Genomic DNA, 144,179 nt, shown 5'->3' on the forward strand with positions numbered 1-144,179 from the left:
ATCCAAGAGAAACCATTTCTAGAGTAAATCCCTACCAATCTGTGCCCATTTCCTATGTTGTGTCAACTGCTCAGCATTCAGGTTCAAAAGAAAAGGTTGCCTAGCCACATTTTGATCATGAAGGAGAAGCTTGGGTAAATCACTCACCCAAGGGATCCCCATCCCTACTTCTGCAAATACAACAACAATAATTTCATCCCCAAGGAATTCTTCTTTGAACACTCTCCTTAACAACATCAACATATCCACCTTTTCTCCTCCGAGGTCCATAAGAGATGCCAAGAACTGGGACGTAATGTTCATGTTAACACGGTATCTATTATCATTTCATAAAAACTCTCAATCCAACACCATCCTCACAGCCTTGTTAGTGAACATCTCGACCTCCTTACAAACTAATTGGAGGGTTGGGTCTTTGACGTAGCCCAAAAAGGCCCTCTGGTCCTCCTCAGATGTGCTTCTCAATCAGATAGGAGTGTCCATCTTCAGAAATCTGAATACCAAATTATACAGCCTAAAGACCTAAACCAAAGGCAAAATTTCAACTATTGTCAGCTCCAACAATTTATCTACCAAAGACAAATTGAAGAAGAAAGAAGCAGAGATCGTCTATAAATAGCTCTTGATACTAGCAATTCCTTCACCAACCATATTAATTCCTTTGTCCTTTAAATTTTTATAAATCTTTTGTATCTCTCAGTAAATCTTTCTCATAAATGCACGAGTGTACGAAATTGGAAACAACTGTAAACCACTACCAATTACCAGATTGGAAGTCATGTGTGCTAAGTGGATCGCAGTTAGAGAATGTCAGTGACAAGACATTAATAAATGTCGATACTCGATTAGATTTGATACGTGTCTACCGTCTCTAATTCCATTTTGGGGACTTTATCGAGAACTACATTCTCTTTAAAAATTTGGGCCGAAATAAAACTTCATCCATTGATCTATGATCATAGAACGGTTTTAAATCATTGATAGATTTTAGGTACGTGTGACGTGTCGATGAGGTCGCGCTTATCAATACATCATGTAGAGTCTAGACTCAACTTGATGTTGCATTAATTAGATGATGAAATGGCTACTAATAGATAAGGAAAATAGCAAGAATTTATGAAATCACCAATAAAATATTTATTTTTGATAAATAACGAAATATTAGCCAATAAAATTAAATAATTTTTAAATGCTAGATAAAATTCGCCAATACACTTAAAAAAATTCCTTCTGAGTATAAATTTTCACCCATACACTTATATATTTTTTCCTTTAAACGAAAAACATTCGCCTTCGACATTATATATTTTTCCCACACAATAATGAATTATTCGCCAAGATTTTATGGAATTTTCATACCAAAACAAAAAATTGCCAACAAAAATTAATTTTTTTCCAAATTTGAAAAACATTTTGCCATCAATATGAAATTTCCCTCCCAAAAATATTGTCTAAATCATCAGGATTTTACACTTTTGCTCGGGGGTGGTTTCTTAAATTTATCCCTGATTTAGAGACCTTATCCAGAATACCCTGGTTGGGCAAACAATGAGCAACATCTACCCTTTTGTAAATAGCAGAGGTATCTAATAGGGAGGACTGTGGAGACACAGCGAATTATTGACATTCATCTACCTAGTTGAGTTTTGTGACAGTTTGACGAGGTTCAAGGTGTGTTGAATGCCACAACTTATTTTGCATGAATTTCTTAAGAGGTATCAGATTGGGGGGCTTGTATATAGGCTCATGTTTCTTTTTCTAAGTTTGACAATGTTAGGGTTTAGGCAGATCAAGAGAAAATACAAAATAACAATTATATGCAGATTCAAACACAAAAGATGAAGAAAAATACATAACATAGATAACACATAGATTTAACGTGGTTCACCCAAGATGGGCTACATCCACAAAACACAGTCATCCAATATTTTCTTATTATCAAGTAAATACGTACAACACCATTACAATGCCTTTTTTAGATTCCAGTGGCTTATAACAAGCAATTTTTAGGGCAACACTCAAAGTCAGTTATTTTTTAGTTTTTTTTTTTCAATTTTAATTTTTCGACTAAAAATGACAAAACAATTTGCGAGGATACATAACGAGTGTACAATAGTTGCATGATTAGTCACCACACATCAACAATATTCTACTTGGAGACTGATCAAGATCCACACCAAAAATAGTTTATGACTAGTTTAATGGGGTTGGGGTGCTGAAGTAGCGGATACAAGGACCACTCCATAGTACAATGAATGGTGGGCTAGGCATCATCCCATTCCTTTAACATATCCAACTATTCCTGTCATGCCACAGATGGGAAAATGAAAAAGGCAACTGAGAGGAGGTAGGGATGGTGGAGGTGGTGTGGGTATAGTGGTAGTGATCAATGTAGTAGGTGAGGGTGAGGATGAGGATGAGGGAGATGTAGATGAGGTCGATGGCAAGGAGAGAGAGGATACAGAGGTGGACATCGATGGAGAAACTGAGTTGGTGAGTACAAGCAATGATTCTTCCTCGGGATCATAGAGAATAAAGGGTTTTGATAGCTCTGGTAACACAGATATGCTCGAGCTCAAGGATGTACCTATTATATAGGTAGTTGACTAGGGTTAGAATGTGCAGATGATGAGGGCTCAAATATAGAACCTTCGAGATGCCCTAGCCATAGAGAAGTAGCGACAGAGGCATGGCTGAACTATTTATCATCATGAGTAGGCAGCTTGGGTCTAGGAGAGGGATTCTTTGATTTCTGAGAGAGATTAGGTCTGGAGAAAGAAAGATGATGCCATGTGTCAGACACAGTTGGTTCATGATGTCTATGATCAGCAATTTGCTCCAAGCATCAATATATGCACATAGTTTGACAGGTTTTTTCACATTGCATAGGAGGCCATGTATTATCGACAACATTATGAGGTAGTTGTTCTTGTAGGACAACGAGTATAGGTTAGTTATCAGGCTTAGAGGCCTAGGAGTAGGTTGAGTAGATTTACAACTCGAGATATGAATAGCAAAGGAGTCATGAGTCCACCCCGTCCACCACCAAATCATCTTGGGGTAGGATCGAGCGAACATGCACCTAGATAGGCTCCTGATAGGGGCAACGTCGGTTGACACATTAGTTAAACATTTTATTGAGCCTTGGGGCCTTTGATGATGTATTCTGACACATTTTTTTTTGAGATATATATATGATATGTGGTTTTGGCGGTGTTTGTATATGCATGTTTTATGTGCTTTATGTGGTGTGTGATTCTATTATGCAGTTCATGCTATGATACTCTATATGTTTTTTATGATGCATTTGTAATGATCTTATGTTTCCTTACTTATGAACTACTATTATGATGATGATGTTAATGATGTAATGATATGAGTTATATGAATGAAACTTGAATAAATGTGCATATAATGGTTATGTATAAAGTGAGTTAATGATTAATGAACCTATATGATAATCAATTCCACTATATGACAATGAAACTAAATGATATATGTAACTTAATGTAATTATAATGAACACAACCTAATGATGGTTGTAACCTAATAATGAGAATGAATGTATCTGTAATGAATGGAACTTAATGCAACTGAATGATAAATGTCACTAAATGATAAATATAAATAAATGATAAATGCAACTATATGATAATGAATCTTTTTGAAATGTGCCAAAATATTTTTTTTATCACTTGACTCAATTAACTGAGAATAATTGATAATAAATGATGGATAAAGGGTGAGGAACAATTAGATGTAAAGATATGAGAAATGAAAATTAGGATTGAGAGGAGATGACAACAACAACTTCTTGTGCCTTTATTTTATTTAGCGCAACATAAATCATCATTGAGCCTTATTATGCATCAATGGAGCTTTTTACACTAAGGTATAAGGAACCAAGGTGTAAACCATATCATATTGCAGAAACAAACACTTAGTAGACAAGGAGTGAACCCCTCCATTCTTGGTGTAGCACCAAGGGTCAAGGTATGTGTGATAGCCACAAGCTTAGCTATCCTTGACTTTTAATTTGCATAGGATACTTGTTGAATGAACATACCAACATAGACACCCAAAGCACCATTGCCCTTGAACTTCATCGGTTCACACCAGTGCCACACATAGAAAATAAAGAAAGAGTGTTTATCAGTAAAATTCACCATAGCTCACTAGAATCAAATAGGAAATCATGAATCGTATCTAACTAATGAATTCTATATAAATATCATTAAAAGTATGCAAACATGACAAAAAGGATATAAAATAAATCAATTAAAAACCCCTTTTGCATATAGATGCAAATCACTTCCACTGTTCTTCTCTTCTTTGAGTAATGTTGGCTCTTAGATATTGCACTGCTAACCTGCAAAATAGCACAAATATTCGAAGTTCGTGATTATTAAAAATGGAGAATTGATGTTGGATTTATAGGCTTTTGGAGGAGATTGATTGAGAGGGGGAATTCAAGTGAACTCACATGTTGATTGATAGTTGAACTGGACTTATTGGGGGGTGGAACTCAATCGATTGAATTGTTAAGTGAATAGATTGAATAAATAATTGAGTTAACTGGGGAGATGACAGATTGAATGCGTTTTGGAAAAAAACGATTGAGAGATAAAAAAAAGGTGATTGGGGAGGTAATTGAGGAGATTGGAGAGATAATTGAGTTAACTGATTTGATTGATCAGTTATAAATTTAGAATGTGTTGTAGGATTTTTTAATTGAAATTCAATTTCCTTTTGCATGTAAGTTGAACTTGATTTAGAAATTCAATTTGATTTTGCATGATATTGAATATAAATTTAGAAATTCAATTTGATTTTGCATGATATTGAACTTGATTTTCGAATCACAAAATTGAAATGTACATGTATCTGAAATTAGATGAAATTAGAATTTAGGGGAATTGAAATTTGAATTAGAATTAGAAGAATATTGAATTTAGATGAAATTGGAATTTGGAGATTTGGATTGTGAATTAGAAGAATTAATTAGCTAATTGTAGCGTCCTAAAATTGTGACACTTGCAATTTCGACTACATTTCGGTCTTCACGATGGCGACGCAACATGCAACCTGAATGGAGACCCTGAAACTTGCTCACGACACTGAAAACTACATTTTTCAAGCACCCTGGCCTGAACCTCCTTGCACCCTGCTATCCCGAGAGGTGGGACCAGAGCGCCCAGCGCCCTGGTCCCTCAGGACCAGGGCGCCCAGCGCCCTGGTCCCTGGGTCCTATTTTGGGCCCGGTCTCCTAAGGGGCTCGGGTATTTTTGTTTGCAATTTGGAAATTAACTTTCCCTGGTCGGCCTAAGGTCTGGAAAATCAGTCTATCAGCCCTAAATGACAAGTATATAAACTACATTTTTCTCTCTCATTAGGGATATGAGGAGGATATGTGTACAAAGCGTGGAAATTATATTCAAGCATTCAAGCATTCAAGCATTCAAGCATTCCTTCAAGCAATTGATCATTTCAAGTCTCCATTCAAGGCTAAGTGTTGCATTCAAGACAAGGATTCAACCATTGAAGAGGAGATCACATACTACATGCTACAACATACAACATACAACATACAACATCTAAACCTTCGCACATAAGGATACAAACATCCTTAGAACAAGGTATTAGTACTTGTTTTACAGTCATTTACATTTACAGCTCTTGCTCATTTCTTGGTTAATTCCAAAACCGGGGTTTGACCTAAAGGCAAACCCCCAATCCCTAACCCCCCAATTGTCTTCGCTTTTCTGTGTGTAGGTTGCAGGTACGCGGCTGAAATTGGAGATCTGGAATCCTTGTGCAGAGACGAACAAATCCCCCTTCGTTTCGCGGATTTTTCGGAGGACCGTGGCACCGGGCGCCATCATCGCGACAACTTTTGCTCAAATTTGCAGGACAGTGCCGTATCAACATTTTACTGCTAATTCCAGGTCCGCAGCTTCATCCTATAACCCGAACTCAGTTTATAAGCGAATCTTTATGATTTTCTATGCATTCCTAGCTTAATTTCCTTAACAACATTCTTTACAAAAGAGGGTAGCCTTGCTTTCCTAACCCTTGAAATTCATTTAGCATCCAATCTTGCATTGCGTGGGATTGGATCTTATGAGTTTCAACCCCTCTTTTGAATGTAAAGTCTCTCCCCTAAGTGAAAAACCATCGAATCCTAGCGAACCTCCCTTCTCTCTCCTCGGAGTCGGAAGAGGGGAGAACAACTAGGGTTCGATCGCGATTTTTCCGCTTTACATTTTGGTGAACCCGACGTGAACATCCTTTCTGATTTTTCATGCTTAGATCTGAAAAAAAAAAAATTGATTACATTTCCATGTTTGATCTTTTGCAAAATTTTAGAGGTGATTGCATAAAAACCCTAAATTTTCTTTTTGGTAATTGAACTTGCGAAATGTCTAAATGTTAATGCCTGTTTCAGATCTTCCTTTCTATTACAAATTTTTAATTCATATTTGTGCTTTAATTCTGAAAATTAAGTGGTTAAATGTCAAAACCCTAATTTTTGAAACCCTCTTAATTCAACCTTTGTCTGACAATTTGACCAATCAAAACATCTCCAAATCAGCTCTAACTTTGGATTCCGCAATAAAATCACAATATCTTTCATCCCTGAAAATTTGGAAAAAAGTTGCGAGGACCATGTTGCACTCCGAGCGCCATCGTCCCCGACATTTTTTCCAAAATTTCGAGAGCGAGATCTTGCTGTATTTTCCTGCTAAAATCCAGAATTTTGGCTGATTTTGTCAATTATAACACTTTCAAAATTACAGTCAAAGTTGGTCTTGTGATTGCTTGGTCTAAGGCTTCTAATCATTCAAAAGTCATTGAAATTAAAATTTTGTGTCAAAATTGCATTTTTATTATCATAAATCTGAAAATTGTGTTTGCAGTCATTCGAAATTTCAGTGCTTTATTCAAATTCTTGCATTTTGTGACTTTTGAAATTAAGTGCTTAATTACAACAACTTCGATTTCCGCTTTCAAAATTGAATTTTGCGTGAAATTGAGTCAATTTTTGAATTTCAAAATTTGCATTGCTTTTGACATTCCCTCTAAAATCATAAAATTCAAAATTTCAGTTTCCCTCTCTTTTTCAAAATTCAAATTTTGCATTTTTTGACAATCTTGATAGGGTTCAATTTTGAATTTGCAACTTTAATTTGGCCTATCTACAGATCGTAAAATCACTCAATTTTTTCGGATTAGCTCTAAAATCATCATACCTTTCATCCCTACAAATTTCAAAAAAAGTTGTAGGGACCGTGTTGCACTCCGGGCGCCACGGTCCCGGACATTTTTTCCGAAATTTTGGGAGACTGTTGTGATTGCATTTAACAGCTTAAATCCAGAAAATTGGTTGATCTTACTAAAAATTGCTACCTCTAAATTCAAAATTTTCTCTCCTTCTCTAGTGCATGAGTTTTACAACAATAAGCCCTACTTACACTATTCCCATTAGACGAAGCCTTAGAATTAAGTCCTTCCAAGGTTTAATTACTGAGGAGATGGAACCTAATTTGAATAGCCTTTTTAACGAGGACATGGGTAATTCCTCTAATCCTCCTAATGATGAAGAAGCTCTCCATGAGGTTTCTGTAGAACAACTTTCAAAATTGGATAACCAATTTGACGATTTTCGACAATGGATGTCTCAAGAATACCCTGATAGTCAAGCTCTTCCTTTAATTGAGGGTCTAAAACGTATGCTTCAAAGTGATAAGAATGGAATTGATATTTTGCGTGGTATTGCACACATTGTGGATTCAAATGTGATGTCTATGAAGAGTTGTGCCGAAACCTTAGGTTATACACAACCTCCTACTCAAGACAATCATTCTATTCCTTTGACGACTTCTATTGCTAGCATACCTACTTTTACATCAAACATAATGGCTACTTCTACACAAGACATTCCTCTTGTGATCACCAGTCATGGGGGCAATCCCTCTTCTTCAATTAACCCTATTCCTTCATTCAATCCGATTTCTTCATTCGTCCCTTCAATGAGTGTGCCTATTATATCATCACAAATGAACATGACACAAGGGGGCAATTCATTTAATCATTCTATTCCTCCTTGTAGTGTTCCTCCTGTCCAATCATCTCCTATGACTAATTATCATAGGGTCCCACCACCTTACTCTCTACCTTCTTTCAATAACATAACACCTCCATCTCAATCTAACACATCCAATATGAATTCTTCGACTGAAGCGACCATTAACAATCTAGCACAAACTGTCTCTTCTTTACAGCAACAAATTGCCTCTATGAATCAATCTAAGTTTAGTGTGCCCACATTTGATGTTGCGAGCCCACTTTCTCTTGACATTGTCCGAGCTATTCCTCCTAAACATGTTGAAATCTCGCATTTGGAACTTTATAATGGTAAAGGAGATCCTCTAACACATGTTAAGACTTTTCAAACAATTTGTACTGATTTTGCTTATGACCAAAGGTTGCTTGCAAAACTATTTACTAGAACATTAAGAGACAAAGCCCTACAATGGTATTGCTCGTTGCCTTCCTATTCTATTTCTTCTTTCGAACAACTTGCAAATGCTTTCATTCAACAATTTCAAAACAATATAAGTCCTAAAGTTACTTTGATTGATTTAATGCATTGTAAACAAGGTGTTAAAGAAAAAGTGACTGATTTCATTGGTAGATATAAGCATTTGTATGCTCAAATTTCTTTTCCAGTGCCTGACAATGATATTCAAAGAATCTTTATTTCTAATTTACAAAAAGATATTCGAGACAAACTTCTATTTTCTGAGTTTACTTCTTTCCAACAGTTGTGCGCCACTCTTCACAATTATCAACTGACTGTGAGTCAAATGGAATAATCACATCCTATGGCTCCGAGTGATAAGGGTGATAGCAGTCAACAACCATTTGGGAAGTTTAAACCGAACAGAGATTCCATCAAATTCAATGAAAACATCATCAACAACAATGTGAATGCAGCATCAGGTGTGCCTCCTATTTCTAAATTTTTCAAGAAAGAAAGAAAGTATACTCCTTTGAATGAATCATTGCATAGTATTATGAATAAGTTATTGGAACAAAATGTGCTTACTCTTCCTCCTATAAGACAAATTGATCCTGCAAAGATTACTTCACCTTATTTTGATAACAAAGCCTTTTGTCAATTTCATCGTCAGCCTGGGCATGATACTGAAAAATATTTTTCTTTAAAGGGTAAAATTCAAGATTTGATTGATAATAATACTATCTCTATTTCTGGAGTGAATGATAAAGGCAACACATCTATAGCTCCTCCTAATCAAAATCTTCAGATTTTCACTGATCCATTGCCTTCTCATACCTCTAATGCGATTGAGACTAATGATTCCTCTCTCTCATCTGATGGTCTTGTGTCTATGACTCCGAATGTGATTAACTTTGTAGAGCAGCAAGAAATCCCTGAAGAACCTTCCATCACATTTGATTCTAGCGAAACCATTAGGGCACCTGATGGTCCTTTATACATAGTTGCAAAAGTTAAGAATACACCTTGCCGTGGAGTTCTTATTGATCCTTCGTGCATGGTTAATGTTATTACTGAAGAATTTCTTTTTACTTTGCAATTGAATCAAGTGATATATGACAAAACAGATGTGATTGTGAAATTATTTGATGCATTTTCTTCTCCTGCAATTGGTTCCATTACATTGCCTATTGAGGTCCATAACAAATCTCTTGATGTGAACTTTGCTATTATTCCATCTTCCGAACAATTTCGTGTGAAGCTTGGCTATCCTTGGCTATCTTCCATGAAAGCTATTGCTTCTCCTATTCATAAGTGTTTGAAATTTCCCCACAATGGTGAAGTTCTTACTGTCAATCATAGTCTCTTTAAACCAGCTGAAAGAACCTCTAGTGTTCCTATTGATTACTTTTGGCCTAAACAATTCCAATCTCTTCCTCCGCGAAGTGATCATCTTTTCAAATCTTATCAAAAGTGGAAAACAGATATGATCCTATCTCTAAGTGAACCTAGAGCACCTAAACTTGACATTCCTATCATTCTTAAGAAGGAAGTTCTTCCTTTGAAAGATAAAACTAATGTCTTTCCTCAAGAAGATTCCCAACCCATCCCTATGGATGTGACTATGTCTATACCTAATAAACTTCCTAAGAGTAGACCTATACCTCCTCGTCATGATGGACTTGGTCTTCTCCCTAAACCGAAAATTCCTCCTTTGTATGGAGCAGTTCCTCCTCCTTCTTTTTATAGAGAGAAGAGACCTTCTTCTTCTCCTATTATCCAGCCTAAGAGACCACAACCTAAACACCCAAGTGCTAAGGATGAGAACATTCCTCCTCCTCAGTCTTCTCCACTTCCTACTAAGACTAGACGAAATCATTCTGCACGTGAACGCCGATGAAAGCGTCGTCTTAGAGCTCAGGCAGCTGCTTCTCAAACTTTGCAATCTCCAAAAACACCTTCAACAAGCATTATTCCATTTTCTCCTCAGCCGGACATTGAGCCTAAATCTCCTAAACATAAGATGCATGATGGTCTTGATCCGGTGCGAGTTAAAGATCCTATTTTTATAAATCTTGATGATGATATAGATGAAAATGTTATTCATGATGAAAATGTTACTCCTCTTGCTTCTGATAGTGAATATGAACTTGTTGATGTTGATAACCATTTATCTAACGAATTTTCTAAAGCACTTATCCTAGCTCCTAGACAAGAACAATGTGGCTCAGAACATGAACATAGCCCTTGTTTGGATCTTGTGATAGCTCCATCTGCTGTGTTGGATGTTCCTCCTCTAGCGTGTTCCCTGCCTTCCCGAAACATTGATCAGCAAGATCGGGGGGTAGATGACGTGCTAGACTAGTTACATTAGCATAGTTGACTCTCTCCCCCTCTCTTTTGTTACTTCTTCTATATGTTATTCTCATTCTTCTATTTGTTGTCCTTGGTGTTGTCTACTTGAGGACGATGCAAAGCATTGAGATCTCTCGATCTCTCTCATGTTGACTCAAAAGACACATGTGTTCCCTTCTTCTAGGTGACCTTCCTTGATTGGGGAATGAAGAACAATTATGCATACATACATATGATATATATACATGACTTATCATACAGCATACTAACCCCGAGGAAAGTGAAGTCACCTTGTGCTTTGTGTTTTGTGTCTATTATCCTTGGGCTTATCTCACACTTGGGGGCTAAATCCTTGCGATAACGTGCTCCTTTCCTTTCTCATTTCTTATGTGTATCACTACGTTAAAACAATCACCCCCGGTGAGGCGTGTGCGATCACTTTAACGTAGGGGGGCATACATCCCGTTCATATCTTTTCAAGATACTTGAAAATTTCTTGGTAAATTTAACCTTGCCTTGAAAATTTTTGATATCTTTCTTGCATGACTCATAGTAAGGGAACCTTACTACTGACAGTCATGGTTCTCCCTCGTGATCTTCCCTTTTACTTTGTCAATCGAAGTCATAAGATCCTTAGTCCACTAGGGGCTTGGTGTATCTTTCCTCCTTGACGTGGTGAAAGTCTTTCAATGTTGTTTCCTTGTACTTTACCGGAAGTATGAGCATACATACTCCCGCTAAAGTGGGGGCTAAATGTAGCGTCCTAAAATTGCGACACTTGCAATTTCGACTGCATTTCGGTCTTCACGATGGTGACGCAACATGCAACCTGAATGGAGACCCTGAAACTTGCTCACAACACTGAAAACTGCATTTTTCAAGCACCCTGGCCTGAACCTCCTTGCACCCTGCTGTCCCGGGAGGTGGGACCAGAGCGCCCAGCGCCCTGGTCCCTGGGTCCTATTTTGGGCCCGGTCTCCTAAGGGGCTCAAGTTTTTTTGTTTGCAATTTGGAAATTAACTTTCCCTGGTCGGCCTAAGGTCGGGAAAATCAGTCTATCAGCCCTAAATGACAAGTATATAAACTACATTTTTCTCTCTCATTAGGGATATGAGGAGGATATGTGTACAAAGCGTGGAAATTATATTCAAGCATTCAAGCATTCAAGCATTCAAGCATTCCTTCAAGCAATTGATCATTTCAAGTCTCCATTCAAGGCTAAGTGTTGCATTCAAGACAAGGATTCAACCATTGAAGAGGAGATCACATACTACATGCTACAACATACAACATACAACATACAACATCTAAACCTTTGCACATAAGGATACAAACATCCTTAGAACAAGGTATTAGTACTTGTTTTACAGTCATTTACATTTACAGCTCTTGCTCATTTCTTGGTTAATTCCAAAACCGGGGTTTGACCTAAAGGCAAACCCCCAATCCCTAACCCCCCAATCGTCTTCGCTTTTCTGTGTGTAGGTTGCAGGTACACGGCTGAAATTGGAGATCTGGAATCCTTGTGCAGAGACGAACAGATCCCCCTTCGTTTCGCGGATTTTTCGGAGGACCGTGGCGCCAGGCGCCATCGTCCCGACAACTTTTGCTCAAATTTGCAGGACAGCGCCGTATCGACATTTTACTGCTAATTCCAGGTCCGCAGCTTCATCCTATAACCCGAACTCAGTTTATAAGCGAATCTTTATGATTTTCTATGCATTCCTAGCTTAATTTCCTTAACAACATTCTTTACAAAAGAGGGTAGCCTTGCTTTCCTAACCCTTGAAATTCATTTAGCATCCAATCTTGCATTGCGTGGGATTGGATCTTATGAGTTTCAACCCCTCTTTTGAATGTAAAGTCTCTCCCCTAAGTGAAAAACCATCGAATCCTAGTGAACCTCCCTTCTCTCTCCTCGGAGTCGGAAGAGGGGAGAACAACTAGGGTTCGATCGCGATTTTTCCGCTTTACACTAATTAAATAATTTTTAAAAATTATTTAACTATTTAGCAATTGAATTTAATTAAATAATAAATATTATTTAATTAAAGGTATTAAATCACAATTAATTAAATGTTAGATATTTAATTAATATAAGAAAAGGGTTAAATTATTAATTGATGAAGATAGATTTGGAAATTGAATAATTAGTAATGTTGAAAGGTGATAATTAAATTAATTCAGAAGAATAAGAATTAGCTTAACTAAATAATTAAAGAATTATTTAACTAATAGGATGAATAATTAGTGTGTTATCGATGAGACATTTTTAGGTGTCTACATTTGCCCCTCTTTGAGACAATGTTGGAACAACGTTGTTTCAAAGAAAATGAAAGATTTTCTTGCTCCAGTGTGCCCTGGTGACGATTAAGGTGTAATTATGCCCCCTCGAAAAAGTGGTTGAAAAATTATGGAATTGTGACCAATTTAACAATACTATGATATTGAGTAATAGTTTCCAATTTTACGCGATTTCAAGTCCGTTTGATTGACCTACAAGTGTGTTGAAATTTAGGGAGACCATGACCGTCAAAGAGAGAAAACCCATAATTTTGAACTACAAATAAAAATTTCACCCATTCATTTGCTCATTTGCTTTCATTTGATTTCGTAGGTTTTTTTTTATGTTTTTTGATATTTATGCGAGTATTTGAGTGTGATGGCTGGCTACAAAGAGCGACTTCGCCTATCTGAGCAGATTCAATCATACCAAAGACTAGCTGGCACTAGAGGAATGGTATGTTTCCAAAAACATTTGCTCATTTTTTGCCTAATATTTCAATTTTTCCAGTTTTTATACAGCAGACAAAAATCACAAATATTTATACATCAGACCAAAAGAAAGTACTGCTTGGGTCATTCCCTTCTAAAACCAATGAGGTTCCAAAAGGAAAACCCTAATTTCTAAAAAAATAAAATTGAGCGTCGTTAACACTTTTCTCTTGCACCCAGGTCCACAAAAGCTAGGGTAAAGGATAGTGTGTGTTAACAGTAGGACCACTCTAGACAAAGACCAACTACTCAAAAATTATTTCCCTTAAGATATTGCAATGTGTGAGATAATCTACTCATAAGCCAGGTGCATGTCCTTTTTAAACCCAAAATTGAATTGTGAAATTCGCATGTTCATGTCAATTTTAAGCACCAAATCCAAAAGAGAATCCATGCATGTCCATTTTAAGGACCAAACGAGATATGAATTGCATGCATGTTCATTTTAAGCACCAAAATCCAAGTGTGAACTAAAATCTAAGAGATCTCGCAATCACACATGTTAGTAGTTTCACAAAAATCTTCAACCGATCGAGCCTTCTTTGTTTTTCCCACCACACTTTATAGACAAAATATCAATACCACCAGAAAAATAGAGAAAGAAACAAAAAACCTCCTATTTTACTAGATGAATGTGAAATACTAGCTAAACGAATGTGACATGCTATCTATACTAATGCAAATTTCTTACTATACTCATGTGAATTACTGACAATATGAATGCAAATTACTGACAATATGAATATGAAATGTTGTTAATATTGATGCAAAATAGAAAGCAGAATGGGAAACAAAACTTAAGAAAACCTGCAAAAATCAAAAATTAGAATAGAATTATCAAAAAATAGAAAGAGATAGAATCTCAAAGTTGTCCCCTGTATTGCCTTGTATCTTCAAATATATCCAAGGACAATTTTGCAATAGCAATAGAAGGCAATCTAATAATGTTGCTCTTTTTCAGTTAACTCTGCCTTTAAAGCTCGCTAGAAATTATTTTGTTGTCTCCTTTGTTCATCCTTCCTCCTAGACCCTAAAATCCTAAGTATCACTTTGGAATCCATAAGATTAGATGCATGTTAGTGTTAGGATAACCAGTGGACAATAGAGAGGGGGGGTGAATCAGTTGTCAACAAACTATACAACTTTAAGCATACAAAACCTTTTATCAGAATGCATAAACCAAATACTAAAATAGCAGATATAACAATTAAGCATAAACATAAATCACAAAACACCGTGATTTGTACGTGGAAAACCGAGTAAAGGGAAAAACCATGTTGGGAAGCCTATCCACGGTCGGTTAATACTTATGCAACAAGTATGTGAATACAATAAGAGGGGCCTGCACATGTAGGAAGGCCAACAGCCTAGAGCGCACTACTCATCACAAAAGGAGCCTCACTGACTACAAAATAAATCCAGACTAGAATCCAGAAATATGAATGAACTGCAAGAATAGAATCTCCTATGCATAAGTACAATTCTGGTTAACCTCAATACCAGAGGTCTTAAACCTCTTTTACAAACCCAATTTGATCACCTATGATCGACCAAAACCTCTGCATATGATTACAACTTTATTTGCACACAGATAATCCCATAACCTTTCCCTACCACATATATGATCTACAAAGAGATTTTACATTATATTTATACCAACCCGGGACCTAAACAATTAGGTCGACCACCTAAAAGATAATACACTAGATCTGTTACATAATCCCACAAACCAATGATAAACCAAGTCGGCCTAAGACCAAAATAACATAAACCAAACAATAAATCCAATCGATGATGCATCGAGAGCATCAACCAACACGTTACATAAACCGGTCCATAACCTAACGGAATAACCATCAGACCCAAAATAGATCCCATAAGACAAATGAAACACCACAAACAACTGGAACATGAACATGATAACCATCAACATCCTGGTAATCTTCTAGAAGTTGCACCAACACCACTTATCAGATTCATCAAAAGGTCTTCAATAAAGCGTTGTTGGTAAAACCTTCATCGGTAACCAAAAGGCTTACTAGAACATATGATAGCATCCAGATCATCAAATCCCAAACCAAATAAATGTGATACACATCAAGAACACATGAATAACCAATCCAAACCAATTCCAATAGCCGGACCAAAACTGGAGACAAATCTCCAGATCAACATCAAAGACCAACCACTCTACTAGAAGCCGGTAGACAGAAACACAACTAGTGTTGACATAAATGATAAACATCAATGCAACACATAATCAATTCCTCCAAATTTCCAACAATATCCCCCTTTGGCATTGATGGCAACACTAGATGTGAAAAACATCCAAGTGCCAAGAAGTGCCAAACAAGTCTCCACCAAAGGAAGACATCCAACAATCTCCCCAAAATGATATGACAATGAAGTTCTGAACCAATAGACCAAACTCCCCCTATGAATGATATCTCGGTTAAGCTCTATTTTTCACATAAATATCTCTCCCCTTTTGACATCAATGTCAGAAATCTAACATAAACATCAAAGAAAAGTCATAAAACCTTTGAACCATACAGGTGACTACTCCCCTTGAGTAGTAGCACCAACACATCAATCTGGAATGAATGATAGTTCTGATAATGCATGTCGGACTGATGCCAGTCAGCATCACTCAAGTCTCTATCGGAGGGGTAGAAACTCCCAATCTTTCTCTGAAGTAATCAAATAATTCCTTAGGAAAATGTTTAGCGAAGATATTTGCAATTTGTTGTTTAGTGTTCACATAAACCAGTCTAACTTCACTTGCTTCCACCTTCTCCTTCAGAAAATTATACTTGATCGAAATGTGCTTAGTCTTAGAATGAAATACCTAAATCTTTGATATGTCAATAGCAGCAGAGTTATTATAGTGAATAACTAACGGTTCATTACAATCCACCCTTATATCCTTCAATATTTTCTTCATCCATACAACTTGTGTACAGTTAGTAGCAGCATCAACATACTCAACTTTAGCAGTAGATAAAGAAGTACATGATTGTTTCTTGTTGATCCATGAAACAAGTTTCTTTCCAAGAAAGAAAGCTCCACCAGATGTTCTCTTTCAGTCATCAACATCTCCAGCCCAATCGGCATCTGTATATGAACATAGTGTAAAGTCATCATTTTTAGGATACCACAAACCATACTCAGTTGTTCCTTGCAAATACCTAAAAATCCTTTTCACCGCACCCTCATGATTCTCTCTAGGATCACTCTGATATCTTGATACAATACAAATTGCATTCATTATATCTGGTCTAGTCTGAGTCAGATATAACAAACCTCCAATCATAGATTTATACCTTCTAGGATTTATGGGAGTTGATGCATCATTCTTTGTCAATTTCTCACTTGTAACCATAGGGGTACCAACCGGTTTGGAATTTCCTATACCAAATTTCTTCAACAACTCTCTAGCATAATTAGTTTGATAGATGAAAATACCTTTATCATTCTGAGTAATATGCAAACCTAAGAAATTTCATCTCCCCAATCATAGACATCTCAAATTCATTCTTCATATTTTTAGAGAATTCCATACATAACTTATCCTCACCTCCAAATATGATATCATCAACAAATACTTCAACAATCAATATGTCATCATCAGTAATCTTATAATATAAGTTATTGTCAACATTACCTTTAGTGAAACCAAGCTTCAAAATATATTTTTCTAATCTATCATACCAAGCTCTAGGGGCTTGTTTCAATCCATATAAAAAATTTCTTAACCTGCAAACCATGGTTTTGTCATTTGAAAGTAAAAATCCATCAGGTTGCTTAGTGTAAACTTCCTCTTCAAGAACTCCATTCAAAAATGCACACTTAACGTCCATCTAATAAACCTTGTATTTCTTATGGGCAGCATAAGCAAGAAATAATCTCATAGCTTCTATCCTAGCTACTAGAGAAAAGTCTCAACATAATCAATTCCTTCCTTCTAAGAATATCCTGTACATACCAATCTAGCTTTATTCCTCACAACTTGTCCATCCTCATTCAATTTATTCCTAAAAACCCATTTAGTTCTAACAACATTCTTATTTTTAGGCTGGGGAACTAAAGTCCATGTGTTGTTCTTCTCAATCTGATATAATTCCTCTTCCATAGCTCTCATCCAGCATTCATCTTTACAAGCTTCAATAATTGATGTCAGATCAACTTGAAAAATTAAATATACCTCATCAGTTGTCAACCTTCTTCTTGTCATTACTCCTTTGTTTGTGTCTCCAATGATATGATCTTCTGAATGATTTAACCTTACATACCTAGGAGTCTTCTAGCTTTCTGTTCCTCTGCTCTGATACCAATTGTTAGGATAACCTGTGGACAACTGAGAGGGGGGGGGGGGAGGGGGGGTGAATCAGTTGTCAACAAATTATACAAATTTAAGGATGCAAAACCTTTTATCAGAATGCATAAACCAAATACCAAAATAGAAAATATAATAATTAAGCATAAACATAAATCACAGAATAATTACCAACCATCCATAACATAGAACACCATGATTTATACATGGAAAACCCGGTAAAGGGAAAAACCACAGTGGGAAGCCTACTCACAGTTAGATAATACTTCTTTAGCAAGTATGTGATTATAATAAGAGGGGCATGCACATGTAGGAATACCAACACCCTAGAGTGCACTTCTCATCACAAAAGGAGCCTCACTGACTACAAAATAAATCCAAACTACAATCCGGAAAGATGAAAGAACTGCAAGAATAGAATCTCCTATGCCCGAGTATAGTTCTGGTTAAGCTCAATACTAGAGGTCTTAAACCTCTTTTACAAAGCCAATTCAATCACCTATGATTGACCAAAACCTCTGCATATGATTACAACTTTACTCGCACACAGATAATCCCATAACCTTTTCCTACCACATATATGAGCTACAAAGAGATCTTACATTATATTTATACCAACCCAAGACCTAAACAATTAGGTCGGCCACATAAAAGATAATACAATAAATCTATTACATAATCCTGCAAACCAGTGATAAACCAAGTTGGTGTAAGACCAAAACAACATAAACCAAACAATAAATCCAACTAGTGACGCATCGGGAGCATCAACCAACACGTTACATAAACCAGTTCATAACCTAACAGAATAACCATCAGACCAAAAATAGGTCGCCATAAGCCAAATGAAACACCACGAATAACTGGAACATGAACATGATAACCATCAACATCCTGATAACCTTCGAGAAGTCGCACCAATACCACTTATCAGATTCATCAAAAGATCTTCAACAAAGTGCTACCAGTAAAACCCTGACTAGTAACCAAAAGGCTTACTAGAACATATGATAGCATCCATATCTTCAAATCCCAAACCAACTAAATGTGATACACATCAGGAACACATGAATAACCAATCCAAACCAATTCCAATAGCTGGACCAAAATCGGAGACAAATCTCCAGATAAACATCAAAGACCAACCACTCTACCAGAAGCTGGTAGATAGAAAAATAGCTAGTGTTGGCATCAATGACAAACCTCAATGCAACACATAATCAATTCCTTCAACTATTTTTCACATTTAGTGTTGTCATCAATGACAAACATCAATGCAACACATAATCAATTCCTCCAAATTGCCAACAGTTAGGCAACCTATGAAAGTAATATTAAATTTCCCAAAATTAAAAATTAAATGTAGAATTAAATTAGAAAATAGAATTACAAACACATATAATAAAACTAAATGACTGAAAATCTATTCTAGACGAATGTGAAGTGTATTAAGAATGTATGCGACATAGGTAATGAACGAATGCAAATTTCTCCAAGGACAGATGCAAGACATAATATGGACAAATGCAGAAAGATTTATGGTCGAATGCAACACAAGGTGTGGAAGAATGTGAAATTAGTTGCACGCCTACGAAAATCTGTACAAAAACTTCCAAAAATTTGTATGAAAACCCACAAACCTGCAAAAACATAGAAAACGAAAGAAAAATCAGTAGTTGTAGGTTCACGTTGGGTTCACCAAATGTTTATCAATAAACTTCACCATAGCTAACTAGAATCAAATAGGAAATCATGAGTCCTATCTAGCTAATGAATTCTAAATAAATATCAATGAAAGTATGCATGCATGACAAAAAGGATATAAAATAAATCAATCAAAACACCCTTTTTATATAGATTCAAATCGCTTCCATTGTTCTTCTCTTCTTTGAGTAATGTTGTCTCTCAGATAATGTGTTGTTAACCTACAAAATGGCACAAATATTCAAATTTCGTGATTGTTAAAAATAGAGGATTGATGCTGAATTTATAGATTTTGGGAGGAGATTGATTGAGGGGTGGAACTCAAGTGATCTCACATGCTAATTGATAGTTGTACCAGGTTGATTGGGAGGTGGAACTCAATTGATTGAATTGTTAATTAAATAGATTGAATAGATAATTGAGTTAACTGGGGAGATGATTGACTGAATGATTTTTGGAAAAAAAAATTGATTGAGATAGAAAAAGGTGATTGGAGAGATAATTGAGTTAACTGATTTGATTGATCAGTTATAAATTTAGCATGTGTTGTAGAATTTTTTAATTTAAATTCAATTTTCATTTGCATGTAAGTTGAACTTGATTTAGAAATTCAATTTTATTTTGCATGATATTGAATTTAGATTTAGAAATTCAATTTGATTTTGCATATTGAATTTGATTTTCGAATCATGAAATTAAAATGCACATGTATCTGAAATTAGAATTTGGGGGAATTGGAATGTGAATTTGATTTAGAAGAATATTGGAACTAGATGAAATTAGAATTTGGGGATTTGGATTTTGAATTAGAAGAATTAATTAGCTAATTAAACAATTTAAAGAAATTATTTAACTATTTAGAAATTGAATTTAATTAAATAATAAAGATTATTTAATTAAAGGTAGTAAATCACAGTTAATTAAATATTAGATATTTAATTCATATAAGAAAAGGGTTAAATGATTAATTGATCAAGATAGATTTGGAAATTGAATAATTAGTAATGTTGAAAGGTGATGATTAAAGAATTATTTAACTAATGGGACGAATAATTAGTTTGTTATTGACGAGACATGTTTAGGTGTCTACAGAGAGATCATGACCATCTCGACTCCTCTAGTCACTTGTGGACATCCCTGAGTAGCATAGGAACATGATCCATCATTAATTAATAAAAGATAAAGACTAACTAGGACAAAATCCATTAGCCATATTGATTTGTGCCTTCATTTTGACTACTTGATGTGATAGTTGATGTCCGATCTTAGACATCAAATACCCTGTGTAAGACCGATCTATCTAGTTTTGAGTTTACCCTTCCCTACTTAAGACAAGATGATTGATTGATTCATTGATTGATAGGGTTGGTTGATCTTATTGATAAGACAATTTGATCGGTTTGATTACAGATGGTGGTAAGATAGTTTATCCTTTGCTAACTTCGTATGAAGTGTTTGTTGGATATCTACTAGGGTGTTCGATTTCTATGAGACATTTTATTGCAAGTTTTGTTGATTTTTTTATTTTTTAGTACTTTTTACAAGACATTTTATGTTTTTTATGAGTTTTTTCAAGATCATATTTGATGTTTTAGATTTCTTCGGGACGTTTTATGATTTTTTCAAGACATTTTATGATTTTTAGGGTTTTTTGGACATTTTTTTATGTTTTTGGATTTCTTCAGGACTTTTAATGATTTTTTTTTTTAAATTAGGACATTTTATGATTTTTTTTTTTTTCAAGACATTTTATATGATTTTTTTTTAAAAATTCAAGACTTTTTATGATTTTTTTGATTTTTTAGGACATTTAATGATTTTTTGGATTTGTTTTTGCTATGCCCCCAATATGTAGACTCATTATGAGACGATGATCAAAAAAATGTACTAGGAGAGAAGGTTTACAACATGAGATTTTACTATGCAAAAAGTAAGATGAAATGCATGCTTCTAATTGGACAAGGGTGATTGTGTGTGTTTATCACATTGTAATACATTGATTGAATTAAGGGTGCAAAAAATTTCAAAGATAAGGATTCATTCCATTCTCAAGAACCTTTGGACTACCCAAATTAACCCACCAAGTGACTAGGATTTGTAGATTGAGACGCGGAAAACTTCTCCATTAATTCTTGAAACTTTAGTATTCCATTGCCTATGTGTGTGCAATTGGGTTTATTCCAACTCTTATAACCATTGGAGACCCTTGGAATCCTACATGACTACCTACATGAGATATCCTAACTTTAAAAGTATGCTGGATAGAGCCTCACTACCTGCAAACATCTATAGCCCCGACGAGGTTATCACTATAATATCTCAAATATTGCTCCATTTCTAATAGGTGTCCATAGCCCTGATGGAGTCACTCGCATGTTCCCATAACCAAGATATTAATGCACTTTTTTGCATGATTTTTCTTGTATTTTTTTCTTTATACTTTTCTTTTACCTTGATCTTTTGATATATAATTAGGCATCATTCTTTTTATGCTTGCATTGTCTTGTAAGTAATGAAACCTACATTGGTATGATAATTATAGTCGCATTGAAGTAGAATTTTAGATTTTTAATGAGCCATATGATCAACTAAGTATCTCCAATGATTTAGAGCAAATGATTAATGTGTGAGATATAGCAATCGATAGAATTAGGTGACAAGGCACACAAGTGAAACTTATACCCAACCACAAACACAGACCAACCACAGGGTGTTGTTGAAGATGAGTGACCTTAGGTTTTCAAAACTACATAAATGAATATCTAAGAAACAAGATGACCCTAGATCCACTCAAGTGCAAATAGGTGATCCTCTCAAACAGTTGCCTTTCTTTATTTGTGCAAATATATGTGAATGCAATGCAATATACTAGATACTATATGCAATGCAATATGATGTAATTTGAAATTAATTAAAACCAATGCAATGTAAAGAAACCTTAACCACCCAGCCACTAGACATAGTACTTTTTGAGATGTATGTTGTTTATGGGTTCAAGGAGTGAATCTCCCTCCATTGTTTCCAAATGATATACCCCATTACCAATGACCTTGGTTATCACATATGGGCCAAGCTAATTAGGTTCAAACTTGCCTGGTCTTTCTCACTCTACCAAATTTCTTTGATTCTCTTTTTGGACTAGGTCTCCAACCTCAAAGAACCTTACCCTTACTTTTTTATTGTAGCTCCTTCTTAGTCTATTTTGATATCCTTGCAAGTAGTTGAGTGCACTTTGTAATTTTTCATCCAGCAATTCTAACTCTTGGAGCTCAGCTACTCTATAATCCTCATTGAATATGATATGTTTCAAAGAGACTCTCAAGGATGACAATTCTACCTCAATAGGAAAAATGGCTTCTGATTCATAAACCAAAGATAGGGAATAGCTCCTATAGTTGTGAAAACACCCATTAAATAAGCCCAAAGTGTAGGATTCAACTGAAGGTGCCAATCCCATTTAGATTCATTGACGACTTTCTTGACAATTTTGAGGATTGTTTTGTTTGTTGCCTCTACCTAACCACTGCTTTGAGGATACTATGGAGTTATGAATTGATGTTGAATATGGAATTGTTCACAAAATTATCACACTTCCCAGTTCTTAAAAGAATGCCCATTGTCTGTCACTATGCACATTGGGACTCCATATTTGCAGATGATGTAGTTAAGTATGAACTTTTCTATCTACTTTCCAGTGGAGTAAGTAAGAGGGATTTCCTCAACTCACTTGGTGAAATACCCTGTTGTTGTCAAAATGAATTTATGCCCATTGGAAGAAGTAGGGATGATTTTCCCTATTAGGTCAAGTCCCCATTGTGAGAAGGCCATGGTGATGTGATTGGTTGGAGATCTTGTGCAAGTGCATGAATTAGATATCCATGTAATTGACACTATCTACATTTTTTGCACATATTTATATGCATCCTTCTCCATGATAGGCTAGTAATATTCGGTCTACAATAGTTTCTTTGCCATCGCGGGGCCACTAGAATGGCCACCGCAGATTCCATAATGAACCTCTTTTAAGGCTAATTATGGTTCTTCAAAATTTAGACATCGAAGAATTATTCCATTTAAGCTCTTTCTATACAAAGTGTCTGTAATGAGTGTCTATCTTGATGCCTTACGTATGAGAGTTTTATGCTGATTTCAGAAGAGATTAGGAGACATGTAGTGATCATGTAGGTATGCATATACATCATTGTACCAATGTGACTCAGGGCCTACTATCATGCATACATATTATGAAGGGGATATCTCATATGTTGGTACCATCAATTTCTCAACCATGAATTCAAACTGCATTACGTTTCTTGGCATATCCATGATAGATCCTACAGTGGCCATTGCATCTACTACTTTGTTTTGTAGTCTAGGAATTTGATCAAAGATGATATGATTGAACTGTTGTTTGAGATCATCCACCATCTAATTGTAAGGAATCAACTTGTCATCCTTGGTGGTATAGTCATTATTAATGAGTTACGAGTCTCCATAGACATGTAAATCTATTGTGTTCCATTGTATAGCAATGTGAAGTCCTATGATAAGGGCTTCATATTTAGCTATGTTATTGGTGCACGGGAAAATTATTCTATAAGAATTTAGAATTGAATCACCTTGAGGAGTGACAAAGAGAATTTTGGCTCCTGCTTCGTGGTTGATATAGGAACCATCAAAATATAACTTTCATCTTGTGGAAGTTGCCAATGTAAATATCGCCTCATTAGGAAAGTCGGCGAGCAAGGGATGACTATCTTGTACAGGTGCTTTTGCCAACTAATCTGTTATTATCTAGCCTTTGATAGATTTTTTATCAACATATTTGATGTCAAACTCACTTAAGATCATGACCCATTTGGTGAGCCTACCTGTCAGCACAACTTTGCTTAAAAGATATTTCATAAGATCAAAGTGTGTGATAAGTTGAACCTTATGGCTAAGCATGGAGTGTCTAATCTTTTGAGATGCAAAGGTCATTTTCAATCATGCTCTCTCTATGGGAATAATTTAATTAATATCCCACAAGTGTTCTACTGATATAGTAGATAGCCCTTTCCTTGCCTTGATCATCATGTTGTGCTAAGAGTGCTCCCAAAGAAGAGTTAGTTGTTGATATGTACAATAGAAATGGCTTGCCTGGTGTTGGAGGCACTAGCACTGGTGTTGAAAAGAGATAATTTTTTAGTGCCTGAAATTCTTCTTAGCACTAGTTTTTCCATTTAAAGGTTACACCTTTCTTGAGAAGGTGTTGAAACAATTGGCATTTATTCGGCAATTGTGCTATAAAGCACCCGATGGATTGTAATCTCCCTTGTAAACTCCTCAACTATTTGAGTATGGATGGTGGTGGTATTTATATAATGGCTTTGACTTTTGCGAGATCTACCTCAATACCTCTATTAGAGATAATGAAGCCTAAGAGTTTGCTAGTTGTTACCCTGAAGACACACTTTTTTGGATTTAGTCATACATTATATTGTTCCAGCCTATGAAATATCTTAACAATAAAATCAAGGTGGTCTTCTCTAGTTCTATATTTGGCTAAAAAATCATCAACATAATCTTCCATGATATCATGTATCATGTCATGGAACAAAGTTGTCATGGCCCTTTGGTAAGTGGCACCAGTATTCTTTAGGCCAAATGGCATCACGTTCTAACAATATGTCCCACATGTACAAGTGAATGCTATTTTATGTTGGTCCTCTGGTGAAATTATAATTTGATTATATCTAGAGAAGTCATCCATGAGTTATCACATTTTGCTTTCAGCAATTAAGTCCATGATCATGTTGATGTTTGGGAGTGGGAAGTCATCTTTTGGACAGGCCTTATTCAAGTCTGAAATCAATGTAGATTTTGATGCCCCCATTAGGTTTAATCATTGGTATTAAATTGGAGATCCATTTTGCATAGTTTATAGGCTTGATGAATCCCACAAAGATCTTGTAATTCCACTTTTACTAACAAGGCAATTTGTGGATGCATTTTTCAAAGTTTTTGTTTGTAAAGATTTGTGTCTCGTAGCAATGGTAAATGATGTAGAAAAAACTTCAAATCCAACCCTGGCATATCAGTATATGACCAAGCAAAATTTATTGGCCTTTGTTTGAAGAATTGGATAAATTTCTCCTTTTCCTTAAGTCTTAAGGATTGGGCCAATTGTATCTTGCATACCATTTTGTCATCCCCAATGCAGACGTCTTCTATCTTCTCTACCAGCAATGCTAATATTTATTGATCAATTGGGAGATTGTCCAATCTGCATTTGTGTGTGTCTTTATCTTCTTTAGGCTTTTCATGAGTGGAGGATGGACTTGCCTCTCCAAAATATGTAGTTTTTTCTAGGTCAATTGAAAATCCAGCCTTGTGGTCTTCGCATGGTAATCCTTCTTGTGCACCCAGGAATTTTTCTATGGCCTCATCATTTTTGAACTGATCCAGATGTCATTGTTCTTATTGCACCCAATCTATCAGATGTGGATAAATGAGATAAAGGTTGTTGTCTTCATCATATTGAAGCATTGTTGATATCATGCATGATCTAATATCAAAATGGTTCCATCAAGAATTAAAATCTCTTGCCTTGTCTTCATAAATGATACCATTGTCAATAGGAAATTGATAGTCATAAGATATATCCCTTGCATAGGTGTTTCTACTATGGAGAGACATCCATTCATATTCATGGTAATCAGTTTTTATCTCAACATATGTGTATATGTTTGATCCTTCTTCATATGGTTCTTCAGTGTCGATAATTAACAAAAATGTTTCTCGGACTTGTTCATCCATCTTTTGTTATTGATATGACACTCATTTCTTGGATGAGTGGTTCAAGTCTTGTGATACCTAAGTCACTTGTTGGTGTTATACCAGTTTTCATTGCCACATTAGTGTGAGATGGTGTGATCTCTACACTTGAATCTTCAACAGGTGCTATGCCAGTTTTTATTACCACATTTGTATGTGATGATGGTGTAAACACAACTATTGACAAGTTGTTCTGACTAGAAGATTCCAAATTAGTAGTTATTCTGGTATTATTAGGTTCTATTAGAGTATGCATATTTAGTATAATCGGGGTGTCTTGCCTAGATGTTGATCTTTGTGTCATATTTCCATATCCCAGGCCTTGATTTCTTGGATTCTCTAAAGGTAATAATGGTTCTATTATTCCTTGACCCTGTGCTCCTAGAAATTTTATCCCATCGTAACGTTACCTTTGTAACATTTTGAAATCATTTCCATACTACACAAGGGGAAGTCTGATTGCGGGGTAGCCTTCCTCTTCTCTATATAGATAGTTATTCACATCTTCTTCCAACAATTCCTCATTTATCTCTCCCCATCTGACAAATGAACAATAGTTTGAATGTCTAATTATTTATTTTCCTTTGTCTTGACTTGCAAGATTTGGTATTTCTCTCCCAAAGGACCTGGGGGATAGAGACAACTTCCCAATAGATAGTGTTTTAGAACAATAATACTCTCCACACCCTTCATCATTTATCTATAGGGGTGGTGTTGTAGTTGTGCAAGATGATGAAGCCTGTGTATCTAAAATTTTCTAGGATTCCATTTGTGAGGTAAGAGGAGATACTTGATTGATAAGGACTTGGTTATTAGTGCTTTCTCTCAAGTAATTACAATGATGGGAAGGGTTTGGGTCACCTTGTATTGTGATCTCAATGCCATTGTACGGAAACTTAACACATTGATGAAAAGTTAACGGTATGGCCTACATGATATGTTTCCATGGGCAAACTAGTATCATGTTATATCCTAGTTCTCTATCCAAGAATTGGAATGTGACATTAGTAATAACAAGTCCCACTTGCACAGATAAAGTAACCATTCCTTTTGATGTGAATTCTTCATCATCATATGCTTCAATATTTATTCTTTTTGTTGGATCAATGTGATGATACAAATACCCCAATGTATTAACCAGATTCAGAGTACATATATTTAGACTAACTCAACCATCTATCAACACCCTTCTAAATTTTCTCTTATGGACAAGCACTTCTATATGGAGCAGTTATGGACAAGCACTTCTATATGGAACAAGTCATTATGCAAGGGTTTGTTTGTTGGGACATCTTACTCTATGAAGGCCACACAAGAAGTAGCAGCTAGATTTCCAACTATTGATTGGAAAGTATTCTCGTCTATGTCACTAAGGACAATAGACTCGTAAAGAGATTTGTCTAGGATTTCTTTATGACTTGGGGAAATGTGAAGCAACTCAAAGAGTGATATCTGTGCTAAGGTCTTTTTCAATTTATCAACAACCTTGTTATTCCCCATTGGTAGTGTTGGTTCACCAAAACACACTTGGTGGGGATTTTGCACTGCCCCTAGGGACAAAAACCAAGTTCAACCCTCAAATCATGCATGGAGGGGCTAGAGTCTTGACCATTTAGGATACTCAGGGACTTGGACCAACAATATAACAAGGATTTTCTGATTATCCTTCTACACTTCAGGCTCTACAAAATCCGAGAGGGTGTTCCCTTAATACTTCTGCAATCTCCACACCACACTTGCAGGAAACATTAAAACAAAGTAGATGGTCTCACTCCTAAAAGGGGGCTCAAACAAAGAGGGAGAATGCTACAGAGTGGCTATCTCTCAATGATCCTTGACCTTCTTTGGAGTGTGAGACAACTTTTTGACAAACAACATCATGCATAGAAAATGAAAAGATATTTTGATATTATCATAGCTATAGCAAGTTGTCGATGAGATGGGTAAAGAAATTTCATAGAAAAATGGTTGGAAGCAACGATCAAGGTCTTATCCATTGGGCAGTTGAAATTGTAGAATGCAAAGATAAATATCCAAAAGAAACCTTAATCTAATAGCCAAAGATCTCAAGACAACACTACCTTACAATGTGTCTCATCTGTTAATCCCAACCCACAATACTTATAAGAATCTTTGTATAAGCCCTATTAGTTTACAAATCCTATCTAAGAAATTTTACAGACCCCTTAGGTTACAGAATAAGATAGAAGAAACATGCATCACAACAATGCAAGAAATGAGAAAACCCTTGATCTTACTCATTTAGAAACATAACAAAGTCATACATTGGAGAAAATAAATTTGAACAATATTTTTATTCATTTCATAAGCTATGTTTTGTTACAAATTACATTACATATAACTCCTTCAGTAACCTACAACAAACTAAGACACAAAACCCATTTAATTTGCTTAGCAAATTCCTGTTACGACCTACTCATATCACCTAAACCTACTATACATGACCAAGGATTTGAATCCAAGATTTCTGGACCAAATTTCTTGACCTTTGTCTCATGGCCCTGATTTCCCTTTTGTAGAAACAAGGGAGAAACAAGCTTCAGGCCAGAGGAGACACCTTTCATAAGCTTATAAGATCACTTGTTATTTGTTACAAAACATTCCTCATAGTCTCCCAAAAGGTTGTCCTTGTTGGCGGTCATGATGAAGTAGAACCAAAATTTCCCAACTACACTTTGGTAGAAACAAAATCTTTGAGCCATGCCACTATCACCCCTAATGGACTGTGAGATCCTCCTTGATGTTTCATAGAGTAAATCCCCTTTCTCGAAGAGGGTTTAGATCTTGGCAAGAAGTAAAATTGCCCTTCCACAAAAAGAGGAGTTCGGGCCTTTATGCCTAGGATCAGAGAAAGTGGAAAGAGAAGCTTGTGAAGGAATCTAGAAGGAGGAGAAGGGGTTGCAGCTTGCATGTCATTGCAAAAATCACTAGCTGCCAACTCCTTCCCAACCATATTCTGCTCCCATTCCTTCATGAAGCTTCTTCTTCTTTAGATCTCTGCCAACGAGTGATAGAGAGGAGGCAGAGGATGTGCCATGCAAGGCTGGTTTTGGAAAGAAATGAAGTTAAAACCTCCATCAACAATCCTCCCCACTTCCAAGACTTCGTCGACTATAAACATACTCATTCCCATAGGAAATCCATCTAGTATCACAAAGCTCAGTGTAACTCATGGCAGAATATGGCTCAAAAATTATCTTCATCATTTTAAAATCTTGAGAGAAAATAATGAACTCTTTGTTCTTCCTACCAATTGAAGACACCAAAAGGCCGCATTTATAATGAAAATACTTCTCTTAGTAGTGCTTATGTATGAAAAAATCATCTTTTCAATGCTTTTCTATTCATCCTTCTAGCAAATGGACTCAAGAAACTATATCCATCAAATCAAGAAATCATCAACTTAAACTACCAATTCAATGCTTTTTTGACCAATTTCAACTTACGTGAATGATCTTGTTTCTGATTTCTTTATTTCTTGACTGTAGATTCTCTGCTCCAGAATCCTCTTCTTGGATACTGAGTTTTTATCTTTTGAAAGTTTCTCAGCAATAGTTTCTTAATTTTTTGTCAAACTTTGAGAATCCCTGACAATACGCATCCTATGATTTTGTTGACAGGTCCTTGATCATCTCGCTTCCATCTCAAAAACTAATCCTTATCCCTTACATCTCTCTAAAAAAAAAACTTGATTTTCTCTCTGTGGCGGCAATGAAAGCATGCATAAATTACCACCTCAAGTGTTGCCAACTTTGTCCTATAAATACAACTCGACTTAACAAAACACCCTTTAAAATGACATTTTGAAGATCAGTCAACATCCACTTGTCTCGATTTGTCTTTGATTTCCATGTCAGCATACCTACTTCCTTCTATCTTTTATTTCCTGTGTGAACAACACTGAGACAGTCTGAATCACTCCTTTTGAAAACCTCTTCTATTTTCATCATTGATTTGTCTAGCATGACAAATCACATGATCACCATCAGTCAATACTAATATTGACCTTCCTCTGTAACAAGTGGGCCCTTTAAAACTTGACGAAGCATCACCAAATCATCTTGGAAACTCCACTCCATGAGCTACCCTACTATCGGACTTGTTCGGCCTACCAAGGATATGTGGCATCATCTTACGATTTCACGGTCCTTAACTTCCCTACATCTTTCATCACGGTTTTGCGAGAACCGTCCGATCTTCTCGCTCATTATGCGTCTCTTACACAGTCTGCTCAATATTTACCATTATCTCACGAGCATCTTTTATGCTTAAATCAAAACATCTTCATCCTTTTGAAGCTCATGCAAATTTGTGGGATTGTTAGTTGCTCAACATTTAATTGAGGAAATGAAACCCATAATATCAAAGTCGGACTTAGGGAATTGAGAACCCACAGAAATATAAAAAGGGGGGGCTCGACCATAATGAAAAAGACATATTTTTCTTAAAAGGTCGGTAGGAAATAACACCTAGGGAAAGAAAGCGGTCCCCATTTGACGATGGTAAAGTCCCTCAAGCTTTAAATTGGAAAAGGTAATGTGAAAATATAGCAGGCTTGTGGTTTATAAAAAATATTCATCTGGGAACATATAAACTTGAAAACCCTAAGCCATGAGGGTGAAAACAGGGAACAACAAAGAATCAAAGTAGCTAAAATCATTGTCAGAGACACCAAATTTTTGAATAGTCATTTTCAAGACTATTAGAGGCTCTATTTGGGGATGACCATCACTCTGAGATGGTACGAGGATGCATAATATTAGGTGGAGTAGAAAACAAAAAAGAAACCTATTCTAATTTGTACCTACTAATCATGGAAGACAAATACTTTAAGAGAAGTAAAATTCCAAGAATTGTCCATGAACAAGCAATTCAAGGACTACATCTGTCATTTCTTAGAGAAGATATGAAATGAAAACCCTCTCCCCTCTTGCTTTGAATCAGATATGGGCCTAAGAAGGTGGCATCAATTTACCATGCCTTCCTTTGTCTTCCTTCCTGTCACTCCATATCTTGATCAAAACCTTTATTCGAAAACTGAATATAGTTTCTCCTTGTACAATTTTCATGACTTGCATCTATAATTCATCATTTTGGTATTAGCTTCTTTTCTAGTTCCATTCTAACTCACCAAAGCTTCAACCCTCAACTGTATTTAGTTTTCATGTTACCAACACAAGTATGAAAACACTTGTACATGTCCATTGGGTTGCAAAGTTAACCTCCCTCCCCTGCATCCTATACTGTATTTTGAGAAAATCAAACTCTGTCAAAAATGAAGCACCGGTGTTTTCCTTTATCAAAAATTTCATTTTCATCCACATATGTAATCAATGAGTTGAAATATTACCATATACATGTTGACCACCTTCAAAAACATTTTCAAATTGCAAACCCATCCTGCGCTTGATATCATCCAAGTCCCTTCTGATTGAGGAAACACTCAACTGGCAAGTAATCAGGAATTCTGACTTGTATTCTTGCACATTTCTATTGTTAGGGACAAATAAAACTCCTTGATCAACTTGGATGGCCCTTTCCTTATTATAAGTATCATCCCCATAGGCATCAGAGATGCCTTCAACATTATCATCATAACTAGTCACGGAAAGAAATTGACCTTCATCGTAGGAAATTAATTCAACATTCACATTGGAGTCAATCTTCACCATTTATGGGTTTTCAACCTCCTCCTCATACAAAGGATTTGAAATCATATGAAAACCTTTCTCATAAATATTTAGGTAGAGAAGAGGTTGATCTATATCTATATCCTCATCAAATAGTGCTTTATAAACTTTACTGCAAGTACTGCCCATCTCAAATTCACACTCATCCTTATTAGGCATGAGTTAATCATGATCTAATCTATAAAAACTTTCAGCATCGTAATATTCATTATTGTAACTCTCATAGGCTTCAAAAAAATCATCATGATTGCCCTGGCCCTTTTCTTTATCCTTTTCAACCACACATGCTGGTCCATATGTGTTTTCATGATTTGAGAATTTGGGAATAATTTGGTTTGCTGCATAAGGATTCTCTTGAAATAAGTGTTGGCAATTTGGAGGAATTGATTATGTGTTCCATTGATGTTTGTCATTGATGTCAACACTAGTTGTTGTGTTGTCTACCGGCCTCGGGTAGAGTGGTTGGTCTTTGATGTTGATATGGAGATTTGTCTTCGGTTTTGGTTTGGTTGTTGGAATTGGTTTGGATTTGTTATTCATGTGTTCCTGATGTGCATCACATTCAGTTAGTTCAGGATTTGATGATCCAGATGCTATCATTTGTTCTAGTAATCCTTTTGGTTACTGCTAAGGGTTTTACTGATAGCGCTTTGTTGAAGATCTTTTGATGAATCTAATAAGTGGTGTTAGTGCGGGTTCTAGGAGGTTATTAAGAGTCTACTAATGGTTATCATGTTCATGTTCTAGTTGTTCATGGTGTTTCATTTGGCTTATGGCGACCTATTTTAGGTCTAGTGGTTATTCTGTTAGGTTATGTACCGGTTTATGGAACGTGTTGGTTGATGCTCTTGATGCATCACCAGTTGGATTTATTGTTTGGTTTATGTTGTTTAGGTCTTAGGCCGACTTGGTTTATCATTGGTTTGCGGGATTATGTAATGGATCTATTGTATTATCTTTTAGGTGACCGACCTAATTATTTAGGTCCCAGGTTGGTATAAATATAATGTAAGATCTCTTTGTAGATCATATGAGGTCAAGGTTATGAGATTATCTGTGTGCGAATAAAGTTGTAATCATATGCAGAGGTTTTGGTTGATCATAGGTGATTGATTTAGGTTTGTAAAAGATGTTTAAGACCTCCGATATTGAGCTTAACCGAAACTGTACTCAAGGATAGGAAATGTTATTCTTGCAGTTCATTCATCTTTCCAGATTGTAGTCTAGATTTATTTTGTAGTCAGTGAGGCTCCTTTTGTGATGAGTAGTGCGCTATGGGTTGTTGGCCTTCCTGCATGTGCAGGCCCCTCTTATTGTAATCACATACTTATTGCAGAAGTATTATTTGACTGTGGGTAGGCTTCCTATCGTGGTTTTTCCTTTTACCAGATTTTCCACATACAAATCATGGTGTTATGTGTTATGGATGGTTGGTAATTGTTCTTTGGTTTATGTTTATGCTTAATTGTTATATCTGCTATTCTGGTATTTGGTTTTTGCATTTTGGTAAAAGGTTTTGTGTGCTTAAAGTTTTAAAATCTATTGACAACTGATTCACCCCCCCCCCCTCTCATTTGTCCACCGATTATCCTAACAATAAGATCGGTAGTATGTCATTAGTCATAATACTTGATTCAAGCATATCTACCCAGACCATCTCTTCATGCTCATTAACATGAATACATTGACATGGCATAGGCTTAAGCATATCTTCTTTATTGGATCACACCATGGAATTATTTGGCTTATCAGTAAAGAATGGTGCAAAAATATTTAAGGTTTCTCCATTACACACCGTCAATTCCTGAGAAGATTATTCCACCTCAACAAAACCTTGCACCCTATCATTATCACTATTAGGTGTACACCCTTCTAATTCTTCTTGATACAGGCTATCAGATCCACCCAAACCATAAGATTTAAGACAAACCCTTTGTGTGGCATCTTTACTAAAAGGAGCAATAATTCTATCAGCTGATATAGACACTGAAGATACTTCCATCTCTGTACCATTTGTATCATACAATCTTTTATCAACCTTTTTTCACTAATATGAGGAATAACCACTGTCTAAGACAAGTTCTCTTCACTCATATTTTGATCTGAATCATAGGTTTTAACATGTCTTCTGTTATCAACAAAAGTGTAAATGCTTTGGCTTTGATCTTCAACTCTTGACTCACACCTTTCTTCAATATCTGGTTTTTTTGGATAACAAGCTCTTGTAGTGAAATAACCCTTAGGGATTCCATATTTCAAATTATTATCAATATCCATTGCTATACTATAAGCCTGGTACATGGTTTGAGGATCTTTATCCCTTATTAAAAAGCTCATTTCTTCATCAAATGTTGCTAAGTAAACAACCAAACATACTGCATCATTTGGCTTGTAACTTTTAGGAATATTATCCAATATTCTTGCAAATCTGAGATTAAAAACAAAGAAGAATTCATCCTCTGTTCTTTTAATAGACACAACTCCTTTTATAGACAAACTTGGATTGAACCTCTCACCAAATTGTTTTGTAAACAATGCATTCAACTCCTCCAATGAAGAAATAGAACTTGCTGGTAAATATGAAAACCAATCCATAGCATTTTCTTTTAAAGATTGGACAAATAGCTTCATGCAGACATCTTCTTGACTACATGCAGACATTTTTTTTAAAGATTGGACAAACACACTTTGCGAGGTTTTTGTACTACCCCTAGGGAAAAAAACCAAGTGGATTCCTCAAATCATGCATGGAGGGGCTAGCCTCCAGACCGTTTAGGATACTCAAGGACTTGGACCAACAATATAACAAGGATTTTCTGATTATCCTTCTACACTTTGGGCTCTACAAAACCCAGGAGGGTATTCCTTTAATGCTTTTTCAATCTCTGCACCACTCTTGCAAACAACATTAAAACAAAGTAGATGGTCTCACTCCTAAAAGGGGGCTCAAATAAAGAGGGAGAATGCTATAGAGTGGCTAGCTCTCAGTGATCCTCGACCTACTTTGGAGTGTGAGACAACTTTTCGACAAACAACATCATGCATAGAAAATGAAAAGATATTTTGATATTATCATAGCTATAGCTAGTTGTCGATGAGTGATGACTAAAGAAATGGCATAAAAAAATGGTTGGAAGCAATGATTAGTGTCTTATCCATTGGGCAGCTGAAATTACAGAATGCAAAGATAAATATACAACAAAAACCTTAATCTAATAGCCAAAGATCTCAAGACAACATTGCCTTACAATGTGTCTCATCTATTTATCCCAACCCACAATACTTATCAGAATCCCTGTATAGGCCCTGTTAGTTTGCACATACTATCTAAGCGGTTTAACCGAACCCTTAGGTTAGAGTGTAAGATAGAAGAAATGTGCATCACAACAATGCAAGAAATGAGAAAACCCTTGATGTTACTCATTTAGAAACATAATAGATTCATACATTGGAGAAAATGAATTCAGACAATATTTTCATTCATTTCATAAGCTATTTTCTGTTACAAATTACATTACATATAACTCCTTCAAGAACCTGCAACAAACTAAGACACAAAGCCCATTTTATTTGCTCTGCAAAGTCCTGTTACGATCTACTCATTTCACCTAAACCTACTATACATGACCAAGGATTTGAATCCAAGATTTCTGGACCAAATTTCTCGACCTTTGTCTCATGGCCCCGATTTCCCTTTTATAGAAACAAGGGAGCAACAAGCTTCAGGCCAGAGGAGACACCTGTCACAAGCTTATAAGATCACTTGTTATTTGTTACAAAACATTCCTCGCAGTCTCCCAAAAGACTGTCCTTGATGGCGGTCATGATGAAGTAGAACCAAAATTTCCCAACTGCATTTTGGTAGAAACAAAATCTTTGAGGTGTGCCACTATCACCCCTGATGGACCGTGAGATTCTCCTTGATGTTTCATAGAGTACTTCCTCTTTCTCGAATAAGGTTTAGATCCTAACAAGCTGACAAGAAGTAAAATCGCCCCTCCACAAAAAGAGGAGTCAAGGCCTTTATGCCCAGGATCGGAGAAAGTGGAATGAGAATCTTGTGGGGGAACATAGAAGGAGGAGAAGGGGTTGCATCTTGCATGTCATTGTAGAAATAAATGGCTGCCAACTCCTTCCCAACCATATTTTGCTCCCATTCCTTCATGAAGCTTCTTCTTCTTTAGATCTTTGCCAATGAGTGATGGAGAGGAGGCAGAGGATGTGCCATGCAGGGCTAGTTCTGAAAAGAAACAAATTCCAAACCTCCATCACCTATCCTCTCAACTTCCAAGAATCCATTGACTATAAACATACTCATTCCCATAGGAAATCTATCTAGTATCACAAAGCTCGGCGTAACTCCTGGCACAATATGGATACAAAATTCTTCATCATTTTAAAATCTTGAGAGAAAATAACGAACTCTCTGTTCTTTCTACCAATTTAAGACACCACAAGGCCATATTTATAATGAAAATACTTCTCTTAGTGGTGTTTATGCATGGAAAAATCATCTTTTAAATAATTTTCTACTCATCCTGCATCAAATGGACTCAAGAAACTATATCCATCAAATCAAGAAATCGTAAGACTTAAACTGCCAATTTACTACTTTTCTGACCACGTTCACCTTACATGAACGATCTTGTTTTTTGATTTCTTGATTTCTTGACTGCAAATTCTCTGCTCCAGAATCCTCTTCTCAGATACTGAGTTTTTATCTTTTGAAAGTTTCTTAGCAATAGTTTCTTGATTTTCTGTCAAACTTTGAGAATCCCTGACAGTATGCACCCTATGATTTTGTTGACAGGTCCTTGAGCATCTTGCTTCGAGCTCAAAAAATCATCCTTATCCCTTTCATCTCTCTGAAAAAAAATACTTGATTTTCTCTCTGTGGCGGCAATGAAAACATGCAGAAATTGCCACCTCAAGTGTTGTTAGCTTTGTCCTGCAAATACAAATCAACTTAACAAAACACCCTTTAAAATGACATTTTGAAGATCAGTCGGTATCCACTTGTCTCAATTTGTCTCTGATTTCCATGTTGGTATACCTACTTCCTTCTGTCTTTTCTTTCCCGTGTGAACAACACTGAGATAGTCTGAATCACTCCTTTTGAAAACCTCTTCTATTTCCTCCATTTATTTGTCCTACACGGCAAATCGCATGATCACCATCGGTCAATACTGATATTGAACTTCCTACGTTAGAAGTGGGCCCTTTAAAACTTGACAAAGCATCGCCAAATCATCTTGGAAACTCCGCTCCGTCAGCTACCCTACTATCGAACTTGTTCGACTTGCTTGGGATACGTGGCATCATCTCGCGATGTCGCAGTCCTTAACTTTCCTACATCTTTCATCGCAGTTTTGCGAGAGCCATCTGATTTGCTTTCTCATTATGTGTCGCTTACACAGTCCACTCAATATTCACTATTATCTCGTGAGCATCTTTTCTGCTTAAGTCAAAACATCTATGTCCTTTTGAAACTTATGCAATTCATGGGATCATTAGTTTCTCAGCATTTAATCGAGGAAATGAAACCCAAAATATCAAAGTTGGACTTAAGGAATTGAGAACCCACAGAAATATAAAAAGGGGGTGCCCGACCATAATGCAAAAGACATAGTTTTCTTAAAAGGTCGGTAGGAAATAACACCTAGGGAAAGAAAGAGGTCCCCTTTTGACGATGGTAAAGACCCTCAAGCTTTAAAATGAAAAAGGTAATGCTAAAACATATCAGGCCTGTGGTTTATAACAAAATTTCATCCGGGAACATATAAATCTGAAAAACCCTAAGCCCTGAGGGGGAAAACAAAGAACAACAGAGAGTCAAAATAGCTAAAATAAGTGTCAAAGACACCAAAATTTTGCATAGTCATTTTCAGGACTATCAGGTAGAGGAGGATTAGAAGGGATTCCTTGCAATGTGACCTTTGACCTGCAAGTAACAACTACACAATCCTAATTCTTTGGGTTGATAGTAATTATAGCCACTATTTCATCACCTGCACTAATAGTGTTAATTGTATAAGCATATGCTACCTTGGTATAATGTGTCGTGTTATCTTGTGAACCTGATCTTGAAGCCTTCCCTTTGTCATGTTTAACAAACGGGTCCTTGAAGATAGTATGATCTGTGTTGGAAGGGATTTTATTATTGTCCATAGTGATATCTCCTTGATCTATGAGGTATTGAATTAAGTTTTTGAGATTATAGTAACTTAATGTTTTGTGGCCCTTGGTGCAATGATATTCACAAAAATCATTATCATTCCACCAGGTCAGTTTGAAACAACCTAGTTCATATGGCCTGACCTTAGGTAGAGTTATGACATTTGTTTGTATTGTCTTTTTGAGGGCTAACTCAATTGGTGCTCCAAGTGGCATACAATTTCTTCTTGGTGTATTAGCCCTTGAAGGTTTGGAATTACTTAACTGTACTACATTTGCACTTGTGGACGTTGCATTGTTGTCATGAGGTTGATGCCTATTTGGCACAAAAGAATTGACCAGTCCCTGTACTGAGACAACAAGTTGAGCCCTGTTCACCACATGGACATCTACAACATCATCACTTGTCACATTTTTATTTATTTTTCAACTAGAATTTTGACTTAGATCATTATTGGTACTACTGGTCAAGCCACTTTATTTATTATTATTCAAGATACCTCATTCAACAAGACCTTTTTCACACTTTAGAATTTTCTCTATAATTTGTTTGAAAGTGGTGAGACATTGCATTTGTAGCAGATATTTGATTCGGGGAATAAGATTTTCTATGAAAATATCCTCTTGCTCTTCCTCCATAATGTGACTAGGCCATCTATGGTAAAGAGATATCCATCGCTCCAAGAACAAAGAAAATGTTTCACCTTCCCTTTGTTTGACAGTGCATAAATCCATTAGATTATCTATATCGTGAGAGAAGTTTGTTATGAACTTCTCAGCTAATTCTCCCCATGAGGTGATCTTTGGTGATAAGTGTGAGAACCATTCTAAGGCTGATCCACCAAGACTTTTTGAGAATAGCCACATCAAATATGTGTCTTTATTAGCTACCTCAATGCAAGCAGTGAAGAATTCCCTGATGTGATCTCTAGGGTCACCTTTTCCTCTATAGTTATTGAATTTAGGAGTTTCAAAATGTGTGGGGGAAAAGGCAACATGTATAATGTCCTATCAAAGGGATAAAGATGAAGATCCTCCATGGTATAACTTTTCTTCTCATTCCCAAATTTCATGTTGTCATCTGTTTCTAGAGGTTTTGGAATTATTGGGACAAGATATCTATTTGAGTCAAAGGCACACTTGTTGAATATGTGTTTCCTACAAAAGGATTAGTGTTTATGTACACTAGAGATTGTTGGAACATTGACTGGTTATGAAGTTGTGCACTAGGAGAACCACTGGGTAATGTAAATTAGGCGAACTATGTGTTAACATTGGGCTGACTTGATCCATGTAGATTGGTAGAACCTTGATTCAAGCTTTGACCACTATAAGTACATCCCAGAGAGACTGATATTGTGGGTTGGGAAGTACTTGTGGGAATTGCATACTGAGTAGCGCTTGTTTGATTTTGTGTTGAGGTATTTGTGTCATTCAATGTGGATTGCAAAGTGATTTTAGCTTTTATTTGAGATGTGTCATTTTTTAGTTGAGGATACAGCACCCGATTGTGAGATCTAAGTTGAAGCCATAGTGGCTTGATTTCCTACCGCTTGTGTATTTTGAGTTGTACCATGGGTAGAGCTTGAATATGTAGCATGTGTTTGTAAAGAGTTTGGTGTTTGATTTGTTCCTTGATTTAAAGTAACCCATGGTCACAAGATTGTTGTAATGTCAAAGTACAAGGGTAACTTAGCTCCATTTTGTATTAAAAGGAAATATATCTATCCCTATCATGATTAAGCAGAGTGTTTAGGATTGTGAGAACCTGTGGGTTCTGTTGGGCAACATCTAGTTCTTCAATTGTTAAGTTGTGTTGGATTTTGTCTACTGATGGCATGTTGTTCATGTTTGTTGGCAATGTCACACCTCTACAGGGTTGTGAGTTTGAATAAGCAAACAAATTCATGTTCCAGGTAGGGTTGAACAATGGATCATTGTTCAGGTCTATCTTACTCTTAGCCTTTTGTGATCACATTATGGGTATTAAGGACTTCTAAGATGACTTGGAAATGTGAGACCTATTACAGGTTATGATGCATGTGGGACCTAAATGCAAGACTTGAATTCAAATGTGGATGCAAGTGGAGACTAGACCAAGTATGGAGTCTAATTTGACACTCTATTGCAGATTAGGATGAGGTTCTTGTTGTTGTAGCTTGAGTCTCTCAAGTCTCTACTAAATGATTTCTCTTTCATCTTTGGCCTCGATACAACGATCTTTTCATATTTTGTCATCTTTGACATGAATGTGACTCCTATGTACTGAGGGGCATTCCTTCTTAACCTCCTGAAAGGTTATTAAGACCGTCAATAAAATCCTCTTGATCATCATTTGTTCCTAAATTAGGTTGTACAAATGGAAAGACACAGTTACCTGGTAAGCCCATATTGACACATGCTCTAAGACTCTTTCTAAATGGGAAAAACTACTAAAATGAATATGCCACTAATGGGATGCAAAGTCAAAGGACCAAATGGTTGACACTACTATAAAAGTATTGAGGTTTGTTGTTGACTCGGGTTGATATGTTGACAGTCGATACCCTATACTAGACTCATGAGTATGGGCACCTAGTTTGATTGATGGTTGATATGAGGGTGTTATGAGATCAATGTCTTTTTAAGTCAATGTTTGGACTTGATCTTAAGATAATCAAACTGCAAAATGATGACTATGCAAAGACTTTTGAGACTTGATACTAATATGAGGACTTTGTAAGGATTTTCGAGACTTGATCCTAAAATGATGCAAGTGCAATATGAGGACTATACAACCTATGAGACTTATCAATTATGGACACTTACAATTGCAAAGACATGAATACAATATTTTTATTTTGGTTACAAGGACTTTGTTTGCAGTTTGTTGTTGATTGAGCTCATTGTGATCTTGTTTTGGCATCAAAATTTTTTGTTATAAGAGTTTTGGAAAACACGGAAGACAGATTGCAAAGACAATATGGCCAAATGAATTTTTTTAACCAACTTTGACAAGAAGATTTACATGTGAAAGGGCCTAGATTAGCCCAATATTTTGACTGACTCTTACTAGTTTAGAACATGAAATAATTTAAAGATACGTTGAAGACAATTACAAGCCTAAGCTAGAAAATAGAAACCATCTGATGGGGCCACTACAATATAATACCTCAAGCAAGATGGACAGATAGAAATTTTGGTAGAACTGGCTCCCTGACCATGACACACACTTCTCAGACATACCAAATTCTCTTACCTCAAAGATCCAAATATCTTATAACCTGGGGATTCCTGTCTCATCTTGAAGGGTACATGAGAGGAATCTATGAGGTACGATCCGCACTCCCTGAACCATCAAATGTAAGGATTTTGGGATACTAAAAATAGTTGGCTCATAGTAATGTTTCGAGGGATCCCAGTCCAATGAAGGATTCTCGAAGAATGCCACTTAAGGCTTTAATTGAGCTTATCAGTGCAGAGAGAGCCTCCACATACATCAAATTCACCCACCACTTCAACCACTTGACCGGTATATATATATATAGCGGCTCGAAAAACCTACTTGAGATCACGTTGGGAGAGATGATATCCTCAACGTGTCCCAATTTGAGATACCCTTGTGGGGTGATGAAATCCCAAGTCAAAGATACTCCTCAACTACAAAGAAAAAACATGAGTGTCATTTGCACTTTTCCCTCTCTACCAAGACCCCAAAGGTGGGTGGAAAGGTACTTTATGTAACTATGGGTCCACCCTACAAATCGAGAAAGTGCTCAAAACATAGAAAACAAAAGTGCATTCCCTTAAACATTGCAATGTGTGAGCTATCCTAAACAGAAGGGAGATCTATGTCAATTTATTAAGCCCAAATTGAAATGTGAGTTTGCATACATTCAAAAGAAAACTAAAAACACTCTGTAAGGACACAAGTTAGTAGTTTATCATAAGTCTTTGATAGATCAAAATGTCCCTATCATCCTTGTCATATATTGCAGAGAAATCATTAGCATCAAATAAAATTAGAGAAGAAATGAAAAACCATAGAAACAAAAAGCATCCACCTTTCCAGCCGAATGCGACACCCTAATTACATGCATGCAAAACACCCACTTAATGCATGTGAAATAATGAGATAACACATGCGAAATACTGCTAAAACTAATGCGAAAAAGTCACTGAATGAGTGTGAAATTAGAACATAGGTTAGAAAAAGAAATCTACAAAACAATGGGTTAACTTTTAGATTGATTTTAAAATCTTAAGGTTGTCCTCGATATTGTTTTGTATTTTAGGATGTAACCCAGGACTCGGTTATGATATTGAAAAGAGTCAATTTGGTATTCTTGTTCTCTTAGTGATAGATCTGCTCTCAAAGTTTTCTGGAAATGTTTATGTTTCCTTCTGCATTCTACATGTTGCCTGGAACTTGCAAGTTTGAGTCTCACACTATGAGCCATCAAATTAAAAGCATTTTTAGATACAACTTGCAATTAATGAGGAAATTTTGCAGAATGAGATATTTAATTAAAATTTGAGAAGGCGACAAAGGAATGAACAAAAAATGATTTAGCGATCTTACCATACCATTACCTTCAATGGATGAAACACTCCCGATCCACAAATGTGACACTATAAAAGAATGAATGCAAAACAAAATACCTACAAATGCGAAATTATATGCGTACAAATGCGAAATACTGGGTAGGCTTGTGAGAATCCATACCAAGGACCTACAAAAACATAGAAAATAATCAAAAGGTTAGTAGCTGAATTTTCACATCGGGTTCACCATTATTTTTATAGTTTTTTCATGCATAATTAATTAGATTATATGAATTAACCACTAGAATTCAATTCTAATTAAGAAAATCCAATAAATAACAATGAAATAGAATCAAAATCAATAGAATGAATAATAATCTAAAAAAGACTGTACAACTTGAGTTGGCCTAGTGGTGGACGAATTGTGCTCTTGAAAGAGAGGTCACAAGTTCAAATCCCACAAGGGGGTAGGGTATGTACACTTTATTGGCTTCAACCCATTATCAATCAAAAAAACTAAAAAAAATAATCTAAATAAGACTCCTCTATTGATTTGAATCATAGCTTCCATTTCTCTTCTTCATCATTGTGGCTACGTGGATCCCAATATCGCGCTTGGATTCTTGCATAAAATGTCACAATAATTCTAAAGATAGTGGTTACCACCAAAATTGGGAAATGGATGCTCAATTTATAGATTCTGGATGAGAGGAATGGATAGTTGAGATTTATTTGAGAACAAAATTGATCAACGGTTGAGATTGGTTGAGACAAAACTGATTGGGAGTTGAACTCATTTGATTGATGAGTCAACTGGATTGATTGACCAGTGAAATGAGTTGATTGATCAATTCCAAAAAGATGATTTGGAGTTAGAAAAGGTGATTGAGATTGATTTGAGAACAAAATTGATCAACGGTTGAGATTGGTTGAGACAAAACTGATTGGGTGTTGAACTCATTTGATTGATGAGTCAACTGGATTGATTGATCAGTGAAATGAGTTGATTGATCAATTCCAAAAAGCTGATTTGGAGTTAGAAAAGGTGATTGGGGAGTTAATTGAGTTAACTAGGAAGATGACTAATTTGATTGAGAAGTTGACTAAATTGATTGCTCAGTCAGACTGGAAGTCAATGCCAATTATAAGTTCAACATGTGCTATAGGAAATTGGGTTGAAATTCAAATTTCATTTGCATTTGACTTGAATTTGGGTTTTCAAATCATGAAATTGAAAGGCAAATTTGATGAAATTAAACAAAATTAAAGAATTCGAGGAATTTCAAATTTTAAAAGAATGAATTAGTTAATTAAATAATTTAAAGAAATTATTTAATTATTAAAAATTGAATTTAATTAAACAATTGAGATTATTTAATTAAAGGTATTAATTTAAAATTAATTAAATAAAATATTTAATTAATTATAAGAAATGAGGTTAAATGATTAGGTGAAGAAGAAGAAATAGAATAATTAGTAATGTTGATTTGACGATTAAATTAATTCAAAGGAATATAAATTATCTTAATTAAATAATTAAAGAATTATTTAATTAATTAAGACAAATAATTAGTGTCTTAGCGATGAGACATTTTTAGATGTATATAATTTAAATAAATAAAAATATTTATTTAAATGAAGAGAGGCTATTTATGAATTAATTAAATAAATAAAAATCTATTTAATTAATATACGACTTAAGATTAAATAATTAAATAAATAAAATATTTATTTAATTAAACTAGAACAATTTTAGATGTCTACACTATTGTGTTAGCCTTCAACAATTATCTTTAAATTGATATCTTGAAACATACTTTATATATATTTTAAAATATATATATATCTCCATAATTTTTTTACCATTTGTTTTTAATCCTATAATATAAAAAATCGCCTCTAATATTAAAATTTAAAGAACAAAAAAAAAAAAACTAAAATAAAACAGGGATTATAAGAGCGGGACGTGGCATAACTCACGTTTCAGATTAAAGAAGAAAACTCTCTACTCAAGAAGACCAATTTTTTTTGAAAAGCACAGTTGAAAATTTTGAAGTAAATCGTTGGAGAATATCCAAACCAAATTTAATGAATGTGATGAAGACTTTTACAGGTTTTACAATAGAAGCGCCACTTGGCAGAAAGTAACTGGGGTGCCCACCTCCTTATCTGAACGGATGGCAATAAACATTTAATTTTCAGATGAGAGAATTCACTTGAATTTGTAGAGAAGCCGAAGATGGAGGATGATCTGACTTGTATTTCCGTGGCTCTTGACTGGACTCCAAACAACAACCACGTAGGATTCTACGTTGCAAAGGCACTCAACTACTATGAACAAGAGGGCTTCAAAGTCGATCTGATCAGCCCGCATTTAGATAATTATTCAACTACACCGGCCTTCAAAGTTTCTTCCAAATCCGCCAGTAAGTACAAATTCAACTGCAAAGTTCTTTAGCATATTTCCCTTTTTAAATTCTTTGGCTGGCACAGCGAATTTTTTCACAAAACTTTTTAAAATTTATGGTTCTGCTCATAAGTTGGAAAATTCGGGAAGAATTTATGATAAAACCCTTGTCGGCAGAAAAAATGAATTCTGCATGATTTCATTCTACCTATGTTCTTATAACTATCCTTGTAGTTTATATAAATTGGTGTTTATGGCATCCCTTTCAATCAAGTGAATTGTTCAGTTCCAGAAATTTGGATAAGAGGAAAAACCCAGTGGCTAGAAATAACTGAGAGGATAATATTGTCGTTTACAAAATGGCTCATTAGGTAATAAGAATATTTTATTTTTCCTTCCAAAATGCTCTCGGCATTTGAGGATGATTACTATTTTTGTCGTTCAGTTTTCCAAATTATAATATAGCTATTAATTTGAAGGTAATTGCAAGAAAATTCATTGTATATTTTATGAGGAGAAGAGGTTTTTTTTTTTCAGATATAATATAATTGTGTATTAATTTTTTATATCAATATTTGGAATCATATTTTGCTGAAACAATGATGTAAAAAATTAACACACAATTATATGTAGAAGCTCCTCTTTTCATCTATAATGAACTCTGAAAGAATTATGTCTATCAAAATTATTAGATGGTTTTTATTTTTGAAATCATTTGAAATTGAAACATTTTTTACTATAATTATAAAATTTCGGAATTGCTTTTAGATTTTAATGAAATTTTACTTTGGATCATAATTTGGTCAATTCAAGAAAATTAAATTAAAAAAATTAAAATTGTCTTTTTGAAAAAAGAATTAATTAATGGTTAGAGACAGTTCATAAAATTTAATATTTTATTTTGAAAGTTTTTAAATGTTTGAAAACTTAATAAATGCTAAGTGGACTATTCATTCTCATGTGAGTGAGATGGGTTCTTGTAAAGCACTACTCATGAAACATGGATCAATGAGTTTGTCTCAAATATTGCAGAGTTAAATCCTAATAGAAATATTATAATTTGACTTCCCTAGAAAATATCTCCTACTTATCAACTACCATCATATTGTTAGCCTTAAAAAATTAAACCAATTGTCTAGTATTTTCTATAGGCCATCTATTATTTGAATCTAGATCCATTGCTTTCCCACTAACCTATTTAAAAAAATGTTTCACATTTAAAAAAAAATGATTTTTCATTTTTTATTTAATATATCTTATCTTATTTTACATTAATATAGAAAAAATAATACAATATTCACATTAAAAAAAAAAGGAGGATGATAAAAGCCTCAAAAAACTTCAAGAGAAATTAAAAAGTCCTAAGGCCAGAAACATCATAGAGAGTCAAATCATCAATTGACTCCCAACCAGTAAGACAATTTCTGCATTCTCCTCCAGAGGCTGAGTGAAAACTTGCTAGTGGTTGGCCAGCCAAAGGTCCCAGGCCATCCTCCATGATTAGCAGAGTCCCTTGGGTTCTGAAGTAGCGAGAGTGAGATCCATGGTCTTCAGACTGTCCCATTGGGAAGAGTGGCTACGTCCACGCTGATGTCCATGAGGAGAAGTGGAGTCGGGAGGGACCTAGGCAACAAATTTCTGGTTCCGTCCCAAGGCTCAAGTTCTGGTTCCGTCCCAAGGCTCAAGAAACCTGGAAATGGATTCATGATTTTTTTAAATATTTTAGGCCTACCCCTTTTTCTTGAAATATTGTATTTCTTGGAGATTAGCCTTGCCTTACAGGTTTTCCCAAATATGACACAATTTCAGAGTGAAAATTCTTTTCAACATTTATTTTTATTTTTGTTTTATATATATATATATATATATATATATATATATATATATATATATATATATATATATATATATATATATATATATATATATATATATTTATTTATTTATTTATTTATTTTTTAATAAAAAGAGATTTTTGAAAATGTCCAAATTTTATAAGGAGTAAATTAACACTGCAGAAGATAAAAATTCACCACCATGAAGACTGAGAATCACAGCAAAGACACTAGACTAACAGCTAAAATACAGCATTATAGCATATCACTGAGACAAAAGACAGAGAGAGCTGAACTAACAGCCCTAATAGAAAAATCCAAATGAAATCTTCAAATATAGAGCTAGACAGGCAGCTTGAAGCCGTAAAACTCCAGAGTACCCAGGCTGCCCTCAGCAGCATCATTTATATTTCCTTTAGCCTGATTACCTTTCTTTTCGGTCTCGCTTCAAAAATGCTATTGCTGCTTGAAGACAAGTGTAATTTTTAAATGGAGAAATAACTCTTATGGTTTTCAAATAAGTTCAATTATCTCTTTTTGGCAAAATTGTCTTGATTAGTTGATAAAATTACATATCCTACGATTTCATAAATCTTTCTGCATCAGAATGAATTCATGTCTCAAAGTAACATTTTTTTAATAAGGAAAACGGTTTTTTTGGTTATAAATACAGTCTTTACCCAGAAATCCTATTCTCGTATATATGGACTATAGAACCATAAATTATCTCATGTTCATAATATTTGTAAGTGTGACGAACTTCTTGTTATGCTTTGTCAGCATTTGCACTTGGTCCATCAGAGACTGTGATTGGGCACCATTTGCCTCCTTCAAGCCAAACCAGAGCAAAACTTGTTGCCATTGCAACTATTCTTCAGGAGGATGCTAGTGCAATTGGTAAGTAATGTTTGTTTTGGCATTTTTAATTTCACACATACTCTGTCGGAGCGGAAGGTCATTCATGTTTATGAAACATAATGAAATACAGTTAAATTTAGACGCCTTATTTCATTTTTGAAATTTAGTAGATTTTCATAGCCATTATCAATCAAATCAGGCAAACCCTTCAGATGCTATGCGGAGGTGAGGCCATTTGGTTTTTCACTTTCGATGCTCTGTGGCTACTCTTGTAATTATGTGCAATAATCCAGGTAAAATGGGTTACCTGGCCTCCTCCCTGGTGGATAATTTCTCTATAGGCGTGCCTTGAACCTAGGAATTCTAATAACCACTGGGTACCATTTAAGCCCTGATTCTCACTGGTACACATTAAACATCTTATGATAGATTCAGTCTATTTTAGTTAGCAATGACATGAATAGTAATAAATAGTTAGTAGATAATAATTGCAGTTTATTGAATATTATGGACTCTATTTTCTAAAAATCAAATCTAGATACAGCTAACTTGACATATCCTTTCAATTTAGAAACTTTAAAAGACAGAGACTAAAAGAATGTGGCAATATTTTAATACTGATTTTGCTAATCTGCAATTTTTCCTACAATGCAACGTTTAATAACTTCTTTCTCTCAGCATTTGAAATGCCTTATCGTATTGTTTCTTTTCTATTGAGTGGAAGATTTTGGAACACCAGAAAAACAAGTGGCGATATCATGCACATCTCTGTGTTTGGCTTTCAGCTACTTTGAAAGGATCTAATATTTCACGGCCTCGAGATCTGGACGGTAAAACATATGCATCATATGCAGCACGCTTTGAAGGACGCATTGTGCAGCATCTAATTCAAGCTGATGGAGGCGAAGGTCTGTTTACAGAGGTCACTCCTGATAAATTGGGAATATGGAATGTTCTAGTAACGGGAAAGGCTGACGCAACATGGATATTTTCATCCTGGGAAGGGGTTGAAGCTAAACGCAAGCACATTGAACTTAATGAATTCAGACTAACAGATTATGGGTAGACATCTCTCCTTTGCTTTTGTATGAAAGAAGATAAGGTGAACCACAATTCTATTGTCAAGTTAGATAATTACTCATTCTTTTGCTGTCTTCCAAAGGGGGAATCGTGAAAAGTTTAATTTAAATGATGAGATAAATGCTGTTCTAGCTTCTTCTAATCTGAAAATTTAATTGGAGTTTGCTTTAACTCCTGTATTGGAATGCAAATGGTGTCTATTTGTTGCAGGATTCCTTATGGCTTTTCCCCAGTTGTGTTTGCCCACCCCGATACTCTCAAGTAAGTTAAATCTTCAGAAAAAAGTACTTGAATACTCATATTTATTTTTTGAAAGTATAACTGGTCAAACCTGGTTTAAATTTCAGAGCTTATCCAGACATGGTTAGGCGTTTCTTGAGGGCAACTGCCAAAGGTTACACTTATTCCGCGACAAATATTGACAAGGCATCGCTTATCTTATGCGTAAGCTTTAGTTTTCCTCTCCTCACTGCTTTTTTTTCCTCCTTGAAAGCCACAAATCCTAAAGTATATATATTGTCGGATCCATGGCTTTTGTTACCAGTTCTGAGTCTGGTTGGAATTGGTTCCGTGGTCCAATTCGGTTTTCCTGTGGACTCTGGTAGGGAGCAGGTGCAAGGGTGTGGGTTCGTCCTGGATTAATCTGGGGAGTATCCAACAGAACCAAAACAGAAGTGCCAACTAAAGCATTTGAAATACTGAAACAAACTCATTTAATTCAACTAGATAAAGCAGCAGCCCATAGAGAAAATTATCCTTAACAAAGATATCTCAAGAAATGAAGCATCTCATTACCTTCATCTAATCCTAGTGTTGTGTTAGAGAGCTACCCAGTTTTGACCACCTTTGAAGAATTTCCCCTTACAAAGAAGAGACCAAAGGAACTTCTGAAAATGACATTTCAAAATGAATCTTAAGATATTGCTGATCAAGATGTAGCAATATGTATTTATGCAAATGGTTGGCTTTCAATGTTGTTTGTTTACCATATTGACAAGAAATAGTGAGAAAAATTAATGAGCCTCCAAAAGAGTAAAAGAGCATAGGTTATGAGAAGGTGTGTCGAGACGGGAATGTCCATTATTAGAACATTAGTTTAATATTAGAGTATAAGTGTCTGCATACACTTGTAAATTACTTTAGTTAGTTGTTAGTTTGTTATAGCTATGCATATATTAATATTTTTACAGTTTGATCATTAAGATAATGCAATCCTCTTTACATGAAAACACACAAATTCCTTGCACATCATCTTTCAATTTTTACAAACATGTATTATTTTTTATGGATGAAAGAATGCTAAAAATCGGCCATTGATCAATGTCATTGTAGTGTTTCGAGGGGCAATGTTTTTAAAAGCTATCGATTGTGAGGGGAGGGGAAGGATGGCCAATTTATCACTAACATCCTCGTCACAATCATTGAGGAAGTGGGATCTTGTAATGTTGTTCAAGTCATAACAAACATTGAAGTATAAAACTGTTAGTTTGTTAGTTGAAGAATGTTATTCAAACATCTTTTGGATGCCTTGTGCTATCTACTCCCTTAATCTTATTACTCCCTTAATCTTATATACAAAAAATTGGGAACAAAATCAATTGGAAACAAAAATTTGTAAGTAGAGGCCATAGAGATCTGAATGTTCATTACCAACCACCTTATATGCAAGGTAGATTTAGATTATTTTCAAATTTGGAGTTATTGAAAGTAAGTGAAGTAATATAAAATTTTGTTTTTAGTTTCGCTTTAGTTAGTATTTTATGTTCTTAAACTTAAGCCTTAATTTGATCATGTATTCTTTTTAAATTTTTTATTTATTTTTCGATAGGTTTCTAAGACCCATTTGTCCTCTAAAACAATTATCTTGAGATAACTTTTACAAGTTCAAAAGGCACACTCCATCATAATCATTAACCAAACTTAGTCCATATGAAACAAAGCAACATTGAGAGAGTAACAAATATTAAGTAGACATCCTAGAGGACTCTTAGTGGGCTTGTGTGGAAAAATCTTTGTAGTTTCATTAAGTCCATTTTGAGCATGATTCATTATATGGACACAAACAAGTCTCTCTTAGAATAGATATATGATGGCATCAACTCAATCATTAAGAAGATGAAAATTATCAAAAATGAGAAAGAATAAGATTCTGAAGAAACTTTCTCCAAACAAATGTTCAAAGTTCTTAAAGAAAGATGGAACACAATGACCACCCACCACATCTTGTCTTTTCATTGATTCCAAAATACTTTAGTGTCGAGGTTCCTTTTATGCCAATGAGGATTGCACCACATAGAGATTATGGAATCACCGAAGGGTACAAGTCAAATTTTTGTATTCTTTCTTGATCTTGATTTGTAGGATGCAGTCACAAGTGAACTCATTGATTTTCTACACTCCAATGGTCAAAGTACTAAGGCTCTTCGTGATAAGTTAGAGAAGGATGCTCATGATTGGTGATACTTCCACGGCCAACAATTCCAACACCTTCAACTTCTTGTGATCAAATTTTTATTGCATTTGTGGTACCATGAGTAATCCTAGCTTGTTTGAATTCCACTTAATTCTTGACTTAGTGTTTCTCATGTGGGATTTTGTAATGGACACACTAGAATGCCCAAAAACTAAACCAACTACTGATAGGAATTTAGTCAAACAGTTTGCATCCAACTCCTTATTTTTCTATTTAATGTTTAAACCTCTTATGGCTTCGGAAATGAAATGTTTGTTTGTTTTTAAGTCTTTGCATAGGTTTAAAATCACATAACATGAACTAGAAGGAAATTACAATAATATGCAACATGAAGTTTGAACTACTATTGATATGATATTATTTCCAGAATTAATAAAGTCAAATACATAGCAGATTTTTCAACTCACTAAATACTCCAACATTTTTGACATAATGTTCCAACAATGACTTCCCATCTTGCTGCTACAGTAACATGAATAGTGTTGTGCTACAGTAATGTGAATAGTGTCACGCTACAGTAGTGTGAATAGTGTCATGCTACAGTAACGTGAATAGTGCTGTGCTAAGTGCTGCTACAGTATTAATTAGTCTTCAATCAGTCCAATATCTTCATAAAATCATCCCTTCAGAATGGCATAAGCATTGGTCAAGAAGTGAAGAAGGTATAAGCAAAACACCAAATCTGCCTATTAATGATGCTGATAGCAATGGATTCCAAAGGCAAAACCCCAAGGGAAAGACGTCTAGAATGTCACAAGAGAGGATAAACGTCCTCTAATGCCAAGAACGGATCTGCAACTCACACATCAATTTCTTTTCATATTCAACATGTTGAATGAAGCCACAAAAACTTCCTTTTATTCTTTCTCCAAGGGTGGACCCAACTCACTTGAGCAATGTGGGATAAAAGATGTTCAATATAAAACATATTAAAATATTCACTTATGTCTCCCTTGGGTGCCCCTTTGATTTGCACACATCCCCATAAAATAAATATTAAAGTAACACTTTAATATTTTGCAATTAAATTAAATGTTACTTTAATAACACTTCAGGCATTAAAATATATTAGCAATCGGGCTCCGAATAGCGCGAGTGATAGCTCGTCGGAAAGCTCTCTTCGAGGAGTATCGAATCCAATTACCAAAGCTAGCCTCCGTTGTGTCCTGCTGACTTACTAAAAAATAGTAAGTATGCCTGAAACTAAGTAAATCAACTTCGTTTTAGCCCAAATTGGAAATGACTAGGCCAAAACACTCCAGGATCCCCTTAAACCCTTTGTTAGCCCTTGGGACCATGTAGAGCTAGGCTAACGCACATACACTTGCTCAACTGCTAAAGTGGGGACATTACAGATTTTAGGGAGACAAACATTTTTCTTAGGCTTTAGCATCACATAGTGGATGTGTGTACTTACTTAAGTGGTTTTACTTACATCTTTGACTTAAAAAGTATGACTCTTCTAAGTACCAAAGCGGTCACCCTTAACTAGGGGTGTAACTTGATTATTAATGACTCCTAGTATGGAAGTCTGTATATAGAGGGGCTGTACTTTCTATTTTTTACACAAGATAACCAATATTTTTTTTGTTTACGATCAGTTCACTTGTTTCTCTGAAAGATGCCAACTAGGATTTGGTTCTAATCTGATATGTTTGTTTCAATCTGAGACTTTGACCAGCGTATAGAGGTGTTTTGGATTTTTGAAGTAGTTTTGAGTTTTTTAGTGTTTTGAGGAGTTTTTGAATGATGCACCATAGAAACTTAAACTAATTCTGAAAATTGAAATCAGATCTCTGATTTTTATTACAGCAATGCAATATGACAAAGAATGACAATTTATTTCTGCTCAAAGTGCAAATTTGTATACCAGGTTTCCTGAGCTTGCTTGGTTGAGCCTCCTTATTTGATTGAACTTCAATATATACTGATGTAAGAGCTTCCTGAGTGTGGTGTCAGCTCCAAATGATTTTATTGACTCTAAAATGAATTACCAAAAACAATTGGAGAAGAACTAAGCAGACCCAAATGGAAATCTGTCTCCTTGCCAGGCATGGCCCTCTAGGAACGAAAGATTTCCTCAAATTAATGAATGTATTGATCACCAATGGCCTTATTTCTTCCAAATAACTGCTAATATATTATTCTTTATTGCCAACAATGAAAATCAATGCAAATTGCAGACTTAAAACCCTTGTATTTATTTTCTTTGAAACACCAGGCAAAGATAGAAGGTATGGCCCAGCTGGAAGTGGTACGGCTCGCTCCAAAATGTCTTCAAACTACTGAATTTGTCCTCTTTCTGCACTGATTCGAATTTTCATACTGTTGGGTGCTGCTGCTGTTCATAAATCACTGATTTTTGCCCTTTTTGGCAAGATTTTTGAACTTCATGGCAAATCGATAAGTAGAAAGATGAGGGGGATTTCGTCCTCTCACCAAGATCTTGGAGGTTTTCGTCTCCAAATCTCTCCAGACTCCTGCAAAAGTCATTGCAGACCTGCAATGGAAAAATTGCTCCACAAAAATAATAATCTCCAATGCCAAAATGAATGCTCCAGTGCTCTTTTAATCCTCCAACCCTAAATCGAACTTCATAAGGCATCTTTAAAAGATTCCTTGGAATCTTATTCTCCCACAATATGGCGTCAACTTGAGGGTGGGCTCAACATGACATAATTCCCACTTTTTAAAAAAGAACTTGCCTAGGAAATCGAGCCAAGGGGGGTAAAATCATGTCATAACTTTATAAAGTTACTTTTTAATAAAATTTTCTATTAATAGAAAAAAGTAACTTATAAACTTTTATAAGCTCTTATTATAAGCTTTTCTTGATTTCTTTTTCACCAAGCTTCAAAATTGACTAAGTATAGCTCCTCTTAGTGAGCCAAACATCTCTTGACCTCATCATTTGCCTACGGAGATGGCTAACAGGCAAATCTACCTTCCTAGATGGTAACTAGAAAAGAGGGGACATTACATTCTCCACCCCACTCCTCACTCTCTCTTTGATGTTATGCTTATTCTTCAAAATTTTGCATTATGGCCAACTAGAGGTACATTATATATTTAATACTTCACAATAAATTCCATTTCTAATAATTCTAAGAAAAATGAAAGGAAAAGGGTGTTGTTCTAGAGCATACAAAGAAGAATTAGCACATTTTAAGAACATGAACTAGGCTAGAGGGAAAGCCAATTATATATAGTGAAACAATATCACCTTCCAGTGGCCACATAGTTTTACCATGGGTGCTTGTGTGCAATTAGAGGAAACATTGTAGACATGTACAAAAATTTTGCCAAGGTATTGTGACTAGATAAATGAGGCAGCTTACAAGTGGAAATTGGTAGCTTCACCTTGCTTTCCATACTATTTCCCTATCGATGATGAAGTTTAAATAGTTGAAGAAGAAAATTATAATTTGGACAGACCTAAAGTCGAGAATGAGAGCTTGAAGATAGTTTGCGGATGATTATATGGCAAGTCATAGAATTGCTAAGAACATAGAACAACAATTTCTTAAAACAGAAAAGCATATGATGAATTAGACATCTAATAACCACTTCATAGGGTTGTCAACAAACATCCATGCCTGATATCCAAGAGGCTCTACCCTAATAGGTATCAAGAGAATTTGTTAGCATGATGGATTCAAATACGGAAACTATGGCTTCATTTCAGGAAACTTCCAAGTCAATCTGAAATATACTAAGAGATGAAGAAAATAATGTAGGAAAAGCTAATCACAATTTTTTTTATTCTTTGATAATTGTGACAAACCATACAGCAAAATTATTGAATATAACTCACGATCTTGATGTCCAAATTTATTCCTATTATCACCTATGATAATGGTTGTTGGTGAGTGTTTTTATCATCGTTGATAGATTGTAGATAAACTCTTGCAACTTCCTTTCCTTTACCCTATTAAATACTATTGCATAACTGAGATGGTAATGACTACTGGAGGGTTATGTCCCCTAAATCTACTACATTTGCACCTGTGAGATTTTGCCCTAGAAATAGGATATTATTGTAGCTGTGTCACTTATATGATTAGGCTTTTTTAGGTTTTTAATTTTCAAGATAAGCCTTCATCTTTCCCAATTTACCTATAAACTATGTTGCCTCTTGTGATTCTGAAATTATGGATTGAAATCATGGCAGACAACTTCATGATTGGAGGAAAACTAAATTAACTATCTTTCAAACAACTTCCACAGATTTTTGGTGGTTAACTAACTTAGTCCCACCTTCTTTGCTGATGACAATTGTAGGTCAACAACTTGATTTATTGGTTGACTAACTAACTAATATTATTTATGTGTTAACTAACTAAATGGATGACTTACTAATTGAAAGACTTAGTACTTTCAAAGTTATGACCAAGACTATGTCAAAGTCAATCCTATCTGGCAATTGACACATTCAAAGTTGCAGATCAATTTAATAACCAGCCCATTTTTTTTTGAAATATTTCAACTAAAACAAAGCTACAATGCATGCCCTTAATACTTTTTGATGACCCAGTTCTTGAGATGGGTAAAATGAGAGCATATGGTGTATAGGACCGCACCCAATTATCTAAAGTATCACATGAAGTTATCTAATCAAATAAAGAACACAAGGTGGCAGAGCTAGCTAGGTCTACACTTCTTCAATGGACTGCGCTTGATGCATGAAACTGAAAGGAAACACACTATATGGCAGAGCCAACCAAATCTTCACTTCTATAGTGGAATGTGCTTGATACAAGAGATAAAAGGAAACACTTCTAAGTTTATTCAATAGAGTGTGCAATTACAAGGCAGGAACACATGGCAGCAAGCCATCCTTATCTATGTTTATTTAGCGGTGTGTGCAATAACATTAAAATGCAAATATGAAACCACTTGTAGTGCTACCATCTAGGGTATTACAAGATAATATAAAATGTATTACAAATCATCATTAGGAAACATAACTGCTTAATATATGCTGATATAATGTGTTGATCACAAACTTAGACTGCTGGAACCTCCAAACAGAAACCAAATAGCATAAATGAACAAGTATTCAAGTACCCAACATGAAGTATAGCTCTAGGGGATGATACAAGAGGGTGGTATAGGTCTGAAATCACTCTAAAGTTGCTGTCATTCCATCAAACAGGTATGATACACTGCAAACACCTCTCTATGTTGATGTAAGACCCCCCCAAATGAAGTAAACACACTCCAATCTGATACAACAATGAGAAAGCACTCCACACTGCCATTAAACACTCCAGACACATTGGAATTGAACATTAGTCAATTGCTAAGAGGAAAAACTGGATTTGCAGGGTTCTATTTTAGACTAGAAAATAGGCACAACATTCCAAACTCATCATTAAACCATACAATGCCAAGAAATTAACATTACATGAGAAGGATCACAAACTTAGACTGCTGCACTTCAAAAAGTAAATTTCGGTCAAAGGGATTCTTACATAAGAAGGATAAGGACAAAAAACATTTTCAGGATGATTCCAATCAGTCTAAAAATGTGTCAACTAGGTTGGATAATGATTGATTCAATGGACTTAAAAGGAAAAAATTAAGTTTCTAATGTAGGGAGCCATGGGACCCATCTCATAAGTGTGCTATTAAAGAAAAGGCTAAGCAGATTGAGTACTTTTTAGCAAATGAAACAGCTTCAGAAAAATTAGATCAGCGCACTGATTTGGAGAGTAGTGAAGAAGAAAGTTCAACCGACAATTCAGAAAAGGAGCAAGGATGTGAAGTAACAATTGCCTAGTTTTCTAGTTTTCAAAAAGTTGGATCATTCAAAGTTAGAGGAGTTGTTTGTAGGCAGCGGATAATTATTCTTATTGACACAGGTGCTACACATAATTTCATCAACAAATGGTTTGTAGCCAAGAGAGGAACTGTCGATGTGTTTTTTATGCACATGCGAACACAAAATAAAATACCCAAAAGTATCTTATCCTCTCTTGAACAAAATCTCTCAAATGCTGAAGATTAGCTTAAGGATCACTTGAGAAGACTCCAAGGTTCATGAATGTAAGGTCACTACATGTGGATAAGCTCATTGGTTTGATGTGATTATGCTGGAATCACAAGGGGACTTACATTCGAATGCTTGAATGCTTGATTCGCTGGAACTTAGATCATCTAATGTTGCGATTTAGTGATGCTTTTTTTATCCTAAACTAGCTTGAGTTTTAAAAAATGGCAAAAGATGAAGGGTTGAGACAGTCTATTTCAAGGCCTAGAATGTAAGAAGATGGATGAATAATTAGGCAAAATCCTACTAGGCAAGGTCTCACCATCAAATAGAACAATTGGACACAAGCTCAGTGCAATCTTCTAAGGACATTTCAAAGATATTCGAATCAATACCATCAAATATTGATCACCATTCAAGTTAATGCATAAGCACTGGATGTATATTGATTCGAAGTTAAGCTCATATCATTCTAGTTGACCACACAAGGCACACTTACAATTAGTAAGAGGCTAGTGGTATGGACTAGGTGGATTCCACATAAATGTATTCGACAAATTCCTCCATTCAATCTAATTTATTTATCATCTAACATGAAGATCCAACAAGAAACCATGCTCATTGTGAAGAAACAACACACTTCACCATAACTTCAATGAAAATGGAGTTCATTTACAACTTAGGCAACAATTTTTGCCTTCTCCTCGTACTCTACGCTAATTGCTATTGTATTCTTTTAAGACTATCTATATGCTAATATTAACTATTAGCTATTAACTATTCTATTCGCTATTAACCTTTTCAAATGAAGAGCTTGAGCTTTATATAGAGAGCTCATTTACAATGAACGACCAGGATTGATTCTCCATCAATGGCCAAGACTTCACAATGAAACCCTAATTAGGGTTTGTTACAACAAACTCTCCTTAGGCAATGAGAAAACTGCTTTCAATGAATGTGGACCAATAGATATCAAGGGTAGGTACATCGGAGTTTGTGCCTTCATGCATGAACTAGGTACATTGCATCTAGACATGTTGATGTGGAATTCATTGATTGGTGGAAGGGATGACTAGGGTGCCACCTCAATCTTGCACTTTGTAGACTTGATTTGATTCATCATCATGAAAGAGTGTTGAGCAATATCTCTTGATACTCAACATTATCCAGTTTGTTTAAAGTGGTGATGATGATGAGAAGCAAACTTTGATTAACTCTTTTGATACTATCTGCTTCTTCAATCATGTTCGATGTAGGTCTTGTGATGACTTTGGTTGACTTTCTCTTGCTCATGATCTACTTTGAGTGGATGATGCGCTTGGTTGAATGTAGCTCTTCAATGTACTAAATTTGATTCTTGGATTCTCAAAGGGAATTCAAAATTGTCAAACATTCTTCCATCATGTGGGTTATCTTTTCTTCATGCTCTAGTGCCTTGAAGTAGTTGGATGATTTCTTCCTTGCACCCTTCGATCTCTTCATGTCATCATGATATGGTGAGAATATTTTAATATCTTGAGATCTTCTCCTCCTTGATGTTCTTGTGTTTGTTGATGAAGCTTCTTGAAGGCATCTTCCTTGTATCTTGTTCTTGGTGTTGAAATTCTCTCTTTAAGATCCTTGTTCCGATCTTCCTTCAACCTAGCCCATTTGTTCTCTTTCCTTACCTCCTGCAAAATGAACAATTGAACATCAAGCACACATGATATACAGTTTGATCTAATCTTTGATTTTTGATGATTTCTTTCTAAATGCAATTAATGAATTCACTGTGTAGAAGGTAATTTGAATGTCCTAGCACAAATCTGGGTTGTCTCAAGATGAATTCGCTTCTCCCTAATGCTCAAATGATGAATTTCACCTTTTCAAAAGATCAAACCTGCATCTCTAATATTGAAATTCGTCCTTATGCTGATGAAGTTTGTTGTTGCTTGATGAAGTTCACCAATATTCTGATGGAATTCGCTGACCTGCTGCTGATGGAGAAAAGAAAATGTTTTGAATTGATGATTAAAATGATTAATTTACCTTCCTTATATATGCACTTAGGGCAAAGGATGTGTCTTTTGTGTATAAGGCCGACTTGTTTTGACAAAAATAACAAATTGCTTCCTTAATGCTGGCCAACTTAATACATTGAAACTCTCCCTTTTAGAAATTCGATTTTTAAATAGAATTTTGGCACCAAAAAGCTTGCCTTTGAGTAACTCGCTTTGGGACCTTGGCAAGGTACATGAAATGATAAGAATTCGCTCTTGTACCATTGCAAGTACGTCACCTTGATCAAAAAATTCGCTCTGTCCTCTAGAAGGTACATCAAAAAATTCGCTCTATGACCCTTGCAAGGTACATCAATTGGATAAAATTCACTCTATGACCTCTCCAAGGTACATTACTTCAAAATTCGTTCTAGGACCTTTGGGAGGTACATGACCTCGGTCAAAAAAAAAAAATTCACTCTAGGACTTCTCCAAGGTATATCATCTTGATAAAAATTCGCTCTATGTCCTTCGGAAGGTACATGACTTACTAGGAAAGTTTGATCTCAAATCTTAACAAGGTACATGCTTGAACAAATTCGCTCTAAACCTCTCCAAGACTTCAAAATTGACTCTTGATCTTCACTTGGATAAATTCTCTCTTGATCCCTTGCAAGGTACACATCTTGGCAAAAAATCGCTTTGGACCCTTAGGAAGGTACATGACTTCAAAATTTTCTTTCACTTGGTTGGTTTTGACCTTAAGTTTTCCAATCTTTCTACATGAAAGCCTCATCAATTTGACCCTTAAGAACACCCATGAAAAATTCTCTCTATGACCTTTGGGAGGTACATGATCTTAAAAAACTCGCTCTAGACCCTCTAGAAGGTACATCGAAAAATTCGCTCCAAGACTTTAGCAAGGTACATCATTTGGTGAAGGATTCGCTCTGGACCCTTAGCAAGGTACATCAATTGAATAAAATTCGCTCCATGACCTCTCCAAGGTACATTACTTCAAAATTCGTTCTAGGACCTGTTGTGACGTTTTCACACATCGCCCCATTGCAAATGGGGACCCTTGCTTTTTTTGTTTTTTAGGCTTTGTTTTTTTGGTCTTTTAGGGTTTTGTTAGTTAGCCTTTGCATTTTGAGTGTCGCCCAGGGGATCACATGGATAAGCAAGTCCGGCTTGAGTGAGGTCCTGATCCTGAAATTTGGCTAAGTCTGGAATGTCCTGATCCTGAAATTTGACTAAGTCTGGAAACTGAAAAAACCTCCAAAAACTAGATTTTGCAATATAACTCCCGGAGGTCTGAAACCACTCTCAAACATCTTGAAAGTATATATGGAATATAACTTAAAGTAAATGTTATATTCCATAAAAGTTATCCTGATAGAGAGTTCGAAAAGTCAAATTTTGCTCCTGTCCTTCACTGAGGATCCAGAGTGAATTTCGCTCCTGTCCCTCTCAGGAGGACCAAGGCGAAGCGCTCCTGTCCCTCACCAAGGGACCAGGGCGATAATACTTATTTGAGCCATTCCTAACCTTGTTTGGACGAATTGAGACATCAAAGGCATGGTGAAGGGTAAAATGAGCATGATAGAGCATCCAGACTTGATCAAAAGCAATGAAATGATGAAGTTTTTGCCTAGAAGGTCAAATTCGCTCCTGTCCCTCACTGAAGGACCGGAGCTTGAAATCCAAAATTGCCTTGTCCTTGAAAGATTTGAACGATTTCGCGAATTGAGAAGATCAAAGGAGATACATTTTATCAGTTGAATATAATTTGAAAGCGCAATCATAAGGAAAATTGACCCTAGAAGCAAAATTGCTCCTGTCCCTCTGCCAGGGACCAGGGCGAATTTAAGTGATAGCTCCCGCCCCTCTCTCAGGGACCAGAGCGATTTTCCTTATAAGACAGGTTTTGGGCGAAGATCAAGTAACTGTTAAGTTTGAGACAAGCAAAGGAGGCGTAACGAGTCCGTTGAAGATAATTTGAAGATTGTAAAAATGCCAAGTGAAGCCCATATTGTCCTAGGCACTCCTGTCCCTCTCCCAGGGACCAGAGCGATTTCTTCCTTAGACAAATCTCTCGCCAAGATGAAGCAAATTTCATGTCAAGGATGAGTGATGGGGAGCATAGCGGATCCATTGAAGGTGGTTTTAAAAGTTAGCAAAGCATGATTGAGCCTACAAGTGAAAGTTCGCTCCTGTCCCTCAGCCAAGGACCAGGGCGAACTCAAGGTTATTTAATATTCCCTCCAAGCTTAAATCACTCCAAGCTAAGATACAAAAGGGGCAATGATGTTTGGAACGCCTCGGAGAGGAAGTAAAGTATCAAAGACCGCAAAGGTGATGGAAATGCCCAAGTTCGCTCCTGTCCCTCTCCCAGGGACCAGAGCGAAATGTTCAAGTGTGTCCAAATTTAAGTTGCCACTCACATTTCAAGTGTTCAAAAGGGAGTAAGGAACATCATTTTACACCATGAAGACAGTTGCAAGTTGATATAAACAAGGATGAGCACAAGGAACAAAGGTTCGCTCCTGTCCCTCACCAAGGGACCAGGGCGGTATTCACTCAAATATCAAATTTGCGTTGTAAAGGACGAGTAAAGTATGCATGGAATGAATGGATAACATTGTTACTTGCCTTGCGATATAAATTGGTGATTAAAGAGACAAAGACCCAAGGAAAAAGGCAAGTTCGCTCCTGTCCCTCACCCAGGGACCAGGGCGAAAGTACTTTAAAGCACACTCCTTCCACAAAAGGGACGAATTAAGCTCAAGATTCCCAATTAAAATGCTATTTTGGACGTCTAAGACAAGACTCTGAACGTGAAAAACAAGAAAAACAAGGCCAAAATGAAGGAGCGCTCCTGTCCCTCTCCCAGGGACCAGAGCGATGTGGTTAGTGTCCCTTATTCCTCCCATGCTTAGGCGCCAATATTTTCGAATTACATTAAAATGCCAAATTCGATAAAAATGTGAAAGATTTAATTAAATTGGTATTTAAAAAATAGCGCGTGGACTTTCAATAATTAATTTAAAGCCTTTAAAAAATCGAAGTTTTTAATTACAAAGGCATTTAATTAATTATTATTAAATTAAATTTAAAAAAAAAAGGGAGCGCTTGGGGTATTATTTTGCAAGGTCGGCCCCCTCTTTTATTAAATTTTATTTGTTTTTTGGGCCTATTTTCCAAGTCGGCCTAGGGGCAATTATCAAGATGAGCGCCTATATAGGAGGGGTGTGTTGAGCATGTTAATCCATCTTTCAATCATTTGTCCAAGTGCGATTTTGAAGGAGCAATAAAGGAGTGCGAAATCTGGTCCAAGAAGGAGTGCGAGTTGAAGGCTAGAGGTGGAGCGAATTTTCCTCAAGACGTTGAAGGCTAGAAGTGGTGAAGTTGATAGAAGAAGCACATTTTGGAATACTTCGATCCACATTTTGCCTAGCAAACTTGCTTAATTTTGCATCTTTTCTTAGAGTTAATTCTCAAGTGGAGGTATGGCGAGATTCTCCTAGTCTCAATTTTGAATTTTGAATTTTCAATCTCAAGTGGCTTAGTTAAATTTAGGAAATGATAATTCAAAGATTTGTCATGAGGTTTCCTAATTTAAAACTTAAATCCTCTTTCTAGTTTATATTTCCACGTTGCAAAACATGTTACTAATTTTGAAATGTTGTGTAGGTATCAAGATGGCGACTCCCAAGCTCAAAGGATTTACAAGTCGAAAGGCTCTCATCAAGGAAAATCAAGCCAGATCAAGGACGATCAAGCAAGGACAAGGGCGACCTCCTCCAGCCTAGTATCAACAAGGACGACCTTCTTCGATCCAGCATCATCAAGATAAGGGCGACCTCTTCCAATCCAGTATTCCAAGGCGAGGTACATCAATCATCCTGCACATCAAGGACACAAGGAGTTAGAATAAAGGTTCGTTGAAGAAGCAAATAGTTCCAGATGAATTAATTAAAGCTAGCTTCTCAACAACATCAAGTTGAATATTTACCAAGTTACAAGTGTCGGACGAGGTGGCATCCTAGTCATCACTTCTCCAGTCAGTGTGGTCCACCTCAGCACGTCTAGACTCAATGTATCTAACTCATGGAAGGTGGCACAAACTCCGATGTACCTACCTCAGCTATCCATTGGTGGAATTTCCTAGAGAGGACATGTGTCCAAGCAATACAATTATTTCATTGGTCGAGCATTAAATGTTATGTAATGGTTGTAACAAACTCTAATTAGGGTTTTCATTGTAAAATCTTGGCCATTGATCTCGAATTGATCTAAGCCATCAAATTGTATTGTGGGCACTATATATGCCCTGGCATTTCATTTTGTAAAGGCAGTTAGAGAATTGGAAATAATAGAAAGCAGTTAGTAGATAGAGAGTAGTTAGAAGTTGATAGAATAGCAATTAGAGTAGAATAGGAGGACAAGGCAAGAAATTGTTGCCATTGATTGTAAACAAACTCCATTTTCATTGAAGTAATGGTGCAGTGTGTCGTTTCTTGCAATATGCATGGTTTCTTGTTGAGTCTTCAATCCTAGATGGTAGATGATTAGATGAGTGGAAGAAATGTGCTTGATTGATGGTAAAATTCGTATATCCATACTACTAGCAGTTTGTTGATTGCAGACTTGCCTTGCGTAGTCAACTGGAATCAATCAGCTTAAGCTTAACTTCAATTGTCGCTTCTTCATTGATATGCATCAACCTGATGGTGTCTATGCCTGCAGTGATGATTTGAACATCATAAAGCTTTCCTTCGAAGATCGCACTAGCCTTGTGGAGATGGTCCTGCGATGTCAAAACAAGACCTAGTTAGAGTTTCATCAAAGATCAATCATTGCTCCTACATTCTTAGTATTAGGATTAGATCCTCTCTTCGCCCTCATCTTTTTTCCATTTTTCAAATCTAAGCTAGTAAGATCCTGTGTTCCAACAATATTCAAAGGCAAATCAGAAGTTCAATCATCAAATGTAAGTCCCCTTGTGATTCCAGCAAATCACATCATACCACAAAGAGCTTATGCACACGTAGAGACCCTACATACAAGAACCTTGAAGTCATCCCGATTGGTTCTTTTCGCGACATCTTCAGCATTCGGAGGCTTTATTCAAGAGAGGATAAGGTACCCTTGGGTATTTTATTCTGTGTTAGGCAGTGTACAAAATAAACGTCAACAGAATTGGCGCTAGAAGGAGGGCTGAGCATTTGAAAGTTCGATCTTGTCAAGTCACATAGCATTTGAAGAAATTTTCCAGAGCTTTTTGCCCCCCTCCATGCTTGACAAAATTGAAAATGAAGAAAGGTGAGCGAACACGAACTCTTGAATCCAAGGAAGATTAGTGGAAAGCTTTTTCTCAAACAAAGAAGGAAGGTGATCGTTGGGTCGTCAGTTGGACTTACGCAAGAAGGAATCAAGCTGGAACCAATTATACGTTCAAGTTGAATCCGAGATTTTCAAGATCTCCCTTATTCCAGAAAATCCAAAAAAAAGTGAAAAATAGAAAATCAAAAAAAAATCAAAAAATCGAAAATCAAAAAAGAAAAGATTTCTCAATGGAGCGACAACAGTTTCACGAGGAGCAACAAGTTGATTTTCCTGAACTTTGGTGGAGATTAGATACACAACTTTATCCACAAAGATTGTCTGAGTTTGCAAGACCAGGGCAGTGTCGAGTTCACGAGACAGAGGAACATGATGAGATGCATTGCTTGAAGTACTTATCAAGGATGGAATCGGCAGCGCAGGGAAAAATCTTCTTTTGGGATGTCCCCAGGCCAGAAACAGAAGAAGGCAACTTCAGTATCCCAGAGACTAAAGATCCTCTTCTAAGCTTCATGTGGATGGTCGAGAGTCAGCTCATTTTGGATGGTGAAATGTGTTTAGAAAACATATTGCTACCATTGTGGTGTAGAATTCACAACTCACCTCACTCCGAATTTACTTGCTCAGTATGTGAAATGGCTATCAATCAAGTCAGAAACCAGTTTGGAATGCCAACTTTGTCCAAGGAAGAATGCATCATTAACAGATCTTGGGGTGCACATCTCGCAGCCGAATTCAGGAAAACCTATGAACAGGACATTGCTCCAGCATCTGAATGTGAGAAGGATCAAGTGTACGTTGACGATACTAGTGCACCTGATGATCAATGTATTACAATGGATAGCCCGCCATGCCTTGCACCTGAAAAGGAATACCATGAGACAAAAGTTGAAGAAGCAATTGAGAATACTCAAACAGTGATAAAGGAAGATCCAGGGGTTGAACAAGCAATTAAAGAAGAGGACGATTCATTCCTTGAAGAATTCTCACTTATGCTACAAAAGGAAATCCTTGAGGTTGAATTGCAGGAGGTTTCAAATAGCCTCATTGAAGAGGACAATCAAGTTGAGATGTTGAATGAAGAATCACAAATTATCATAAGTGAGCCCAGATATGAAGAACAATTCAAAGGGGCGCTTGAAGATTTCATCACCATTATGCTATTTAAGGAAGTATTGAAGGATCTTGTAGAGGAAATACAAATGGAATCACTGCCAAAATTTTTTCTAGATAAGCAAGTTATTGTGAGTGATAAGATCCATCATCAGCACCGACCCCCTGATACTAAGCTTGAAGAAGAAAGGTCACCTGAGATTATCTTTGATCCACTAGAGGAGATGTTTGAGGCTCAATCCATCAAGGAGACTCTCATTTTTGAAGATATGCTAACAAAATTTCATGAAGATGCCTGGTTTATGCAAGATGTTTCGGTGAAAACAAAGAGTGTTGAGCTATTCGAAGGGGCGCTGAGCTTGTTTCAAGAGGACTTTCCAAATCTAGGTCAACATACTACAAATGCTCGTGGAATAGTTCATCACCAATGGCAACCTCCTGAAGCAGCTGGTGACCTCGCTTGCAACAATGCAGTGTCGTTTGAGCCTGAAACATGCCAGGTTGTTTCTTTCCTTAATCCTAGCTTTGACAGTTATTATGATTTTGATTATGGGGATTTTGGGAAAACAACTTGCATCGGGATTGATCATGGTCCTAATGAATTACCCCAGTTGATCATTTTGAGTGAAAATTTGCTTGAGTATGAGAAATGCATGGTGAGAGTTTGCCTTTCTGTATTTAAGGATGAATTTGCCCGATTGAGAACCATCACGTTTGCCATGCTCCTGTTGCACAACCTGAGAAATCATGTGAAGTTATGTATATATTTTGCTTCCTTGAGTCGTGTCGAGTCTAGGACTCTTGTATATAGGTTTAGAGTAGGTTTTCTTTTCGTGTCTTTAGTTAGAGCTCTTTTGAGCCTTGTTCTTGATTTGCCTTGAGTCATTTGACTCATGATCTAGTGTGGCTCAGGTAGTTTAGTTGTTTGCTTTCTTTAGTTTGCTTTTGGTGTGCGTTTTAGCTTAGTTTGCTTTGAGTCGGTTTGTCGGTCGGTTTGCTTTAGTTTAGGTGTCTTGAGTGGGAGCCTCCATTTTGTGAGAAAGGTGTTTGTGTTGTTGCTCACACACTGGCAATATCCTGGATCTTATGTTGGACTCATTTCTTAGATATCTATTCATGAAGCGCTCAGAATCTGAGGTTGTTCCTCTCCAGCTTTATCATCTGATTAGGACCTGTATTTGACTTGGAAGGGAATCATTTTCTATATCTTGATGCCGACATCTGTTGATTACTATATCTTCACACATTAATAGACTCCGAGTCATTATGGTTTTCAGGCAAAGCTGTGATTGGTGAAAAATCTAAAATCTGGCTTCAGTGCCACCGCAATCCTCAAACCCTAGTAAGCTTTACTGCTTACGAGCCAAAGGAATTGACGGAGTCAAAAAGCAATATCAAAAGGAAAAAATGAGAAAATGAAAGAGAAAAATGAAAAAAAAGAAAAAAAAGAGTGAAATGAAATGAAATATCAAAATTGGCTAAGGGGAATATACGGATAACTCCATCGGGGCTATAGACGCCTGGGTGGCAATGGAGCAATGTTCGTGAGCTTGCGGTGATAACCTCGTCGGGACTATGGACGTCTGGCTGGCAGCGAGGCTCTATCCAGGATGCTTTTGAAGTTTAGATAAACTACGTAGCCGATAACAGGGGAACCTGAAGGTTATAATTGTCTTGTCGAGAAGAATGAATACACTTGCACACACCTGGGTAATCAAAGACTAAGTGTCTAGATCTGGTTAAAGATTCTCCTTCTACTTTGAGTGCATTTTCTAATCTCTTGATGAGCTAGGTTGAATTTTCCAGAGGTTCTAGGTGTCGATTGAGTCTTTATCTCTGAAATGTTTCAGGAACATTTATTCAAGGTGGCGCTAGATGTTGTGACGTTTTCACACATCGCCCCATTGCAAATGGGGACCCTTGCTTTTTTTGTTTTTTAGGGTTTGTTTTTTTGGTCTTTTAGGGTTTTGTTAGTTAGCCTTTGCATTTGAGTGTCGCCCAAGGGATCACATGGATAAGCAAGTCCGGCTTGAGTGAGGTCCTGATCCTGAAATTTGGCTAAGTCTGGAATGTCCTGATCCTGAAATTTGACTAAGTCTGGAAACTGAAAAAACCTCCAAAAACTAGATTTTGCAATATAACTCCCGGAGGTGTGAAACCACTCTCAAACATCCTGAAAGTATATATGGAATATAACTTAAAGTAAATGTTATATTCCATAAAAGTTATCCTGATAGAGAGTTCGAAAAGTCAAATTTTGCTCCTGTCCTTCACTGAGGATCCAGAGCGAATTTCGCTCCTGTCCCTCTCAGGAGGACCAAGGCGAAGCGCTCCTGTCCCTCACCAAGGGACCAGGGCGATAATACTTATTTGAGCCATTCCTGACCTTGTTTGGACGAATTGAGACATCAAAGGCATGGTGAAGGGTAAAATGAGCATGATAGAGCATCCAGACTTGATCAAAAGCAATGAAATGATGAAGTTTTTGCCTAGAAGGTCAAATTCGCTCCTGTCCCTCACTGAAGGACCGGAGCTTGAAATCCAAAATTGCCTTGTCCTTGAAAGATTTGAACGATTTCGCGAATTGAGAAGATCAAAGGAGATACATTTTATCAGTTGAATATAATTTGAAAGCGCAATCATAAGGAAAATTGACCCTAGAAGCAAAATCGCTCCTGTCCCTCTGCCAGGGCCCAGGGCGAATTTAAGTGATAGCTCCCGTCCCTCTCTCAGGGACCAGAGCGATTTTTCTTATAAGACAGGTTTTGGGCGAAGATCAAGTAAGTGTTAAGTTTGAGACAAGCAAAGGAGGCGTAACGAGTCCGTTGAAGATAATTTGAAGATTGTAAAAATGCCAAGTGAAGCCCATATTGTCCTAGGCGCTCCTGTCCCTCTCCCAGGGACCAGAGCGATTTCTTCCTTAGACAAATCTCTCGCCAAGATGAAGCAAATTTCATGTCAAGGATGAGTGATGGGGAGCATAGCGGATCCATTGAAGGTGGTTTTAAAAGTTAGCAAAGCATGATTGAGCCTACAAGTGAAAGTTCGCTCCTGTCCCTCAGCCAAGGACCAAGGCGAACTCAAGGTTATTTAATATTCCCTCCAAGCTTAAATCACTCCAAGCTAAGATACAAAAGGGGCAATGATGTTTGGAACGCCTCGGAGAGGAAGTAAAGTATCAAAGACCGCAAAGGTGATGGAAATGCCCAAGTTCGCTCCTGTCCCTCTCCCAGGGACCAGAGCGAAATGTTCAAGTGTGTCCAAATTTAAGTTGCCACTCACATTTCAAGTGTTCAAAAGGCAGTAAGGAACATCATTTTACACCATGAAGACAGTTGCAAGTTGATATAAACAAGGATGAGCACAAGGAACAAAGGTTCGCTCCTGTCCCTCACCAAGGGACCAGGGCGATATTCACTCAAATATCAAATTTGCGTTGTAAAGGACGAGTAAAGTATGCATGGAATGAATGGATAACATTGTTACTTGCCTTGCGATATAAATTGGTGATTAAAGAGACAAAGACCCAAGGAAAAAGGCAAGTTCGCTCCTGTCCCTCACCTAGGGACCAGGGCGAAAGTACTTTAAAGCACACTCCTTCCACAAAAGGGATGAATTAAGCTCAAGATTCCCAATTAAAATGCTATTTTGGACGTCTAAGACAAGACTCTGAACGTGAAAAACAAGAAAAACAAGGCCAAAATGAAGGAGCGCTCCTGTCCCTCTCCCAGGGACCAGAGCGATGTGGTTAGTGTCCCTTATTCCTCCCATGCTTAGGCGCCAATATTTTCGAATTACATTAAAATGCCAAATTCGATAAAAATGTGAAAGATTTAATTAAATTGGTATTTAAAAAATAGCGCGTGGACTTTCAATAATTAATTTAAAGCCTTTAAAAAATCGAAGTTTTTAATTACAAAGGCATTTAATTAATTATTATTAAATTAAATTTAAAAAAAAAAGGGAGCGCTTGGGGTATTATTTTGCAAGGTCGGCCCCCTCTTTTATTAAATTTTATTTGTTTTTTGGGCCTATTTTCCAAGTCGGCCTAGGGGCAATTATCAAGATGAGCGCCTATATAGGAGGGGTGTGTTGAGCATGTTAATCCATCTTTCAATCATTTGTCCAAGTGCGATTTTGAAGGAGCAATAAAGGAGTGCGAAATCTGGTCCAAGAAGGAGTGCGAGTTGAAGGCTAGAGGTGGAGCGAATTTTCCTCAAGACGTTGAAGGCTAGAAGTGGTGAAGTTGATAGAAGAAGCACATTTTGGAAGACTTCGATCCACATTTTGCCTAGCAAACTTGCTTAATTTTGCATCTTTTCTTAGAGTTAATTCTCAAGTGGAGGTATGGCGAGATTCTCCTAGTCTCAATTTTGAATTTTGAATTTTCAATCTCAAGTGGCTTAGTTAAATTTAGGAAATGATAATTCAAAGATTTGTCATGAGGTTTCCTAATTTAAAACTTAAATCCTCTTTCTAGTTTATATTTCCACGTTGCAAAACATGTTACTAATTTTGAAATGTTGTGTAGGTATCAAGATGGCGACTCCCAAGCTCAAAGGATTTACAAGTCAAAAGGCTCTCATCAAGGAAAATCAAGCCAAATCAAGGACGATCAAGCAAGGACAAGGGCGGCCTCCTCCAGCCTAGTAGCAACAAGGACGACCTTCTTCGATCCAGCATCATCAAGATAAGGGCGACCTCTTCCAATCCAGTATTCCAAGGCGAGGTACATCAATCATCCTGCACATCAAGGACACAAGGAGTTAGAATAAACGTTCGTTGAAGAAGCAAATAGTTCCAGATGAATTAATTAAAGCTAGCTTCTCAACAACATCAAGTTGAATATTTACCAAGTTACAAGTGTCGGACGAGGTGGCATCCTAGTCATCACTTCTCCAGTCAATGTGGTCCACCTCAGCACGTCCAGACTCAATGTATCTAACTCATGGAAGGTGGCACAAACTCCGATGTACCTACCCCAGCTATCCATTGGTGGAATTTCCTAGAGAGGACATGTGTCCAAGCAATACAATTATTTCATTGGTCGAGCATTAAATGTTATGTAATGGTTGTAACAAACTCTAATTAGGGTTTTCATTGTAAAATCTTGGCCATTGATCTCGAATTGATCTAAGCCATCAAATTGTATTGTGGGCACTATATATGCCCTGGCATTTCATTTTGTAAAGGCAGTTAGAGAATTGGAAATAATAGAAAGCAGTTAGTAGATAGAGAGTAGTTAGAAGTTGATAGAATAGCAATTAGAGTAGAATAGGAGGACAAGGCAAGAAATTGTTGCCATTGATTGTAAACAAACTCCATTTTCATTGAAGTAATGGTGCAGTGTGTCGTTTCTTGCAATATGCATGGTTTCTTGTTGAGTCTTCAATCCTAGATGGTAGATGATTAGATGAGTGGAAGAAATGTGCTTGATTGATGGTGAAATTCGTATATCCATACTACTAGCAGTTTGTTGATTGCAGACTTGCCTTGCGTAGTCAACTGGAATCATTCAGCTTAAGCTTAACTTCAATTGTCGTTTCTTCATTGATATGCATCAACCTGATGGTGTCTATGCCTGCAGTGATGATTTGAACATCATAAAGCTTTCCTTCGAAGATCGCACTAGCCTTGTGGAGATGGTCTTGCGATGTCAAAACAAGACCTAGTTAGAGTTTCATCAAAGATCAATCATTGCTCCTACATTCTTAGTATTAGGATTAGATCCTCTCTTCGCCCTCATCTTTTTTCCATTTTTCAAATCTAAGCTAGTAAGATCCTGTGTTCCAACAATATTCAAAGGCAAATCAGAAGTTCAATCATCAAATGTAAGTCCCCTTGTGATTCCAGCAAATCACATCATACCACAAAGAGCTTATCCACACGTAGAGACCCTACATACAAGAACTTTGAAGTCATCCCGATTGATCCTTTTCGCGACATCTTCAGCATTCGGAGGCTTTATTCAAGAGAGGATAAGGTACCCTTGGGTATTTTATTCTGTGTTAGGCAGTGTACAAAATACACGTCAACAGGACCTTACTTGGAGAAATTCGCTCTAATCTTGAGGTAAAGGACAGAGTCTAAGGCAAGTTTTCTCCAGCAAGGTACAGGGCCTAAATGAAATTGAAGGAGGACACCTTTCAACCAAGGCTTGTTCTTGCAACTAGAAATATGATCAGATAACACAAGAAACCTAGGCAAGATACAAGGAGTCCTCCTATCTAACTATCATTCTCAACTCACTTGACTTTCTTAGTTCATCACTTTAATCATAACCCTGCAAACAAGAGACAAGTCATTCATTCCAAAAGCCTCGACAACTGATTGTCTTCACTCCAACCTCAGGATACCACCCTGACTTGATGAACCCTCTAGCTACTTGAGAAACTCTATCTTTGTAATGTCCCCTTCTCAATGATGTGCTTTCAGTGGTCCATTGGCCTATTCCTGAGACCCGTAGGCTATGTGGAATGAAGAATTGGGGTTTTAAACGTTGGTGAAGCGAGAACTTACTATTTTTAGTAAGTTAGGGGTTGGCTATTTGGATGATGCTATCTTACTGAGCTTTCCATGCTCTGTCACTAGGTGCGAAGATCATGCTTTTCGGAGTAGTAATTCATGACTTACTATTTTTAGTAAGTGGCAGTATGGAGTATTTCTATTTTTGGCAGTGGACAGGGTCCTTGTCCTGCAGCAATTCTATGGTCTTCTTTACTCCGCTTCATCCTGGTTTTTGTTAATGATCAGTATGGGAGTCATAAGTAATTTATTTAAATATTATTTCCTTGTCAAAGGTTTAATATTTAAATATTTGCATTTACTGATTAAATGTTGAGGATGACTGAGGGAAAAATAATTAATTGATATCCATGTGTTATTTTCATAAGTCAAAAGGCGAATTTGTTGGTGGCAAATTAGGAGGATTAAACATCTCTTGTTTAATGTTTTTTATATTGCAAAAAACGCCACCATAAGGCAAAAGTTCGAACTTGCCTAGGAAGAGGGAAGTGGGCGCCATGTTGGAGGACTTGAAATGAAATGAAGGGCTTATTGAGTTGAATTTGAGCGCCATTTTGCATTTGAATTTGGGGAAGCTTGGAGTTATAAATATGAGCCTTGGGCTCTCATTTTGGTATCTTGAAAATTTGCATTGTTATGTTGCCGGATTGGCGTATGAACTTTGAAGCTTCGGAGTGCGGCTCCCTAGTGTTTCAGTTTCGTACTTGAGATATAGTACCTAGCTGTGTGCTGTAATCTATGATATTTTCATTGCATATTTCAGTTTTTTTGGAGTTTGGAGTGATTTTTGGAGTTGTTGGTTTCCCTGTGGCTGAAGCAAGTTTTTGATCATACCTCTCTGCCTGAGCGATTGATCATTCTGGGTACTGGTTCAATCTTCCTTCTTGCTGTTGGCGATACATCTTGTAAGTTTGTGGCACTTTTCTCTGAGTTTTGAATTTAATAATGCAAATCGAAATATCCTAGCTAGGCGTGGGTTTTAGAGAGTGCATTGGGATGCATGCAAGGTATTTTGAAGTGTTTTTGTAGCTCCCTTTTGGTTTGTCTTAGTTGCTACTTGTCTAGTATTGGTTTGGGAGTGATTTGGAGTGAATTGAGTGAGATTTGAGTGATATATGAGTAATTTAGTGAGTTTATGGGTTGCTGGTTATGCATTTCCAGCCTACTATTTTTGATGTTGAATGAGTTTCATGATCATTATCTCTTATGTTCAGCAATATTCTTCTACTCTCACTTTCCTCTTTATTGTAAGGTTAAGTAGTAGTACTACTAACCCATTCTGAATTGTAATCTCATATCCCGCTGAAAAGTGTAAGAGGCTGGCTTGCCGCCTATATCTGATAATTTGTAATTCAGTCCTCCTGCTGCATAAGTGGTTGAGTGATGTTGGTTGTAATGATCCTCCCGCTGCATAAGCGGTTGAGTTGAGTAATTTGTAATTCAATCCTCCCGCTGAAATATTGCGGTATAGTGATTTGTGTCTGCAATATTGTTCTCTTGGCTGGTTCACTGCCAAGTTCCTTTCTTTCCCGCTGGATAAGCGGAAGGGGCTGGCTTGCCGTCCAGTATTGTATTTGCTTTATAATTTCTAACAGATTAGTGAGCTAACGAATCCCTTATCATCATATGCTCTCACCTTCCCACATTGGGCACTTGGTGATCAGAAAGTGGAAGGGTTGCAATTTCAACAAGCTTTGAGATTATATTTTCTAACCTTAACAGGTCATTTGTAATTCTTATTGCACTTAAAAACCAAAAAAAATTATCTGGGATATTACAATCTCTTCAATGCAAAGATTAATAGAAAAGACCCTAAAACAACCTAGGACTAAACAAAAAGGACTAATCCTAGAAAGAGAAAAGTGGGGGTCCCCAATTGCAGTGGGGCGATGTGTGAATACCTCACAACATGAACCAAAACTGAAAATGTTTATGGGTCTAAAGTAATGGTTGTTGATGGATTTACACTTACTTGCACATGTAAGATTCCTAACCTAAGTATACAATTGGGTGACTATGAATTGAAAGATGATTTCTATGTGGTGAGCTTAGGAAATACATATGTGGTACTTCACATGCACTAGATACAAACCCTTGGAGAGTTCACTATGAACTTGCATACAATGGAGATGAGGTTTGAGTCAAGCGGTAAGAAGATAGTGCTCAGAGGCATGTTAGATGGTGGCCCAAGGGTAGTCTCTTTAAAGAGAATATAGAGACTAATTACGCATGACTAGGTAGAGTGGGTAGCAGAGTGCATCATAATTCCTACAGCTACAAAACAGCAAAATAATAGCTACATCCAGATATCCAAACTTTGATGTCTAAGCACAACAAAGTGTTCAGTTGTATACCACCTAGAATCCACCTGAGAGAGGCATAGAACATGTTATAGAGTTGGAGGGATCTAAACTATGATTGCCACACCGTATAGACATTCAAAGAGGCATAAGGATGAGATCGAAAAGTCAATGAAGGAGTTTCTTGATATGGCATACATAAGATCGAACAAGACTTCCTTTGCTTCTTCAGTAGTGTCGGTTAAGAAAAAAGATGTAACAATACGTATGTGCATAGATTACAGGACACTAAACAAGAAGATGATTAAGAATAGGTATCCCATCCCTACGATTGATGAGCTTATTGATGAGTTGCATGGTGCTTGTTATTTCTCCAAAATTGATTTAAGGTAAGGCTACCATCAGATTCAGATGTGAGAGGATGTGGAGAAGATTGCTTCAAGGTGTCATTTTGGTCATTTTGAGTTTTTGGTGATGCCCTTCAACCTAACCAATTCCCTAGGCATTTTTCAGTCTTGTATGAACCAGGTTCTTTTGTAAACAACTAAAGAAGTTTGTCCTTATATTCTTTGGTGATATCTTGATCTTCAACAAGACATGGGAGGAAAAAATGAGGTATCTTGATGAGGTATTGAGCATCCAAGAGAGGGAATCATTATATGCCAAGGAATCAAGTGTGATTTTAGTATGACAAAGCTTCTCTACCTTGGCCACGTCATTATCTCTTAGGGTGTGAGAGTAGATCCTGAGAAGATCAAAGCAATTGTTGATTGGCCACCACACACAAATCTCTCATGGTTTAAAGGATTCTTTGGGTAATGTGGTTCTTATAGAAGATTTGTTAAGGGTTTCTCACAAGTAGCAAATCCACTTACAAATTTAACCAAGAAGAGAGCCTTTGTGTGGTCATATGTACCATACTAGTGTTTTGATCATTTCAAATAGGTTATGAGCACTTGCCACCTCTTAGTTATTCTTGATTTCTCCAAACCTTTTGAGTTGGAATGTGATGTTTCATGAGAGGAAATAGGTGTTGTATTGATGCAGGATAAGAATTTGATAACCTTCGAGAGAAGGAAGTTGAGGGTTACAAAAAAGAGTTTTCCACATATGACAAGTAGATGTTGGTCATTATGCATGTTTTGGCCAAATTTAGACCATACCTTGTGGGAGGAAAGTTCATTGTTAAGACCAACCACAACAATCTAAAGTACTTCCTTAACTAGAAGGGCCTTAATGATAGATAGAAAAAATTGGCGAGCAGGCTTCAAGCATATGGCTTTGACATTGTATATGTCAAAGGGAATAAAAATGTTGTTGTAGATGCCCTATCCAAGAGACCTCATTTGTGTTCCTTATTAGAGATTATTGTTGTTTGGAGGGAGTTGATTTTAGCAAAATGTGCTAAGGACTCTTGGGCTATAGGCCTTATTGAGGTATTGCACAAGATTACAGATACATTGTGATTAATGAGTTGATTGTTTACAAGAGAATTCATCTAGTACCAAATTCAAAGCGTAAGGTGAAGATCCTAAGGACTTTTCATGATGCACCTATGGCTAGACACCCAAATTTCTTCAAAACATATGGGTGGATCTGAAAGAGATTCACTTGGAAAGGACTTAAAAATTTAGTCCTTAAGTATGTTCGAGAGTGTCCCACATGCCAACAAAACAAGAATGAACACACTTATCCAGCTGGTTTGTTGCAGCCCTTGTCCTTTTCTAATTATAAATTGGAATGTATCTCTATGGACTTCATTACATGGCTATTGAAGGTACAAGGTAAGGATTGTGCATTAGTTGTAGATCGATTGATACAACTTGCACATTTCTTTGCCATTTCAACAACATATACAATAGCACAGGTAGCTGATTCATTCTTCAAGGAGATATTTAGACTTCATGGGATACCTAGGAGTATTGTTAGTGACAGGAACAAAAAATTCATGTGTCTTTTCTAGTAGGAACTCTTTGGGTTGAGTGGGACTGAGCTCCCTCCTAGTACTAGCTATCACCCATAGACAGATGGGCAGACAAAGATAGTGAATAAATGGGTGGAAGGGTACTTCAAAAAGTATATTTTAGGGCAGCAAAAGGTATGGGTGAGGTGGTTACACCTTGGTGAGTATTGTTATAACTGAACTTACCACATGTCTATCAAGATGTCACCTTTTTAGGCTTTATATAGATATGAAGCTCCAAATTTTATTGATTTATTTTTTGTTGACAACAGAGTGCCTAAGGCTAGAGATTTATTACAAGAAAGTTGGGACATCATGAAATCTTTGAAAGAGGACTTGCTACACATAGAGAATTAGCAAAAGATGTATGCAAATAGGCATTGCACATAGCATACTTTTAAGATTGGTGACATGGTATACCTAAGATTATAGCCCTATAGGCAGTCCACTCTCAAGAGGAGTGGGTCGGAGAAGCTTAAGCCATTTTTTAATGGCCCTTTCAAGATCTCCAAATGGATTGGGGAGGTGGCTTATTGTTGTGATGTATTCACACATCGCCCCATTGTAAATGGGGACCCCTACTTTTTTCTTTCTGGGGTTTGTTTTTCTAGGTCTTTTAGGGTTTTGTCTATTAGTCTTTGCATGCTGAGTGTTGCCAGAGGGATCACTAAGATAGCAAGCTTTGTTTTAGCTAAAGGGTGAGTCAGTGGATGCTCCGAGTTAGGGTCATCTTTGAAAGTCTTCCTTAGGACAAAGTTTTGCTTTTGTTGCTCATTGTGTCTTGTTTGAGTTTGAGGAGGTCAATGAAGCTTGGTGAGTGAATATCATCTTTGAAGATCTGAGTTAGGTCAAATTGGTGAGTGATGAAGTCTGGAATATCATCCTAATCTTCAACTGTCCTGAAATTTGGCTGTTTGGAATGTCATCCTGATCCTGAAATTTGACTAAGTCTGGAAAATTGAAGAATCCTCCAAAAACTAGACATTCCAGACAGCCAAATTTCAGGACAAAGTCTGGAAAATTGAAGAATCCTCCAAAAACTAGATTTTGCATTATAACTCCTGGAGGTCTGAAACCACTTTCAAACATCCTGACAATATATATGAAATATAACTTAAAGTATAAGAAAGAATTCTTCTTTCTTATACTTAAATGTTATATTCCATATATGAATCCTGACGGAGAGACCAAAATGTCAAATTTCGCTCCTGACCCTTCCAAAGGGTCCAGAGCGAAATCCTAAATAGGTCTTGTCCCTGGCCATATTTTTTAGTGAAATTCTCCTTTCTGGCCATTTTGAGGGTCAAGCAAGTGTTGAAATTCTCCTATTATCTATTGCTACTGCTTGTTATTTTGAAATAGAGCAAATGGATATTAAAACTGCTTTCTTGCATGGGAATCTTGCAGAAAAGATTTATATGTGACAGCTTGACAATTTTGTTGTGAAAGGGAAAGAAAACTTGGTTTGCAGGTTAAAACAGTCATTGTATGGTTTGAAACAGTCACCCAAGAGTTGATACCAAAATTTTGATGCATTTGCATTAAAGATAGGTTATGTCAGGAGCGAAGAGGATCACTGTGTTTATATTAAGGTTATTGATGATTAGTTACTAACTATTGTCTTGTATGTTGATGCCATGTTGTTTATTGGTAACAACAAGGCAATGATTAGAGAGCCCAAAGCTCAACTTTCTAGCACATTTGATATGAAGGATTTGGAGGCTGCTAGATATATTCTAGGCATGGGAATCAATAGAATTCAGGTCAACAAAAAGATTTGGTTAATTCAGAGTAAGTATGTTGATACTATTTTGCAAAGATTTAAACTGCAGGATTGTAAACCAGTGAGTATTCTGTTTCCGATTGATACTAAGTTAAGTTTAGACATGTGTCCTAATCAGAGTTCCCAAACTCGCCGCGAGTCAGGCGAGTTCGCCGAGTTGGCGAGTTGAGCCAAGCTCGGCGAGTTTTGCTGACTCGGGACTCGGACTCGGTGATTTTTGACCATAACTCGCCGAGTCCGAGCTCCAAGACTTGCCCATGACAGGTCAATGTTTTGACTTGTTTGACAAGTTAGTCTCTCCGCCAGGATTCATATATGGAATATAACATCTAAGTATAAGTGACATTTCCTTATGTCTTTTCTCTTTCTTATACTTTAAGTTATATTCCATATATATTGTCAGGATGTTTGAGAGTGGTTTCGGACCTCCATGAGTTATAATGCAAAATCTAGTTTTTGGAGGATCCTTCAAGTTTCCAGACTTAGTCAAATTTCAGGCCATTTCAGGATCAGGATGACATTCCAGACTTTTAAGGCAAGTTCACTCTGACCTTGATGTAAGGGATGGGACCTAGGAGGACACTATGCATTCAACTAATGTTTGATTTAGCAACATGAAGCGTGACCAAATAGTACACAAAAACCCTAGGAATGATCTAAATAACCCCTAATCACTCAATTGACCTAACCTCCTTCACTCCACCTTGAGGAGATCCACCTGATTTGATGACCTTTGAGAAACTTAATCCCTTCAATGCAAAGGCTAAGACACTAAATCGACCAACAACAAAACTAAAAGCGCTAACCCTAGAAAGAAAAAAGTGGGGGTCTTCATTTGCAATGGGCAATGTGTGAGTACCTTACAACAGGGATGTTTCTTAAAATTTTGAAAAAAGGGGCTGAGTTGGGGACATTTCCTACCTGTCCCCACATCCCAAAAAATCCCGCCATGGGGCACAAGGTTATTTTTGGCAAGGGACATGTCTCTGAGGAGCATATTTTCAAACCCTTCTAGCCTCACAATTCTCCCTTCCATCCAACATATATATAGCCTAAAAACTAAGAGGTCCAAGAAAGACCAAGGTCAACTATAGTCCCAAGGTAAAACCTAAGTTCAACAAGCACACTATTTAATGCTACCATACACAAGCACTCCTTACAGTTTCCAAGTGAAGATGTTCATGATGTCTCATGTTGGTCCAAACAAAATACTAAACAGAAGCCCCAAACAAGTAGATACTCTACCAGCATGCCTTTCATGGCATAACAAGCTAGCACACATTATAATTGGGCTTTATTCAATAATGGATGCATGAAACAAGTTTTAAATTGTTAAAAATCTCTTGATTTCAAGGGTTTTTTAATTTTGCTGAGTCATTGCCGAGTCATAGCCAAGTCACGAGTCGAGTTGGCCTTGCCGATTCCGAGCCGAGTCCGAGTCTGGGAAATTGGTCCTAATTGTGAAGATGATATTGAAATGATGTCTAATGTTCCTTATGCTAGTGCCATTGGTAGTTTAATGCATGCAATGGTTTGTATTAGACCAAATATAGCCCAAGCAATGGGAGTTCTAAGCAAGTTTATGTCTAACCCAAGTAAAGAGCGTTGGAATTTTGTTAAAAGGGTATTAAGATACTTGCAAGGTACTTTCGATTATTGTTTGGTTTATCATGGTATTGATGATGTGGATAAGTCGTTGGACATACAGGGTTTTGTTGATGCAGATTGGGCAAGTGACTTGGACAGTCAAAGGTCCACTTGCTATGTGTTTACTTTGTTTGGAGGTGCAGTGAGTTGGATGAGTAAAAGACAGCCTACAATTGCATTGTCCACTAGTGAAGTAGTGTATATGGCTGCTTCACATGCCTCCAAGGAGGCGATTTGGTTACAAAGACTTGGTAATGGTATTGGTTTTGCTTGCAAGACAATGAGAATTGGATGTGACAGTCAAAGTGCCATATGTTTGGCCAAGAATACTATGTATCATGCTCATACTAAACATGTTGATGTTCAGTATCACTTTGTGCGAGACATGGTTGAGAGTGGAAAGGTCTTGATTGAAAAAGTTAACACTTTGGATAATGTTGCAGATTTTCTTATGAAGCCAGTAGCCACGGATAAGTTCTCTTGGTGCAGGAAAGCCATGGGCCTTGATCATTCTACTTAATTTGTATTATGTATCTCTATGGGGTAACTTACAATGTATGATATCAAGTGGGAGAATGTTAGGATTAGGTGCCATGAAACTTGTAAATCCTTTAATTTATTGTTTTCCTAATGCCTTTTGCAATTTGCCCATAAGAGGTTAACCATTTAACCAACACTGGTGAAAGAGACCATGTAAAGGCAAAGTCACTTTACCATTTGTCCTCTAGGAAAAGGACAAAATAGCTAGGCATCCCCTCTTGGAATCTTTTATTTTGAGGTGCTTGTACATTTGTCAAGAGTTGTAAGAGAATATATGACGGTTATGACAGTCATTATTCATTCTATGACAAGCATTTAAGAGTCCTATATAGGTCCAAGGGTGCTCAAATTAGCTAGATGGCATATGACAGTTGTAAGAAGCAACCATAAGAGGCTATTTTGGGAGGTAGGCGTGATTTTTTCAAGGTAGTTTTTCTGCATTTTGTTTGGTGATACCACAGTGGTATTCATCCTCACAAACTTATATAAATTTGGGCCTTAAGCTAGAGTTATTCATTCAATCTTGCTCTATTTGCAGGATAACGAAGTGCTGCTAGATTTTAAAGAGGTCTATAGAGAAGTGTATTGTTGCTATAATCTTCATTGGATTAGTAATACACTTGCCTCTCTTTCTATGGTGGATTTTTTTCCCAAAAGGGTTTCTCCACGTAAATCTAGTGTTTCATGTGCAATGATTTTCTTGTTCTTGTTTTGATTCTGCAATCAGTTTGTTAATGGTTTATATTTAGTTTCAGATTTGCAATAACTTTGACTTTAAGTTCATATTGCAAGCTTTCTTCACCTTGTTTTATAACATCCTCGAAACCTGATGATACATTCTAAAAAAATAGATATTAGAAGGAATATTCAACATGTTTTTTGCCTCATCCTCGAGTCTCTTTTAGGTCTAGCAAGTCATCTTGACAAACCAGCTCAATCTTATTAACACTTAATTTGTCCTTGCACTCCTCCCTTGAAATTTGATTGAACATTACTTAAAAATTAAATATTAGAAGGAATATTCAACATATGTTTTTTGCCTCATCCTTAAGTTTCTTTTAGGTCTGGCAGGCATCTGGACAAGTCAGCTCAATCTTATTAACACTAGCCTCATCTTAGAACTTACAGATGACAACAACGTATTTTTAGTTTCATATTGGTACTCACTAGGGTACTTGTGCCATCACAGTTCTTAGAGCTTACAGGGGACAACAACGTAGGATATTTTCACTTTTATATGGTTTTCATTAAGGAGCTTCTTCTATCATTATTCCAACAGTTGTACCAAAAATCAATGTTAAAAATAATCAATGGATAAGAACATCTTTATTAGCCACTAACTGACTTCTATTTCAATAAAATTTGAACTGGATCACATACAACAAACATAGAGGGTGAGGGTGATTTAAGACTAGGAAAGAATTTATAGATCTCTCTTTGGGTAAAGTCCAAAATTGGAATAGTACAGATTTATCCATAATCTTTTCAGCCATTGAAAGCTCCCAAGATAAGGTTTAGATAGGGGTCTTTCTTACAAACAAGCCAGTTTATGTACTGATCCCTTGCCCAAAAAATGAACTGAGAAATGAACTGGAAAAGGAAGTGGTAAGAGAAACAAGGATAGATTGTTTTCGGATACATGAGACATGACAATCTGAAAATTTTGTACCCCTTCCCAAATCTTTCCCTAGGAGCATATGCAGGAACATTTATAGAAATACACAAATAAAATTTATCGTGCAGAAATTTGCACTTCCTCGATTGTGTAATGAATCTAATGATAGATTGATATCAACTAATCATGCTCAAATGGTAATGATGACTTGATTTCCATGTTATTACTCAATAAGTTTGGTAGTGTAACAACTTGAAATTCACAATGTTCAAACTTGTGACATCACTAGAAATTTTTTAATCAACTGTTCAAAATTCTCTATCTTAATGCCAGTCTATAGTTTCTTGGTTTGGCTCATAAATGCTTAACAACTGAGTAGAATCGCCATATAATTGATAACTAGTAGAATTGTCATGTAGCTAATAACTAGGATAGTGCCACCTTTTCCCTATTTTTTTCGGAATTTTTTTCTGATTCAAAAAAAAATTCTGAGGAATGAATGCCTTTCAAGAAAAGATGTCAGAAAATACTAAGATTGCTCAAGAAGTTCTCTTGAATGATGATCACATTTTCTTAAGAATGAGAAAAAGCCTCAGAAATGGGAAAAATAGGCTGGAAACAATGTTTCACTTTGGACTTCTCAAATGTTTGGATGTGTTTATTCTAGGAATTATTTTTTACTTTCTTTTTTGGACCTCTGCACAAAAATTAGGGGCCATCACAGTCTTGGTGACTAAATAGAGATGAGTATTCTGGCTCTTACTATTGCAGCTTCTTTATGCTAGGTTTAAGTCCATCTCAGAAATCTTGAAAATTACTTTGTGCTCTGAAAGGATCCAACAGAACCTTTCTTTGTGATCTGCAAAAGAGGGCTTCCTACTTCTACTGTGGAATATGAAAGCAAATAATCTACACAGAGCTCCTTTGTTAAAGTGTGAATAATGGTATTATCAATTATGTGATGTTCCCTTCTAAATTATTGGGAAAATTGTGTACTAAATATCCTTTCATGTCAACCGATCCCTTTTATGGCTTCCAGAGCTGATCTAGGAATGTATTAAATATTGTTGGGTAAATTAAGTCTCCAATTTTTTCTCTGATTGTTTTATGTGTCTTGGTCCTCTAACAAGTCATATTGAATGTCTAATTGGTTTATGTGGTTGGTTCTGTGCAAGTCATAGTGACTATCTCATAAGGTTATGAAATATCCAACAGGACCTTTCTTTCTGATCTTCCAATGAGGGTTTCCTACTTCTACTGTGGAAAATGAAAACAAACAATCTACTCAGAGCTCATTTGTTAAAAAGTGCTTACATGTCAACCTGTCCTCTTTATGACTTCCAGATGATCTGGTGATTAATTATATTTATTATCAATTGCTTTGTACTCTGAAAGGATCCAACAGGACCTTTCTTTGTGATCTGCAAATGATGGCTTCCTACTTATAATGTGGAAAATGAAAACAAACAATCTTCACAGAGCTCTTTATTAAAATGTGATTAATGGTATATTATCTGATGTTCCCTTTGCATTCCCTTCTAGATTAATGGCAAAAATGGTGTCTTCAACATCCTTTCATGCCAACTGATCACATTTATGACTTGCAGATCTGATCTGGTGATTTATTAAATATTGTTGGGAAACTAAGTCTCCAATTCTTTCTATCTGATTGGCTAATGTGGTTTGGTATTATGCAAGTCACAATGACTGTCTGATGGGCTTGTGTGGCCTGCTCCTCTAGCAAGCCAGAATGACCATCTTATTGGCTTTTGTGGCTTGGTCTCTAGCAGCTCACAATGACTGTCTGATTTTCTTATGCTGCTTGGTCCTTTAGCACAGTATCCATCTGATTGGCTTATGCAGCCTGGTCCCCTAGCAAGTCACAATGACCATCAGACTGGCTTTTGCAGGTTGGTCCTCTAGCAAGTCACAATGACCATCTGATTGGCATATGCAGCTTGGCCCCTTAGCAAGTCACGGTGACAATTTGCTTGGTTTTGGTGGCTTGGTCCTCTAGGAATTCACAGTGATTGTGATAAGCAAGGTTCCTTAGCTACTGCAATTATGTTAAGTAGTAATTATTATTCTTTAATCATGGTGACCTGTTTTTGTTGAGCCGGAAATGAAAAGTGTTGTTAGTATTTTCAATTCAATCCAATGAGCTTAAATTCATTTTGTGTTTAAGATCATGTTATGAAATAACTTGCACAAGAGAAGAATAAAACATGAAATATGCTACAAATATTTGATAACAATATGACACTTCAAGGGGGCTCCTAATCCTAACTCAATTTTCAACACTATGATAATAAACAAACCTCTACCTCCTATATATACCATACTTATGCCAAGGATATCACTCAGGCTAACTTAGATAACAACATTTAGGCCCTAGGCCACGGGGGATTCATTGGTTAGGCAATATTATATCATGTGCATTCATATTGAGGGGTTTAATATTTTAAAAATGAGGGTACAATATATTGCCTATCGGTGAAAATAGGGGGGTTTTTAATTCGAGCTATGAAAAAAAGCAATATTTGGTGAAAATAGGGGGGCTTTTAATTCAGCCTATGTATTGGGAGGGGGTGACAAAAAAGGATTTTAGGGCAATATTTTTTGAAAATAGGGGGATTCTTTAGTATGCCATGAATGCACGTGCTATAACCCTGGTTTATTAAGTGAAGCCCCCGTGCCCTAGGCCAACCTAAATAACTAAATAAGAATATAATAATATGACTTAATTAAGAGTTAAGTTAGCCATAAGCTGATTAATTATAACTCAATACACACTATAGGGGCAGGGGCATAGCATTCCCCTCTACAAAGGCATTGTCCTCAATGCTAACTTTTTATTTTTCTTTTCCTTCTTCATCTCCTTTTTTTGCTTCCACTTCTTATGTGCTTCTTGTTCTTGCTCTTGCTCTTGTTCTTGTTTTTGCTTTTGTTCTACTTTTTGTTCTTGTTCTTTTTCTTTCTCGTGTTCTTGTTCTTTTGCTTCTTGTTCTTGTTCTTTTTCTCTTTCTTTTTTTTCTTTTTTCTTTTTGCTACTTTTTGTTGTGAAGAACTTCCAGATTAATAATTTTGCAATAAATCACAAATAAAGTTTAAATAATCTGAAATTTTTACTGTAACTAACCAAGGCATAGGTCCCAATTACTGAGAAACATATCCAAAAAATCAGCTTATTTTCAGCATTGAAAGTGAAATTATTGGAAACCCTAATTTTGCAATAAAACACTTATTTCTGCTGAACTTCCTCTAAAATTTAAACTATAGCTACTTCAATGGATTCCTGAAAAACCCTTTAAAAACCAAGAAAAAATCCATCCAGATCTTAGAGATATGTTGGTCCCAAAAATAATTTGGCAAAAAACCCTAAATCTACAATAAATTGCTTAATTTGGCTCCAATTTTTTGAAAATTTACTATAGACACTTCCATATATTATTAAAAAGCCCTTTCAAAATTCATCCAAATCTGAGAGAAATGTGCTTCCCAACAAAAACCTTATTTCTGCGGTAAATCACTTAATTTGGCTCCAATTTCTCTGAAATTTTTATTGTAGATGCCTTAATATATTCTTGAAAAACCCTTTAAAAGTTAGCAAAAAATTCACAAAAATAGGAGAGATGCACTTCACAAAGTGACCTCTGAAATTGAAAAAATGACTTGCCTTCATAGTGCCAAGATCATGCTTTGATACCACTTGTTATGAAGTAATTTTCATAAGAGAAGAATAAATTATGAAATGTGCTGCAAATATTTGATAATAATATCCCACTTTGGGGGGATACCTTCAATGGTCTTCAATAAGAACTCAATATGATGATGATAACTAACCTCTACCTCTTATATATACCATACTTATGCCAAGAAACACCGACCAACTTAGATAACAACATATAGGCCCTAGGCTGACCAAAGTACCAAAATAACAATATATTAATGATAATATGACTTAATTAAGAGTTAAAGTAGCCACAAGCTGACTACTCATAACCCAATACACGCTATAGGGTTAAGAGCATGATAGGCCAAGCCTTGCAGCATGATATTGTATGTTGTCTTGCTGAATATTGGGTGTGACTAGAAATGAGAAGCATGAGAAAGCCTCTCATAGAAAAATACAAGCATTATAAGACGTTGACTTCACTCAAGCTGGTGGATATTGAACTGGATTATATTTGTGTAAGAAATTTTGCATCACTGATCTTTATTTAGTACTCCTTTTAGCTTTTTTATAGACAATATGGCATGCAAATTTTATCAAACAGTATATATAAAGGCAATATTTTCTCTTGGAAGACCCCACCATTGCACCTGATATGGAGCTAGGATGCTTGATTGGCATATAAAATCAGATCCATAAGATAGCAACTTCTTCCATTAACTGCAACATCCATACATCGTATTTTATTCAGACAATATGTAAGCATACAAATGAAACCAAAAAATAGGTAATCCTAAACTTCGTAGCACTCAAGCTTGTAAAGGCACTTGATTAAATAAATTAGAAATTTCAACTGGTGAAGATCACTATTTTAGCAAGGTTGCACAGGTTTTCATGTGCTGACCTAGGTAAACAATTTATTAGGTACCAAAAATTTAGTCATACTTTCTGGAATCCAGAGTGAGTGGAATTATTTTGTTTAATTCAGTGTCCTATAACAGAAAATCACGAAATGGAAATGGAAATGTGTCATTTGGTTGACTGTATCCTTCGATCCTGGAGATGGATTTCTTTTATCATCCATTATATCTTATCAAGAGCAATGAAATTTGAAACTTGCTATATTATGATCTGAATTTCCAGCTGATTAATAGATGTAATAGTATCATCATTCAGAAATTACTCATGCATAATGTAATGATGATGCAGTAAATAAAGCCTAGCACCTTGTCAGTTATACCCTACAACATAAAATTGCAAAGCCAATTTTGGAAATGGAATGGATTGTTTCTGTAAGCGCATCATTATTTCAGTTCAAAACATCACTAAATACTCGGGAAACTCATGAGTTATTTTGCAGCTGAGGAAATCACCCATTAGCTCACCTAGCCAAGTTTTGGAAAGTTCTGCTGAGCTTCTGCCTAGTCACTGAATCTGAGTCAAAATTGGGTCTACAGAGATTTGATGAGTCATGAGTTTTTGAACCATGCATTATGTATCCAATGATAGTATCATACCATGATTCTTATTTGCTCTGGCTCCTCAGTTTTGTGCCTTACTGCTTCGGGGATATAATGTTGATTTTAATTTTGGCGTGCAATCAGAGATATTCTCCTCTTTCTGCTTATGAAATCTGCTCCAGTACACAAAGGATAGTGATATGATGTCCACTCTTGATGTATATTTTCTTTTTCTTTGTATGTATTATAGTCTCAATTATTTAGTGAAAAAAAAGTAGAGATTTAATCTACCTAATGAACTTTAAGTACTCTTATTCAAGTTGGAGATGTAGACACCATGGAAATTTTTGAGCAGAGGGAATTCAAAAATTATATTTCTTTCTTTCTAACTCGTTTTTGAAGGAGTTGTAAGGGCTTAAGGATCAATCTCTATTTGTTTTTCTTTTATATTTGCAGGAAACTGCTAATAAAGAGAATCCGACATCTGTTGACCCACTTGATCCTCTAATGGTACAAGCTTCCATGGATTACTTATCAAAATATTTACTGGACAAAGAAGGAAACTGGGGATTGATGGATCCAAATATATGGAAAAAGTTCCTTGATTGGCTTTCAACTGAAGGTATTCTGACGACATTGATACAATCCCGTAACCCAGTCAGTGGTGTGAGTGCCTCTCTCAATGATTTGAGAGATGGCAGTTGTGGTGATTGCATACAGGCTTCCGAAATCAGAGTTGATGAGTTATTCACAAATGATTATCTTATGCACTAATAAAATATCTCTCATGTATCTTACTTGCATGATACCAAGCACACAGGTTTGGTGTTTTGGTGTGGATTTATATTTAGAGAATTGATTAGTGTTCAGTGTATGGGAGGCGAAAGAAGTAGCTATTATTCAACTAGGGTCACTGTTGAACATGTAATAGTGTCAAGAGTAGCTTAAATTTTAACTTCATAGCCAATACTTTTGTCTAGCACTAATAATATTCTTACTATTTTTGCCGTGCTTTTTGATGGAACTTATCAAGCATACTATTCATTGTGTCAACCAAGCATAGGTTAAATGATCAATTATAAGTTCAATCGTAAGTACAAGTAATGGTAAGCAATTTAGAAAACCATAAGGCTCAACTCTAATTAATCTATGAAAACATAGTGAATTTAGCACCAAAAATTGATGATTGAACCTACAAAATATTATGAGTAACAGTAGCAACAACAGCTGCAGTAACTTTTAGATAAATTATTAAAAAGTTTATAGTTAAGCAACTCATGATAATTGAAAAACGTGGATTTGTTTAAATTTCCTCAAAGTTTCTTTATTTTCAAACAATATATATGCATTAAGTCCAATCTCCTTAAAGTGAACTATTTAATCTATAAGCAAACTGAGTGGAGATAACATGTCCTGCAATAGTTCTCTTCTTTCCAACCATCATTGTCTATTATCTGTGAACCTTGAGATCGATTATATGAACATGAAGGGAGAATCCCTCCTCATTATAAAGACATCCTAAAAAGGAAAATTGTTAATTTAAATATTTGTGTGTGTGAGAGAGAGATTGGCATTATGATCCTCCACTCTGCACTTTAAATTAACTTTATCTTCCCTTGTCCCTCCTAGATGTATTAGCCCTTTTAGCAATATGATGATGAAGCACATTATTTCTGTTTCCACTTGACAAAAGATGATCTTAATATTCCTGGCTAGTGATTTTGACACTTTTGAGTTTTTCCTTAAGGATTGGTACCAATAATTATACTATAATCCTTATTGAATATAAGCGGAACTAATTATAACATGTCAGTTGGGACTCATGCATGTTCTCAATTCTGCAGTTGCATGCATGCAGTGAGTGTTGAAATGGCATATGGTAGTCTTGGGTGCCCATGTTGCTTGTTCATAAATACTTATTGAGTTAGCTCATTTTGTGAGTTGCAAGTTGAAGATTTTGACATACCATTATGTTGCCAGAATTCTGTTAGAATTTCATTGTAGCTGAAGACTCTTGAAAATCACTCTTCAGGGATTGTATTGTAAACTTTGTTTCTAAATAATACAATTTGACTGTGTTTTTTGGAGTGTGGGGTTTACCACTTGTAAGTGTTTTTCCCAGGTATATGCTATGTTATGGTTTTGATTTCTTTGTCTTGATAGCCTATAATTACTTTAATGTGCATCTAAAATTGTAATGGTGAAGGTTTTAAAGAATTTTTGCATTCACTCTCTTGATTAGATTAGCATTGGAAGCATTTTTCGTCCCTCGGCTTCTTTTCAATTGGTATTAGAGCCTGGACAACTTTGTTATCTTTGTTGGGTAGAAAGGGGCTTTTCTGTGTTGATCTCTTTTTCAGTGGGGCTCTATAGAGGTTTGTTCATAACCTTGTGGCAACTATAAGATGGCAAGCACATCCAATAGATTTGAAATGGAGAAATTCAATAGCAGCAACTTCAAACTTTGAAAGTTGAAAATGACAAAATATGCTCATGGATAGAGATCTATGGGCTACCATATCTAGAGAAAAACCTACTACTACACCACAAGCCAATTGGGATATTGAATTGGAAAGCTAAGGGTCTAATAAGACTATTCAGCTGATCCAATACTCCTGAATGTCCATGAAGAGAAGACTGTAATAGAGCTTTGGAAGAAACTTGGAGACATTTATCAAAGGAAATCCTTGGTAAATAAGATGTTCCCGAGAAATAAGTCATATTTACCAGAGATGGAGGAAGGAGGATCCCTTTTTTATCATCTCAACGCATTCAACGTGATTCTTGCTCAGTTGGTTTTTTTGGTGTGACAATTAAGGATGAAGATTGTTGCATGCTTATGTTATGTTCTTTGTCAAACTCGTGGGACTACCTAGTAATGACTATTTGAAGTACCACAATCACTTTCAAAATGGATGATGTGGCTGCTTTGCTATTATTTGAAGAAATGCGAACAAAATCTTCTAAGATGGCTCAGGGGACCCTAATTGCTCAATGTAAATTGAAAGAGAAAGACAAGAAAACGAAAGAAGTTTAAATCTAAGTCCCTAAGGGGATCTAAGTTTCCTAGAAAGAATTCCAAGGCCAAATGTTGGAACTATGGCAAGACCAGTCATTTTGGTAAAGAATGCAAGGATGAGAAGAAAAACTAAAAACAAGAAAAATGCCTTTGATTTAGATTCATATAAAACCTCACAAGATGGTTGTGATGCCTTTTTTGCAACCTTAGCAATGTATGCATCAAGAAATGTCTGGCTTATTGACTCGGAAGCATCTTTTCACATGACCTCGCATAGAGGTTGGTTCACAGAGTATGTGGATTGGTGTATCTCGATGATAACTCCGTTGGCAATTGACACTTAATTGGTTGGTTTCAATATGTTGTCATTGATGGTAACATGGCAACTTGTTTTGGCTTCATATTTTTGTTCAGTTGTGTACTGACAGGCACATCACAGACACTTCACTAACACTGACAGATTGGATAGATTTCTTTGGTTACCGACAAAATAGGTCGACATGGTTTAGAATCAGGTTATCGGTATTGAAGACCAACATCTTTTGGATCCGGCATCGACAATTGTTTTTGATATCCATGTTTTATTTTATCTAGTCGACATATATATTCATATTGTAAATATCTTTGTAAGCTGACATAAGGCATGATGAATTGTAAAGGGTATATAGGTCAGTTGGTTAGATCATTTTGTGTAATGGATGGATAGGAGAATAGGATAATGTTATGTAATGCGAAACATATGAGAGAGATCATGTATGTGAGGATATTTATGTAAGGGATATTCGGTAAGGGTTTAGGGTTTCAAACTGGAAGAGAAAGCTTAATTGGAACTGTATTCATGCATAAAAGATGTTATCTTTGCAGTTCAAGCATTTCTCCGGATTGTAGTCTAGATTTGTATGTAGTCAGTGAAGCACCTTTTGTGATTTAGTAATGTGCTCTAGGTTGTAGGTCTTCTTGCAAGTGCAGGCCCCTATATTTTGTAACATCTCTTCATATGGCCAGTGAATTGATATTGTGGGTCACAAATCCCATCGTGGTTTTTCCTCTTTGATGTTTTTCACGTATAATTTTGTGTTATGATATTCATTTGCGTGATTGGCTTATTGGTTGCTTTACTTCTTTCAATTCTATATGTACCGGTATATCGATTGGTGTATGAATGTTTTAATAAGGTTAAAATTAATCATTCTGGTAGAACACTGATTCACCCCCCCCTCTCAGTGTTTTTGGATTCCAACAATTGGTATCAAAGCCTTGTACCTCGGAGGAAATTTAACAGCTTAAGGAAGATCCTAAATCCAGAATCCATGGATATGAGTTTGGAAAAGCAACTTGAGGTGGCACTTGAAGATTATGATGTTGAAAGGATGAAAAACTTGAAGTTACAAGATGAATTGAATTCTGTTCAGGAATTCATTCTTGTCGTACAAGAGAGGTTGTCATCTATTCAAGCTAGGAGGAAGGAACTTTTGCAAAATCAGGATGATGAAGAGAAAGATGCACTGAAGGAACAGTGTCTGAAGCTGAGTCAGGAGAACATGGTCATGAGAAATGAAATGCAAGCTATAACTATGAGAATGTCTAAGGAAATTGAAGACCGGAAGAAAAAGGAAGAAAATCTTGTTGTATCTTTGAAGAACAAATTTGAAGAATGTGGTAAGTTGGTTCATGAAAATGATATGTTGAGAACTGATTTAGTACAATCCCAGAGTAATGAACAAGAGCTTGAGAGACAAATGATAATTCTAAGAGATGATCTGACTATTGCAAGTGAGTATAAAGAAAAATTCAAGATTAGTTCAGCACAACTAGATGAGTTATTGAAGAGACAAAGGTAGAATGGAGATTCTAGTGGACTTGGATTTGAACAAGGACAGAGTTCTAGTACTACAAATGAAGATCAAAACCATAAGGCACCGGTAAGGCAGTTTAATGCTTATATTTAATGGTAGATGCTTTGTTTGTAATAAATTTGGTCACATGGCTAGGCAATGTAGAAATAGAGCAAATCAGAACCCTGATTATGCTCCCGATCAATGTTCTAAATGTAATAAGTATGGGCATAAGACAAAAGATTGCAGAATGAATGTTAAATGTTACGCATGTGGAAAATTTCGACATATGGCTAATGAATGTAGGTCTAACAATTATGTCGGTTTTAGCAAAGCAATTCAAAAGAACAATGTTACATGTTAAGCATGTAATGAGGTTGGACATATTGCTAAATCCTATAGAAGCATAAATCCACCGGTAGGTAATGGAGGATCAAATGAGAAAGGGAAAGAAAAGTTTAATGAAATTCGGCAAGATCATACCTAGAGATGGGTCAGGAAGTTAGAAGATCAATCTGCAGATGGGAATGCTCCAGTTACTCAACCGACAAAGGAGGTTGCTCCTGCACCGGCAGGAAGCTCAACCGGTAACTGAGGCAGATGCCTTAGCGATAGGCAAAATTCATGATAATACTGCTTAAGCCTTGAGAAGAGGTTCTGGAAGATGTGCCAAACATTGGATATGCTTATCTGGCATGGAGATGTTTAACCGAGATCCGATATCTTTCACCGGAAGTCATTTACATCAATGACGGATTAGGGTTTTTCTTGGAGGATAAAATGTCGAATTCACTTCATTTTTTATCACTTTGCATTCAGAGCAATTCAGAGGAAGTCTAAGGCGAATTAGTGCGATCCATATCATCTTGAGCGATTTCACCAGCGATTGGAAGAGGTCTTTAGGGTCTTTCACCGGTAGTGATTCAGAGGTATTTATCTTCAATCATGGAATCGGGATTATCATCTGTACCTATGTTTGTTGCAAATCAGACTATTGATGAGGTCAAAGACCATCCCAGGCCGATTTTCAAGCGATATCTACATGTTGCTACCCTAGACGATTCGGTTGGCATTTTTTCCCGTGTTCGGGAAGGAGTCGTGTATGTTGAAGATGTAAGAGCCTACATTCACTATCATATTGAGGATTTGGGAACGACTGATATCAAGAGAATGTACATGAATGAGTTAATGGGAGATTCTGGAAAGATTAAACCTGAATACCAGCATATTGTTGATTAGGGTTTACCAGCATTCTAGATATTCCAGATTTTGAAGATGAAATTGTTAGGTATGTTTTGAGCAAAGTGCATGGAGAGTTTATCTGGTTGGATAGACCATATAAGATTATGAAGGAGGCCATCAAGGTAATCACCAATTTACTGTAGGTTGGACATCGTCCGGAGAAGAAAGTTTCAAATGATCAGGTTAATAAGATTACTGGTGCAACATCATACAAACGATCAATGAGAATCAATACTATCACTGACACAAATATTAGATTTGGTAGCATGGTCATTGGTTACAAGGTAAATCAAACCAACTGAATTCAATTTCTAGCTCTTGCATTTGCGCAACTCATAAAATGATGAGGGAGAATGAGAATTTAGATCTATGTGGTTGGATGTTGGATGAATTAGTGATTAACCTAGGAAAGATTAAAGGAGAAAAGAAAGGAACCTTCTGGTATGGTAACCTAATTGTCTGTTTAATGCTATTTTTCATCAATGAGACTCCCGATTTTGGGAAGAGAAAATGGGCATTCGATATCCCAGTAGGGAGGCAATTAAAATAGTCTATTGCTACATTGGGTAGTCAAAGAGATGAAAAAGTATGGGGTTACTTTAAAGAATTTCAAAAGGCTATGAATTCTAGGATGAGGGTTCCTAAGCACATTGTCGAGAAGTACTCAACCGACATATGCTTCAAGGTCAAGAAAGATGAAACTTTGATGGAAGCTGTAAAACCTGGGAAGATTTGGATTGAGGAAATGGGTTATGAAGTTGATGCACATATCCTTGATGCTTATGCACAAATGCTAATTGAGGCACCTATTGATGAAACTGTCAAAACCTTTGGCACTGCTAAACAAAAGAAGCAAGAGGTTGAAATTGAGTTCAACCGGAAGCAGAGAGAGAAGCAGGAAGCAAAAGGCAAGTAAATTTGTTGAAAAAGTTTCACAGGACATTAAAACATTGATTGATGTTGTTCTGGAGAAAGGCAGGAAGAGGAAAGAACTAGAAATATTCATTGAGCCTATTGCAGCAAAGTTTGCATCTGATGATGACACACCCCTGGCATTCAAAAGAGTAATAAGGAAGAAAACTAAAGAAACTAAGGTAGAGGCTAAGAAGCAACCGGTTAGGAAAGTTACTATCAAGGTATCAACACAAAAGAAAGCACCAAAAGAAACACCTTCAGCCCCATCCAGTACTGGAAGAAGGAAGAAGGAGGATGACATTGATCTTGCAATTAAAACTGGTAATGTGACTATTATTCCACCAAAGACTTGTGCAGAGTTGGTTGATGAAATTACTAAAGATGGTATGTTAAAGAATGTACAGTTTTATTATGAACATTTAGGTAATGATGAACAAAGAGAAGTAGATGAAGCAGTTTTGTTATAATTGGATATTTATAAGAAAGCCCTGTTAGAAATTGAAGACCAAATACCAGCACAGTTGTATGATATGTTAGATGCTAGAAGACTATCAGCAATACAAGAGGACAAGCATATAAAGATTCAAGAGTTATTATCTGTTTGTGTTTCTATTGCTCCAAAGGAGATTTGTAAGACACTTGATGTTGTAGATAGGAAAATCTTTAACAACAAGCATAGAATAATCAATCTTATGTTAGGAAGGGTCAATGAGATAATCAAGGAAACCCACAAGGTATGGGTTAAGTTCTTTGAAGAGAACTGTGGGTTTTATACTTCACCGGAATCTAAGATAGATACTGCAGACATCCCAGTTGAAGGGAAGGGTAAAGGTATTATGGGTACTTCATCCTCAAATTTGAAAAACATTAAGATACTACAAATTGAGCCCCCGATAGATACAAATGTACAGACAAATGTTGAGATACCGGCAAATACAGAGAGTGTAAAGGTTGATAATGAACAGGTTACTAATGTTGAGGACAACAGTCCTCCAAATCAGATTGTACATGATGAGGATAAAGTTCCTAGGGAGGAACCGACAGTTATTGAGACTACACCAAGTGGCGAAGCCACCGGTGCAAGTGAGGAAACTATAAAGGTTAAATCATAAGAGGAGAAGAAAGAGGAATTCGGCAGGGAATCGGTAGTGAGTCCATCATTGTTGTCAATTGACACCTCGCAGGTTGAAAAGAAAAGCATAACCGAGATGAGTTCTACCGAACTCATGATGATGGCTGCACATAAAATGATGAAGGAAGGATCTATGGATAAAGGTGTTATTGATCAGTCTATCACTATTTTGCATAGACTTGTTCCAAAGTGTAAATTTGGCAATGAAGCGAGTCCATCCGACAAGCTTAAGATAATCACTAAACACATTTCAAAGGATTTTAAGTCCTTGCAACAAATATCAAACCGGCAAGCACTGGAGAGATTCACGCAGGCAAAGAGAGCTACATTTGATCAAATGATTGAGTCTGAAAGGAAGGAAATCAATGATAAGTTGAAATTGATAGATAATTCTTTAAGGCAATGTACAAATATCTATAGAGTATGTTGTAACATAGGTCTTCTCACAACTGAGTCAGATAAAAAGATTAAGGACATTCAAGAGGAGATTACAAGTATAGCCAATTCTTTTGATGGATTGAAATCATTGACTACATCCATTGATGGTCAAATTTTGGTTTTGGAAGCCCAAGTTTTTGCTCTTGAGAGGGAAAAAGACAAAATCATAAGAAGAGCCAGAAGTCTTAGAGGTTTGGAGAGTCCCTGGTTGGATTAATTTTGTGTACATGAGGAGGAGTGTATAGATATGGTTGGTAAGCCCACACCGACAGAGTTAAATGAGAAAGAGTCATTTGCCCATATGCTACATGGACTTGTATCTATTTTCGGTACTTTCAAATCTGGTTGGGATACTTATCTAGAGCTTTTGGAGAAGGCCTATCCGGAAATTTTCAAATGTATTCATCTCTGGTAAGGTATTTTTGGGATATTCATTTGTATAGTATTTTTCATTCTTCATCCCGGTTTTTTGTATTCTTTTTGGATTTTCTTATGGCATTGATGTCAAAGGGGGAGAGATATTGATGTGAAAAAGAAAAGGAGGGAGTTGTATACATTAGGGGGAGAAATATTGATGTGAAAAAGAAAAAGAGGGAGTTGTATACATTAGGGGGAGTATAGGTGGAAAATATTCAAGATATTCAACTCAAGGGGAGCAGGCTTAGGATGGAACCGACAGTTGGAAACTATGATAATTTTTCACATGAGTGTTGCCATCAATGCCAAAGGGGGAGATTGTTGGCAATTGACACTCAATTGGTTGGTTTCAATATTTGTAGTCTGGATTTGTATGTAATCAGTGAGGCTCCTTTTGTGATTGAGCAGTGTACTCTAGGTTGTAAGCCTTCTTGCAAGTGCAGGCCCCTATATTTTGTAATATCTCTTCATATGGCCAGTGAATTGATATTGTGGGTCACAAATCCCACTGTGGTTTTTCCTCTTTGAGGTTTTCCACGTATAATTTTGTTTGTTATGATATTGATTTGTGTGATTGGCTTATTGGTTGCTTTACTTCTTTCAATTCTATATGTATCGGTATACCAGTTGGTGTATGAATGTTTTAATAAGGTTAAAATTAATCATTCTAGTAGAACACTGATTCACCTCCCCCCCTCTCAGTGTTCTTGGATTCCAACAAATTCTCATCTAAAAAATGTTGTGTTGAACACACCCAGATACTAAGACGGGGGGGGGGGGGTGTAAAATGGTGTCATTAAAACTTAAAACCCTTAATACAATTTAAATTCAATATATTTAAAAAAATCCTTAACAATGAAAGATAAAGAAATGAAGACCAATGCACGAGATAATGGACCGAATAAGGTATAAACCATGGTGGAAGCTATCTCATAGTATATATGAACAAGAATTACAATTATTGTTAAGGCTCACTTCCTAAGGAAGCACACCACTCCCTAAAGGACTTGTAGAAGAAGTTCACTATTTTCAAATAAGACACAAAGGACCTATTGAGGATATTCACTATCTCATAGTAGAATACATGAAAATATGAATACAAAGAATAAGCCTTCATCTCACAGCCTCCAACGGTCTCCTTAGAATATTGGTGCTCTTGACATGCTACCTCAAGCAACCATTAAACAATTCAGCTCCAAAAATTTCACCACACACTTTTACTACCTCAACATCGCATCTCACATAATCCACACACTTACAATTGATTTGATCTTCTATATATATATCCCCCACAAGCAAAGAAAACATCAAATTAGGCTGGCTAGAATAAGAGACAAGCAATGACCCCAACAAGTTGTCATGAAAAACACATTGTGGTAAAAGCGATCCAAGCCATGATATATAATGGACTTATAACAACTTATTGCATATTTTCATGCAGCCCCAAACATCAAACATGTGGGTGCACATCCTCCCAAGTCAACAATAGGGTAATATGTAGATGGAATTTGTAGCACTTTACTAGATAACCCAAAAACACAACTTCCAAGTGAATTTACACAATGTAGCACATAATGAGGCATAGCAAGGCCCAAACACAACTCAATACAACCACCAATGTTGGTGCAGACCCCAAAAATCATAGCATAAGCAAGAGAATATGTTTTGTCTATCATATAACCATAGAAACGTCTTAAAAGCCAACTCTAGACAAAATTCAACACCAAAACAATGAACCACTGTCATGTAAACCACATGGAGACATTCCTTGAACATTCTACAATATTCCCATATACGTTTTTTACACTATTATGCCAAAACAAGTGAGTGCAATCAAACTAATACAAAGTTTGTTATACCTAGAAGCCCAGACAACACAATCACTAGATTGAACAATATGAAACAAACTTGTGGTACATTTCATCACCTAAAATATGAACTGAGACATTGCACAAACAATATAAACATGTCCACCGAGCCGTAGAAGTAGAAATAACAATGCGAAGAAATGCAAAGCATTTTCCAGACTAGCCTTGATAAACAACCAATTTGCCAACGTATTGCATTTACCATAAAACATCTACAACAACACTAGTGATCGTAAAAGATAGGAGTGCAATATCCACAACACATACACCTTACATCCCAAACTGCAATACCATATATTCAAGCACGAAGGAATTCAAAGCATTCTCTGAGATAGACTTCAAAGCATATTCTTGTATTTGCACACTTCATCAATCTATAGAGACCAAAAATCATGGTAGTACCATTTTCTCAATCAAGAGCAACAAGAGAGATAGAACAATAACTTATTGCATACACAAGACATCAACACCATATCCACTTCAACACCATGCTTCTAATCCTTATCTTAATGCTTCTAATACTCATCTTAATATGATATCATCATGATAACATATTTACAGATAATCAAACAAGGGATAACATCCAATCATGAACTTCATCACCATTACTGTTGTTCAACGTATCATCATTATCATACATGAGCAAGTATCAATTACTACACAACATATTGAGTATAAACATCAGCACCAAGTTTAGGGTTGACATTCAACCATAGACTTCATCATAGCTCATCAACATCTATACATACAATTGCACAATGCTCAACATCTTTACATGTGACATCAATGACAATACAACACTGAGGGTTGATATCAATGACAACAATCTCCAACAATCTCACCCTTTGTCATTAATGGCAACACTCACTGATAGATTAATCATCTGCACTCTTTCCTAAGTATTCATTTGCATTCCCCTTTGACATCAAGGAAAAAGGGCAAAGATCTCCATTACCTGTCAACATTATTTTTGCCACACATGCTCCCCCTGTCAACAACAACCATCCAACTACCTACTTCTCCTGAGAGGTAGTCCACATCAATCCAGGAGAAAAAGATAGATTTGAATATCTCCCCCTCAATAGATGCACAATCTTATGCATCTAATTGAAAGGAGGGGCAAGAACCCCTAGCTTCTCCCTAAGATACCCAAATGTATCTTTTGAAAGAGCCTCTGTGAAAATGTCTGCAATTTGATCTTTTGTAGGAACATATTCCAATTTGACTTCTTGCTCTGCAACTTTCTCTCTTAGAAAGTGATACCTAATAGAAATATGCTTGGTCCTTGAATGCATCATCAAATTCTTTGGAATATTTATTGTTAGACAATTCAAATAACTGGAAGACAACTAAGAGGAGGGGAGGGTGAATCAATTGTCGTAGATTACAAGAACCATTAGCAATTTAAACTTTAATATCGGAACCCAAAATATTAATACCGGAATAGAAGTTAATCCAATTAAGCATAAACGATAATCATAGAATAAAAGCCATCCACACAACACCAAGATTTGTACGTGGAAAACTTGGTAAAGAGAAAAACCATAGTGGGAAGCCTACCCACAGTCAGATAATACTTCTGTAGTAAGTATGTGAATTACAATTGAGGGGCCTCCACTTGCAGGAAAGCCAACAGCCTAGAGCGCACTGCTCATCACAAAATGAGTCTCACTAACTATATATAAATCTAGACTACAATCTGGAGAAGTGTTGAACTGCAAAAGATGGCATCTCCTATGCCTGAGTATAGCTACGATTAAGCTCAATACCAGAGGACTAAATCCTCTTACATAAACCCAATCCGATCTCCAATGATTGACCAACTCCTCTACCTGAATGATATTACATTATTCGCACATTACATTCCTTGACCATGACCTCTTACATTAACCATGATGATCTACAATGAGATCTTACATCTATTTATACAAACCGTCGACCATAAACAATCAAGTCAGCCACCAGACAATAAACCGATTATATAATTACAAACCATGTCAGCCTTAGACCAAACAAATAATATCAACACATAAGACATCCCCGAAATACATCAATAGGTCCCATCCACACGTTACCTTAAAGCCGGTCCATAACCTAGATCAATCGGGACCAAGTATAGGTCCACACGCTTCAGCAATGATCTCCAACCACAAATTCTCGAACATGATCGCTAACAGCATCCTGAAACTCCACAAGAAGTTGCATCAACAACACTTATACAATTCATCAAAGATCTCCATCAAAATCTCTATCGGTGAAACCCTCGCCAGAACCAGAAACCAATCTTCTAAGCAAGCAGGGTAGCGTCCAATCACCAAACCAAAACCAACTGACCAAATATGAGTATAAGTATTGTGAATAAGCCAATTCCATCACCAGACTATACTGGAGCCTACCAAATCATGTCGGATCCAACTTAACTAGAAACCACTTAACCTATCGAGACCAGAAGGGTGTTGGTAAAGCACCCAAATAGCTAGTGTTGGCATCAATGACAAAACATCAATGCAACACATAATCAATTCCACCAAATGGCCAATAATATCCCCCTCTGGAATTGATGGCAACACTAGATGTGAAAAACATCTAAGTACCAAGAAATGCCAAACAAGTATCCCCTATGGAAGACAACCAACAAACTCCCACATATAGCTCTGAATATCAATATCTCCTCCTATGAATAATATTGCGGTAAAGCTCTGAATTTCTCTCCCTTATCAATATCTCTCCCTCTTTCTTTTTCTTTTTCACATCAATATCACTCCCCCTTTGACATCAATGCTAGAAATCTGAAAGAAATATCAAAGAAAAAACATAAGCCTTCAAATCACAAAGCTGACTACTCCCCCTGAGCAGTAGCATCCCACATCAATGCCGAAATGAATAGTATCTCTGCTAATGCATGTCGGACTTATGCCAAACCACATCAATCAAGTATCTACCGGAGGGGCATAAACTCCCAATCTGTCTCTCAGGTACTGAAATGATTCATTGGACAAAGGTTTAGTGAAAATGTCTACAATATGTTCTTTAGTGTTCACATAAACCAGTCTAACTTCATTTGCTTCCACCTTCTCCTTCAAAAAGTTATACTTGATAGATATGTGTTTTGTTTTAGAATGAAATACTAGATTTTTTAATATATCAATAGCAACAGATTTATCATAGTGAATAACTACCGGTGCATCACAATTCACCTTTATATCCTTCAACATTTTCTTCATCCATAAAACTTGTGTATAGTTAGTAGCAACAACAACATACTCAGCTTCAATAGTAGAAAAAGAAGTACATGATTATTTCTTGCTGACCCATGAAACCAACTTCTTTTCAAGAAAGAAAGATCCTCCAAAAGTACTTTTCCGGTCATCAACAACTCCATCCCAATCGACATCTGTATATGCACATAAAGTAAAGTTATCATCTTTAGGGCATCACAAGCCATATTCTGACATACCTTGCAAGTATCTAAAAATCCCTTTCACCGCCATCTCATGATTTTCTCTAGGATCACTCTGAAATCTTGAAACAATACAAACAACATTCATAATGTCAGGCTTAGTCTAAGTCAAATAACGAAGACCTCCAATCATATATTTGTACCTTGTAGAATTTACCAGTGTAGAAACATCTTTTCTTGTCAATTTCTCACTTGTAACCATAGGAGTACTTACCGGTTTAGAATCTCCCATACCAAATTTCTTCAATAATTCCTTAGCATATTTAGTTTGATAGATAAAAAAACCTTTGTTAGTCTGAGTAATCTGTAAACCTAAGAAAAATTTCATCTCACCGATCATAGACATCTCAAATTCTTTCTCCATATTCTAAGAAAAATCTATGCATAACTTATCTTCACCTCCCAAAATAATGTCATCAACAAATACTTCAACAATCAGTATATCATCATTAGTGATTTTATAATTTAAATTTTTGTCAGCACTGCCCTTAGTAAAATCAAGCTTCAAAAGATATTTATCCAACCTTGCATACCAGGCTCTAGGTGCTTGTTTCAATCCATATAAAGCTTTCCTTAACTTGCAAACCATATTTGTATCATCTAATAGTGAAAAACCATCGAGTTGTTCAATATAAACTTCCTCATCAAGATCCTCATTCAAAAATGCATATTTAGCATCCATATAATAAACCTTGTAGTTTTTATAAGAAGCATAGACAAGAAATAATCTTACAGCTTCAATCCTAGCTGCAGATGCAAAAGTATTTCCATAATCAATTCCTTCATTCTTAGAATATCCTTTACAAACCAATCTAGTCTTATTCCTTATAAATTGACCATCCTCATTCAATTTATTCCTAAAAACCCATTTAATTTCAATAGCATTTTTATTTTTAGGCCGGGGAACCAAGGTCCATTTGTTATTTTTCTCAATCTGATATAATTCTTCTTCCATAGCTTTCAACCAATATTCATCTTTACATGCCCCAATTACTAATACCAGTACAACTTGTGAAATTAAACATACCTCATTAGCTGTCAGTCTTCTTCTTGTCATCACTCCATTGCTCTTATCCCCTATGATTTGATCTTTAGAATGATTCAATCTCACATACTTAGGGGTCTTCTGACTTTCTGTTCCTCTTCCCTGTTCTTTAGTTACTGTAGAATTCTCTGATGTTGCCAGAGTAACTGGTTCAATTCTTTGTTCCAGTAAAGATGCTATCGGTTCAGATATAATCATTTCCACTACCGGTTTCTTCTCATAAACTCTGATTTGACTTCTGTTCAGCTCATGTACTTTGACATTATCACTCTCCACAATTCTCTGCAATCTCTTGTTATAACATCTATATGATTTTATTTCATTAGAATAACCAAGAAATATGCTTTCATCACATCTAGGATCAAATTTCCCAATAGTATCATCTCTCTTGATATAACATTTACTACCAAAAATTATGAAATACTTAACTGTAGGTGTATTTCCAAACCATAATTCATAAGGTGTCTTACCAGTTTCTCCTTTGATATATACTATGTTTAATGTATAAACCATTGTACTCACTGCTTCTCTCCAGTAGATATGAGGTAGACTAGCTTCCATCATCATTGTTCTAGCAACATCCAAGATAGTTTTGTTCTTCCTTTCCACAACTCCATTCTGCTGAGGTGTTTGGGGAGCAGAAAATTGTCTTCTTATACCATGCTTGTCACAAAAGTTATTAAACTCACCAGATGTGAATTCTCCACCATGATCTGATCTCAAACATTTAATCTTCAATCTTGTCTCAGTTTCCACTTCAGCCTTAAAGATTTTAAACTTTTCAAATGTTTCAGATTTTTCTCTCAAAAAATTAACCCACATCATTCTAGAATAATCATCAATGATTAGCATGAAATATTTATCACCATGAAAATTTTTAACTCTAGTAGGGCCACACAAATCAGTATGAATAAGATCAAGAACATCATTTGATTTATCTTGTATACTCAGGTAAAAGAAGTTTTGGCTTGTTTACCCATTTGACATTCTTTACATACCGGATTATAGGGCTTCATAATCTTAGGTATATCCTTAACTGCCTTAGTTGAACTGATCTTCACAATGCAATCAAAATTCACATGACACAGTCTTTTATACAAAAGCCAACTCTCATCAAACATGTTTTTTCACCAGAGTTTAAGTGAAATATATTACCTTTTATTTGTGTACCAGTTGCAATCTCTAAGCTAGATTTGTTGATGATTTTGCATTTCCCATCCTTGAACTGTAATTGAAATCCCTTATCTACCAATTGTCCTACACTCAAAAGATTATGCCTCAAACCTTCAACATAATAAACATTGTCAATATTTTTCTTACCATCCAGTGATATAGTTCCTTTTCCTTTGATCATACATGCCTTGTCATCTCCAAATCTAACTAAACCACCATCAAATTCTTGCAAAGACAAAAATTTCCCTTTATCTCCATTCATATGATGTGAAAAACCATTGTCAATTACCCATTCATCCTTCTCTTCTAGTGCCGGATCATCTTCCTTGATAGCCAAGAATACCCATTCCTTCCCATTGTCGGATCCACTAACAGAGTCTTCTATCAGTTCATCATCTGAATTAGTAATGCCTTCCTCATCCGCTATGTAGCATGATTTGTCTCTTTTTTTCTTGTATTTATAGTTGTTCTGATATCCAAGGTTAGGCTTAAATGATCTTCTAACTCTTTCTTCAAATCTTGAATTTCTTTTAGGACATCTAGATGCAAAATGACCAATCTTATTACATGCAAAACATTTAAAAGGTGTTTTTCCTTCATACTTACTTCCTACTGGTCCTTTAGGTACTCTTCTAGAAAATAGTGCTTCAAGTTGCTCAAACTCATCATCTTCTCTCTTCATATCTTCCAATTCCTTTGCATATAAAGCTCTCTAGTCTTGCTTATCAATTGTAGATGTAGATGCATGAAAAGAAGGTTCAACCTTCACAGCTCTAGAAGGTCCAAATTCCTCAAGCTCAAAAATAGATAGTTTCCCAACCAAAGTATCTCTGTTGACATATGTATTAGCCATTGTTCTCACCTCATTAATAGTAGTAGCCTTCATTTTGTAGGCCGGTGGTAGGGCTCTCAGGACTTTAGAAACAATTTCATCTTTGCTCGGAGTTCCACCAAAACATTGAATTCCCATAACAATCTCATTTACCCTTTCCATGAATGCGATAATCCTTTCATCTTCTTCCATCTTCAGGTTTTCATATCTCACCCAATAACCATCAAGTTTAGCAATCTTCACTATAGGGTCACCTTCATTAACAGTCTCCAACTTATCCCATATAGCCTTTCCAGATGATTTGTCGATTAATCCCATTGTTTGTTGATCAGATAGTGCACACAAGAGGGCTTTGTCTTGCTCTACAATCAATCTTAAGCTCCTTGTCTAGGTTTTTTGGAGGAGGATTTCCAGATCCTGGATCATAGGGTGTGACACCATTCTGTGTGATCTCCCAAATCTCTTTGCCAAGACATCTCAGATGACTCTCCATCTGAATCTTCCAAACTGTGTAATTTGTTCCATCAATCCTCAAAATATCCCTTCAGAAGATAGCTCCAGAAGAACTAGATGAACTTGAACTGTTAGTCACCATAGGATCTTCCTCAAGCGGTTAAGCTTTATGTAGAGAGGACCAAAGCTCTGATACCAATTGTTAGACAGTTCAAATAATCGGAAGACAACTGAGAGGGGGGGGGTGAATCAATTGTCGTAGATTACAGGAACCATTAGCAATTTAAACATTAATACCAGAATAGCAGTTAATCCAATTAAGCATAAACAATAATCATAAAATAAAATCCATCCACACAACACCAAGATTTGTACATGGAAAACCCAGTAAAGGGAAAAACCATGGTGGGAAGCCTACCCACAGTCAGATAATACTTTTGCACTAAGTATGTGAATTACAATTGAGGGGCCTGCACTTGCAGGAAGGCCAACAACCTAGAGCATACTGCTCATCACAAAAGGAGCCTCACTGACTACATATAAATCCAGACTACAACCCAGAGAAGTGTTGAACTGCAAAAGATAGCATCTCCTTTGCCTGAGTACAATTTTGGTTAAGCTCAATACAAGAGGACTAAATCCTCTTACATAAACCCAATTTGATCTCCAATGATCGACCAACTCCTCTACCTAAATGATATTACATTATTCGCACATTACATTCCTTGACCATGACCTCTTACATTAACCATGATGATCTACAATGAGATCTTACATCTATTTATACAAACCCTCGACCATAAACAATCAGGTCGGCCACCAGACAATAAATCGATTACATAATTACAAACCATGTCGGCCTTAGACCAAACAAATAATATCAACATATAAGACATCCCAGAAATACATCAATAGGTCCTATCCACACAATACATTAAAGTCGGTCCATAACCTAGATCAACCGAGACCAAGTATAGGTCCACGCGCTTCAGCAATGATCTCCAACTGCCAATTTTTGAAAATGATCACCAATAACATCCTGAAACTCCACAAGAAGCTGTACCAACACCACTTATGCAATTCATCAAAGATCTCCATGAAAAGCTCTGCCGGTGAAACCCTCACTAGAACCAGAAACCAATCTTCTAAGCAAGCAAGGTAGCATCCAATCACCAAACCAAAACCAACTGACCAAATATGAGTGGAAGTATTATGAATAAGCCAATTCCATCACCAGACTATATCGGAGCCTACCAGATCATGTTGGATCCAAGTTAACCAGAAACCACTTAACCTACCAAGACCAAAAGGGTGCCGGTAAAGCATCCAAACAGCTAGTGTTGACATCAATGAAAAAACATCAATGCATTTCATAATCAATTCCACCAAATGGCCAACATTTATAGCACTTGTACTATCACACATGATGAGGGTAGGCTCATCATGCACCACCTTGATATCATTTAATGTTTGCTTCATCCACAACATTTGGGTGCAACAAGAAGCTACAACAATGTACTCAGCTTTAATTGTTGATAAAGACATTGAATCTTCCTGCTTAGTGAACTAATAGACCAATTTACCTCCCAAGAAAAATGCAATACCACTAATACTTCAGTTATCATCCACACAACCAGCCCAATTAGCATCAGTACAGGCACTCAAAGAGAAGTCATCATCCCTTTTATACCACAATTAATAGTTTTGAGTGACCTTTAAATATCTAAATATTAATTTGACAGCCTTCTCATGAGTTTGTGTAGGATTAGCTTGATATCTTCCAACCACTTGCATAATATCAGGTCTGGAAGTGGTCTAAGATAGTAGTCCTTCAGTCATAAACGTATAAATAGTTTGATCAACTTGAGGTGATTAATCACCCTTACTTAAGTGATGACCAGTAGCCATGGGCGTATTCATTGGTTTTGAATCCTCCATACCAAAAAATTACAACATCTCTTTAGCATACTTAGCTTGATAAATAACAATATCATCCAGCTGATCAATTTGAAGACCAAGGAAGAAGGACAACTCACCAATCATAGACATCTCAAATTATTTTTGCATCTCTTCTTCAAACATCTTGCACATACGATCATCTCCACCAAAGATGATGGCATCAACATATACAACCACTATCAAAAACTTTTCTTCCTCAACCTTAATAAAAAGATTGCTATCTACAGTACCTTTCTGCAAGCCTTGTTGAAGTAAGTACTTATCCAATCTTTCATACCAATCCCTATGGTCTTGCTTGAGACCATACATTACCTTTTTGAGTCCACAAACCATGTTTGGATCCTCTAATAACTAAAATCCATTAATTTTCTCTATATAGACTTCTTATTCTAAATCACCATTCAAGAAGATTGAGTTTACATCCATATGATAAACCTTGAATTTCTTATGAGCTGCAAAGGCAAGAAACATTCTGATTGCCTCCATCCTAGCCACTACAGAAAAAGTCTCCTCAAAGTCAATTCCTTCCGCTTGTGAATATTCTTTGCAAACCAATCTTGCTTTGTTCCTTGTCACTTCTGGGGACTAATTCCCATGTTTGATTCTTTTCGATTTGATTCAAAGATTCTTTCATTGCATGTAACCATCCTTCATCCTTTCTAGCATTAGCAAAGTTGTCAGTCTCTATCTTTGATAGGAGATAAAAATTCACTTTCTCGCTTTCTTTTGCAAGTCTTCTCCTGGTTTGCACTCCTTAATTTTTGCCACCAATAATCTAATCTTCTAAATGATTCCTTTGAACATACTTGGTTGGTGTTTCGGGGATTTTTTTTATATTTGTTCCTTCTTCTTCTTCTTCTTTTTCTTCTTCTATGCAAGAAGGTTATTCAGATATGTAGTCCTTAGGTTCTTGTGTGATTTGACTCCAATATTCATCCACTTATACATTTGTGCTTTCAACCATATTTCTAAGTCTCTTGTTATAGCGTCTATAGGTCTTTCTTCTAGTTGAGTAACCAAGAAATATCCCTTCATCACATCTTGATTCATACTTTCACAAGTCTTCACCATGTGTTCAGATATAACATTTACTACCAAAAATTCCGAAATACTTGATATTAGCAAGTCTTATGTGCCATAGCTCATAAGGGGTCTTAGAGTTACTAACCCTCAACTACACTCTATTAAGTAGAAATAAGTATGGACTGCTTATTTCCAATACGCACTAGACAAAATAACATTTTTTAGCATTGTCCTTGCCATCTCTTAAACTATTATATTCTTTCTTTCTACTATCCCATTCTGTTGAGGGGTCCTAGGAGTAGACCAATGTCTCCTAATCCCATGATCTTCACAATACTTCTCAAACTCATTTAGAGTAAATTCAACTCCTCTATTAGATATTAGACATTTAATCTTAGCATCTACTTCATTTTCATCCATAGATTTTAAAGCTTTACACTTATCTAGTGCTTCTAATTTTTCTCTAAAAAATGTAACCCAATTCATTCTAGAATGACCATAAATAAGTAATATAAAGTACCTTTCACTATTGATTCATTTTGTCTTAGTTGGTCCACATAGCTTAGCATGCATCAGCTCTAAGGATTTTGTAGAGGAGTACTCCTGATTCTTGAATCTTGTCCTAGTCTACTTTCCCATTTAACATTCCTTTCTTAAGTTGTTTGTAGGCTTGATGATCTTTAGCATATCTCTTATTGCATGTGTAGAGTTGATATTTACCGTGTTATCAAAGTTGATGTGACCCATCTTCTTGTGTTATAACCAACATTCACTAGTATATGCCATTAGACAATTTTTTCTATTAACTTCCTTTAGATGATAAACATTTTCATCAGTCCTAGTTCCTTCTACAACTTGTCTTCTTGAGTTACCCTTTATGATTTCACAAACTCTATCATGAAATGTAAGATTATATCCTTTTCTACACATCCGACTAACATTAATAATAATCTATTTTAGTCCTTTAACATAAAGAATGTCCTATGTTTTATTCTTTCCATCAATTGTTATAGTACCTCTTCCATAGATTTGTGTAGAGCCTTCATCATCAAACTTTACTAATCCTCCATTCCACTTCTTATGGCTAATGAACTTCTCTTTATCACCAATCATATGATGAGAAGAACCATTGTCAATCACCCAAGCATTTGCCTCTTCTTTTGTATGAAAGGCAATCCACACTATCATTTACTTTTCGTTATCTTTGTCAGCTTGCAAGGTACTAAACTTCTTACATTTTTTAATATTACCTTTTTTGTCACCCTTTCAAATCCATGAAGAGTGTTCCATCATTTGAGTCATCTTGATCCTCATCTTCTTAAGAACAACTACTTTCCTTGGAATAAAGACATTTTTCGAACTTCTCTCTTTTATTCTTATCTATTGATTCTTTGAATGTACATTTAGATGCAAAATAACTAATTCTCCCACAATTAAAAAATTTGAAAGGTAACTTACCTTCGTACATTGTTGATGCCCTTCTTTAGTCTTCTCACAAAGTTTTCTTCTACTTCATCATAGTCATCAAACTGATCTACATTATCATCTTCTACTTTCTTACTAACTTTGAATGCTACTTCCTTCTTAGGAGAATCATTGTCAAATTCTCTCATCTCAAATGCAATGAGAGAACTATATAGTTGATCCATTGAATATTTATCCAAGTATTTATTTTTCTCAATAGAAAATGCCTTATGACTATAAGATTTAGGAGAGATCTAAGTATATTTTTCACAACTTCATATTCTTTTAGTTTCCCATTAATACCTTTGATGCCATTTACTACATCTACCTTGAGCATATAATTAGCAAAGTCTAAATCCTTTAACATCCTCGAATTCTCAAATTTGCACTTGAAGTTTTGCATCTTGATCTACTTTACTTTATCATCTCCTTCATAAATGTTAATTTTTTCCCAAACCTCTTTAGTAGTGCCACAATGCATCACCTTTACTAATTCTAAATTTGTCGATCCACTCAAGATTACATTCCTTCCTTTACCATTGTTTTCATACAACCTGATATCTATTGGATTTGTTGGAGTAGGAGGGGTATTGTCAACCATGACTAAGTTCCAAACTCCAAACCCTAAAGAGGACATATATGCTTCCATTCTTACTTTCTAAAAGGTGTAGTTTGTCCCATCAAACTTAGGTATCTTGTCCCATCTTGGACCTTCCTCAAGTATTTAAGCTACTTTAGAGGAACTTAGCTCTGATAATAAGTGTTCAATACAACTAGATACTAGGGGTAAATCAATATTCTGAAAACTTAAAACCCTTAGCACAATTTGAAGTCAATATCCTTAAACATATTAGCAGTAATGAAAGATAAAGTAATGAAGACCAATGCATAAGAGATTACCAAATTTGCATGGAAAAACCAATAAGGGAAAAACCATGGTGAAATTTATCTCATAGTATATATGAACAAGGATTACAATTAGTTTTAAGGCTCACATCTTAGGAAAACACACTACTCCCTGAAGGACTTTCTAAATAAATTCACTACCTCCAAGAAAATACAAAGGAACAGTCGAGGAGATTCACTATCTCATAGTAGGACAACATGAAAATGTGAATACAAATAATAAGCCTTGAACTCACATCCTCTAGTAGTCTCCTTAGAATGTAGGTACTCTTGACATGTTGCCTCAAGAAACCATTAAATAATTTAGCTCCAAAACTTCCACCACATACTTGTATTGCCTCAACTTCATATCTCACACAATCCACACACTTGCAATTGATTTTATCTTCTATGTATATCCTCCACAAGCAAAGAGAACATCAAATTAGGTTGGCTAGAACATAAGACAAATAATTACCCCAGTAAGTCAACCTCAAAGTGAGGGGATAGAATGAAGTTAAAACAACTTATTACACCTTTCCATGCATCCCCAAACATCAAACACGTTGGCGCACATCCTACCAAGTCAACAATAGGATAACGTGTAGATGAAATGTGTAGCACGTTAATAGTTGGCCCAAAAGCACAACTTCCAACTTAATTTACACATTGTGGCACAAAATGACACAAAACAGCCCAAACACAACTCAACACAACCACTAATGCTAGCATAGACCCCAAAAGGCATAGCACAAGCAAGAGAATAAGCTATGTCTATTGAATAACTATAGAAACACCCTAAAAAACCAACTCTAGACAAAATGTGGCATCAAAATAATCAACCACTATCATGTAGACCACATAGAGACATTCCTTGAGCATTCTATAATATTATTATATACTTCTTTTACACTATTATTCCAAAACAAGTTGGTGCAACCAAACTGATACATATTAATTTATATCCAGAAGCCCAGACAACATAGTCACAAGATGCAACAATATCAAACTTGTGGTACACTTCATCATCTGAAATCTGAATGAAGACACTACACAAACAATATAAACATATCCGCCAAGATGCTAGAGTAGAAACAACAATTCAAAGAAATGTGGAGCATTTTTTGGACTAGTCTTGACAAACAAGCAACCTACCAACATACTACATTTACCAGAGAACATCTATGGCAACATCAGTGACCTAAAAAGATGGGAGTGTAATGTGCACAATAGATGCACCTTAAAACCCAAACCATAAGACCATATCCTCAAGTGTAGAGGAATGTGAAGCATTCTTCAAGATAGAATTCAATGTAAGGAAGTTAAGTAGCGAAACAAATTCCTACACTAACCTTGAGAGGAGGGTAATGCAAAAATTTGTATAGATTGCCACAATAGTTACAAAAAACTCAAATAGATATAATAACATTCAAACCATAACACAATGATTTACGTGGGAAAAACCCTTACGGGAGAAAAACCCCACTCCAAAAGCCACCCAATATATTATCCCGCAATCAAAATAGATTACAATATACTTGCAGAGCAAGCTCTTTATAGGAGTACCACTAATCAGAGATTCAAAGGTAACTCAATAACTATAAGACTCTTACACACAACCTCAATCTCATGCACCTCATATATAGGAGATACAATACAAGAAACCATGAAACAGTTTTACAAAACCATGGGCTAAAACCACCCAATAAGGTGTAGCCGACCTTATCTCCCTTCTAGATGCCCTATGATGTGTCCCTCCCTTTTTACAACTCGTTTATGTGTCTGATGTATTTTATATTTCCTATTTTAGGAGTACAAACTTCTGGAGGCCATAACTTGAGAACCGTGTGTCCTATTGACGAACGGTTTGAGGCACTGGAAAGCTCGCAAAGTGCTCTATTGCCTTGTAAACTGATATGTCATTTACACTCACTTTTCAGGGTGTTTTGGGGCCTCTAAATTCATCAAAATCAAATTTAAACCTTTTATTGGACCCCTCCAAAATGGAAAATTTAATATCTTTAAAACTAGCTATGATCTTGTGACGTAACTTTACCAGAATGCTTATCTACCAACCAGAAGCTTCAAGGATAATTTTGCACCATTTTCTACCCAAATAAAAAATTAAAATAAATAGTAACCTCATGTAAATGCAAGGTTGAGACACCATTTTCCTAACATTCAAAGCATCATCATACATTTACACACTTCATCAATTTGTAGAGTTCAAAACATCATTGAAGAACCATTTGCTCACTTAGGAGCAACAAGAGAGGTATAATAACAACTTGTGGCATGCGAAAGACATCAACATCATATCCACTTCAAATCTATTCTTCTAATCCTCCTCTCAATACTCCTAATCCTCAACTTAATGCTTCTAATCATCATCTTAATGCTTCTAATTGTCATCTTAATATGATATCATCTTGATAATATCTATGCAAATAATCAAACAAGGCATGACGCCCACTCATGAACTTCATCACAATTACTATTCTTCAACGCATCATCCTTATCATTCAAGAGAAAGTGCCAATTACTCTAGAACATATTTAGTATAGACATCAACACGGAATTTGGGGTTGACATCCAATGATAAACTTCATCATAGCTCAACAACATCTCTAAATGTGACATCAATGACAATACAACACTAAGAGTTGACATCAATCACAACACCTAGACAACAATGAACACAATCTCCAACATGTTGGTCATGGAAGAGTAAAAATCCAATTACCAATTGGTATAGTGAAGGAGATCAATGGTGTACTACATATCCTTGGTTTGGAACGAAACCTTCTTTCAATGAGAAATTTCAATTTTGTGGGTGTGGAGGTTATTTTCTCGAGTGGAGGATGCAAGATGACAAGGGGAGATATAGTGTTGGCTAAGGGTGTTCAAATCAACATCGTACAAATTATATGGATGCATCATTCAATGCAATAGTTCTTCTAATATATCTAACAAGAGAGCTTTGAATCCTTAATCATTACCATTAGATCAATCAAACAATAAAATTATTGTTTCTATATCTAATGGTCATGCTTTTTAGGTACCTAAGGGTGCCAATTCCATGGAGATGAAGCTTCCAATGGAGAAAAAAATGTTATGGAACTAGAGAAACAATCATATTAGTGAGAAGGATCTTAGAGACCTAAATAATGAGAGTCTTGTTGAAGTCCTTGATGATTGTAAAATCGAGTTTGATTTTTGCAAACATTGTGTATATGGAAATCAATACCATGTTTCTTTATAATCCCTTTCTCATAATTTGCCTAGTGTTTTGGACTATATTTATGTAGATGTGTTTGGTCCTATGAATATTCTTTCGTTATCAAAATATGTAAATTTTCTTTCATTCATAGATGATTACAATAGAAGAACATTTGTATAGTTCCTCATGAGTAAATTCAAAGTATTAAGTTAATTTAAGGAATTTAAATCCATTGAGCATTGACAATGGTGATGAGTTTTGCTCGACGAAACTCAACAAGTTTTATAAATAGCATGGGATTGAGAGAAACAAAAATAATCCATACACCCCGCAACAAAATGGAGTTACAAAGAGGATGAACAAAATGTTGATGGAGAAGGCTAGCAGTATGCTGAGTAGTGTTGGTCTTGAACAAAAGTTTTTGATTGAAGCTATAGCAACTGCATGTTATTTAATCAACATATCTCCTACATTGTTGCTTGTTGATAAGACACCCATGGAGGTGTCGTCTAGGAAAAATCCTTGGATTAGACATGTTAGAGTGTTTAGGTGCAAGGCATATGCACATGTTGAGTGAGAAAATATCAAAACTAAAGACTAGGGTAGTTAAGTGTATCTTCATTAGATATGGTGTCAATGTGAAGGGTTACAAGATTTTTAATCCAATTGCAAAGAATGTTCTCTATAGAAGTGTCATTTTTAGAGAGCTAAAACTTTCCGCTATTGGATTGAAACCAGAGAAAGAAGAGAAACAAAAGGAGGTAGTTCAAATTCCACCTACTTTGATGAAAGATGAACTATGTACTCCTATTGGAGTGATGACGAGGAAAACTCTAGTAGCTCTAAAAGTTTTAAAGAAAAGGAAGAACCTTAAACTCAACTTTTGAGGAGGTCTACATGTGTTTGCTGGCAACCGAAAAGGTTTAAATATTCATTATTGGATTCTAGTTTTATTTTGGATTTGATTGCTAACACCAATGAGCCTAGGACTATTAGAGAGGCTATGGGTTTGAATGATGTAGATTCCTAGATGAAAAACATCCAAGAAGAGACGATTGCATTAAATAAAAATAACATTTAAGATCAGGTACCTTTTCTTGGAGAATGGAAACTTGTTGTATGTAAATGGGTTTTCAAGAAGAAATGATGTCCAAATTAAAATGTTGAAAAACATAAAGCATGGTTGATCACAAAGGGATATTCTCAGGTGGAAGGAATTGATTATGGTGAAATATTCTCTCCTGAGCCAAGTAGACATCCATTCAGTTACTATTATCACTTGCAGTATATTATGACTTGGAGATTGAACAAATGGATGTGAAGAGAACATTCCTTCAAAATGATTTGGAGAAAGAAATATATATGCCACAACCAGGGCATTTCATGGTTAAAGGTAAATAAAATTTGGTATCTAAGTTCAAGAAATATTTGTATGGTCTGAAAAATTCTCCTACAATGTGATACCAAATGTTTAACTTCAAACCAAGAGAATTGGGTGAAAAGGTGTGGAATTGGGACAAGTGACATCGAGTTACTATGTGACACCTACAAGACTAGACGGGGTTCGATGGACTTAAAACACAACCACTCCACCCAAAATTATTGTTACAAAAAAAAAACACAAAAGTGTCCAATGCAACTAGAAACCACAATTGGACTTCATGGTACATGCACTGGGTGGTCCCGGTTAAGCTTATAATGACCCCCAAATATTCAAATCCACTCTAAACTAGTCAAAAAATCATCACCATAAAAGGAAACAACTAAATAAATCTTTGGTACTATATAAATCACATATACATTCATTTTAAAACACCAATGAGATTATTCCTATGATAATCATCACAATGCATTAAGAATTTGAGAACTTACAAGATCATACGTCGTAGCCAATTCCAACACCGGTCCACATAAAAATACAATAATTAATTTCTCTTATATTTTTATTACATCATTCTTGACTTGGAGTGTTTCAATATATAATAATCAATTTTTAAAAATCTTACATTAATATACATTTGGTTTACATCATGTAAGAAAGAGTGAAAATATAATATGTTGAGGTCAATTAAGGAGCTCCCCAATGCTAGTCTTGAACCGAGTCCATTCGTCCCCAACGGTGGTGTGCAACCCCATCAGACCATGTGGTACCCTTAGGTCCACCCCACTATGATCATGGAGATAGTTACAAGGCCCAAACAATCATATAATGCAAGCAAGGGATCGATAGGCTCACACATGCCATACATGGAGCATACATAGCATACACTATCATACAAGAGTACAATGGAACATCAATGAAGGGATGATAACAATCCATGAATATATCAAGGGTCTCTAATCAAAATACTCAAGGAATTATATTCTAGAGTGCCAAGGTGGGAGTGTCATTGTATATGCTCAAGAGGACACATCCATACAAAATCGAGCATTCTGTCATATGGGAAAGAATGACAATCATGCAAGTCCCAGTGCTACATGAGTGGGCATGTCTCTCGGGACAATTCTCAGCACTACATGTGTAGGTATTCCTTCTCACACCACCCATAGCCTCATGATAGTGCTCATGACATTCTTAAGGAATCCAATTATCTTATTAGCATTTTACCCCATTGTTTTATTATGTTATCACTTGGTTACAAAACTCCCCAAACACGATTTCCAAGCATACCACTTATGGCTCAGGGACGTGAGTGGAAGCCAAACCCTAGACTCACTCTAGGAACTAATCCTAAGCTCATGCCAAAATCAAATGCAAGAAATCACCCTTTCACCAATTTGTTTCAATTACAAAATGTCATTTTGCTCACAATGTCATACTCAATTGGTCATATAACCAAGAGAACAAATCCAATTTGATCTAGTACTAAAGATTTCATATATAATATCATCATGCCACAATATAATATCAAGTTTAAAACATCAAATTCCAACTTTTAATAAATTCCATTTTGGACTAAAAACTACTCCAAGAGGTCATCAACCATTGATGGACCTCCAAAAACACAAAAACTCAAAACAAAAATATCCAAAATCCAAATAAACACATTGATCCTTAACTACACAACATCACAAAAATATACTCATTTTTTCATTTCAACGATCCCATAAAATTGTGATAACATATCCCCTTATAAGCCCATGTTTTCTAAATTTAAAACTTACAACTCTCATAAGTAATCAAATGAACAAATGCAAATTGCAAACATACTTAAAATCATCCAACAAACCATTTAAAACAAGATAGAAACAATCAGATTGAGAAACACGGGAGAAATAAAGGTTCCCAGCTCAAAACTTCGAGAAAACTTCAAATTCAAAGTGAAATTCACACACACCAAGGAGGGTTTCAAGATTTGGATAGGTCATAGAGATCACTGAGATAATTATTTTAAACCTCTACCCACAAAATTCCACCCAAGAAATCTCCCAAACTCATCAAATCAAAATCAACATGTAGTTTTTTTTAGAGCAAGAAGAGAAAAATCACCAAGTGTTTACAAATTATAAATTCACTTGTTGACTAAGGAATTAAATAATAATAAAAATCAATATAAATCCAAATATAACTTAAATCCTACAAATGATCCTCATAATAAATCATGCAATTCTCATTAAAATAAATACATATAAGGCATAATACACAAATAAATATTAATTTACCACTATAGTATTTAAATGTCATTAATATAAACATTATAATAGCTACATTTTGCAAATGACTAACCATGCACAAAAAATCTTTACCGGTATCACACAATAATGCATTAGGGTACCTAAACATTACCAAAATGGTAAATGGAAGTGTAATCACATGCAATTGGGAAAATTGTCCAAATTAAGAATGTTGGCTAGGGTTGAGTGACATAAATGGCCAATGTGTTATCTCTTGTAGTAGTCATCCAGGATATGGGCATGCTCAGACCTATATAACCAGGTGGAGTCAATGCCCAATACCTGCATCAACCAAAACATAAAAACATTTTTGAATACATATATAATATAATATCACTAAAAGCATAAATAATCATTCCCCAATCGGGATCACATGTCAACATGGTTAGCAACATCATATATCATCAATTCAAAATCACATAATTAAGGCATCATCATTTAACCACATCATAATCAATATCAACAAAGTATCCTAATAAACATAATTCAAATATCATCATATTACATCATGTCACATCATCATAGAGTGTTGGCATTTCATTAAGGATATTGAGAAGGTTGTTGGAGATTATTGATATAACTAAAGAAGGATGATTACTGTCTTAATAATATTATTTTGTCATTGATGTCAAGAAATTGATTTTCTGATTCAGTATGATGTTGTCATATTTTGAGAAGTATGTTTTGATGAATATTAAGAGGTCGGTGAGTGACACAGAAAGAATGTGATAATAAAGGGGAGAAATAAGTTATTCAATGGGCAACTATTACCGAGTTAGACAATGATGAGATCATGTTGTTTTGATTGTTTTGATATCCTACATATGTTGTTGATTATATGTTTAATACTGTATTATGTCACCCAGCAAAGAACCTAGTCGGTAAACCCTAAGATTATCGATATCAGTTAAAGAAGGCAGAATGTTAACCGAGTGAAGTTCAATATTAACCGAGTAACAACCAAGTTTTAATAGATCACATTGGATGAATAAAAGCATTATTTAATGGAGGATTTTGATGAGCTGGAGTTGATCAGATGATTGGTATGTCGTGCAAGAAGGTTGTTAAGAATCGACGACATGGAAAATACAAGAGGAAGATCTACAACATAGATTGAACCGCAATAACCTAGCACAAGTTCCTAGGAAGGAATGCAAGTTCCAAGGTGAGGTAAAACATTTTCAGATCGAAGGATACATTGAACCTAGTCAAGTTTGATGATCTAATGGCTAAGATTGATCATGGGAAATGTAATCAAGGAGATTAAGTGGTTAGAAATTGTTTATAAATAAGGAATTGTTGATAAACAATGTATGTGGGAAAATATATGCACAGTGATGCTACAATAATGTTTACCGAGCACAGAAGCTTGAAGATCTGATTAAAGAACAGATTGAGAATCCCAACAAGCCCAACAAGGGACAAGATAAGTCTTATGCCAAGATTGTTTTGAGCAAATAGAATATGCTTTAGCATTTCAGATGTGAAGTTGCAGATATAATTTATTACTGTTATTTATTTTGTAAGTGACAGGAAATCTCTTAACCAAGTGGACTTAACAGTCTTATTTGTAAACCCTCTAGCAAGGTAACATTCTAAATGAGTGTTTGAAATCCTTTGACAAGGTCACTTCTAACAAAGTACAAGACTTTAACAAGTCTAAGGGAAATCCCTTAATCGGGTCACATCTAGCAATGTGTTTGTAATCTTTAATAGGATTAGCTTTTAACCGAGCATACTCTAGAAGGGTATATTTCTTAGTGGGTCCGAAATCCCACAATGGTTTTTCCCTACTTGGGTTTCCACGTTAAATCTGGTGTTATATGTTTTGTGATGTTATCTATTCATGAGTTTGAATGTTTTACAATTTTGGTTATATATTCTAAAGTATAAGCTACCGAGGTTGAATTTGTTGAATATATTGAAGATTAAGTTTGTATGATTCACCCCCCCCTCTCATCTTATTAACTATTGGCATTAGAGCTTTACAATTGGTATCAGAGATTTGGACTCCGGAAGACAAGTTTAAAGGTACTTGAGGCAAAGATCCGAAGATGTATAAAAGGGATGCACCAAAGCTGAACAAGTCAAGTTTCTCCACATGGCAGAAAAGGATGAAGTTGCATTTATCAGGAATTGGAGAATATGCAACATATTATTTGGAGAATGATTACATAGCACCTAGCACCAACCCGATGACAATGGAAGAGATAAAGGCAAAGAAAGAACATATTCAAGCTATGATTGAAATAACATCTGCATTAATCGACTCAGAGTTTAATGATCTAGAAGGCTATAATGATGCAAAGGTGATGTGGGCCAAGCTCATATCTGTGTATGGTGGTGATGAACATGTTCAAAGAGAAAAAGTACATAGTCTAAGAGGACAACTTGAATCCATGAGAATGAATGAAGGTGAGAACATAACCCAATGGTACAAGGCAAGAGTTGAAAATGAAACAGAAAAACAACTGAAATGTCTTAGATCTGATAGAGGAGGAGAGTTCACTTCTAATGAATTTAACTTATTCTGCAATGATCATGGTATAAAAAGGCAAGTATCTGCACCAAGAACTCCACAGCAAAATGGGATAGCTGAAAGAATAAACGGATCAATTGTAGACTGTGTCAGAACCCTGATGATAGAAAAGAGTGTACCTCAAACATTTTGGAGAGAAGCAATCAACATTGCAATTTACACCTTGAACTGAGTACAACTGAAGAAAGGAACTTTGAAGACACCATATGAAATCTGGTATGACAAGAAACCTAATGTGAGTTATTTTAAAATCTTTGGAAGTAGATGTTACATTCACAAAGATGACAGAAATGGAAAGTTTGATCAGAAAAGCAAGGAAGGAAAATTTCTTGGTTATTCTTCTAGAAGTAAAGCATTTAAATGTCTGATCAAATCATCTAACAAAACAATAGAAAGTGCAAATGTGAAAATTGATGAATTTGTAGAAAGAAATAATGAAGAATTTGTTTATGTTCAACCAAGAAATCCTACCGAGAAAGTTGCTGAAGAAAATGAAGATAATATTCAGTTACCGAGTGATGAAGAAGATCATACAGAGCCTACCGAGCCTATATTAGCCAAATATGTTAGAAGAAATCATGCATCAAGTCAGATTATAGGAGATAAGGATGATCCAATGATGACAAGGAACAAACTGAGATAGAACACATGTCTGATATCTGAATTTGAACTGAGAATAGTAAAAGAGGCATTTAACAATGAAGATTGGGTAAATGCTATGATAGAAGAGATTGATCAAATCAAGAAGAATGAAACATGGACATTGGTCCCAAGACCGATGGAAAAAAATGTAATCGGTACAAAGTGGATTTTCAAAAACAAGCTAAATGAAAAAGGTGAGGTCATTCGGAATAAAGCAAGACTAGTTTGCAAAGGTTATGCTCAAGAAGAAGGAATTGATTATGGTGAGACTTTTGCACCTATGGCTAGACTTGAGGGAGTGAGAACATTGTTGGCATATGCTGCTTTAAAAAATTTCAAGGTATATCAAATGGATGTTAAATCTGTATTTTTGAATAGTATACTAGAAAAAGAAGTTTATATTCAACAACCTGAAGGATTTGTTGAAGACAAGAATAAAGATCATGTATGTAAATTGAACAAAGCTTTATATGGTTTGAAACAAGCACCTAGAGCATGGTATGAAAGACTGCACTCTTATTTGATCAAGATTGGATTTATAAGGACAAGTGAAAACAACAATATGTACATGAAGAATGATGAGGACAATGGAATACTGATCTCAACCATATTTGTTGATGATATTATTTTTTGTGGAAATGATTCTCTATGCAAGAACTTTGGAAATGAAATGTGCAAAGAATTTGAGATGTCATTAATCGGTGAAATAAAGTATTTAATAGGTTTACAAATACTGCAAATGAAAGATGAGATTTTCATTACTCAATCCAAGTACATAAAGGAAATCTTGAAGAAATTTGGAATGGAGGATTCTAAACCAGTAAGTACTCATATGACTACTAACTGTAAACTATCAAAGAATGATGAATCTACGTCTGTTGATGAGACACTTTACCGGTCTATGATTGGAAAGCTGCAATATGTTGTTCACAGCAAGCCAGATATAGCACATGCAGTAGGAATAGTTGCAAGATTTTCTACAGATCCCAAAGAAACCCATATGACAGCAATCAAGAGAATTTTTAGATACCTGAGAGGCACTGAAGACTATGGCTTAGTATACGAAAAGAGGAATGATTTTGATTTAAAAGTTTATACTGATGCTGACTGGGCAGGAAACATTGATGACAGGAAAAGCATAAGCGGTGGAGCTTTCTTTTTGGGAGATAGACTAGTAAGTTGTCTTAGCAAGAAACAAGGATGCATTTCATAGTCAACAGCTGAAGCTAAATATGTCACTGCAGCATTGAATTGTACTAATATAGCATGGATCAAGCAACTGTTGGAAGGTATAAGTGAGAAAGTTACCGAGCCAGTAACTATATTCTATGATAATACTAGTGCCATTAACATTTCAAAGAATCTGGTAATGCACTCTAAGACAAAGCATATCTCTATAAAGTATCATTATCTTAGAGAAGAAGTTCAAGAGAAGAAAGTTGTGCTGGAATATATCAGTTCAAAGGAGCAAATAGCAGACTTCTTCACAAAGCCACTGCCAAGGGACACTTTTGAGTATCTCAGAAGCAAGTTAGGGGTCCTACCCCTATCTTCTACTCACTGACAGAGTTTGGTGAAAGCATCAATTTGATGACTCTATAGAATATTATTTGTGGATTGAAGTTGATTTGTGCACTTTACAAGGTTTTCTAAAGGTGTGCAAGAAATAGTGAATAGAGACAAGTTGCTTTGACCAAGACTGAGATGATACATGTGTAACACAACAAGGAAATTACTTCACAAAGGAAGAAATCATGAATTAGTTTTTTTTCTTTCTTTTTGGCATTGTTGTCAAAGGGGGAGAAGACTAAATGGAGAAAACTAAATGGAGAAGACTAAATGGAGAAAACTAAATGGAGAAGACTAAATGGATAAAATAACAGAAGACTAATGATAGGGGGAGAAGACTTCAGGAGAAGGTTTAAATAGCTCAAGGATAACAGGAGAAGTCTAACAACAATCTAAATCTGAATCAGTTGGAACAAATCAAGTTGGTATTGCCATTTAAAGTTGGTTTTACCATCAATGCCAAAGGGGGAGATTGTTGGCATTTCAATAAGGATATTGAGAAGGTTGTTGGAGTTTATTGATATAACTAAAGAAGGATGATTACTATCTTAATAATATTATTTTGTCATTGATGTCAAGAAATTGATTTTCTGATTCAGTATGATGTTTCCATATCTTGAGAAATATGTTTTGATGAGTATTAAGAGGCCGGTAAGTGACACAAAAGGAATGTGATAATAAAGGGGAGAAATAAGTTATTCAATGGGCAACTATTACCGAGTTAGACAATGATGAGATCATGTTGTTTTGATTGTTTTGATATCCTACATATGTTGTTGATTATAAGTTTAATACTGTATTATGTCACAGAGCAAAGAACCTAGTTGGTAAACCCTAAGGTTATCGATATCGGTTAAAGAAGGCAGAATGTTAACCAAGTGAAGTTTAGTATTAACCGACTAACAACCAATTTTTAATAGATCACATTGGATGAATAAAAGCATTATTTAATGGAGGATGCTAATGAGCTGGAGTTGATCAGATGATTGGTATGTCGTGCAAGAAGTTTGTTAAGAATCGATGACATGGAAAATACAAGAGGAAGACCTACAACACAGATTGAACCACAATAACCTAGCACAAGTTCCTAGGAAGGAATGCAAGTTCCAAGTCAAGGTAAAACATTTCCAGATCGAAGGATACATTGAACCTAGTCAAGTTTGATGATCTGATGGCTAAGATTGATCATGGGAAATGTGATCAAGGAGATTAAGCGGTTAGAAATTATTTATAAATAAGGAATTGTTGATAAACAATGTACGCATAGTGATGCTATATTAATGTTTACTGAGCATAGAAGCTTGAAGATCTAATTAAAGAACAGATTGAGAAGCCCAACAAGCCCAACAATGGACAAGATAAGTCTTATGCCAAGATTATTTTGAGCAAATAGAATCTACTTTAGCATTTCAGATGTGAAGTTGCAGATATAATTTATTGCTGTTATTTATTTTGTAAGTGATAGGAAATCTCTTAACCGAGTGGACTTAACAGTCTTATTTGTAAACCCTCTAGCAAGGTAACATTCTAAATGAGTGTTTGAAATCCTTTGACAAGGTCACTTCTAACAAAGTGGAAGACTCTAACAAGTCTGAGGGAAATCCCTTAACCGGGTCACATCTAGCAATGTTTTTGTAATCTTTAACATGATTAGCTTTTAACTGAGCATACTCTAGAAGGGTATATTTCTTAGTGCGTTTGAAATCTCATAGTGGTTTTTCCCTATTTGGGTTTCCACGTTAAATCTGGTGTTCTATGTGTTGTGATGCTATCAGTTTATGAGTTTGAATGTTTTACAGTTTTGGTTATATATTCCAAAGTATAAGCTACCGAGGTTGAATCTATTGAATATATTGAAGATTAAGTTTGTATGATTCACCCCCCCCCCCCCCTCTCATCTTATTAACTATTGGCATCAAAGCTTTACATAGAGTCATCATGCATATATGATCATCACTAAATCTACAAGTATAACGTACTATTCATGTCAAAAATTATATCAATATGATCGAAAGACTATAAACATAAGTAATATGCACCATGTTGGAATCAATGAACACTGAGAGGGTGGGGTGAATCAATGTTCCAGTATTTATGAATTTATTAATCTGATTCTTTATCAATCAGATGCACAATTAAGAAACTGAAATGCAAAAAACACAAAGCAAACCAACACATAACCATAACACCACTATTTTTATGTGGAAACCTAGAAAGGGAAAACCAAAGTGGGATTGAGTACCCACAGTATTATTATACTATGGACAATGGTAAAACAATATTACATGAGTTGGGCACATGCATTCAGGCACATTTCCTAGAGCTCACTTCTCAATTACAAAAGCGCTACAACCCGAAAGAAGGCTCACTGCCTTACAGGCTAATAGAATATGATTACAATGAATAATGAATTGAATAAAATCATCTAACTATTCCAAATAATAGTTTCAGTTAGGCACAAAGTGATCCGTTGATGTTGTTCTGATAAACTGCTCTGCTACCGATTACTAGATCAACAAAACTAAAGGTGTGTACATGAAACTGCGCTCAATGGCTCCCAAAATCATGTCACACATCATATCCATACACAAATGCATTAACCAAGTCAATCTAATATATCCACACTAACAAAATTGATCTCTCACAAGTCGACTTCTCAAAATATCAAAATATGAAACGTGTAGCTTCAAGTTGGCTCAAATCTTCTCAAAACAATATTTTGGATCCAAAAAATATGATAACACACTTCCCACAAGTCAGTCCAATTACCTTGAACTTACCAACAGCCACCAGAATCACCTCAAGCAATCTGGTCCACACGATACACCTTCAATAATGGAGATAACCCTATTTTACTGCTCTACCAGATACCGAACCTTTGAACATGCTAAAGAATCAACATCAGAGCGTGGTATTGCATGATAATTTTCTTCTCATACTCAATAAACTTAACTCAAATGATTGGAATGAAAAACACATCACCGAATAAGAGAAATTGTCACCAACATTGTACACTGAGTATCACCGACAAACTTACTCAAAACATCCTCAGGACATTTGGATAACCAAGACTCCATACCAGATAAGATCAATAGGCTGATTTTCCATCAATGACAACTCCTAATAAATATCATGCACCATACATCACCAATCTTCACCAGAGCATCACCGGAATAGTGTCTTATGCAAACAATCTCCCCCTTTGGCATTGATGGCAACATTGTGAAAAATGCTCCAAAAACTGCAAACAATCCGACAATCTGAATTTTGTATGCTCAATTGACTCCCCCTAAGAATAAGCATCTTTTTTGACTTCTCTCTCCAACACTCTCCCCCTTTGACATCAATGGAAAAGGGTAGGAATCCACCAAAACTTATGTACAAAAGAATTCAATAATTTACATGAATTTAAAAATGTCTGCATAAGTGACCTTCAAGGATTTCAAGTAGTCCTTCCATTCTCTCAAGAAACAATCTAAAAAATTAATCAGAGCAATAAACATGTATGCATGTAATTCAACACCTTTGAAATCAGATGGCACCGATTTACCTAAAGCACTAACGACATCCTACTGAGCTCCAAGTAAGGTGTCCATCCAGGGAGTAATCAGACTTATCAGTTCTCCCACTCTGCTTAATACTTGCTCTTTTTCCTTATTCAAGCCCTTTACTTTGTTAGTAAAATCCATTATTTGGGCTTCAAGGGAACTTGGAAAAACAGAATGAAGGGAAATTGAATGACCAATACTAGCAAGCTTCCCTTCAAAATCTCTTATTTGCTTATCAATATCTGCAATAAATTTGGGCAAAAATAGACATGATTTAATTATTTTACTACCTTCAGCTAATGCATCTTCTACTCTCTTCACTGTGGACTTCAAAACTTCCCTATCAGCTTTAATTGTCTTCAAATAGGTTTGAATCCTCATCTCATTGAATTTATTCAAAACCTTTATATATGTTGCTTTCTCTAATGATACAAAATCAGATTCTACTTTATTCAACATATGCTTAAGTTTACTAGATGGTGAGTCATTTGAAATTTTCTTAAGGTTAGGCAAAAATTTCTCCAAACTGCAGTGGCCAAAGATATCACCTCTTTTTCTTCTGAAGCGGACTTGAGTAATTCCTCACTAGCCTTTATATGTGCAAGGGTGGACAATTTGAGTGCTTGAAGAGGGTACATGGTTCTTAAGTCTATTGGACCATGAGGAAGATCATCCTCAACTGCAATCTGCTTTCCTTTATTAGGAACAATAGCTTTTGTCATGGTTGTCGGAGGCTTAACAATTTTCTCTTCACCCTTCTCCTTCACTGGTTCTATATTTACATCCTCTTCACCTTTCTCACCACCACTATCACCCTTTCATGCTTCACCTAACTCCTCTGCTATCATGTCTACAATTATTTCTATCTCAAGAGGATCTTGAGTAGCATCACCAGAGTTATCCATTGCTTGATTATCAGAGGCATCAACTGGAGCTTCCTGTTCAACTGGACCAATTTGTATAGATGGTTGTTCCTGTGGAACTTCTGTCTAAACATGAATTGTCGGAGGAGAAGTGTCTTTAATTGAATTTCCTTCTGGTTGGGTATCATTCTTCTCTAGAATAACTTGATAGTCATTTTATTTCAAAAATTTCTTCAAAATACCTTCAGTATCTTTCACTACTTCGTCTACCCTTCCGATCATTATTTTATAAACTCTATGCTTTCTCCAGAAGATTTCCTTTCCAAGTCCCAAAATCTCAAGTATTTCTTCTCTAGTTATTTCCAGACACAGCTTTACTAATGTAAATTCTTTCAACCTTTCATCCTCTATACTGGTTGTGTGTTGCCAAGAGTCCAAGATATCATACAAGCTCTTGGGGATCACAGATGATAATTCTATCAAGACCTTACTAAATTTATCCATATATTCTACAGTTTCCTCTTCAACAACTTGCTAATCTTTATCCTCAAAATTCTCATAATATACAAAAACATTTTTCAAATTACTATCTTTCAAAATCTCATCAATTAACTATTGCAAAGTCAATGGGGGCACAATTTCATATGGACCTTCTATCTTACCGGACTTGAGGGCTTCATCTATCTCTGATTTCTTCTTCTTGCCTACCCTTGCCTTTCTAGATGGCTTTGCTTGAGACTTAGCTGTCTTGGCAGGAGGAGCATCAGCAGATGTAGGCTTCCAGACTACCCTTGCATAGGTGGTAGTCTTCTTTACTTTCCTCACCTCTTCATCTGACTCTGTTTCCTTTTATACTATAGTATATTGTCTTGTGGACTTCTCCTTCTTCCTTTTCTCTTCTCTACTGATAGATGTTGTTGGTTTAGGCTTGGGAGGAGGTACCGACTTCTGCACATGAGAGGCAGGTGTAGATTTGCTTGGCTTGGCCTTAGGATTCTTAGGAGGAGCCGGTTTAGCTTGTGGCTTCACCACATCATCATCCTTTAGAATGTTTTTCTCCCTTGCCTTCTGCACTACTTCCCAAGTAATACCCATATGTTCAGCAAGTTCCTCAACCTCTTTTCTCACCTTCTTCTTTCTTTTAGCCTTAGTGAACTTCTTATGCAGGTCCAGATCATTTTCCTGAAAAGTTCCAAAGCTCTACTCCTTTTGATCTACCATTTGACTCAATAAGTGTTGTGCATATGCCTCGAGCATGATAGCATCGACCTCATACCCCATGGGCATGATCTAGACTATTCTTGTCTTGATTGCCTCCATATGGCATTGATCCTTATCAACCATAAAACAAATGTTATTCTCATATTTCTCTACTATTTCTTTGGGGATTCTTTCTCGGGATTTCATAGAGGCTTGGAAGTTCTTGAAATATCCCCATAAGGTAGATATTCTCATTGTGTTGTCACTGATACCCAACAACCCTTCCTTAATTTGCATCGCCACCAGTTTGTCATAAGCCCATTGGACTTTTCCAATACCGGGGATATCATTCAATAAATAGAGAGCTAAGTATATAATTAAAGATCCAAACTTGAAGGTATGTTTCATATCTTGTTTAATTTTCTTCAAGTTTCTCAATAATTCAGTTAGAAGTACATAACACAGATCACGTCTTTTATTCTCCTTAAGCATCTAATATGCAGTAAATATTGTAGTACCAAAGACCGAGTTTTTCTTGCTGCGTTCATATACCTTGTATCCCACCACCATTGAGGTGAATCTCACATCATTCTCAACTATATCACTAATTGTCATTGACCAATTGTCATATTGGGAATTGGTAACGATTGCCACAGTGGTATTCTGCACCTTCCTCAAGCTCAAAATCTCACCCGTTGCACTCAAGCATGTGACTGCATCAATGGCCTTCTTTGTGATCTTATGTGGTTTGTCCAACTAGATAAACTCAACATGAACCCTGCTGAGAATGTATTGGACCCATTTCGCTTCATTAAATACTGGAAAATGGAAGAACTACATGAAACCCTTGTCGCCAAGAATCTTGTATTCCGGCTTCAAGTTTCCAAGACTGTCTACCATATGATTGTTGTAGAGTGTAAACATGTTTGCATTTCCAAGTTCTTCAATGTCATAGTAAATGTATGCTCTAATATCTTCATTGTCTTTTGAAAAGGGACCTTTCCCTCTCATAAATCTCAACTATCAAGGCAGTAGAAATACCAGATGCAGATGCCATGATGATTTTAGGGTTTTAAAAATATAGCTTGTGAATGGATAAATATCTCTTAATTCACAATTGGGCGTAGGAGATCATTGAATGATAGCTTCAAGGTCAAATCTCTTTTAGTCTTCTTCTCTGCACTTTTCTCTCGTTCGCATTGTGAAAAATAAACTCTTGAAATGCCATTTTTAACCTTTGAAAACCTAATTTCCAATTGTAATAAATGCTCAACCTTAAATCTTTCGATTACCTTACTTTTCATTATTTCATTCACTGGATTACCAATCTGTCACAAATCTTCTGGATATCATCTCTATGCTTGATCAAAAATCTTATGCAACCTTCCAGAATCGGTTACAGATCTCCGCAAGGGGGTTTTAAAGATCTGCATGAAAAACTCCCCCTAAGGCCAAAAAGCCCTAGTTACCGGATGAGGTTTCATCACCGAATTTAGGTGTGGAGCCATTCTACACATTTTGATCTTCTTTCTTTACCCACATGTTCTTATGTTGATCTCTAATTTCATCTACCTTTTCTTTTCCTTTCTCATCAGATTTGTTCTTGTTCACCAGTGCATTCTTGCTTCTACAATGTCTTGTAATATGTCCATGTTTGTTGCATGCATGGAAAACAACATTTCTCTACATATGCCTAAATTTCATCTAATTTGGTCTCAGCCTGCATTGGTTAGATATATGTCCAAACATCCCACATGCAAAACATCTTTTGTTTTGAAAATTGTTCATCATTCTGCACATATTTGACTTATGTCAAAAATTGTTGCATTTGAAACATTGACCGGTAAATGTAGGACCATTATTCATCCTACTTCTGCATTGATTTGCCACATGACCAAATATATTTCAAGTAAAACATCTAAGATTGAATTTATAGGCATTAGGCTGTCTTACCAGAGGTTTCTTGCTCTGTTAATGATTAGATTTTGCAATGCTCTATCCAAAACTCAATGATTCTCCTTTCTCATATCCAAGTCCTCACGTGTCTTTTCCATGTCTCTAACTTTCTAGCATCTCATCCAACTGAGATGAGCTAGCTTTGAACTTATCTTTGTATTCATTAGCAGTACTCAACTCATCTCTTAGAATTATGATTTGTCTTTCAAGTTCTTGCCCATCATTCTTTGTTTGCATCAAGTCAAGCTTCAACTAGTCATTCTCATAGGTTAGTCTACTACATTTATTTGATCTTTCCTTCAAGGATTGAGTCAATCTCTCTTCATTCTTCTTCCAGTCTTCAATCTCCTTAGCCAACATCATCACAGTAGATTGCATCTCATTCTTCAAAAATGCATTCTCCCTAGCCAATTTCTCACATTCATCATTCTTGTCTTAATTTTCAATGCTTTGCTCTTCTTTCTCCTTCATCTCGTCCATCAGATCCTTTCTCTTTTCCCAAGAAGTATTCAATTGATCTTTCAAGGTTTCAATGAAGTCTTTAGCTACATTCAGATTTCTTTTCAAGCTACTCTTTTCCTTTATTATTGCAACAAGATCTTCAAGTGCCACAGTAAGTTGTCTCTGCAAATCGGAGTCCATTGATTCAATCTTCTAGATCTTCCTCAAGTTGTTAGGCTCCTTTTGAGGCACAAAGCTCTGATACCAATTGTTGGAATCAATGAACACTAAGAGGGGGGTGAATCAATGTTCGGGTATTTCTGAATTTGTTAATATGATTCTTTATCAACTAGATGCACAAATAAGAAACTAAAATGTAGAAACTCAAAGAAAACCAACACATAACCATAACACCAATTTTTTTACGTGGAAACCCAAAAAGGGAAAAACCACAGTGAGATTGAGTACCCATAATATTATTATACTATGGCTAGTAGTAAAACAATATTACATGAGTTGGAATGCACATGCATTCGGGCACACTACCTAGAGCTCACTGCTCAATTACAAAAGGGCTATAACCCGGAGGAAGGCTCACTACCTTACAGGGTAATATAAAATGATTACAATGAATAATGAACTGAATAAAAGCATCTAACTATGCCAAATAACAGTTCCGGTTAGGCACAAAGTGATATGTTGTTGTTGTTCTGATAAACTGCTTTATTCTACTCTGCTACTGATTACCAAATCAACAAAACTAAAGGTGTGCACATGAAACTGTGCTCAATCTCTCCCAAAATCATGTCACACATCATATCCATACACAAATGCATTAACCAAGTTGATCTAATATATCTGAACTAACAAAATTGATCTCACAAGCCGGATTCTCAAAATATCAAAATATGAAACGTGTAGCTTCAAGTCAGCTCAAATATTCTCAAAACAATATTTCAGATCCAAAACATATGATCACATGCTTCCCATAAGTCGTTCCAATTACCTCAAACTTACCAACAACCATCAAAATCACCTGAAACAATCTGTTCCACATGATACACCTTCAATAATGGAGATAACCCTGTTTTACTACTCTAGCGGATACCAGACCTTCTAACATGCTAAAGAATCAGCACTGGAGGGTGATATTGCATGATAATTTTCTTCTCATACTCAATCAACTTAACTCTGATGACTGGAACCAAAAACACATCACCAGATAAGAAAAATTCTCACCAACACTCTACATCGAGTATCACTGACAGACTTACTCAAAAAATCCTCATGACAGCCAAATAACCAAAAACCCATACCGAATAAGATCAATAGGTTGAGTTTTCATCAATGACAACTCCTAAGAAATATCATGCACCATACATCACCAATCTTCGCCAGAGCATCACCTAAATATTGTCTTATGCCAACACACCACATAGGTGCTAATAAAAAACAATAATATACATATAGTTAGAATATAGCATGAACAAAGTCCATCTCATATCAAAATAATGAAATAATAAATGTAGACCTTAGAAGCATTACATCTCCCCCCTAGAACTAGGCTTACTCTTGGAATCCTACAAAGATAGGGGTATAACCCTCTCAACCACGTAGAATCCTCCCATGTAGCTAATGTATCATAATTTGGGTTCCACTAGACCCTTGCTTGCTCTATGTCTCAACCCTTGAAGGTTAATCTCTAATGCTAAAGGTTGCACATGGGTTCCAAAAAATTTTTTCTCATCCTTGACCTGTAAATCACACCAATCAAGAACATGTCATGTCATGAATATACTATCTAAACACCGAAACATGGAAGACATCATGGATCCAAGATAGTCTAGGGGGCAAGGCAAGGTGGTAGGCAACATGACCAATCCTCTCAAGAATCTCAAAAGGTCTAACAAAACATGGCACCAACTTAGAATCTTCCCCATAATAAATGGGGTTCTTCTAAGGACACACTAATTAGAACACATGATCGCCTACCAAAAATTGATGATCTACTCTATGGGCATCAACAAAATTCTTCATGAGTTATGGTCAAATGCTTTCTAATGCGAACTACCCAGTGGTCCATATCTTGAAGCATCTTATGAGTGAAAAGAATACAGCCCTCTAAACGATACCAACTCGATGAAGTGCAACATGGATAGCCATACAAAACCTATAAAGGTGACATACCAATAAAACTATGACACCCTTTATTATAGGAAAACTCAACCAGGTGCAAATAGTCCTCCCAACAAGACTATTGATCCATGAAATACATATGAAGCATATTCTCTAGAGCTTTATTTACTCTCTTAGTCTATCAATTGGTTGCAAGGTAATATGCAGAACTAAAGTTAAGTTAGGCATCCAAAGCATATTGTAGAGAAGTTCAAAAAATAAAAAATGAATAATGGGTCTCGATTTGATATGATCTTGTAAGGTATTACATGTAGTCGTACAATGTCCACCATAAACATGTGCTACCAAACTATCAGTATAAGTAGATCTAATGGGTGAGAAGTGTGTCATCTTGGACAATCTATCCACTATAACCATAATAGTATCATGGCGATGCAAAGACATAGATAGCCCCGCTATTAAATCCACAAATATTGAGTCCCATTTCCACTTAGGAATGAGATGTGACTACAAGAGTCCTACAAGATGATGATGTTTTTCCTTCACTCTCTGATGCTCTAGGCATCTAGACAGAAATTTTATAATATCACACCTTATCCTTGCCCAATTGTACAATTATCTAATGTCTACATGCATCTTATTGACATTGGGATGTGTTGAATAAGGAGCATGATGTGTCTCAGACAAAATCAAGGTGTGAATACCATCGGCAAGTGGGACATAGATATGACCAAGGTGTTGTAATAGCCCATTTCACTCCAAGAAATAACTTGAAAATTGACCCTCAAGGGCTCTCCCTAAATCAATCTTATTCTCACATTATGATAATGTGTATCACTAGGAAGTGCCTCAAGGATACGACCTTGCAAATCAACACAAAGAGTTATCATTGAAATCTCATGCCTCCTTTGACTTAGGGAATTTGCACAAATATTATCCTTACCCTGGATGTAGTGGACATCAAAACCATACTCACAAAGGAACTCCATCCAGAAATACTACCTAGAATTAAGGTTCAATTAAGTAAAGATATACTACAAACTATGATGATCATTGTGTAACTCAAACCAATGACCTAAAAGAAAGTGCCTCTAGACAATGCACAAGTGCATGCACAACTACTTATAACTCCAATTCATTGAGACTAGTTCAACTCATAATCCTTGAGCTTATGGGACTCTTATTAAATAACTCATCCATCCTACATGAGAACTATCCACAAGACCTCCAATGATGCATTAGTGTGTAATGTCCCCTACTAGGGTATGCCAATCAATCATACATTATTATACTTATTATACCATAAATTAGATTATTAAAACTAAAGAACAACTAGTATTCATAATACAATTAATATTTATTATATTCAAGCCACAGTCCCTACTTTCCTAATCATCAACCCTAATAGAGGATGAGGAATTACTTGTTAGGGCACTAAGAAAACTATTCTCCACAAATCGGCCCAAGGGTTTCAGGAATCCTCGTCCATACCACCTCTTGGAGCTCACCTATTTTGGGAGGTATTACAGTCACCTTTCCCTAACAAAATCAACACATCCTCATGAGGGGCAATAGAGAGTGATTAAGGATTAGGCTATGAGCATATTATTTTATCATGTATTATAAATATATATGTAAACAAATGAAATTAAGCATAATTATTATATATCTTGATTAACAAATATAAATCTTATTATTTTTTTTATATGTGTATATAAGAATAAATGTAACAGTTTATACTATAGGCCACATATCTATCTTTTATTCCTAATAGAATTAGATGTAATATTACTGTAAATAAACATTCAGTTTATACGTGAGATACAACATACCAATTCCGTGTTACACAATGATTTCCACTATAATACTATCTATCAATAAATTAATATATATTCTCCTTCGATGATGATCTTCCCTTATATTTTACACCACCCTATTTAGATGTATATCTACATTTTCTAGTTAATATCTTTATCTTTTTGTTTGAATATTTTTCTCAATCCAAATCCCCCTTGATTTTCCTCCTTGATGTTGTCCTTTGTAGTTTTGTGTTTCCTTGAGAAGCGATGACTCTTGGAGGTTGTCATTCACATGAGAGGGTCACATCTTCCTTAGAGACATCTCTTCATAACTCAAATTAATGGATTGTTGTTTAGTGCCTTAATGATGTTGTTTAAGAGAATTGTTGTCCTCTCTTAATTGCTTATCTCCAAAGATTGGTTCCTTGTTTATCCACGTGTATTGTGTGCAGAGGTGTAATCATCACTTCTCATCCTTGATTGTTGTGGTTGGTAGAATATGCACTCTAAGATAAGGTTCTCCTGTGAAGTGATACCAATATTCCTCATACACTTTACTAGCTCTTTACATCTTTTTCAATCTATTTATACACTTGTGAATGATTTCCAATTGTATTTTCCTAAGCCTGGAGTTCTAGACATCTCTTATCTATTTGTTACAATTGTTATTTATTCAGGAATCATTGTAGATACCAAGAATGCTTAGTTTTTGAAGTAATAAGATTGTTGCCTTCATTCTACTTTATGGAGGTAGGTAGTGGGTACTAGCTGCGTCACAGCCTCACATACCCCCTATCCTCACGGTTCCCTATATCAACTTCCTCGCACACACTCTAGCAATTCCGTATCATACATCCTTAGAGAGGAATTTCACATTTCAACACAAGACCAGCATCCGAAAACAATAAAGATAAACCAGTTTAGCCACCAAAGTACAGATGAATAAAGATAATAAACCATCAATTCCAACAGTAAGGTAAGAAAATAATCCGGAATTGCAACACCAAATCAAAGTGCAAAAGATCACGAGATTGTGGCCAAACCTTCAAAGTCAAGGTAAAATAAATTGCTGATCCCCAAAGAAATATAAAGAATATCACAACTGCACATAACAGCACTGTGTGACTAGCATCTAGCCACCAACGAGGAAGGAAGGAACAACTGACTAGCTATTGCAGTAGCTCATCATGTGGTGCGACATAGTCACACTATCCACATGGCATGGCGGTGTGCACCTCGACATCACCCCGCATCACGTCGTCACGTGGCATGGCAATACCCCAAGTGGAGAAAACACACAATGGACGTATCCCGCATGGTAGTGCACCTCGCGGAAAAAGCACGCGCAAGCCACATCCCGCATAGCAACGTATCTAGAAGGATACTCACCGTAAGTCAGAGGTATACATGACTATGGTCCACCCACATGCCCACCAACACATACTAACTGGTAGCACATGCGAATAAACCTACCTTTCATGAAGACAAGGCAAAGGATCCTCCAAATCACACCATCACTATCCACAAGAATCACCATCCAAAATGCTCAAATAAAGGAGAGGAACAGGCTGACACACATGAACCTATAAATAGATTCATCAAAGGGAAAGTATTGAGTACACCTTGATACAGTTTAGTAGTACAACTATATCATTCCTCGAAGTAGAGAAGCTAAAGTCGCTTCGCGCCGACATTACTCGTACGCCAATCCATACTATTCAAGGAACGGTCGCTTCGAATACTACCCCTTAACATACTGAGTTACCCACAACCCAAGGTTTGGTACTCAGCAGGGAAACAAATAAGCAACATCACATAAATAGTATGGTTTCCCATACTCATAAGCAACATATCCTCCATGGTTGATTACTTCACCAATCCATGGGCACAAATAATAAGCACTGGTTTCTCACAATACACACAAATACACCAATACTGGTTTAGTCACATTTACGGGGAGTACTTTTCAGTACGCTAACATCTATACAAGGAAGATTCAATTATGCTTCCTATATAAATAACTGAATCAAGTTTACTCTAGATACAAGTACTGAAATTATTAACAATTCACAATTACATAAGGAAATAACATCATTCCTATATCTTTCTCGAATCTCACTAAGCATTCATAATTAAATTACTAGCTAAGCAAATTCATTTCTAAAGCTTAAGGCTTTCATCTATCACTATGAAGCCAAAAAGCAACATACAATCTCACATGTTTTATAAACATTCTATTTAATTCAATGCATTCTTTAATACCATTTCTAAAATTCTTATGATTAGGCAAAGAGAAGGAAAAGAGAGTTTGATAATCAAACTGTTTTCTACAAAACGCAAGATCAAACAAGATCACTCTGCATTATACATTTTCTGACTATAAGCCTATCATTTCAATTACACGGGTTTCATTTCGCTACCGTTTAGAAGGATCACAATTAGCCTACAAAACACTTCCAATAATTATGGTTGCAACAGGAGGTTCTAGTTTTCCAAACAAAACAGAGATCAAGAGAAGCAACCTTTTCGATAATGTAAGACCTCAATAGAACACTCACTTATAATAATACAATATAGACACATGTCATACTTTGCAACCTATTAGAGAAGATCACATTACGATCAAAGATAAGCAAGGAGCTATTACCCAAATAAAACATATTAATGTACGCACATCAAACAAGCTTTTCCATTCACACTTTCTAAACACATTAAGGTAATTACACATACCCAAAAGCGAGTTCCATGGAGCATTGCTAAAATAAATCTTCAATCAAATTGGTTTAATGAACCACATAAGACAATCTTTCGGAAAACACATTAATATTCTCTCGAAGCTACAATAACATGCTCTTTTTAACACTTCTACAAACCAAGCAGTTTCACATAATTCCACTATTCGCATAGCAAAGCACCTTACTAAGGTAGAATTTAATCATGCTACTCCTACAAAACACACATGGAGAATTCTTTAAACGTAAACATACAGTTTTCTCCCAATCACCAAAATAATTTTTTAAACCCATAGCCCTTTAATAATCTAAAAACATAAGCATCATAAAGTTCACACAAGGGTTCAAGAAGTCACACCCTTTTTCTCTCTTGCAAACAAGAAACTCAAATCAAAGATAATTACACATATCATAATCATTTTAATTTCCAGAAGAAGAGAGGAGTGGAATGGTGATGATCATTTAATTTTCTACAAAATAAGCATTCAATAATTGCCATACAAGCCTTCAAGTGGACAACACTAAGCTAGATCATAATCTTTAAACAAACGCAATTCGCACTTTCAGATTCCAGACAAGCACGGACCAACCAAATGGATTAGTCTAAAGAGTACAACACTCAAAAAAGGAAGGTACATACGACTCTCTTTCAGAACAAGAGTAATCGTAGACCAAGACATCAATAAGCACACAAGGCACAAATAAGCACTCAAACACCAACATCAAGAAGGCGAAAACCAGGTGTGAACACACACGCTACACACCAGCTAAGTCTGCTCAATCACTCACATGCAAAAAGAGGACAAGCATACACATAAGGTCGATACACCTCATACAAATAGAGGGCACACGCGACACCAGAGATCCCAATGTTTGCAACATGGGCCCTGATACCAAATGTAATGCCCCGCCAGGAAACCCCGAAGGGATTTAGCCAAAACACAAGAATAGAGTGCAAATTTTTTTTTTTTTAAAAGTTACAACACATAAGATGCAACAAGATATCAAAGATTCAGATTACATAGCGGAAGACATCAACTAACACCTAAAGAGTTTCCCAACGAGATTACTTAAATTTCACAATTCACTTAACTCACACAATTAATCCAATAAGCTAATTATCTTAATAACGAGATGATTCATAATCAGGATAATTCTTTCAAAGATGGAAATATAAATCACAACAAAGATTCATCATTAAGATCCATTCATAATCTTCATTTAAAATTACAAACCATACATCTAACATTCTAATACACTAGGATTTCATCATAACATAAGAGATCTTTCCAAGCATATTTAAATTCCTTAACAACAACTGAGTGTAATTCATTACTCTAAGTTACATTCTTCCATATTCCATTTTATTGCATTTTAAAAGATGATTACATACATGCATCTACGATAAATCTCATCTAAACACCTATGCATTTGATCAACATGGCATTCAAGAAAGAACTGAATATAAGCATTTATAGTTAATTCCATTTATTCACTTAACCATTCTAATACACTAGTTAATCATACATGATAAAGCTGAATAAAGGAAACATAAGAGAATACATCACATAACACCATAATGATCTCGGAGTTCACCCCTAAAGGGCTACATCTCCGGGTCTGCTCAACTGCAAGACCCCTCTGGTAATTAATAAAGGTTAAGAATACAAGAGGTTACACCAATATAATCCAGCCATCAAGGCGAAACATAAACAATATACAAGCGACCACATCGGTCAATAAATACATAAACGATCCCTGAAAAGAACAGGATCCAGCTGAACATAATCAAGCTAATACAAGAGGTCCATGAGAGCATCCATAAAACTGAGCCATCACCACCCAAGGTCTAACATGAAATCGACACTCACAAGGGCAGAGACAAAAGGACGACTCACAAAGGTACTCAAAATAGGACAAAATGACAACACACTAGCGAACGTAGGGACAAGTGTCACCACACGACCTGGTATGGTTACCATGGCAAGTCTTCTTAGGTCCCGGCCCCACACACTGGGTTACCTTGGCAACCTAATCCGAGCTTCCGGCCCATCCAAGCCTCATGTGGACCCACACATCCTCTCGTGAAGACAAGGATAGTAGTTTGCCATTTCAGGCCTTCTCACAGCATGTCGAGCCTATGATAGCACTCATCCCATGTGTGAGGCACATTATCTTATTTAGAGATTACATTCTAATCTACTTAAAGGTTATCACTTATTAGACTCACTTTCGACGGGTTACCCAGCAGCCACTTTGGGCGCGGCCCCCAAATCGAAAGCCACTTTCCCATACGACACTAGACTAACTCAGACGAACTCAAAACCAGGGAATACACATGGTCAGACGAACGGAGTTCAAGAAGAGAGAAACAATCATCTGGTCAAACACGACTCAAGGGTAATCACTTACTGACGGTACTCTAACTAGAGACCCGACCAACAACGGTCAACCACAATCATCATTCGACTCACACACAAGGAGGATATGATCAAAACGACACTACCACAATACAACAGTCAACTCCGAATCGAGGACTAAAACAGGCACCCCAAGTCAATCCATACGACAGGGTCCTACTAAACAAAGCAAAACATGCCATCTCATAATTAAAGGCGAATACAGAAATTAAACTCGCAAGGCAGTAAACAGGAAAGACAATATTTCCTCAAATTGATTTAATCATTACAAGTCGATCAAGATTTCTACATGATCTAAAAACAGGTTACAGTTATCTACCTCATCAAGGGATAAGTTGTTCTTGGTTTTCTAACTCTTGACGATTCAAGCATCGAACAGACATATAAAGCCATAAAGAGTTCTTAAACCAATTTATATTAATAAAATTCAGACAACCATGAATCAAATAAATAAGATATTTAATCTCCAACAAAACATCATTAAGTAGAATTTACATCGTATTCCAACGATTTTCCAATAACATATTATTCTCTAGTATTTTTAAACAAAACTACCTTAATTAGCCAAATGCTCTAATCAGCTAGAATGTGGGATCTAGATTTATTAATCCAAGATCAGTCAGAATATAAGTAACAATATTCAATTGCGAAAATCAACAGTTTTAGAACTTAATCAGGAAAGGAGCATAGGTCGAGCAATGGGATTGAATAATTAATTCACTTATAAACCCATTATAAGATTAATCCATATCTAATTAACATTCACCACTATATGCCACCTTAATCCAGATTAAAAACTAATTAAACTTAACATTAAAAATACTCTCATTAAAATGATATATTATCATATGCACTTTTTTTTTAAATACTAAAAAAATACATTAAAAAAAATGATTTAATAATCTACGTTTAAACAAAATGCATTTAACAAAACTATGTTCTTTTCTCAAAAAAAAAACGCATTTAAAAAAAAAAAACTAATTAAAAAAAGGACGCATTAGGCAAAAAGGGGAGGGCGGGTCGTGCCCTAACCCTAACCCTAGCCGCAGCATTGGGGATCCTCGTGGGCGGCGCTCACGGCGGTGCCCGCAGGTGCCGCGGCGCCCTGCGGCCCCTGCGGCCACCGCCGTGAGCCGCAGGCACCACGGTCTGCGAGAAGGCAAGAGAACGGGGGGAGGAGCGAGGGGGACGTGCGGGGGGAGGAGCAAGGGGAACCCCAACTCACCGCTTGTCTAACACAAAACCTCCACCCAATTCGGTAAACAAAAAATAACGCACAGTCCGAAAAAAACGTTTTAAAATTTTAAATATGAACACATAGTTCGGTTTTATACACAGTTTCGGTGTTTATAAAAAAAAAACTCGCCCAACTCGGAGTTAAATCAACGAAACCCCAATCTCAAATTTGCTAAAAATAATTTTCGATTTACTATGAGTTCGGATTCAAAGAACTGCGTTTTAGATATCACATTATCTTGATGTTTTTTTTTCATTCTTTACAAACACCAAGGGTTTCATACGCCCAAAATGAAAGGAGAAATTAACAACATCTCACATACACTCCTAGCCAAGCTAAATAATTTACCAAATCAATTCATAAGCATGGCGTTCGATGGAAAATCTAAAACCAAGATTAAACCCCCATTTCCATTTTAAACAAAAACTAAAATTGAGAGATAATTCCTACCTGATCTCGCATTCCTGGCAAGATCTATTGAGAGTCCAAATCTCCAGCTCCCAAATCCTTCCTTTTCCATCCAAAATCCTCCAATTTCATTTCCAATTTTCTTTCCAACCAAAATTTCCCAAAAATGTCCATTTTCTCCAATTTCCCCAAATTTGGGTTATATGGAAGAGTTGACCCAAGAATTCCATTTTTGGAATTTTAAAAAAAAAATTATTTACAAATAATTCACAAAAGTTAATTCTTTTCAACTATAGCAACAATTTAACTTGCTTTTTCAATTAAAAATTCGATTTCTCATTTAATTAAATTTAACCTTTCAATATTCAGAATCCAACAGAATGCAATTAACTCTATTGCGATAAAATACAAAACTTTCCTTTTTCAACAGCATATATATATAATGCATTTAATAATCAAAATCAGTCATTTACTCGAATTTACTTCCAATTTAAAATAGGCAATTCATTAACAATGAAAATCGCATAACGAATACCCGATTAATTTAATCCATTAATCTTCAATGCACAAACGCATATATTAATCAAGATAATTACTAAGGACTAATTAATCAATTTAACCATGCACACCAAGCACGCAAATCGAGAAAGTCAACCAAACAGACGACTCGCAAACCCAAACAAAAAAAGGATAACCGACGACGACTAGCGATGCTCACTTGAGCACGACAAGGTCAACTAGGGTCTTACGACCACCTAATCCAACTCTAGGGATTAAAAGGGTACACTCAAACCTGCAAAACCAGGTGACGACGAACCTCGCACTCATGCAACTTCGTACCTGAAATCTCCTGCAACCAAAGCTCATACATGCATACATATATACAATTTAATGAAAACGTCAACTCAATATTAATACCACGAAATAGGTACACTGAATAACTTGCATACAACTAGTGTGAAACCACATCAACAGCTATGCGTAAAATCAATCATCTGACTATAATCATTATATTACGATAAACTGATCAAGATTAAACCAAGGTTAGAGATTGATTAGGGCAGGGGTACTACATGATGTGCCTATGATCTCTCTTAGAAACACATCTACAAACTCACGAAGGATAGGGTGATCATCAAGACATACCTCCCAACTATCACCCTCATCAAGATCACTCACACAAAAATGAACAACTGAAAACACTACCACATACACCACTTGAGTTGCATAGTCAAGTTCGTGCATAGAGAAATTGGTTGTTGGACCCCTACAAGCTCAACTCGCTCTCCCCAATCATCCAAACACTTAACCAAATTATTCCTTTAATTAATGCAACTTTGATGAACATCCAACCAATGCATGCCCAAAATAGCTCCATATGACCCAAAAAGAAGAACACAAAGATCTATAGTGGTAGTGAAGGTTCCCAAATCCAACACACAACCATGAAGTAGTGAATCTACTATCACCTTAGAATTGTTAGTTAACTCAACCCACCAACTATCATCTTGCCTTGCCACTGCAAGCCCACATCACACCATAAGAAAGGAAGATATAATAGAATATGAAGCACAAAAATAAAATATAATAGTGATAGGAATGCCACACAACACACCTGATGTCTCAACCATTTTTCCCTAATGCTCAACTTCATGGTTATAAACTGCCACAAATAACCTATGAGGTCTACCTACATCCCCAATTGTATACTCAAAACTATCCTTCCTTTGACCAGGTCCTGAAACTTATCTCTGAGGATACTGAGCTACTATATGACCATGTTTTCCACAAGTGTAACATCATCTACTACCCAAACCACATCCTACAAAAGGTGCACTAGACTAATGGAAGTTACCTCTACTACAACTTTGAGATGAGTAACTATGGAGAGGCTACAAATTATATACCCTCTTATAGTGATTACGAGGATTATGTCCCTCGAAATGTTGTCCACCAAAAAAATTCTAAGAAGGCATATGTCCCTACTGCTATTGATGACCTATCCCAGGAGGTGTAGAATGTTCTCTACATGATCTTGCAAGCAATGAATGAGTGTCTCGAATCCCTAAACCTAATAGAGGTGCAATTTGTACTTGTACATAGAGCCCTGGTATTATTGTTGTAAGGATACATAGAGAAGCACCAAACAAGACTATCAACCAAGTATTTGCCTCAGTACCACCACAAGTACCTTCAAAGGTGGGTGGATCAGATATAAGAAGGTCTCTAATATGACATGCAAGAATGTTGTCATTCTCTACCTTTGTGAGATCTCTCCTAAGAACAACTCTAGAAAGACTAGGTCTACGAGAGTGCTCTCTCTCATGCTATTGAGATGGACGAGACTCTTCCTATTGGGATACCTATTGTCGAGGCCCAAAATATGGTATGGTATCCTAAAGTAAATTAAGCACCTGATGACCCCAAATTCCACCACCTTGATCCTCTACACACTTCTCATTTTTATGGTCATCTTCATGCTCCTCCCGGTGATCCTCTTAGTGAGGATTCAATCGGGTACTATGATGGGCATATTGGGCTCGACCATGACCACTTCCCTCAAGAGGAATCCTTCATAAGAAAATAATGAATACATTATAGAAAACATAAACATATCTATAATCCATGCTAAGGAAATAAGAATACAAAGATAAGCATTAATGAATACATTATAATAAATAAACGTAACTCACATCAAACCTAAAGAGCACATATACACCAGAGCTCTTGATGTTTCAACATGGGCTCTAATACCAAATTTAATGCCCTGCCAAGGAACCCTAAAGGATATGAGAAAAATACACAGAGTGTAATGGCCCGCTAAGAAACCCTAAAAGGATTCAACTACAAACACTCGAAAAGAGAGTAAAATATTTTTTTTAACTAATATCGAATACATAAATGCATTAAGAAAAACATTGCATTTAAATTACACAAGCAAAAGAATTAACTCAAACTCCTAAAGGGTTTCCCAATGTGTATTACTTAATTAAACTAATCGAAGAAGTTGAGAAATACAACTTCAGAGACCCCAAGAACACCTGTAAGCAAAATACCTATCACAAGAGAAGAATGGAGGCAAAAAATCAATAATGGCTCTAAAGAAAAAGATTATCATTCAGAGAGGGA

General features: G+C 36.1%; 1 protein-coding gene across 2 annotated transcripts; it reads left to right on the forward strand.

Annotated features, from left to right (window-relative positions):
- The first annotated feature begins 44,906 nt into the window (after window positions 1-44,906).
- Window positions 44,907-88,512, forward strand: LOC131059073 (uncharacterized). 2 transcript variants are annotated; one of them, XM_057992497.1, is made up of 6 exons: window positions 44,907-45,342; window positions 47,939-48,055; window positions 48,802-49,078; window positions 49,307-49,357; window positions 49,444-49,540; window positions 87,962-88,512. In XM_057992497.1, exons 1-6 carry the CDS (start codon window positions 45,156-45,158, stop codon window positions 88,277-88,279), a joined length of 1,047 nt encoding a protein of 348 aa, XP_057848480.1. In that variant the 5' UTR covers window positions 44,907-45,155; the 3' UTR covers window positions 88,280-88,512. The 2 variants fall into 2 exon arrangements, with proteins under 2 accessions (XP_057848480.1, XP_057848482.1); XM_057992499.1 differs by lacking the exon at window positions 87,962-88,512 and adding an exon at window positions 50,429-50,467.
- The last annotated feature ends 55,667 nt before the right edge of the window (window positions 88,513-144,179 follow it).

This window comes from Cryptomeria japonica, chromosome 9, assembly GCF_030272615.1.
Source record: "Cryptomeria japonica chromosome 9, Sugi_1.0, whole genome shotgun sequence".
NCBI lineage: Eukaryota > Viridiplantae > Streptophyta > Pinopsida > Cupressales > Cupressaceae > Cryptomeria > Cryptomeria japonica.

What these genes read in the sequence shown, in the direction of transcription:
- LOC131059073 (XM_057992497.1), top strand. Translation starts at nt 45,156, where the DNA reads ATGGAGGATGATCTGACTTGTATTTCCGTGGCTCTTGACTGGACTCCA. An exon ending in TTCAGACTAACAGATTATGG is followed by an intron (nt 49,079 to 49,306) that starts GTAGACATCTCT and finishes TATTTGTTGCAG; the next exon opens with GATTCCTTATGGCTTTTCCC. An exon ending in AGGCATCGCTTATCTTATGC is followed by an intron (nt 49,541 to 87,961) that starts GTAAGCTTTAGT and finishes TTATATTTGCAG; the next exon opens with GAAACTGCTAATAAAGAGAA.